We start from the raw sequence: 142,974 nt of genomic DNA on the forward strand, positions 1-142,974 counted from the left end.
ACATTAGACCGGTGGAAATCTGTCCTTTGGTCTGATGAGTCCAAATTTCAGATTTTTGGTTCCAACCACCGTGTCTTTGCGAGACACTGAGTAGGGGAACGGATGATCTCTGCATGTGTGGTTGCCACCGTGAGGCATTGAGGAGGAGGAGGTGTGATGGATTTATTTAGAATTCAAGAAACACTTAACCAGCATGACTACCACAGCATTCTGCAGTGATACGTCATCCCATTTGGTTTGCACTTAGTGGGACTATCATTTGTTTTTCAACAGGACAATGACCCAACACACCTCCAGGCTGTGTAAGGGCTATTTGACCAAGAAGGAGAGTGATGGAGTGCTGCATCAGATGACCTGGCCTCCACAATCACCCGACCTCAACCCATTTTAGATGGTGTGGGATGAGTTGGACCACAGAGTGAAGGAAAATCAGCCAACAAGTGCTCAGCATATGTGGGAAATCTTTCAAGATTGTTGGAAAAACATTCCAGGTAAAGCTGGTTTAGAGAATGCCAACAGTGTGCAAAGCTGTCATCAATGCAAAGGGTGGCTACTTTGAAGAATCTAAAATCTAAAATATATTTTGATTTGTTGAAAAAGAAATTGGTTAATATGTAATTCCATATGTGTTATTTCATAGTTTTGATCTCTTCACTATTATTGTACTATGTAGAAAGTAGTAAAAATAAAGAAAAACCCTTGAATGAGTAAGTGTGTCCAAACATTTGACTGGAGTCACTGACGTGGTCTTCCTGTCTGGGTTGGCGCCCCCCCTTGGGTTGTGCCATGGCGGAGATCTTTGTGGGCTATACTCGGCCTTGTCTCAGGATGGTAAGTTGGTGGTTGAAGATATCCCTCCAGTGGTGTGGGGGCTGTGCTTTGGCAAACTGGGTGGGGTTATATCCTTCCTGTTTGGCCCTGTCCGCTGGTTTCGTCGGATGGGGCCACAGTGTCTCCTGACCCCTCCTGTCTCAGCCTCCAGTATTTATGCTGCAGTAGTTTATGTGTCGGGGGGCTAGGGTCAGTCTGTTATATCTGGAGTATTTCTCCTGTCTTATCCGGTGTCCTGTGTGAATTTAAGTATGCTCTCTCTAATTCTCTCTTTCTCTCTTTCTTTCTTTCTCTCTCTTGGAGGACCTGAGCCCTAGGACCATGCCTCAGGACTACCTGACATGATGACTCCTTGCTGTCCCCAGTCCACCTGGCCGTGCTGCTGCTCCAGTTTCAACTGTTCTGCCTGCGGCTATGGAACCCTGACCTGTTCACCGGACGTGCTACCTGTCCCAGACCTGCTGTTTTCAACTCTCTAGAGACAGCAGGAGCGGTAGAGATACTCTCAATGATCGGCTATGAAAAGCCAACTGACATTTACTCTTGAGGTGCTGACTTGTTGCACCCTCGACAACTGTGATTATTATTATTTGACCATGCTGGTCATTTATGAACATTTGAACATCTTGGCCATGTTCTGTTATAATCTCCACCCGGCACAGCCAGAAGAGGACTGGCCACCCCTCATAGCCTGGTTCCTCTCTAGGTTTCTTCCTAGGTTTTGGCCTTTCTAGGGAGTTTTTCCTAGCCACCGTGCTTCTACACCTGCATTACTTGCTGTTTGGAGTTTTAGGCTGGTTTTCTGTACAGCACTTTGACATATCAGCTGATGTAAGAAGGGCAAAATAAATACATTTGATTTGATTTTGATTTGATTTGATTTGGTACTGTATCTCTGTACTTGTTTGTGATGAACACATAGCCTATCATTAATATGCATATAATTGTCAAAAGAGAATCAGATGAATCTGATGATGAATGTCAAAGGATAGTTCCAATGTCTTTCTTGTTCCATGTGTTATGTGTTACTCAAAGTGAAATTTGTTCACTGTTTTTTCCATTCATCCATTTACTCACTCATGGATTCATTTATATGCATGTAGGATGTTTTTATTATTATACCTGCAACCTGCAAATGTATTATTTTATTTGCATTTGCATTTATCCCACCTCAATCATAATGGCACTGCCTCTGTCCCTCAGTCAAGGTTAGGGATGGTGCAGGTTTAAAATCAGTTCAATAAAGTGAGGAGGTAGACAGTGCACTTCTAGCATACAGAGTGGAGCAGAGAGAGATGAGGTGATTTGCCACCGTGGCTCACAAGCAGCTCAGGTGTGTGAGGGACAGAGTGACGAGGGAAGGAAGAGAATAAGATATCCCCATAGCATCTTTCTATGAAATAAAGGACAGAATATGTAACGGTCGTCGTAATGGATGGACCAAGGCGCAGCGGGTTGAGTGCTCATATTTAACTTTTAATGTGAACACTTAATCAACAAAACAAGAAAACAAACGGACGACAACCAGTCTTGCAGGCAACACACAGCTATGCCAACAACAACCTCCCACAAATCCCATGACAAACTCATTCCTATTTATAGGACCTTCAATCAGAGGCAACGATAGACAGCTGCCTCCAATTGAAGGCCCCAACCCCAATTACCTAAACAAAGGAATAGAAATGACTAGACAGAACATAGAAATACACTAACATAGAACAATGACTAAAACCCCGGAATACATAAACCAAACACCCCTCTACATACACACTCACCCCGAACCATATAAAACAAACACCTCCTGCCATGTCCTGACCAAACTATAATAACAAATAACCCCTTTACTGGCCAGGACGTGACAGAATAAGAGTATGTTGGGGAAAGGATTTGGTTGAGACAGAAGTGGAGGCATTGTACTAAAAGAAAAGCCTAGAGAGTGGTTCAATATTCCCCTGTAAATACTGCATATTTCCCTGTGTCTCTAAGTCACATGTCTCTGTGCTTCATCTTTCCTCCCGAAGGCACTGGGTTCAGGGAGATTAAATATGGGCCCTGCTCTCACATTGGAATTCCCCAGCATGTTCGCACCACACTACTTTGGTGGTGACACATTGCTAAACTAAATAGATTGGATTGAAAAAGTGCTGTGACTGGGAAGGTCAAGTCTTCCAATACCACTGAAGCAAGCTCAACCTGATTCAGCTCGCCTGCTTTAACCTGGTGCTGGGCTGGCAGACCCCTCCCCACCCCCCTACTCTCTTCCTACTAATAACATATAGTTAAAGCTGGGTTCCAACACGAACATTTACTGTAGATGTGGAATAAGAAAGTAAAAACTGGTGGATGAAATTACAACAATACTATAACTGATTGGTTTCATAAACTGTGATCTGTTATAACAAGCGAATTAGGGTCATATATGACATACCCTTAGGAATAAAAAGGGAAAAAACTGAATGAAATACTTGTGCTGCGTTTAACTGTGTATTAATCAAAATAAAGCTGTACCTCTTGTCTCAGACCATTCTTTGTGACGTAATGCCGAGACAGAGGCAAAGATGGTCCTGCATACAGAGCCACAGCATACTGCAGCTAGAGAGAGAGAGAGACAGAGAGAGAGAGAGAGAGAGAGAGAGAGAGCGTGCCCATTCACATACATTCATATGCACAAATGTACACACACCCTCACCAATGTGCGCAAATCAACGTTGAGATGATCATGACGTATACAACATACTCCCCCTGAACATATTGTGCATGCAGGCTCTTTAAAGCGCACACACAAATTCACACACAAAGTCTCTGCTCACAAGCGACAGCAGTCGGGAAATGTCCAATGGGCCAGCGCTGAAACTGGGAAACTGTTTATAGCTATCGCCATTCATGGATTAAATAAGGTCAATATATGTATGTATTTTATTATCTCTTCACTGTGTCCCTGTTTTTCTTTTCCTGCAGAGTCTCTCAACTGCTATGTTGCTATCTAAAGCAATCTCTCAATCTCCCAAGCACACTTACACAGTCGCACGCATAGACCAACTCAAAAATACATAAACACAATTAAAAGAGCATGGAATGTACATGGACATTGACCCAGGAATTCACAGACATGTTTAATGACACATCTATAGGCAAGTGTGAACCAGGCTGTATGTAGCCTAGCGTGTGCAAGCTGAAGATGCGGTTGGGGTGGAGGGCAGGCTTGGTGCTGTTTCCATGGAAACAGAGCAGTCAGCACAGCTGTATTTCTGCCACTGTTACAGCTGGATCTGCCGGGTTCCCCCTGCTGCTTCTTTACCACTGCCCTCATTACGATCTCGGCTCACACAACAACACAGCACGCACAGCCTGCACTCTAGTACAAACAGGTCTCAGATCAGATTACAGTACTATCACAAGCAGCCATTGCAGAGCATCAATGATGTCATGAGCAGAGGCAGTTGGAACGTGATGTTGGAATATGAGGACTGCAGAAACTACACTCTGATCCATCTCCCAAACCCAGCATTTTGTACAAAAACCAAACTCTAAAATCCTCACTCTCACTCTCGTCCATCTCACTTTCAGTCCATCTCTGTGTCTGTGTGTCTGTCCCCGCTCTCTCTCTGTGTCTCTGTGACTGGGAGTAAGGGAGGCCAGAAGCTCTAATTAGAATGCGAGGGAGCGAGTCACTGCTGTAAATTGAAAACATATTGATTCCCTGTGCTCTGCTCTCCAGAGTGTGGAACCAGCAAAGGGAGAGAGAGAGAGAGAGAGGGAGAGAGAGAATGGTGGACTACAGGGAAAAGGGGGGATGAACCTCACAGATGAAGTATTTCCTTGAAATGAACATGGGAACATTAGCATATAGTGGTCTCATAAGTCTTCCAACTTATAGTGCATTCAGAAAGTATTCAGACCCCTTGACTTTTTCCAGAAATTTGTTACGTTACAGCCTTATTCTAAAATTGATCAAATAAAATGTCTTCCTCATCAATCAACACACAATACCCCATAATGGCAAAAGCGAAAACAGGTTTTTAGAATTTTTTGCAAATTTATAAAAAATAAAAAACAGATACCTTTTTTACATAAGTGTTCAGACCCTTTGCTATGAGACTCGATATTGAGCTCAGGTGCATCCTGTTTCCATTGATTATCCTTGAGATGTTTCTACAACTTGATTGGAGTCCACCTGGGGTAAATGCAATTGATTGGACATGATTTGGAAAGGCACACACCTTGGAAAGGCACACATATAAGGTCCCACAGTTGACAGTGCATGTCAGAGCAAAAACCAAACAATGAGGTTGAAGGAATTGTCCGTAGAGCTCTGAGACAGGATTGTGTTGAGACACAGATCTGGGGAAGGGTACCAAAACATTTCTGCAGTATTGAAGGTCCCCAAGAACACAGTGGCCTCCATCATCCTTTTTTTTATTATGTAACCTTCATTTAACTAGGGAAGTCAGTTAAGAACAAGTTCTTATTTACAATTGGCCTACACCGGCCAAACCCGGACAACGCTGGGCCAATTTTGCACCACCCTATGGGACTCACAATCACAAGCAATTGGGGGAGAAGGGCCTTGGTCAGGGAGGTGACCAGGAACCCGAAGGTCACTCTGACAGAGCTCCAGAGTGCCTCTGTTGAGATGGGAGAACCTTCCAGAAGGACAACCATCTCACTCCACCAATCAGGCATTTATGGTAAAGTGGCCAGACGGAAGCCACTCCTCAGTAAAAGGCCCATGACAGCCCGCTTGGAGTTTGCCAAAAGGCACCTAAAGGAATCTCAGGCCATGAGAAACAAGATTCTCTGGTCTGATGAAACCAAGATTTAACTTTTTGGTCTGAATGCCAAGCGTCACGTCTGGAGGAAACCTGGCACCATCCCTACGGTGAAGCATGGTGGTGGCAGCATCATGCTGTGGGGATGTTTTTCAGAGGGAGGGACTGGGATACTAATTGGGATCGAGGGAATGATGAACAGAGCAAAGTACAGAGAGATCCTTGATGAAAACCTGCTCCAGAGCGCTCAGGACCTCAGACTGGAGCAAAGGTTCACCTACCAACAGGACAACGACCCTAAGCACACAGCCAAGACAACACAGGAGTGGCTTCGGGACAAGTCTCTGAATGTCCTTGAATGGCCCAGCCAGAGCATGGACTTGAACCCGATCGAACATCTCTGGAGAGACCTGAAAATAGCTCTGCAGCGATGCTCCCCATCCAACCTGACAGAGCTGGAGAGGATCTGCAGAGAAGAATGTGAGAAACTCCCCAAATACAGGTGTGCCACGCTTGTATCATCATACCCAAGAAGACTCAAGGCTGTAATCGCTGCCAAAGGTGCTTCAACAAAGTACTGACTAAAGGGTCTGAATACTTAGGTAAATGTGATATTTCAGTTTACATTTTTTGAAAATTCTAAAAACCTGGTTTTGTTTGGTCATTATGAGGTATTGCGTCTAGATTGATGAGGAAAAACAACTATGTAATACATTTTAGAATAAGGCTGTAATGTAACAAAATGTGGAAAAAGTCAATGGGTCTGAATACTTTCCAAATGCACTGTATTTGCTTCAGGCCTATTCACACCATAGAAAAAGATTGATTAATGAAGAAAGGCCAGAGCGAGAGAATGATCATGCATTGAAGTGGCACACCAGGAAATAGGAGCGGAGAGAGAGAAAGAATGGTCATTCATTACCTCCAGCCACACCCCCATTAAATATGGACAAACCCCTCCCCTTTATCCATTACACACACCTGATTGATTATGGGAACAGAGTGAGAGTTGGAGGGAGGAAAACAGTGGATAGCGAGAGAGGTGTGTGTGTGTGTGTGTGTGTGTGTGTGTGTGTGTGTGTGTGTGTGTGTGTGTGTGTGTGTGTGTGTGTGTGTGTGTGTGTGTGTGTGTGTGTGTGTGTGTGTGTGTGTGTGTGTGTGTGTGTGTTGAGGGTACAATCAGGCCCTTGCTGAGCCTGTATGTCTGTTAGAAACGGAACACAAGCAGAAGTGAAATGGGAAAAGACAGATGGTAAGTTCGAAGTGAGTAGCTGTCAGTTTGAGTCGCACACATACCTGTGTGTCTGCCCCTGGGCACTACAATAGCATCCTCACTCAGTACAGCACTGTCTCTCCATAGCACAGCAGTAGCAATAAGTGCCTTCAACAGCACCAGGCACTGAACACAACCTGCTTCAATGCTGAGATATTGAGTGTCATGTAGACTGGTCACGCCACTCTGCCAGACAGAGTGCCTTGCAGAAAGCATGCACAGCCTTCATGTCTTTAGTTGCACAATGACATTGATGCACCATGTAGGCTATGTTTCTGATAGCACTGACATTGTGCATAGGGAAATCACATAAGGTTATGCCAGATAGAGAGCCATGAAAAAAGCATATCAAGCATTATACATCTGCATACATTCACCAACATGTGCACAAGATACAATGCTCCAGTGGGCATTCACAATTTTGTGCAAAATCCCCATACCTTTTATGGAACATTGGGTGACCAAGACAATGACCCAGAATTGAACACTGATTGGATCTGTGTGGAACACAGCCGCAGAACACCAGTCAGGTGAAGAAGCTGAGTCGCTGCAGCAGAGAGACACAGCCATGTCAGAACGCTCACTCAGCTCAGCTCAGAGCAGGCACCCGGGGATCAGAGAGGAACCGCTGCTGACAGGGCAGTGTCCTCAACATGCAACACAGCCGCAGAACACTGGAGAACACAGCTAAACAAAAACGCAAAAGACTGAGGATCACAGCAGAACAGTGGAGAAGAACACAGGCTAACACAGGCCAACACCACAGAACACAGTGGAACAGGACAGAGAGGAACCAAGGAATAGAGGAACAGAGGAACAGAGGACTACAGGAACAGAGGAACAGAGGAATAGAGGAAAAGAGGAATAAATGAACAGAGGAATAGAGGAACAGAGGAATATAGGAACAGAGGAATAGAAGAATAGAGGAACAGATGAACAGAGGAATACGGGAACAGAGGAATAGAGGAACAGAGGAATAGAAGAATAGAGGAACAGAGGAATACAGGAACAGAGGAATAGAGGAACAGAGGAATAGAAGAATAGAGGAACAGAGAATACAGGAACAGAGGAATAGAGGAACAGAGGAATAGAAGAATAGAGGAACAGAGGATTAGGATAATAGAGGCACAGAGGAACAGAGGAATAGATGAAAACAGGAACAGAGGAACAGAGGAATAGAAGAATACAGGAACAGAGGAATAGAGAAACAGAAGAATAGAGGAACAGAGGGATAAGGGAAGAGTAGATAGCAGGGTAGGGAGGAATTGTGGCACCTGTGATTCAATTCATTACACAGATAATCTAGTGGAGAGAGGGGAGGAAGGTGGGGATGTTGTCAGGGAAGATGTTTGGTACGTTGTCTTTTGACTGTCTGGATGTAGTTAAGATGGAACTGGAATGCAAACAATTTTGTGGCATAGGGACATGTTTCCACTGGCAGCCTGGTTCATAGGCTACTCTCAGTCTGAGAATGGGACTGCTGTGGACACTGTGGTCTATCAGTTGGTAATGATGAGAAACAATAAGTAGGTCCAAGACCCCCACATCTACCTGGTGAAGAGAAGACTAGCACCCCCTGGTGAAGAGAAGACTAGCACCCCCTGGTGAAGAGAAGACTAGCACCCCCTGGTGAAGAGAAGACTAGCACCCCCTGGTGAAGAGAAGACTAGCACCCCCTGGTGAAGAGAAGACTAGCACCCCCTGGTGAACGAGTCTAGTTATTCTGGCAGCCAGCTGCCAGTCATCAGCTTTATCTAAAATAACTGTCAATGGCCACAATGAAACATTATGCTATCCATTTAGAGGGGAAGAAATTGTTGTATTTTTACACTGTCCTGTGAAACAGACTGGAAAATTAAAGCAAGGGATGACATTTGAGTGGGGTCAGCAATGGGATGAGCTTGTTGGATTCATGCGGTTTGTCCAACACAACCATATCCATTGTGTACCCTGTTAATATAGACTACAGAAGCACATGATGCACTGTACTGTTAGCCCCTATGGCAGCAGTGCAGCCCTGTCTCTGGGATCCCTTCCTCCCTGCCTCAGAGCAGAGCTGTAGAGACTAGAGAGATCGGCCCCAGAGACCAAACGGCTCCAGAGTAGAACCTCACCCAGAGACTCCCACTTAACGGGATCACCTTCAATTAACAGGGATCGAGACGAGCGTTCAAAGGGCTGCTCCCTCCTTCAAAGTGGGCCAACACTTTTCTTCCCTCTCCTCCCTCTCCTCCATTTTTTTTACTCCAGAGCACAATTTACTTAAAGCATTCCTTAAGCCAATGCTCCAGGGGTGCTTTAGCAAGGCCCTGATTAGGCCGGATCTACAGATTGACATAAAGAGTCCATTTGGGAGTTGTGTGGGTGCGGAACTGGGCTCCCTCTGATTGGTGCAGGCTCGCCTGTCAGGGGTAATTGTTTAATAAACCCGAGGGTGTCCCAAATCCTGGCCGCGACGGCGAATCAGAGAGGTCTTTAGTCAGAGCACAAGGCCCCCCTCCCAGCTGGGTAGTGGTAGTGTGAGTGAGGGATCCAGAATGGATGAAGAGAGGGGAAGGGCAAGCAAACGAAGACACACAGAAAGACAGTCTGAAAGACAGATATAGATGAAAAATACACACAAATATGAGGGTGAAATGAAGGTGCTGTTTATTGTCATAGGAAAAATTGCATTTTCCACGGGACTAGGGATTACAGAGACTAAGCATTTTTCATCTTGACCCAGATGAGAGGAAGAGAGGAAGAAATAAGTAAAGGACAGAGAGGACACAGTGAGCTGAGAAAAAAGTATGTGAGGTTTCCATTCACAGCAAGACACCGATGAAACTGTTTCATCTCAGTCGCACATTAAAGACCTACAGCGTGAGGGAGTGTTTCTCTGTTCAGAACTGATAAATGCTGAAGTAAGAGAAACACACATCACCTTGTCCAAACGTGTCACGGAGACATTGGCCACAGCTCATAACCTAATGCTTGGGAAGAAAATGATGATGACTTTTCTTTTATGATGAAGCTCCCAGCCATTCAACCTGCACAGACCAGATGACAGAGCCAGTGGTATGTGTGTGCCAGGGCCAGGTTTCTGCTCACCTTATAGGCTCAAGTGTTTATTTGATATCCAATGGAAGGGCTGTGTCGATCAGAGGTGGGTCCCATGGGTCTAATACATCAGGATTATTAATGAGTGGGGCGCTAGGGACTGCCAATACAGTTAGTAACCAGGTTCAAAATGGCCTGCATTTTAAAAACACTCAAATTAGGATGGATGACTATGGCCAGCAGGTTTTCCTGATCATATGACTTGCCCAGGAAAATCTCCTGGCCTAGTTAGGTTGTACCTAAAACTAGGCCCAGAGTTTTTCCAGATCATGTCGATCTTGTGTTGACATCTCACTCCAACCCTATGCAACAGTCACTGTGGACCCAATACCCAGCTCTCAGTCCCAATCCAGTGTTCGTGCATCAGTTTATTTGCTGCATCGGTTTGTTGAGATCACAGAGTCCCTGGCCAAAACTAGCAGTGCTATTTGTTTACTAATTGCTCGGTAAAGCCACTGGGACACGGGCTAATGGGCCCCCAGATCTGTGCACATGGCTGGGTTGGGTAAACATTAGAGATGAGTGATGGAGAGAGAAGCCTGCCATAGTTGAAGAGTTGGACTGAAGAATCACCAGGAAGATCAAATTAATGGGCCATTTTGCGAGGAGCAAGAGTCGACAGGACTCCGCCCTAATGGAATGGCAGAAGAATATCCATACGCAAACTATAGCCATACATTGCATGAGTTAATTGCACAAATGTATGGTAGGACTATGGTTGGTTCTCTACAGAAGTCCAGAGTGCACATATTAATACAACAATTATTGCATTGTTATGTCGAGATCACAACTTATTTATCTTCTCATCACGACATAACAAAAGTTGTTTGACTGGATGTATTGATGATAGATTGACAGCAGTGTCATAGTGGACCAAAGACAGAAAGTCTCTACAAAGATCTAATATCTTTGATTAGAGCACAACAGTTGTCTTATCAAAACTCCAGCAATATAAGACAAACTGAGGAATTACAAACTGCACATGTTTAACCCAACCCCTCTGAATCAGAGAGATGCTGGGCGCTGCCTTGATCAATGTCATCTGCACAGTGGTTTTTGGGGGTGAACTGCTTTGCTCAAGCGCAAAACAGCAGTTTTTTTCCACCTTGCCAGCTTTGGGATTCAAACCAGTGACCTTTCAGTTACTGGCCCAACGCTCTTAACCGGTAGGCTACCTGCCGCCCGAAATGTGTCAGTGAGATGATTTTTATAACTGGATGAATGGCGGTGCTGTCCTTCAGTAACACAACATTTTGCCCACCATTTATGGCTGAAATGACAAACCTTCATAAAATGTATGAGTATTTAGAAACCTCAACATGTGATTCACTTCACCTGTTTTACTAGTTTTATTCTTTTTCTTTTTTTATTGTTGTTTGTGACTGTGTTTGGCTGCTATTGACAGACCAACCTCTCTGTTAAAACTATTCAAGAAATTAAAATAAACTTTCATCGGTAGTCTGCAACCACAAACCTCAATGTTAACTTTTCTTGCCATAAACATTCAACATTCAATTAAAATAGTAGTGCAACATCACTTTTACATGTCTTTACAATTGGATTGTACTGGAGCCAAAACTGGCAATATATAACTGCCAGACAAAATGCAATTTCTGCCTGGGTTAATCCCTTATCAAAATAAAAATGGATGCATTGATCCACCCTTGGCTCTGCCTTAGCCATATTGTCAAGCTATCATCAATACATCCACTCCTATGTATAGAGTTCATCTCGTGATCTCGACTTAACAACCTTTATGTAATGATCACTAGAAAATATCTCCACAATAGGAGGGAATCATTTTTTTATTTATAGGTCCTCTCTGGACTTCCGTAGTTCTTTCTATAGCTGTTGGAATGAAACGCTCAATTGCAGTTGCGGCGCATGAAAGCTAGGGGGAGACAAGCTCCTGAACACTGAACCACGCTTACGGCGCGCGGAGGGAGCTGTCCTTTCAGCACTTTGAGGAGGACCACACATTCAAGAGCAGTGGCGGACAACCCCCGCGCGTTTCTCTGGCTTCCTACAGCTTATTTCCCCATTCAAAGTTATTGCAGTGAAGGTACATGGAGTAATTACATGTATAGGACCGAGAAAATATTTTACTGGCAGTGGCAGGAGCTAATACATCTGATTACTTTGCAATTATAAATGACACCGAGATTGTTTGGATCAAAATGGCCAAATCTGAAAACAGCCCAAAAGCGAGTCCATCTCATAAGGCTGTCCAGCGTCAAAATATGGAACTGTTATTTGGTAATTAAACAAATGATGATAGAGGGAGAGAAACCACAGCTGCACTAAAGGTGTAGGCTGTAAAATCGGAGAAATTGGCACCCAAAGTCTAATCCAAGCGAGCACGAGAAATAGTAGAGTCACGCAATTCAGACTCAATCCAATAAATCATTTTGGGGGATTATTTTAGGAACATTATGAGCACCATGAATAGGCTATCATAAAACCCTGTGGTGGCAATAACCCAAAGCACGTCAGGGCTTATAATGCTAATGCATAAATATAAAATACAGTTCTCCATAATCCTTCAACCAGTTCTAACTAACCCCACCCCCCTCTTTTCACACACACACACACATATACCCATACACACAAAACCAGCCCGCAACCCCCGCACCCCCTACTCACCCCTCCCTCCACTCCAGAAATGGAATTAAAATCTTTAATAGGCTATCTTTCCAGCATAGGTGGACGAGCACTGTAGCCTACTAAAGCCAGAGTATAGCATCAGTCAGTGTGGGAAGAAAATATAGTCATAATCTTCAGCACTACAATCAGCATTCAAACACTGACATAAACCATCGTTTTAGAGGAGAAAACCTCAATTAAATGCATAGCGCTGTGACACTGACATCCAGAATATACGGAGTCCAATTTGCGCCCCTCTCAACGGCTCTGTGGATCTGTGCTGTTGGGTCGGCGTGGCGTGCTGTCGGTCTCTTCCTCCGGTTGTGTAATATCTTTCTAGCCCAGCTACACACTCCTACACCCTCAGAAGAAAAACTCAGCTGTCATCTGAACGAACAAGGGAAGGAACAAGGATTGGAACATATACTGTCGTTTTTTGCTTTGATTTGCAACTGAGTTTTCTATCAGATTATTTTCGATTTACATGGCGCAAGGGCTATGCAAGTGTGAAGGTTCTGGTTCCGGTTCTGGGTGTGATACAACCGTGAATTTGGATATCTAAGTAACAACAGTATTAACAGTGGTACTAAAACGGATCAGTTCCGGCGGCATCCCCAACTCCTCTTTCTCCTCTTCCCGGCTTTATGTCGAGTAATGGTCGGCTTGCCTTGTTGGATGCACCCCGCTCTCTCCGGATCGTCGACTGCACCCTTTCCAACCGCAAATCACCATTTTCGGAGGAAACCTTCAAAGAGCTAAGGGCTACATATGGAAACTGGGGATCAGAATTTTAGGAAAAAGGAAATCTAGCGCTTGTTTAATTTGTTTTCGACCTGATTAATCTGTTTCTTTACCAGTTAATGTATTTTTTCATTGGGCTTGATTTCTTCATTCCATTGTTGGTTGATTTATCAAATTGATGCAAGCCCTATAGTATTTTACTTTCATATATAATATAGACCCCAGGATTATTTTTATTTGTTTCCACTGGACTTGAATCGTCCATTTATTTACAATTGCTTTTCTTATTTTCCCTGTCCTTCATTTCCCGTCCATGTTTCTCTCCTTGCTTTTCCATCTAGACTATAATAACCCTGACATAGGGTTATTCAAACACAATTAAACATAAAATATATACAAATTCAGCATTATATGCCAACAATAATTGTAATTAATTTCGCATCTAAGAGACGTATTGACTTGCCAGGCAGAATTGTTGTAAGCCTACCATTACTCTAACACCACCCCTACCCTCTTCTCTTCATCCATTTGAGCTCATATTCATTCAGCGCTATCCATAGAATAGTACTTATCTGCAAACCTTGCACATCAAGAAACACATTGCCAGCGATCTACATGTGTTAAATGCTACATTGTAAAGCATGAGACAAAAGCTAGTCTCAAAGCAGAATAGCCTACTGAATTTTGATTGAGGCTATCCCCTTTTCCATTTATATTACAGTCTCTCTCTACCTATCACTTACTGTGATTGTATATTATACATCATATTATCTTTACATTAGTAGGTTCATGCTGCAACTGCAAGTGTAGGCTAGTTGTAGTCATAGGGATAACAGTTGACGCTATAGTCCATTTTAGAGGCCATTACCTTGTCCATAATTCTTATATTTGGGGTAACATTTAGTAAGAACCCATCTGGGGAGAGAGACACTGCGTCCTCCTCCCCAAACTACCCTAAAAGGAAACCCAATTTCTCTTAGTCAGTCCTCACCCAAACGCAACCATAAGGTTCCTACCGCATCCACCTCCTTCCCCCTCCTTTCGCTCAAATATATCCCATTTTTTTAGTTTGGTTTGGTCCCGTAAATTTTCAAATATTTATTTCCTATATATCAAGAGGAAAGGGGGTCCCCCTTTCATGGAATGCGGAAATATGGGTCTGTTTGACCGCGGAGTTCAGATGCTATTGACCACGGTCGGCGCATTTGCCGCCTTCAGTCTCATGACCATCGCGGTTGGTACGGACTACTGGCTGTACTCGCGCGGCACGTGCAAGTCAAAGTCGGTCAGCGATAACGAGACCAGCAAGAAGAACGAAGAGGTAATGACCCATTCGGGATTGTGGAGGACGTGTTGCTTAGAAGGTAATTGAGCCACATGCGTTTTGCAGTCACTTTATTTTCTCCATGTCAGTATACCATAGTGATTACATTTTAACCTTTAGCTACATGTAGTAAAACCTATCCCACTCGTTGACGTTATAACTTTTATCCCTTCCTTTGCTTTTCTACTGACATATGCCATGTGGATCAGGTTTATCTTAAGCCCCATACAGTGTATCAAACACAGAATTGGGCCAATGAACTACTGTAAGAACCCTCCATTTCACACCTCTTAGGCCTATACACAATCCCCAAGTGACACCTTCAAAACATGACTTTTCTACATTCTTTGCCACCAGTCGATTGTATTGTTCAAAACAGCACCAAGTGACCATGTCATTCTTCAAACATTTCTAATTGTGATAACAACAGAGAGTCAGCCATTCCTGTCAAAGGTCTATTTCCATCCAGACCCCACCTTTGACCTCGGGATGATGGGGTGCCTTAACAGTGCTTGTCATTTACCCTTTGACCTGGCAGTGCTTAGTATTTTCTGAGTTGTCAAACACAGTCACCTCTCAAGCGCAGGTTCAAGACCACCTCCCACGTCTTGACTTGACACACAGCGGGGTCTTGTTTCCTGTCATGCTCTGGTGGAGGCGTCAGATGCTGACTTTGAGCGTAACCTTGTGAGGTCACGCAGCGTTACATCTTCTTAGCAGAGAGATTCACACAGGCCTCCTGTCTCTCTGCACACTCCTCTGTCATTTGATAAGCAGTAAGCAGTCAGTCTCAGGTCAGATCTCTGCTCTAACAGCCTGAGGTGAAGTCAGCCCAAGGAAGTGGTTTATGAAAATAATGTCAGTGCCACTCAACTGTAAAGATCTGATGATTTGAACTCTTCAAAATGTGTATGTTTGCACATAAAGTTATGTGTTTTTTGGCATGTTAAATTCACATTGGCAAAAATGTACAAAAAAAATGGAAATTACAGGGATGTATTTTTATTTAGAGAGTTTCCTGGGCAATAAAAGTACTGTTGTATGTTAATTTATTAACCAACATTACTGGGTGATTTTGACCAAGGTAGGATGGCTGACGTTGGCCATATCTGTCAGGGCGGCTTAAGCATCTGCTTAAAGGTTTGTTCAAGGTCTGTCTGACACCCTGCAGCTACCCTTTCCAGGAGCTCTGCATCTGTTCTCCTGTGCTAGCCAGGACATACAGTGGGAGAGCCATTTTAGGTCTCAACGTGACCCATCACGGGTTAACTACAGCGGTGGAGAGGTTTTCAAAGACAAGAGATTTTTAACCTCTGTTGAAAATTCACACTTATCTGTGAAGGTGGAGAAAATCAGTGGTGTGATATGACTGGCCTTTGCCTTAGTCAGGCTGTTATGTAATTAACAGACAATTGTTCATAGTCCAGACCTGACCAAAATCTCCTATACATGGCACAAGGTGAATTACAACTACAAAGCCCATATGCCGCAGCTTCTCTTTTGTGGCAAGATAACAGCCACCCTCCTTTGAATTGGTGATCCAAATAGCAGGAAATAAACACTGATTTGTAATTTGCGATTCATGAATGGTCTCAGGCCTTGATGAGGGGAGGAAGCAGAGAACGGCACCATCGCATTTACACATCGAGGTCAGATTCATTTGAATACCAATCCAAACGACTTCCTGCTGTGGAAATTGGGCTTAAAAAAACGCAATCGGGTAAATTTATTCATGGGTAATTAGCACAATTTATACTGAAATCTGTGATATTGAAAAATAGGAAGTAAACTGCAGAGCCGGATCCAGCTGCAGTGGAGAATAAGCAGCAGCTCAGCCACAAGAAGCTCCTGCTACGGACCAGGTGTGCTGCTGCTATGTCTGCCATCTCAGGTGGATACTGTAACTACAGCATGAAGAGGTTCATGCCAATGCTGAAATCAAGTGGGTACTTTGTATGGAAAATCATCATCCTACACCTTGTGTCTCATATATCGGTAGCTACCTTGTTGCAATGGATGATGATGCATCCTGTCTGTATCACAACTGACAATGCAGACAGTGATTTGCTGTAGCCCAGCTCTGGCCCACTCATACAGCTCATGTTGTGTGCCCAAGTGGGTGAGGGGTTGTGTTTGTTTAATCCGCTCCTGGAGAGGAGAGCCCCTGATCACAGAGGGGAATGCCCACACAACCATCTACCATTCTACTGCTCACTCCAGTCACTGTAATACCATACCTAGCCTCACCCATGAGAAAGTAACCATACAGGCTGAGTGTGTGTGTGTGCGTGTGTGTGTGTGGGGAGGGGGGGGGGTTGTATGCATGTTTGTGTGACGGTAGAGGCACTTCTCACTGATCTCTCCTCCGGTGAACATTCAGGTCCTTTTCCCTCTCCAGCACTGGAAAGAGAGTGGAGCACTTCGATGGTTCCATATGGCTTATATAGATTTTGTAGATTTACACTTGTTTTCACTAGTCGCCTGTGCTATCAGTCATACTGAAAATGCAATAGCATATGCCATCGCCAAAGCATGCGATTAATTTGTGAAATCTCACATTGCCCTTGGAGCTGGTTCATATGAATGCTGAGTCCCTTGATCTGTTGCAGTATTTGATTCAATTGTCCTGACATCAGAGAAACCAAAAGATGTGTGCTATCAGCAAAGAGCCCTCCACAAGATTTGGCAACAATGTGCTCCTGGCTTACTATTTGGGCAAACAACATCTAACAGGATTTACACAGTCCATTACGAGGAAGGTCAAAGATTAGAGTTCAGCATACATCACAGTTCTATGCTTACTCCACTCATTCACATCAAATGAGACGCAGTCATTTTAATATGTTTTGTATTGTAATTTGCACTGTATTATACAGTATATTGTATTGTGTAAGTGGGTGGCCTTGTGAGAGCCAGAACGGCTCATAGGGCAGGAGTCATCTCCTGTTTCTGAAGCGTGAGGTAGAGGCAGGAGGTTATGTAGTATTATGTAGTGTTATTCACATTTACATGTTAGTCATTTAGCAGATGCTCTTATCCACAGTGACTTACAGTACATACATGTTCATACTTTTTCGTACTGGTCCCCTATGGAATCGAACCCACAAACCATGCTCTACCAACACGAGGATTATGCATATTATATTATGAATTTTAGGTATTTTATTTGTTATTTGTTTCCTGTTTGGACCCGAGGAAGAGTACTTAGGGATCCCAATACAATACTAAATTCCTGTAACGGCCGTCGTTGAAGAGAGTAGACCAAGGCGCAGCGTGGTTAGTGCTCATCATGAATTTATTAAAGATAGAACACTTTAAACCAAAAACAAGAAACCGACAGCCAAACAGTTCTGTCAGGTGCAAAACACTAAACAGAAATTAACCACCCACAAACCCCAAAGGCAGTTATACTGGTGGTAGTTATACTTGCAGTTATACTTACAGTTATACTAGCTGTTATACTGGCAGTTACACTGGCAGTTATACTAGCAGTTTTACTAGCAGTTATACTGGCCGTTATACTAGCAGTTATACTAGCAGTTATACTAGTAGTTATACTAGCAGTTATACTGGCAGTTATACTGGCAGTTATACTAGCTGTTATACTAGCAGTTATACTGGCAGTTGTACTAGCTGTTATACTGGGAGTTATACTAGCAGTCATCCTAGCTGTTATACTGGCAGTTATACTGGCTGTTATACTGGCAGTTATACTAGCAGTTATACTAGCAGTTATACTGGCAGTTATACTAGCAGATATACTAGCAGTTATACTAGCAGGTATACTGGCAGTTATACTAGCTGTTATAGTAGCAGTTATACTGGCAGTTATACTGGCTGGCAGGTATACTAGCAGTTATACTGGCAGTTGTACTAGCTGTTATACTGGGAGTTATACTAGCAGTCATCCTAGCTGTTATACTGGCAGTTATACTGGCTGTTATACTGGCAGTTATACTAGCAGTTATACTAGCAGTTATACTGGCAGTTATACTAGCAGATATACTAGCAGTTATACTAGCAGGTATACTGGCAGTTATACTAGCTGTTATAGTAGTAGTTATACTGCCAGTTATACTGGCTGGCAGGTATACTGCCAGTTATACTAGCAGTTATACTGGCAGTTATACTCGCAGTTATACAAGCAGTTATACTAGCAGTTATTCTGGCAGTTATATTAGCAGTTATACTGGCATATATACTAGCAGTTATACTAGCAGTTATACTGGCAGTTATACGAGCAGTTATACTAGCAGTTATACTGGCAGTTATACGAGCAGTTATACTAGCATTTATACTGGCAGTTATACGAGCAGATATACAAGCAGTTATACTAGCAGTTATACTAGTAGTTATACTAGCAGTTATACTGGCATATATACTAGTAGTTATACTAGCAGTTATACTGGCAGTTATACGAGCAGTTATACTGGCCTATGCTTTGGAAGCCTGTGCAAACTATTCTGTGTATTATTGTCTGAGGCAGAGCCATACAAAGGGATGAGGTAGGGGGATTTGTCTGGGGCTATGTTCTGTGTGTGTTAAGCATACGGTAAACATGTGTGGTGCTAATGGATTGAGCCCCAGAGGAAGGGGGGAACACTGCTCCATCCTGTCTGGGCTGGGCGACTGCCTACCGGAGCATCCACATCGGTCGGCACGGCCTCCTCTCCTCACAGCCAGGTATAGCACACCGCCACGCCATCGCTCCACGCTAATCTGCCCCATTCATCTTCATTACAGCGCCCCCCTCTGCCTCGGCTATAGGAGGAGAAACGGAGGAAGGGAGGAGGAGGGAGGGCGGGCAGGAGGTGCAATAGAAGATGGGAAAATCCTTTGACAAAAGAGGGCTACTTTGGTGGCTGTGTTTCCCCCCCTTTCCTCCTATCACCTGTTGTATGAGTGGTTTTCTTCAGTAAGACCAATAATTCACCCCCTGCCTCGGGGTTCACTGGCAGAGCCGATTCCCATGAAGGACTATCAGCAATAGAGGGAATACATGTGATTTGTTTGCTACTTCGATTTCGTTTGGAAGAGTAGTCCAATGCTTTGTGATGCCATATGAATGAAAATATATGGGGGCCAGCTTTACCCTCTGCATGAAAAAAACTTGAAATCCACCCACTTGGTACCCTTTCCTGGTTTCTCAGTTGTGGAAATGGACTGGTGCTGAAGAGAATGCATGTAGGATGGTTGAGGAAATGAATGACCAAACTCCAGGACTTGTTCGTGTGGTCTCCCTCGGTTCCTTCCTGTCAATCATCTTGAGACTATACCAGTGTGTGTGTACAGGCACTGTATCTTCTGGTTTTCTACATGAGTATGTGGGTGTAGCATTGTGAACAGGTGGGAGTAATCTACTAGTGTTTTCTCCATGTGTATGTTTTTGTTGGTGTATGTGTGTTTGAGCTTGAGCACTTGTTTGTGTGTGTGTACACGTTTGTGTGTGTGTCTGTGTGGGTGTGCGTGTGAATGTTTACATGCGCGTGTACGTACATGCATGTGTATATATCCGGCGTGTATGTGTGTGTGTATGTGTGTGTAAGAGAGAGACACAGAATGAGAGCTAGTACAGAGATTGTTGGGCTGGGCTGGGCAGTGCTCCAGAGCAGGATTAGTCTCATAGTCCAATCAGATAAGGATTACACCGGCTGGCACATGCCCACCCAGGCTAATGACCCGACCCTAAAGTGGCATTAGGCTGTATTATGACACGGCTCCACTGTACACCCAGCTGCATGAACAGGATAACATGGCCGCATATCCGCCATCAACGAACCCCAGCGTAGCCACGCACACCAGTGTACTGGATGGCCGTTTCAAGTTGAATACGGAGTACTGTATCCGTGGCAGTTCAGAGTGGTCTGGTATTCAACCACTTGTTGAGATAGGGGCAATAGGGGTTCATGGACAATCCCTCCCTTAGTGTTTCATTGGACTGGCTATCCAAACTCGGAGGGTTGTGGAATGACATCTGCCCCAGTCACATCCCTCCACTCAGCTGCTATCTAAGTGACTGGGCTCTATTGCACTGTCACCTCTCCCAGAGCACATAGATAGATGGGATTCATTTAGCTCTGACCTGTCTGCCGCTGTGGCTACAGTAGCTCTGCTCTGCTGGGACTGCAGACAGACACTACTGGTCTGTTCTATTGGCCACTAAGGCCTGATTATTACAGTACAGTCATTACTGGATGGGGCTGTGTGAGACTCAATCACCTTCATTACAGTAGTACAGTGTCTGTGGTGTCAGTCTGTCTGTCATTGTCCCACTGTGGAGATGGCCATGTACTGTAGTTCTACTCCTTTATAATGTACTGTCCATTGCCTTGGGGTTTCCTCTTATTGGAAAGAGAGTGAATAGTGGGAGTGATTATGGTTCAAGACAATCTAATATGCTGTTGTAGTGTTTTGGTCATGTGTAGGTCAATCACTAAGCCCCTCCTTTCTGACATTATAACATGCTTTAGTACAGTGAAGGTTATATCACTTTCCTATCTGGTTTTCTCATTCTCATTCTATGCTCCAGTATAGTGGAGGTGTGTAGTATGTAGGAGTCTCCATGCTATTCTGAATCTCCCCTCCCCCACACTTAGCTTACTGTACCTGCCAGAGAAGGCCTCTCCTGGCTTGGCAGTGGTGTGAAGCGGCATAATCCTCATCTCCATCTCCTCCATGTGCCCGTGTTGTGTGATGGGCTATGGAGGGGGAGATGCCATAGTAATTGGTTTAGGGTATGATTAATGGCACTGATGGCTTTGATCGATGGGAGACGTGCTGTAAACTTTGGTAGCCCTGTCCCATAAAAGCCGCCCTCCTGCACGCCCACCTGCCTGCCCGCCTGCCTGCCCGCCTGCCCACTCAGCGTGTAGGAGTCCCCCTGCTCCACTAAACGAGAGGGCCAGTCGTAAATTAGAAAAAAGGACACGTGTCAAAGAGGGGACGGCGTCCGGGTCACCACATGATAATTACATCAGTCCTCTCCAGTCCCTGAAACTCGTGTGTGTGTGTGTGTGTGTGTGTGTGGCTCTAGCCTTCATTTACACATGTTATTTTTTAGCTGCAGTCAGTTGTGTTGAGGGGGAGTCTATCTTTATCCTACATGGCTAGGGAACAAAGCAATAGTGCACATGGGCTGGGCAGCTGGGCCAGTCATACCCTTGGACAGTCATACCCTGGGCCATACTCTGGGCCAGTCATACCCTTGGACAGTCATACCCTGGGCCATACTCTGGGCCAGTCATACCCTTGGGGGTCATACTCTGGGCCATACTCTGGGCCAGTCATACCCTGGGTGGGTCATACTCTGGGCCAGTCATACCCTTGGGGGTCATACTCTGGGCCATACTCTGGGCCAGTCATACCCTGGGAGGGTCATACTCTGGGCCAGTCATACCCTGGGAGGGTCATACTCTGGGCCAGTCATACCCTTGGGGGTCATACTCTGGGCCATACTCTGGGCCAGTCATACCCTGGGAGGGTCATACTCTGGGCCAGTCATACCCTGGGAGAGTCATTATACCCTGGGTCAGTCATACCCTGGGATAGTCATACCCTGTGACTGTCACGCTCTGGGCTAGTCTCTGTAACACTATTGAATGGACAGGGGGCACTGGACTCTGGCTGCCAATAGATGTTATTGTACCGATTACAGTTGACTGTTATTGTTCATAAACTTGATGAAAATACATGTGATGCACTGACACCAGAAACAGTGAGATGAGACTGAAAGAAATGAATGTATCCTGGCTGGATATTTCATGGTTACAGGCACAAATAAATAGTTCACTGCTCCTAACAACACAGTAGTCTCTTACCTTGGTTCCACATCGGCGGCCATTTCCTTAAGCAGTGGAAATCTCCCAAAGAGACCCAATAGTAAATAATAATTAACCTCAGATACAATCCATTCATTTTAAGGAGGTGAGATCCACTCCGTTTTCCTGCGATAGTGAGGAGAAACTACAGCAATCTGCCTTTTGATTAATTGGTGGTGTCCACAGCCCAGTTCATTTGCCATCTATTACACCGTATTTGCTTTGTGTCAGTGCGGAGCCCAAACACACTGCATCATCCCGGAGAGTGGGAGTGGGTAGAGTTCTGTCTGCTCCCCAACACCCTGCCATACTGTATGGGGTGTGAGGTGAGCCTGCACCTGGATCCAGTAAGACCAAGGCCCCGGTCCTTCACGGGGTTACGACTCCAGCCCTAGACAACAGGCTCTCAGTGTTGCTGGGGAGAGGAGAATGAGATGTTCCCACCTCTGTAGAACCCTCTTAGCACCTAGTGGGAAAGGTGCTGACAGCTCCACTCCCTGCCTGGTCCAGGTATATTTACTGTAGAGAGTGTAACTCCACTTTCATATACTCTGCAATCAATGTGTTTTAGGTATAACAATACAATGGAGCTAGACAGAGTTGTAATATGAGATGTGCAGAGTTTTGAGGGTATTGGATTTCTGCACAGCTAAAGAGTTGAGTCCTGACTGCAGGGCAGACAGATAGAGTAATGATTTTGTTGTACTCACCTGAGCCCCTCGTTTCTTTTTTCATTGTTAATCGACCCGGGTCAGAGAGAGTAATGTCACATTTTGGCAACGTTATTGACTAGTAACATTTGAGGTTGCAAAGGCAAATGGAAATCTTTCTCACAGCACACTGACTGAAGGTCTTCTGTGCCTTACCTCCTTTAAGGGGATGTCGGTGGCCATGTTTGTATGGGGGCCTGCAGAGGCCATATTGTGCTCTGACTGTGTGTCATTCTCCAAAGACGGGACTGGCCACTGTGTGTGTAAGACTGTGTGTGTGTGTGTGTGTGTGTGTGTGTGTGTGTGTGTGTGTGTGTGTGTGTGTGTGTGTGTGTGTGTGTGGTGTGTGTGTGTGTGTGTGTGCGTGCATGCATGCATGCGTGTGTTTGTGTGTGTGTGTGTGGGGCTGTTCAGATGGTCCTGTTAACTGCACTCCAGAGTGAGTTTTTACTGCAGCCGACAGAGCTGGCAGACCCCACTGTCACAGCAAATGGTGCTGTTGGGAAAACAAACACTTGTAATGAGACTCTATCTGTCAAATTAGACCATCAGAAACTGCTCCAAGCTAAGAAAAAAAATGGAAGGTGGTGATGTCACCGGCTGACTTGAATGGGAGTAATGATGTTGACAAGGTAAAAAATGTATATAAATTTATAGTTATGCAATCTAAACATTATTAAAGCCATCCCATTTTAACCTACACAAACTTTGTGTAAGTTACACTCAATGTTATTTCAGAATGAGTCTGTCCCAACTTGTATCTTACCTGTGAACTGTAGCTTTAGCAGTGACGGAGTGAGTTGGGGGTTAATCTGAAGGCTGATGATGGAATATGTTCTCTACAGGAAATGATGTAAACCTGGTGTCCAGGTATGGCTGACACTCAATTATTCATGTCTATGGAGGGATAATGTATGTACTCTGACTCTGAAGCTCAGCCACAGCCTTGGCCAAAATGCTGACAACGCATCTGATTTTCCTGAAGATGAAAGACAATGCTATGGTAATCTCCAGATCAGGTTGAATCAGGGAGTTTGACAAAATGAAGGTGCTACATACTGATGTAGCTGGGGATAAGGCTCTGCTAAATCACAGAGGAAGATGATGCAACACTTCCTGTCCAGCCCATCACATTTAACCCCTTCTGTCCCACTCCTTTCTGTGTGTGTGTGTGTGTGTGTGTGTGTGTGTGTGTGTGTGTGTGTGTGTGTGTGTGTGTGTGTGTGTGTGTGTGTGTGTGTGTGTGTGTGTGTGTGTGTGTGTGTGTGTGTGTGTATGCTCATTGCCTGTGTGCAGTAAGGAACAGTATGAATTGGTAATGGCGAGCAGCGTGGCTTTCCTTTGCTCTCTCAGATCGTTTTCCAGGACAGGAGTCTCTCATGAGTTCACAACAGCATGCACATGGACTGCTCCTGTGCCATAACATACACACACATTCACAACCAGGGTCAGGAAGGAATTCTTCACTATCACAGCTAGTGTGCACCGCTACTCTTACTGACACGCATACCTGACAAACACATGCATACAGAGAGGGAGAAATACAGCAGCCTGTACTCGAACCAGCCTAAAGGTGCTGTAACCACCGTACCCCAGACCTGCTGGTCTCATGGTGCTGTAACCACCATACCCCAGACCTGCTGGTCTCATGGTGCTGTAACCACCGTACCCCAGACCTGCTCGTCTCATGGTGCTGTAACCACCGTACCCCAGACCTGCTGGTCTCATGGTGCTGTAACCACCATACCCCAGACCTGCTGGTCTCATGGTGCTGTAACCACCATACCCCAGACCTGCTGGTCTCATGTTGCTGTAACCACCGTACCCCAGACCTGCTGGTCTCATGGTGCTGTAACCACCATACCCCAGACCTGCTGGTCTCATGGTGCTGTAACCACCGTACCCCAGACCTGCTGGTCTCATGGTGCTGTAACCACCATACCCCAGACCTGCTGGTCTCATGGTGCTGTAACCACCGTACCCCAGACCTGCTGGTCTCATGTTGCTGTAACCACCATACCCCAGACCTGCTGGTCTCATGGTGCTGTAACCACCATACCCCAGACCTGCTGGTCTCATGGTGCTGTAACCACCATAACCCAGACCTGCTGGTCTCATGGTGCTGTAACCACCATACCCCAGACCTGCTGGTCTCATGTTGCTGTAACCACCATACCCCAGACCTGCTGGTCTCATGTTGCTGTAACCACCGTACCCCAGACCTGCTGGTCTCATGGTGCTGTAACCACCATACCCCAGACCTGCTGGTCTCATGTTGCTGTAACCACCATACCCCAGACCTGCTGGTCTCATGGTGCTGTAACCACCGTACCCCAGACCTGCTGGTCTCATGGTGCTGTAACCACCATACCCCAGACCTGCTGGTCGCATGGTGCTGTAACCACCGTACCCCAGACCTGCTCGTCTCATGGTGCTGTAACCACCGTACCCCAGACCTGCTGGTCTCATGGTGCTGTAACCACCATACTCCAGACCTGCTGGTCTCATGGTGCTGTAACCACCGTACCCCAGACCTGCTGGTCTCATGGTGCTGTAACCACCGTACCCCAGACCTGCTCGTCTCATGGTGCTGTAACCACCGTACCCCAGACCTGCTGGTCTCATGGTGCTGTAACCACCATACCCCAGACCTGCTGGTCTCATGGTGCTGTAACCACCATACTCCAGACCTGCTGGTCTCATGGTGCTGTAACCACCATACCCCAGACCTGCTGGTCTCATGTTGCTGTAACCACCATACCCCAGACCTGCTGGTCTCATGTTGCTGTAACCACCATACCCCAGACCTGCTGGTCTCATGTTGCTGTAACCACCATACCCCAGACCTGCTGGTCTCATGGTGCTGTAACCACCGTACCCCAGACCTGCTGGTCTCATGTTGCTGTAACCACCATACCCCAGACCTGCTCGTCTCATGGTGCTGTAACCACCGTACCCCAGACCTGCTGGTCTCATGTTGCTGTAACCACCATACCCCAGACCTGCTGGTCTCATGGTGCTGTAACCACCATACCCCAGACCTGCTGGTCTCATGTTGCTGTAACCACCGTACTCCAGACCTGCTGGTCTCATGGTGCTGTAACCACCATACCCCAGACCTGCTGGTCTCATGTTGCTGTAACCACCGTACCCCAGACCTGCTGGTCTCATGGTGCTGTAACCACCGTACCCCAGACCTGCTGGTCTCATGGTGCTGTAACCACCGTACCCCAGACCTGCTCGTCTCATGGTGCTGTAACCACCGTACCCCAGACCTGCTGGTCTCATGGTGCTGTAACCACCGTACCCCAGACCTGCTGGTCTCATGGTGCTGTAACCACCATACCCCAGACCTGCTGGTCTCATGGTGCTGTAACCACCATACCCCAGACCTGCTGGTCTCATGGTGCTGTAACCACCGTACCCCAGACCTGCTGGTCTCATGGTGCTGTAACCACCATACCCCAGACCTGCTGGTCTCATGTTGCTGTAACCACCATACCCCAGACCTGCTGGTCTCATGTTGCTGTAACCACCATACCCCAGACCTGCTGGTCTCATGTTGCTGTAACCACCATACCCCAGACCTGCTGGTCTCATGGTGCTGTAACCACCATACCCCAGACCTGCTGGTCTCATGTTGCTGTAACCACCATAACCCAGACCTGCTGGTCTCATGGTGCTGTAACCACCATACCCCAGACCTGCTGGTCTCATGGTGCTGTAACCACCATACCCCAGACCTGCTGGTCTCATGTTGCTGTAACCACCGTACCCCAGACCTGCTGGTCTCATGTTGCTGTAACCACCGTACCCCAGACCTGCTGGTCTCATGGTGCTGTAACCACCATACCCCAGACCTGCTGGTCTCATGTTGCTGTAACCACCATACCCCAGACCTGCTGGTCTCATGTTGCTGTAACCACCATAACCCAGACCTGCTGGTCTCATGTTGCTGTAACCACCATACCCCAGACCTGCTGGTCTCATGGGGTTGCACAAGTCAAAAATGAACATATTGTATCAAAATGAAGCTAAGTTGTGATGATGGGCTGTAAGGAGCCTGGCTTTTATATTTAGTTTCCCCTCAGTACGCCTCATACCACCTGTTGGAGAGCTCCGCGGCTGATGGCAGACAAAGGCTCAGAACACAACACTATTACTGTCGGCCTCAGTGTCTGCTACTGACAGTGTCAGTATCACTCATACAATTGACTGAATATCTCACTGGCTCACTATATCTGTGTAGGAGTGACATCCTACGGCAACCCTGTAACCAAGTTAGCCATTGTCATATGTGTCTACAGTGGAAAGGTGAGACTCTCACAAACACATACATGTTGGTTGTTTTGCTGTAGGACGCCCACAGGCCTCACAAGACTTGTCTGAAGGCCCCTGGTATCAGTTGGAAACATTAATGGAAGAACAGTTTACTGTATATGGAGACTGTTTGGTGCCAAAAATAAGGGGTTTAAATACATATAAAAAAAATGATGGTCATTATATTTCTTATATCTCTCAGATATAGGACATACACTTCAGAACAAACTTCATTTAGATTTGTTGGGGGGACTCTCTGTTGTTCCATGTAGTGAATATGTTATTCAATGCATTTTTATGGGCTAATATCAGTAAGGCCAAATTACATTTTTTATCAAATACATTTTTATATACTGTATATTGATTTTTTATACTTCAAGGGGTCTTAAAATCAAATAGCTAAATGATCCTTGGTATGACCTTCTTAAAACAATTCCATATACGGTGCATTCGGAAAGTATTCAGACCCCTTGGTTTTTTTCACATTTTGTTACGTTTTTCTAAAATATATATATTTTTAAAATTCCTCATCAATCTACACACAATACCCCATAATGACAAAGTGAGAACAGTTTTTTAAATTTATTTAAGCAAATTTATTAAAAAAATTAAAACAGAAATACCTGATTTATAAAAGTATTCAGACCCTTTTCTATGAGACTCGAAATTGAGCTCAGGTGCATCCTGTTTCCATTGATCATCCTTGAGATGTTCCTACAACTTGATTGGAGTCCACCTGTGGTAAATTCAAATGATTGGACATGATTTGGAAAGGCACACACCTGTCTATATAAGGTCCCACAGTTGACAGTGCATGTCAGAGCAAAAACATAGCCATGAGGTCGAAGGAATTGTCTGTAGAGCTCCGAGACAGGATTGTGTCGAGGCACAGATCTGGGGAAGGGTACCAAAACACTTCTGCAGCATTGAAGGTCCCCAAGAACACAGTGAAAATAGCTGTGCAGCAACACTCCCCATCCAATCTGAAGAGCTTGAGAGGATCTGCAGAGAAGAATGGGAGAAACTTCCCAAATACAGGTGTGCCAAGCTTGTAGCGTCATACCCAAGAAGACTCAAGGCTATAACTGCTACCAAAGGTGCTTAAACAAAGTACTGAGTAAAGGTCTGAATACTTATGTAAATATGATATTTCTGTTTTTTATATATTTTTTATTTGCAAACATTTCCAAAAACCTGTTTTTGCTTTGTCATTATGGTGTATTGTGTATAGATTGATGAGAGAAAAAACAATGAAATCAATTTTAGAACAAGGCTGTAACGTAACAAAATGTGGAAAAAGTCAAGGGGTCGGAATACTTTCAGAATGCACTATAGCTTAGTGGATCCCTTAGACAGGGCTTAGACTTTATAGGGTTAACCCTAATTGCTCCAGGGTTGCCGTTGATATGGCAGACCCTGGCTGTGAGCACACTCTCTGAGGGTGTCTCAGGTAGAGTTGGGATATGCAAAAAACACATTTCTAATTCACACATGTGACGTGTGTGAAATAGGAAAAATATAAGCACCCACCAAATTATTATTATTACTATTATAATAAAATGTGCTTATACTATGTGAAGGGCTTTCACACACAGGAAGTGTTACCCAGAGGCCTAATTAAAACGATTAATCAAGTGAATTAAGTAGAGCTCACACACAGCCTTACCGTTGCCCCCCGGGCCAAAGGCTGACCATCGCTAGACTACGTTTCTGCTCTAATGCTAATGCTAACTGCTAGCTCTAGCCTTTTGCTAGCCTCATTTCCATATGTCTGTCTGATTTTGGTCAATGTTGGTGCTAGTGCTGTTTGCCCTCTGTGTTTTGAAGATAAGAGGTGTGTAACAAACAGAGACTCTAGAGCTGGAGTCAGAAGCTTAGCCCATCATGTTGTGTGACTTGCTGCAGGGCGCCCATCTTTGTTCACAGTACAGAATAATTGCATTGGATCGCAATGCTGCAGTGCGATGCTATCCGGATAGCTAGAGGCTAAAGGCTCCCGCATACTAGATTTGGTTTGCTCCTAGCAGAACTCGGCTAGGCGAAGTGAACGTCTGTGCCTCGCATACTCCCTTAAAAGACCTTCGCTTAAAAAACTAGAAAAAAATGGCAATGTTACTGTTTGTCCCTTTTGAGACGCTGTAGCATCAACATAGCCAGTATACACTTCCTCAAAAAAGTCCGAATTAATCAAAGATAAACCAAGAAATCTGTCATTCATTTTGACCGTTTTGCTGAGGTCTAAAGCCTTCTTTTTCCTGCAGTCTGAACAGCCAAAAAGCTAATGGAATCGAATATTTCAAGCCACATTTCAAACCATCTTCGTTGGTGGTTTAAAGTCAGATACAAATCTGATCCCCGGCCATGCAACTTGTGTCTGAATGGTCGAATCTGACATATTTGCCCCCGCGTGGTTTTTAGACTGTTATTTGGCATATCTTGTTGCTTGCTAGCAACTCTGTTGACAGTTTTACAAGAACATGTGGTAGCTAACTAGCTTGTTAATTGTTTACTTGGCTCATCGCGCTCTAGCGACTCCTTGTGGCGGGCCAGGCGCCTGCAGGCTGACTGCGGTCGTCAGTTGAACAGTGTTTCCTCTGACACATTGGTGCGGCTGGCTTCCGGGTTAAGCGGGGGGTTGTTAAGAAGCGTGGTTTGCCGGGGGGGCTTTACTTGGCTCATCGTGCTTTAGCGACTTCTTGCAGCCTGGCACCTGCAGGCTGACCTAGGTCGTCATTTGAACGGTGTTTCCTCCGACACATTGGTGTGGCTAGCTTCCGGATTAGGCTGGTGGGTGTTATATTACAGCCAATTAAGATATTATATTCCCCTGTAAAAGATTCATACTGACTTTTGGGGGATTCGGTTGAAGGCAAAGCGGCAAAAGAAAAGAGAAAGGGGGAGAGAAAGAACAACAGTAAGAAAGACAGAGAGAGACAGGGAGTGATATATCAGAGAGCACTGATGTGTCTGAGAAGCTGCTTGTCTTGTATGTGTTTGGGGACTCAAGGAGGGAGAAAGCAAACACAAATCCAGCGACATTTACATAGATGTAATAAAACAGGGAAATAGATGAAAACCCTCCTCCACCCACCCTGCCATCTTGCCCGCCCTAACCCTCCCTCCCAACTCCCCATCCCTCGCTCTCCCTTCCGCTGCAGCAGGGCAGAAGATGACATGTGGACACTCAGTGAATTGCCAATTGCCAGAGAGAGGAGAAAGGAGAGAGAGAGAGAGAGAGAGGGAGGCAGAGAGGAGGTGGTTTGACGCATCCAGACTGCAACCATTGGCTTTTTTTCCTACATTAAAGATCAGAAAAAAAGAACTGCAGAGAAGCACTACACTGAATACTGGATGTATTCTTCTCTCTCTCTCTCTCTCTCTCTGTCTTTCTCTCTCTCTCTCTCTCTCTCTGTTCCCTCTCTCTCTCACCCCCATCACATACAGACACACCGATTCTCTCTCTCACACACTCTCTCTGTCCCTCGCTCTCTCTCACACACACAAACACACACTCTTTCTCTGTCTTACACACACACACATTTTCTCTCATTCTCTCTCACACGTGCTCTCACTCTCTCTCACTCTCTCCCACTCTCTCTCTCTCTCTCTCTCACATACTTTCAGCTCAGAAAGAGAAATCAATAGCCACAAATTAATCATTGTGCCTTAGGCAGTCCGTGAGATAGGGGGAGGAGATGAGCCAGGGAGAGAGAGTGTGTCGTTTAGAGAGATAGAGAATTGAGGGGTTTTTGGACCACACACACGTACACATGTGAACAAACACAGTGAATTTGACCATCAGGGTCCAGACTTGTCAAGGCTTAGTTAACAACAAGGTACAATAAGGTATTTCAATTAAACTGTCACACCCTGATCTGTTTCACCTGTCTTTGTGCTTGTCTTCACCCTGATCTGTTTCACCTGTCCTTGTGCTTGTCTCCACCCCCCTCCAGGTGTCACCCATCTTCCCCATTATCCCCAGTGTATTTATACGTGTTCTCTGTTTGTCTGTTGCCAGTTCGTCTTGTCAAGACTACCAGCGTGTTTTGCCGTGCTTCTGGTTTTCCTAGTCTCTGTTTTCTTGCCCTCCCGGTTCCGACTTGTTCTGCCTGCCCTGACACTGAGCCCACCTGCCTGACCATTCAGCCTGCCCTGACCTCGAGCCCACCTGCCTGACCATTCAGCCTGCCCTGACCTCGAGCCTGCCTGCATCCCCTGTACCTTTCGGACTCTGACCTGGTTAATGAACTTCTGCCTGTCCTCGACCTGCCTATTGCCTGCCCCTTGTATATGAATAAATATCAGAGACTCAAACCATCGGCCTCATGTGTCTGCATCTGGGTCTCGCCCTGTGCCGTTATAGAAACATTAGAGGTAGCACACATTTTTGCTATTTGAATTAGCTACTGTATTAAATATAATCTTGCTCATTGCTGAAAACTGGTTAACAATTCAATGTCTATGTAGCTGCCTGAAAGCATGTCTTTACCAAGACTCACCATTAGTTAAATATGTAGAGACGTACCTGAATTCACCTGATAGAGTAGCTATTTTTCATTTTAGCATGACTCTATAGTGCTCAATTTTTCCTCCTGCAAAGACTTTGTTATCTATGCTGAATAACCTTATCTTCCAAACTGCACAAGTGTTGCTGAGGAATGCAATTTTAAGGAGCAAGGGAATTTTGATGGAATTATTTAAATTCAATGAGACTTAGATTTAAATCTTTATTTTTTGACGCAAGGGTATTAAGTACTTAGACACACTCGAATGTACTGTGCATAGACAGATACACTTGCCTGCATACAGGTAAGCATATCTCACCGCGTGTGCATGCAACCACACACACACAAACACACACACACATGATCGTTTGACACTGATCTAAACAGCTGCTGGTGTGATACTGTACTTGGTCTTTTTCCTAAGTTCAAACAATAACGAAGCGTCACCCCGCCACTTGTCTTGGTAAACAACTGAAGAATGGGGCTTGAGAAATATAACCACTCTCAAGCTGATAGACAGAGCTATGGATGCCAGACGGACCATCCAGCCATAACATATGTACTGAAGCTATACAGTCATCAATGAGTCGGAAATTCACTATAAAGTGCTTTGTTCACAGAATATCCACACGTTGTTTTCATCAGAAAAGAAAAGGTCGGAAATGTGTTCACTGTTTCCGGCAATCAGTAAATACTACTGCACGAAAATGTGCATGTCTTTAACAGTAGTATGCCTGAAACAGGTTCACTATAGGGAAAGATCTAGGCAATGGGGGCTGCCTAATTTCTAGGATTTTTTACAACATTGCAGAGATGCAGAGAATGAAGATGAGTTACTTCTAAGTAACTTTGGGTTCTTCCTAAATCATCTGTCTCCAACATTGTGATCTTCCATTACAGAGCTTTGCTTTGGTGTGGACTGAGGCCTATACATTCATACCAGTTGTGTTCCTCCACTCTATTCACTATTTCTAATGGAGATTGTGTTTCTGCTGCTGAAGGAAAGTCTACAAGCCTATGTATTGAATGCATGGAACTGGATTGTGATGATACCAGTAGTGAATAAATCCTGCACACAATGTGCTTAGTTTCCATTTTCTTCTTGATCAGGAATCATATTTGATGTGTATGAAGCTGTTTGGTATAATATACAGTACATAAGAGTAGAGTAATTACTCATAATTCTGCACCTTTTGATAGTTGTATCATGATTTAGTGACTGCAAAGAAAATGTATTGATCTACTGGGATTTAAAAAGGAACTTTCTGTTTTTCTGTTTGGACTCAAAAGATAAGTATGGTTGGGTTAATGTTTAGTGCTTGGGTGAGAGGGAAGTAACCTAGAACCATTTGGATATCTCCCTCAGCTACGTCCAAATCCAGGCTTTTCCGACAGGATTTTGGTCCAACGTAATCTTTTGTTCATAACATTTACCCTGCACATAGCCTAGTGACTTGGGTTGGTGCTTGAAGCGGTGGTACTGACTCCACCACCACCGTGTGTAGATGTGACAGGGGGTCTCACGTACAGAGAACACCTCTCAAGACATAAGCCTTGAGAAATCTGCACGAAATTTCCCCAGCTAGACCTTAAGCCTGCATTCAAAACGGGAGCGTGTTCCCCATCTGCCAGTTCTCACTCCACTCAAAACGACAAGTACTTATTTTGCCTGGGGAAATGCTTCGCTTCTCTCTCTCACTGTGTTGGTGGGAGTGATCTTTTACCAGACACTTCTGAGAGGGGGAGAAAGCGGGGAAGGGGAGGGGAATGGGGAGGTAGAGAGGCAATTTGAGAGAGGGGGAAGGGGATTTAAGATTAAAAAGAGGGAAAGATTCATATCATATCTGTGCAGAAAGAGGAGAAAGCAGGAAAGAGAGACAGAAAGAGTGGGAGAGAGAAGGCGAGTGAGGAAGACCAACAGATTTATATGTTTATAATGCCTCATGCATGTAACGTGTATCTATTTGAGTCATATACATACAGTATGTGGATTGAGGTATATATATGAGATATGATTTATGAGAGACATATGAGTGATGTATAAAAGACAACAGGTCTAAACAGTGATTCATTTAGCTTTGTGCTATACTGAAAACAATGTAGCCTCCTCGCACCCGTAGCATACGTGCTTGCATATATGACTGTTTGTATGTGTTTGTGTGTAATGCATGCATGATGGATAGGGAGTAATTGCTCATGTTGAAGGTATGGCATACAGGCCTTTATTATACACAGTTAACAGTTTTCTTTCACCCTCTCAAGCTGTTGGCAGCCATCCATGTCTTTATGAGATCTCTTCAATATGACGTAATTGATGATGACTTATTAGTGAAGGACAGAATACCAAACACCACCTCTCACAGACATGAAGGATTCACTGCCTACCAGGTCTAGAATGTTACTTTTGTGATACATTTTCTCATTTCATATAAAACGTGCTGAAGCAAATATTGCCAGATGGTTCTGCTATACAGAAATGATGTGTTTTAGGAATAGATTCCTGATTCCTGCAAAATGCACCGTATTACAAATGTACTGTATTAAACTGTATTACTGTTGTCATCACTCCCAGCGAAATAACATGGCATACGCTATCCTTTCTAAAGCGAGTCACTCTAAGTGTGAGCTCAGCCCTGTTTTACAATACAGTATATTGGCCTACATAGGGAAAGGGAAAGGGGATACCTAGTCAGTTCAGCAACTGAATGCATTAAACCAGAATGTGTCTTCCGCATTGAACCCCTATGAATCAGCGCATGAAGTGAAGTGCTTTCCCAGCCGTGTGGGTATCCCAGTGTAACCCAATGATCTTTCTGGCAAGCAACCTAAAGAGGTCTACAGTAACAACATCAACAGCTACAACAAATCAACACTGTGTTCAGCACCAATAGCTCCGTCAGCTGAATGGCGTGGCTTAGCTTGGCTTGGCCGGGCTTGGCTCTGTGTGCAGTGTGGGGATAACCGGATATGTCACTGGTGCTGTTGCTGGCAGAAGCCTAACTGAGGAGACGAGGCAAGTGGGAGAACAGAGGCTTCCTAGAGTATACTGGCAGACAAGACAAGTAGGCTCTGGAGAGTTGAGTCTGGAGCAAGATCTCAGTTCTCAACCCTGTCTAGCAGCACCTTGCAGTTGGATGGGAGAGTATTTGTGTGTGAATGGTGGTAATAGTTTGTGTTATTTTATCATTTTGTAGGTGTATATGTTGAGTTAGGTACTGTGTATGTGTGTGTGTGTGTGTGTGTGTATGTGTATGTGTATGTGTGTGTGTGTGTGCGCGCGCGCATGTGTGTGTGTGTGTGTGTGTGTGTGTGTGTGTGTGTGTGTGTGTGTGTGTGTGTGTGTGTGTGTGTGTGTGTGTGTGTGTGTGTGTGTGTGTGTGTGTGTGTATTTGGGTAGCATCCATCCCTGACAGCAGTGCTGAAATGTGTGAAACAGGAGAGTGTACTGAACCCAGACGTCCCAGCGCAGTGACTCACTCTACTGCTGTGTTCCTCTCCTGCACTGAGTCAATGGAGATGCTCATGGACACACACACACACACACACACACACACACACACACACACACACACACACACACACACACACACACACACACACACACACAGATGGACACAGACACAAACATCACACACACATTACTGCACACACACACACACACACACACACACACACACACACACACACACACACACACACACACACACACACACACACACACACACACACACACACACCTTCATATGCAATTACACAGGAGCACACAGAGAAAAAATAAACATTCACATAGCCCAAGTCCACAATGAGGATGACTTAGTTGGCAAACCACACTCTGACATCAATCTCTATTTGTCCTACTCACATAGTGGTGGCAGGCAGTGTGATCGCAGTGATATCATCATCAGTTCAGTAATCAGGGGGATTCAGGGGGCAGGAAGTCTCCCATGACGACACACCAGTGGAGGCTGCTGAGGGGAGGATGGCTCATAATAATGTCTGGAATGGAGTCATTGGAAAGGTATCAACCACGTCAAACGTCAAAGGAATGTTTGATACCTTTCCATTGACTCCATTCCAGACATTATTATGAGCCGTCCTCCCCTCAGCAGCCTCCACTGAAATACACTGAACCCACACTTCCTGCCTGCTTGACTTCCTGCTTTCTGGCTGTCTCACTCTTTTTTACTCTCAATCTCTTTTGATTCTTCCCTTTCTCTCTCTCTCTTTCACCCCCCTCTCGCTCTATATCTGCGTTTCCCTCTCTCCCCTTGTTTCTCCCCATCTCTCCCTCCCTCCCTCCCTCTCTCTCTCTCTCTCTCTCTCTCTCTCTCTCTCTCTCTCTCTCTAACCCTCTCTCTCTTTCTTTAACCCGTCCCTTCCATACTTCTCCCATCTTCACATGCCCCCAGCTCTCTATCTTCTCCCTCCCTCCCTCTCCCTCTCTCTCTCTCTTTCGCTTTCTCTCTCTGTGGGTCAGCGCTCATACAGTCATCTTTATAATCTAGTGAAACAGCTGCATCGACCGCCTTTGATTTGTGATCTTTTATAGTCTCTAGTAAAAGTAACCCCCCCGCCCAGCAGATCTATCCTGAAGTGTTCACACTCTTATTAATGTTGGTTGGAAATCCAATTGATTTAGATAAGAGTACGACACGTCCTAAGATCAATGGCCAGCTGTTTTAAGGGTGAATTTATGATGCTCAGCCACTGCCTCACTGTGCTCACTGTGCAGATTTTACACTGATAGCATGAGCTCACTTCCACAGCGATAATGTAAATCATAGCAACGGGTGGCAGAGGGGTCAAATCGCTTAGGTTTTCATGACAGTATATGAGCCTCGGCCACAGCTTTATCACCTCTAACATGACTGGGCTGTGAACGCCTTTCTTGCAGAAAAAAGTCAAATACATTACAGGCTTTTTATCACTTTGTATGTGCTACATTTTCACAACTCTAAGCACACAAATCTAAACAGATCATCAACGTGGCCCCTGTTTCTGTCACGCTTATCGGCGGTGAAGGAGGACCAAAACGCAGCAGGCATGCGGTTGTTCATTTTGAACATTTATTAACTCCAAAAAGAACACAAAAAGAACAAAAGAGAACGAACGATAAACTGACAGTCCTGTAATGTTGACACACACGGAACACAGAACAATCTCCCACAAATGACAAACACAAACACACCCTAATATATGGGACTCTCAATCAAAGGCAAATAGACAACACCTGCCTTCAACTGAGAGTCCCAACCCCAATTAACAAAACATAGAAACAGACACACTAGACTCAACATAGAATACATGAAAACCAAACAGTGCCCAAAAACCCCGGAATACTTAAATCAAATGCCCCTTCAACAAACACACCACCCCGAACCACATAAAACGAATACCCTCTGCCACGTCCTGACCAAACTACAATACCAATTAACCTTATACTGGCCAGGACGTGACAGTTTCACAACTCTAAGCACACAAATCCAAACAGATCATCAACGTGGCTCCTGTTTCACAACTCTAAGCACACAAATCTAAACAGATCATCAACGTGGCTCCTGTTTCACAACTCTAAGCACACAAATCTAAACAGATCATCAACGTGGCCCCTGTTTCACAACTCTAAGCACACAAATCCAAACAGATCATCAACGTGGCTCCTGTTTCACAACTCTAAGCACACAAATCTAAACAGATCATCAACGTGGCCCCTGTTTCACAACTCTAAGCACACAAATCTAAACAGATCATTAACGTCGCCCCTGTTTCACAACTCTAAGCACACAAATCTAAACAGATCATTAACGTGGCTCCTGTTTCACAACTCTAAGCACACAAATCTAAACAGATCATCAACGTGGCTCCTGTTTCACAACTCTAAGCACACAAATCTAAACAGATCATCAACGTAGCTCCTGTTTCACAACTCTAAGCACACAAATCTAAACAGATCATCAACGTGGCTCCTGTTTCACAACTCTAAGCACACAAATCTAAACAGATCATTAACGTGGCTCCTGTTTCACAACTCTAAGCACACAAATCTAAACAGATCATTAACGTGGCCCCCGTTTCACAACTCTAAGCACACAAATCTAAACAGATCATTAACGTGGCTCCTGTTTCACAACTCTAAGCACATAAATCTAAACAGATCATCAACGTGGCTCCTGTTTCACAACTCTAATCACACAAATCTAAACAGATCATCAACGTGGCTCCTGTTTCACAACTCTAAGCACACAAATCTAAACAGATCATTAACGTGGCTCCTGTTTCACAACTCTAAGCACACAAATCTAAACAGATCATCAACGTGGCTCCTGTTTCACAACTCTAAGCACACAAATCTAAACAGATCATCAACGTGGCCCCTGTTTCACAACTCTAAGCACACAAATCTAAACAGATCATTAACGTCGCCCCTGTTTCACAACTCTAAGCACACAAATCTAAACAGATCATTAACGTGGCTCCTGTTTCACAACTCTAAGCACACAAATCTAAACAGATCATCAACGTGGCTCCTGTTTCACAACTCTAAGCACACAAATCTAAACAGATCATCAACGTAGCTCCTGTTTCACAACTCTAAGCACACAAATCTAAACAGATCATCAACGTGGCTCCTGTTTCACAACTCTAAGCACACAAATCTAAACAGATCATTAACGTGGCCCCCGTTTCACAACTCTAAGCACACAAATCTAAACAGATCATTAACGTGGCTCCTGTTTCACAACTCTAAGCACACAAATCTAAACAGATCATCAACGTGGCTCCTGTTTCACAACTCTAAGCACACAAATCTAAACAGATCATCAACGTAGCTCCTGTTTCACAACTCTAAGCACACAAATCTAAACAGATCATTAACGTGGCCCCCGTTTCACAACTCTAAGCACACAAATCTAAACAGATCATCAACGTGGCTCCTGTTTCACAACTCTAAGCACACAAATCTAAACAGATCATTAACGTGGCTCCTGTTTCACAACTCTAAGCACACAAATCTAAACAGATCATTAACGTGGCCCCCGTTTCACAACTCTAAGCACACAAATCTAAACAGATCATCAACGTGGCTCCTGTTTCACAACTCTAAGCACACAAATCTAAACAGATCATTAACGTGGCCCCCGTTTCACAACTCTAAGCACACAAATCTAAACAGATCATTAACGTGGCTCCTGTTTCACAACTCTAAGCACACAAATCTAAACAGATCATCAACGTGGCTCCTGTTTCACAACTCTAAGCACACAAATCTAAACAGATCATCAACGTGGCTTCTGTTTCACAACTCTAAGCACACAAATCTAAACAGATCATTAACGTGGCCCCCGTTTCACAACTCTAAGCACACAAATCTAAACAGATCATCAACGTGGCTCCTGTTTCACAACTCTAAGCACACAAATCTAAACAGATCATTAACGTGGCCCCCGTTTCACAACTCTAAGCACACAAATCTAAACAGATCATTAACGTGGCTCCTGTTTCACAACTCTAAGCACACAAATCTAAACAGATCATCAACGTGGCTCCTGTTTCACAACTCTAAGCACACAAATCTAAACAGATCATCAACGTGGCTTCTGTTTCACAACTCTAAGCACACAAATCTAAACAGATCATTAACGTGGCTCATGACTGAGTAAAACATACAAACTCACAAATCACTTAATCAATTTGGATACATATTCAATCTAAGTATCTGCTTTTCACTTTACTTTTGATGATTTTCTTGTCATTTCTTAACAATAAAATGAACTATCACATCACACTGTTCCAAACAGATAACTACTGAAGGAAAACGATGTGCTGCCTAGTTAGCTTATTTACACTACATGTCCAAAAGTATGTGGACACCTGCTCGTCAAACATCTCATTCAAAAGTCATGGACATTAATATGGAGTTGGTCCCCCCATTGCTGCTATAACGGCCTCCACTCTTCTGGGAAGGCTTTCCACTAGATGTTGGAACATTGCTGCAGGGACCATTCAGCCACGAGCATTAGTGAGGTCGGGCAATGATGTTGGGTGATTAGGCCTGGCTCCCAATCGGTGTTCCAATTCATCCCAAAGGTGTTTGATGGGGTTGAGGTCAGCGCTCTGTGCAGGACAGTCAAGTTCTTCCACACTGATCTCGGCAATCCATTTCTGTATGGACATCGCTTTGTGCACGGGATGCATTGTCATGCCGAAACATGAAAAATCCTTCCCCAAAATGTTGCCACAAAGTTGGAAGCACAGAATCGTCTAGAATGTCATTGTATGCTGTAGCATTAAGACTACCCTTCACTGGAACTAAGGGGCCTAGCCCGAACCATGAAAAATAGCCCCAGACCACTGCTTGGCCATGGAAACCCATTTCATGAAGCTCAAGCAGTTCTTGTGCCAACGTTGCTTCCAGAGGCAGTTTGGAACTCGGTAGTGAGTGTTGCAACCAAGGACAGACAATTTTTACGCGTTACGCACTTCAGCACTCGGCGGTCCAGTTCTGTGAGCTTGTGTGGCCTACCATTTCGCGGCTGAGCCGTTGTTACTCCGAGACATTTCCACTTCCCAATAACAGCACTTACAGTTGACCGGGGCAGCTCTAGCAGGGCAGGAATTAGACAAACTGACTTGTTGGAAAGGTGGCATCCTATGACGGTGCCACATTGAAAGTCACTGAGCTCTTCAGTAAGGTCATTCTACTGCCAATGTTTGTCTACGGAGATTACATGGCTGTGTGCTCGATTTTATACACCTGTCAGCAAAGGTGCTGAAATAGCAGAATCCAATCATTTGAAGGTGTGTCCACATACTTTTGTATATATAGTGTATATAGTTTGATACCTGCTGAACACTGTACATTTCTATATTTTTACCTAAAAAATGTGTCAATTTGAAATCAATTTATGTTGGAAGATAAAACCAAATCATATATGGATGTGGCTGTAAATACTACATCATCATTCTCCATCAGCCAGTGTGCTTGAATAGGTGGAATAGGTGGAATAAGTGGAAAGAGTCACTCTATGTGCTACATGTATTGGTGACTAAACTTAATGTTCTCATGGTATTTCACAGAAAACGTTGATTTTGCATGGATGACTCAGGGGTGAAAGATGTATGAAACCCCAATTAACACACAAGATTCTGAACATAAAATAGTGGCACTACAAGTGTTTAGTTTAGAGTTTTGTACTTAGAGTTTTGAAAATATACCAGTTACACCTGAAAAATGGGCCAAACTGATTGAAAAAAATGAAGAGTGTTGTGAGTAAATGTGTGTGTAGACGTGTGTGTGTGTTGTGTGTGCATGCATCCGTGTGTACATGCACATGTTACTTTAATGTGTGTGTACACTTAATTGTGTGTTTACACAATATGACATTCATGCTGGATAGAGGCATCACGCGGGATAAAGTGGTTGTCCAATGGGGAAGGCAGCACTGCTACTGTATGATGCTAATCAAATTAGCCCTAGTGCTGCTAGGGACTTGGCCAGGCCTTAGCCTGCTAATGAGAGCAGCACAGCCAATCACCTGTTGGCTTAACAAATAACTGGCTATAGCCATATGACATCACAGCCCCAGAGATGCCCTCTGTGTGTGTGTGTGTGTGTGTGTGTGTGTGTGTGTGTGTGTGTGTGTGTGTGTGTGTGTGTGTGTGTGTGTGTGTGTGTGTGTGTGTGTGTGTGTGTGTGTGTGTGTGTGTGTGTGTGTGTGTGTGTGTGTATGAGTGTGTGTATGAGTGACATGTATGAGTGTGTGTATGAGTGTGTGTTTGTGTGTGTGTTTGTGTGTGTGTGTGTGTCTGTGCTCTGACCACAATGATGACATCACTGCGATCACACTGCCTGCCACCACTATGTGAGTAGGACAAATACAGATTGATGTCAGAGTGTGGTTTGCCAACTAAGTCGTCCTCATTGTGGACTTGGGCTATGTGAATGTTTATTTCTTCTCTGTGTGCTCCTGTGTAATTGCATATGAAGAGTGTGTGTGTGTGTGTGTGTGTGTGTGTGTGTGTGTGTGTGTGTGTGTGTGTGTGTGTGTGTGTGTGTGTGTGTGTGTGTGTGTGTGTGCTCTGACCACGATGCTGTGTGTATCTGAGTTCACAGACTATGCTCAATAGGGGCCAAATGTACATTTTTATTACAACATATTACTTGGTTTATGCAACACATTTTCGCTTAGGGCCCACAAAAAGGCTCTGACTGCATATGTGGGTATGGATGTGGATACGCAGAACCGCCAGCCACTGCAGCCCCTCATGATGAGTTCAGATTTTTTGTGGCCCCCACCCCCATCAAAGTTGTCCATCCCTGATGTAGGCCCTGTGTGCATGTAGGTGTAATAATTTGCATTCTGTGTATCAGATTCGGGAGCTGAATGTATGACTGGTGTCCAAGTCACTTCCGGACCATTAACTCAGGGATTAGTCTGTGTGGGTATGGTTGAGCTTGGCTCTATGCTTCAGCCTACTCATGCAGAGGGGAGTGTTTGGGTCCTGTGGCGTAGCAGGGAGGAGGGCCTAATGGCAGAGCCCAGCCCAGACTCAGAGCTCCATCTCCTGCCTGTTGACACAGATACAGCAGGGACAGGGATAGGGACAGAGACAGACAGGGCCAAGGACAGAGAAAGAGACAGACAGGGACAGGGACAGATATAGAGAAAGACAGGGATAGGGACAGAGACAGAGACAAAGACAAAGACGAAGAGAAAGGGACTGAGACAGAGACAGGAACAGAGACAGACAGGGACAGAGAAAGAGACAGACAGGGACAGAGACAGAGAAAGACAGAGACAGAGACAAAGACAAGAGAAAGGGACCGAGACAGGGACAGAAACAGAGACAGAGAGACAGAGACCCCTCACTCTTCTCTCTCGCCTCTATCTCTCCTCTCCCTCACCAGCTGTTTTTAGAATGCCCTACAGTCCCTGTTGACTGTGTTCTCCTCTTCCTCTCCTCCCAGTCCTGGAATCCCCTTTCTTTCTCTCTCTCTCTTCCTTCCTCTCTTTCTCTCTATACAGTTCCCTTCCAACTCTGTACTCTTGTGTTGAAGGTGAGAAATGAATCGGGGGCGACCTAAAAAAGTTTCCATCCTAACTGGGATACAAGTAGTTGTTGGATTTAGAATGTGTCTGTCTACAGAAGACCATGACCGAGGAGTCTGCTTTAAAACAAGCTGGATAAAACCACATATAAAAAACGGGTTGATATGACATGCCCTATTTTGTCTGCACATTTGACTCAGAGGCTAATAGAACAGCAGAGCTCCATCCTATTTAGTCTAATATGCATGCTGGCTCAGATCGTACACTATATATACAAAAGTATGTGGACAGCCCTTCAAATTAGTGGATTTGGCTATTTGACAGCTGTATAAAATTGAGCACACAGCCATGCAATCTCCATAGTCAAACATTGGCAGTAGAATGGCCTTACTGAAGAGCTCAGTGACTTTCAACGTGGCAAGGTCATAGGATTCCACATTTCCAACAAGTTAGTTTGTAAAATGTCTTACCTGCTAGATCTGCCCTGGTCAACTGTAAGTGCTGTTATTGGGAAGTGGAAATGTCTAGGAGCAACAACGGCTCAGCCGCGAAGTGGTATGCCACACAAGCTCACAGAACGAGACCGCCAAGTGCTGAAGCGTGTAGTGTGTAAAAATTGCCTGTCCTCGGTTGCAGCACTCATTAGCGAGTTCAAAACTCCCTCTGGAAGCAACGTCTGCACAATAACTGTTCACCAGGAGCTTCATGAAATGGGTTTCCATGGCCAAGCAGCCGCACACAAGCCTAAGATCACCATGTGCAATGCCAAGCGTCAGCTGGAGTGGTGTAAAGCTCGCCACTATTGGACTCTGGAGCAGTGGAAACGCATTCTCTGGAGTGATGAACCACGCTTCACAATCTGGCAGTCAGACAGACGAATCTGGGTTTGGCAGATGCCAAAGGACTCTTCTTCTGAGAATGGGGCGTCTCTGGCTCTGACTTTGTCTGACCAGAAGGCAGTGACGCACCCCACTTAGACACCCGTTACTCACTGACTCACTGTTCCTGGATCTGTGAAATCTCATCTCTCACTCTCTCTCTCAGCTTCCATCATGCCCCTTCATGACCCCACTTCCCCCAAAAGTGTCAAGATTCTCAGCTGGGCTCAGTCATCATGGAGTCCTATGGACAGTCAGGAGGAATCCGTCAATCCACTCTCTCCCTTCTCTCCCCTCTCTCTTCTCTCCCCTCTTTCCCTTCTCTCCCCTCTCTCTCTTCTCTCCCCTCTTTCCCTTCTCTCCCCTCTCTCCCTCTCTCCCCTCTCTCTCTCTCCCTCCCTCCCCTCTCTCTCTTTCTCCCCTTTCTCCCCTCTCTCCCCTCTCTCTCCCTCTCTTTGCCTTCTCCCCTATCTCCCGTTCTCCCATCTCTCCCCTCTCTCCCCTCTCTCTCCCTCTCTCCCTATCTCCCCTCTCTCCCTCTCTCTTCCTCTCTCCCCTTTCTCTCCCTCTCTCATTCTCTCCCCTCTCTCCCTCTCTCCCTCCCTCTCCCTCTCTCCTCTCTGTCCCGTCTTTATCTCCATCTATTCCACCTCTTATTTACCTCTCATTACTTTGTGTCTGAGGTCACAGAGTGCCTCTAAAACCTTGTTTAGGGTTCTTGGTGCTTCTCTGTGTTTGGGACTTTGGTTTTACAGTATGTGGAAATGGCTTGTAGAAAATTGGCGGCAGACACAAAAGAGTCGAAAAGGAGGGGAGAGAAAAACTTGAGAGGTTGTATTTGTATTTATTATGGATCCCCATTAGCTGCTGCCAAAGCAGCAGCTACTCTTCCTGGGGTCCAGCAAAATTAAGGCAATTTATACAATTTTAAAAACATTACAATACATTCAGACTGTGAGCCCTCAGGCCCCTACTCCACCACTACCACATATATACAGTCAAAATCTATGTGTACGTGTGTGTATAGTGCATATGCTATAGTGTGTGTGTGTGTGTGTGTGTGTGTGTGTGTATGCTTCACAGTCCCCGCTGTTCCATGAGGTGCTTTTTAATCTGTTTTTTAAATCTAATTTTACTGTTTGCATGAGTTACTTGATGTGGAATATAGTTTTATGTAGTCATGGCTCTATTTAGTACTGTGCGCCTTCCAAAGTATGTTCTGGACTTGGGGACTGTGAAGAGACTTCTTGTGGCATGTCTTGTGGGGTATGCATGGGTGTCCGAGCTGTGTGCCAGTAGTTTAGACAGACAGCTCGGTGCATTCAACATGTCAATACCTCTCATAAATACAAGTATCCCCCCTATATCCCCCCATATACCCCTATATACAGTACACCTGTATCCCCCTATATACCCCTGTATCCCCTCTATATACCCCTATATTCCCCTGTATCCCCCTAAACACCCCTACATACCCCTGTATCCCCCCTATATACCCATATATCCCCCTGTATCCCCCCTGTATCCCCCTTGTATCCTCCTATATCCCCCCTATATACCCCTGTATCCCCCTTGTATCCCCCTTGTACCCCTCTACATCCCCCTACATTTCCCTATATCCCCCTTGTATCCCCCTATATCCCCCTTGTATCCCCCTATATCCCCCTTGTATCCCCCTTGTATCCTCCTATATCCCCCTTGTATCCCCCTATATCCCCCCTGTATCCCCATTGTATTCCCCCTGTATCCCCCCTATATCCCCCCCGTATCCCCCTATATCCCCCCTGTATCCCCCTTGTATCCCCCTTGTACCCCTCTACATCCCCCCTACATCCCCCCATATACCCTTGTATCCCCCTATATCCCCCCTGTATCCCCCCATATACCCTTGTATCCCCCTATATCCCCCCTGTATCCCCCATATACCCTTGTATCCCCCTATATCCCCCTTGTATCCCCCTATATCCCCCCTGTATCCCCCCATATACCCTTGTATCCGCCTATATCCCCCTTGTATCCCCCTATATCCCCCCTGTATCCCCCCTACACTACCTCCATCAACACATCACCACACAAGTAAACACTGAGACATAACCCCTCCTCAAGTCCCTACACGTTCCTCCATCTTCTACTGTACAGATAGTGTATAACTAGTGTGTCTGTACATCAGAAACACTTCCCATCCCACAGCTAAGGGCAGGAATCCCAGATTCTGAAAGACAGTCTGTTGGAAAAGATCTGCCTAAATGTATAGTCAGCGTTCTTCAAAGAGGATGATATGTAGATGTTTTGCAAAGAGAAGTCTGCCAGGATTGTCAAATCAGTTCATCAGTCCATCAAACATCAAGCAGTATTAGCACAGTAGAGAGAGCTATAGCTTATCCACAGCATACTGGCTTGTATTCCATTGCAGATTAGCAGCTACAATAGTCAATATGTATTTACAGTATGCTTTATCCAACACAATCATTATCATCCCCATGTCTCTCCCTTTCCTGTGTGTGTGTGTTTGTGTGTTTGTTTGTGTCTGCGCACGTGAGTGCCTGTGTGTGCATGAGTGTATGTGCGTGTATGTGTGCGTCTGTGTGACGCTGCACTAGGCTCCCACCTTAGCAGGGTCATTATGAAGATGAATAGTGTGATTATAAGGATGAATAGTGTGATTATAAGGACGAATAAGGTGATTAGGCCTGTTGTCCTAGCTGCTGGGTGCTGGGGCTGCCTACCCCTCATTAAGGAGGGGACGAAAGCGTGCCTACTACGTCATGCACACATTAACCACCTTACCCAGTCATCCATAGGGTACACATCCATAGGGTACACATCCATAGGGTACACATCCATAGGGTACACTTTAAGGACTTTTGAAAGACTAGCCCTTGGGCTAAAAGAGATCCTAATAAAATCGAAATCAAATGAAACTACGGTTTGGGGATGCCTCTGTAAGTGTGATACCAGGACAAGGGAGATGCATTGTGTTCACCTGAGTGCTGAGCTCTAGTCATGTCCTTAGTAGCCGTTTTGTATGTTTTCTGCTAAATAATACTACAGTGAGCTCCAAAAGTATTGGGACAGTGGCCATTTTTGTTGTTGTTTTGGCTCTGTACTTCAGCACTTCGGATTTGAAATGATACATTGACTATGAGGTTAAAGTGCAGACTGTCAGCTTTAATCTGAGGGTATTTGTATCCATATTGGGTGAATCGTTTAGAAATTACAGCACTTTTTGTACATAGTCCCACCATTTTAGGGGACCAAAAGTATTGGGACAAATTCACTTATATGTGTATTAAAGTTGTCATAAGTTTAGTATTTGGTCCAATATTCACAGCATGCAATGATTAAATCAAGCTTGTGACTCTACAAATTAGTTGGATGCATTTGCTGTTTGTTTTGGTTGTGTTCCAGATTATTTTGTGCCCAATATAAATGAATGGTTAATAATGTATTGTGTCATTTTGGAGTCACTTTTATTGTAAATAAGCGTAGAATATGTTTCTAAACACTTCTACATTAATGTGGATGCTACCATGGTTACGAATAATCCTGAATGAATCGTGAATAACGATGAGTGAGATAGTTACAGACGCACAAATATCCTACCCCCAAGACATGTTAACCTCTCACCATTACAGTAACAGTGGAGGTTAGTATTTTTGGAGGGGTAGGATATTTGTGAGTCTATAACTTTCTAGGTCATCATTATTCACGATTCATTCAGGATTATCCGTAATCATGGTAGCATCCACATTAATGTAGAAGTGCATCCAACAAATCTGTAGAGTCACAAGCGTGATGTAGTCCAAAGTGCTGGAGTACAAAGACAAAACTGTATGTTATTGTAAGTTGTAAACGATTGTTTACAACTTACAATAACATATATTACAATAACATATACAGTGAGCTCCAAAAGTATTGGGATAGTGACACATTTTTGGTTGTTTTGTCTTGGTACTCCAGCAGTCTACAGACATTATTCCATATGTGTTATTTCATAGTTTTGATGTCTTCACTTTTATTCTACAATGTAGAAAATAGTAAATATAAAGAAAACCCCTGGAATGAGAAGGTCTGTCCAAAGTTTGACTGGTACTGTATATTATGTTAAACAAATCAAAATATATTTTATACTTTAGATTCTTCAAAGTAGCCACCCTTTTCCTTGATGATATGCTTTTCCAGCAGTCTTGAAGGACTTCCTTCACTCTGTAGTCCAACTCATCCTAAATCATCTCAATTGGGTTGAGGTCGGGTGATTGTGGAGGCCAGGTCGTCTGATGCAGCACTCCATCACTCTCCTTCTTGGTCAAATAGCCCTTACACAGCCTGGAGGTGTGTTGGGTCATTATCCTGTTGAAAAACAAATGATAGTCCCACTAAGCGCAAACCAGATAGGATGGTGTATTGCTGCAGAATGCTGTGGTAGCCATGCTGGTTAAGTGTGCCTTGAATTCTAAATAAATCACTGACAGTGTCACCAGCAAAGCACCCCCACACCATCACACCTCCTCCTCCATGCTTCACGGTGGGAAATACACATGCGGAGATCATCCGTTCACCTACTCTACGTCTCACAAAGACACGGACCCAAAAATCTCAAATTTGGACTCATCAGACCAAAGGACAGATTTCCACCGGTCTAATGTCCATTGCTCGTGTTTCTTGACCAAAGCAAGTCTCTTCTTCTTATTGGTGTCCTTTAGTAATGGTTTCTTTGCAGCAATTCAACCATGAAGGCTTGATGTTGAGATGTGTCTGTTACTTGAACTCTGTGAAGCATTTATTTGGGCTGCAATTTCTGAGGCTGGTAGCTCTAATAAACGTATCCTCTGCAGCAGAGGTAACTCTGGGTCTTCCTTTACTGTGGCAGTCCTCATGAGAGCCAGTTTCATCATAGCGCTTGATGGTTTTTGCGACTCCACTTGAAGAAACGTTCAAAGTTCTTGAACTTTTCCGTATTGACTGACCTTCATGTCTTAAAGTAATGATCGACTGTCGTTTCTCTTCGCTTATTTGAGGTGTTCTTGCCATAATATGGACTTGGTCTTTTACCAAATAGGGTTATCTTCTGTATACCACCCCTACCTTGTCACAACAAAACTGATTGGCTCAAATGCATTAAGAAAGAAAGAAATTCCACAAATTAACTTTTAACAAGACACACCTGTTAATTGAAATGCATTCCAGGTGACTACCTCATGAAGCTGTGAGCTGTGGTTGAGAGAAAGCCAAGAGTGTGCAAAGCTGTCATCAAGGTAACGGGGTGGCTACTCTGAAGAATCTCAAATGTAAAATATATTTTGATTTGTTTAACACTTTTTTGGTTACTACATAATTCCATATGTGTTATTTCATAGTTTTGATGCTTTCACTATTATTCTACAATGTAGAAAATAGTACAAATAAAGACGACCCCTTGAATGAGTAGGTGTGTCCAAACATTTGACTGGTACTGTATAGAATGTTGCTAACATGTAGAGGTCGATGTGCAGGTGTAGCCGAATGCTATGTTATACTAATCTTGGTTAGCAACATAAAGGTGTAGGGCAGCTTAGTGAGTAGGAACACTGCATAAAGCCAAGTGAGCAGTGAGTCAGTCCAGGGGTTAAACACATCACTAGATTGGCCCAAACATCAGCTCCACCCATGTGATCATCTTCAAGTGGGCCCCAGATAACTGTCTCCATGGCAACCCCACACCAGGAATCTCTTTTTTTTTTCACAGCGACTGGTTCTGATGTCCACATGGCAACGGCTGCCGTGGGGACAGTGCAGGGAGGAGGGATAGAAGGGAGGGTGTGGGGATAGAGGGGAGGGGGATGTGTGGGGGTGGCTGCTGCTGACGCACTAGGTGGCTGCCTGCGAACTTTTCCAGAATTCCGCCCACCGGCACAGAAGTAAGCACTCGGCTGGAATCCGGTGCACCAAAGCTGCATTTCCTCTCTCTTTTTCTCTCTGTCTGTCTCTCACCCTCGAACAACGCCTCCTACTTGAACCAGGCCTGTTGACCCTCCCTTCTTCATCCATCCACAGAATCTCATAGCACCTCCTCCATGGTTATGTCCCAGAACAACAAACTACTGCCTGTGTTTCGGGAGCTGTGGTGGTGACACTACTGTTAGGAGGTCAGTGTGTGTGGGCGGGCCCTCCTGTGTGTCTGTCTGTGGCTAGGGGTCTGGGGATTGGCCGGTTCTCTATGTTCTGTTCTGTTGTGTCCTAGGGGAATCTCTGGAGTCTTAGACACCACTGATGGATGACATCAGCAGCAGCAGCAGGGGGGGTGGTTAAGGAAGAGGAGGAATGCTTAGCTCTCTCACCTGCGTCCATACACACACACACACACACACACACACACACACACACACACACACACACACACACACACACACACACACACACACACACACACACACACACACTCCCATATTGTCAAGGATGTGTTTTTGTCTTTCTTTTTTCTTTACCAGGACTGAGCTGACAGTGTCGAGATCATGTCTAGACATTGTGGTTTTTGTTTGGGCACAAGTGTCGCATCTAAAATGTATTACACATGTAGTAGGGAGAGTATTTTCAGATGTCATATTAGTTGGAGAAGTTGAGGGGGGAGGTGGGGGGAGGTGGGAGGTGGGTCAGTTGGTAATTGAACACTCCCAATTATCTTGAATAATCCCTCAGTAATCTTTTCCTGTGAATGGAAATTGTGTGGAAAGAAAATGTGTTGGGAGTCAAAGATTACAATTAAAATAAAAATCACAATTTCTTCTGCCGTAATTTGGCCCATTGTATCTGGCGGCTCCCCGGGTTTTATGGGCCAGTGCTTATTTCTATCAGCCGGATGTTGGGAGAGAGAGCGGAAAAGAGAGAGAGAGAGAGAGAGAGAGAGAGAGAGAGAGAGAGAGAGAGAGGGAAAGAGAGTACGAGAGAGGGGAGAGACACAGAGAGAGAGAAAAAAGAGTGAGCGAGTATGGTTTCCGTCCAAGTGGGGAAATCCACAGCCGACTTAAACCGTCAAAAAATCCCAAGCACCGGGGCCAAGAATCCTCTCCTCAGTGAAAGCCAGAGAGAAAAATGTAACTTTTCTCACTCTAGCTTGAGGAGATAACCAGAAGGCAGCCCAGCAGGGGTTGTGTTTGTGGCTTCAATAGCATTGGAAAAAGTACCTCTGTGGGATTCTTAAACAATTAACCCCGACCTTGGAATGTATTGATTTCAATATGAGGATGTTTATCCAGAATGTTGATCCCAACATGACGGTCATACCAATAGAGTAGGACTCCCCAGGGCACAGGCCAATTTACAAATCACAGCCTCATCACTGGAATCTCCCCATGAAGACACAACCTTGGAGACATACTATACAGCCATCTCTAGGGAACAGAAAATGGGAGCACATCGACCGGAATATCCAGGGGCTGAGCAGACCAGGAGCCTCTGTGGGATGGGTGATTGTAAATCTACACCCACCTACCAGCCCCACTCACTTGACCGTGTCCACCTCCCTCTTCCCTTCTTCCTCCTCTCCTCTCCTCTCCTGAATGGATCTCAGTCTCACCCTGGTCTGCTCTAGTATTGAAGTGCTTTATGGCAGTGGGACAGGGAGGACAGGAAAGGACCTAGGTTTTAGGCCACAGCTCATCCCTACAGTAGGGGTCATGGTGGCCAGTGGTCGTTAGGGTGATTGAGGAAGTCCAGCGCTGACCCCTAGTATGGAGCCAGCTGATGGGACCCAGTGGGTCGGTCAGTGCAGGAGAGTCCCATGGCCTGGCTCTGCTCTTAATGCTAACTGCTTTATAATGATTAGCACAAGACTTATACGCCCAGCCAGAAGGCCAGCTATACTTATAATGCCTCGATTGCTTTTTAACATCAAGCACTTTCCACGGGGCTGAGTATGTACTGACATGATGCTATTGTAGTACTACAGCTTGCTATAGTGAGCAACCCTTAGATAGAGGTAACATAGTGGATAATATGGCCTGTCTGTAAACGCTGAATGAAGATGTCGTGACCCACCAGACACCTGTTGTGGGTCCCCTGCCAGATGGGCCTTCACATCTCCCCCCTACTCTCCCACCTCTGCCCTCCTCCTCCCTTCCTCCCCCTCTCCCCCCCTCTCCCCCTCTCCCCCCTCCGCCCTCCTCCTCCCTTCCTCCCCCTCTCCCCCCTCCGCCCTCCTCCTCCCTTCCTCCCCCCCTCTCCCCCCTCCACCCTCCACCCTCCTCCTCCCTTCCTCCCCCTCTCCCCCTCCGCCCTCCTCCTCCCTTCCTCCTCCCTTCCTCCCCCTCTCCCCCCTCCACCCTTCTCCCCACCCTTCCCTCCCCTTCTCCCCCCTCTGCCCTCCTCCTCCCTTCTCTCCCCCTCTCCCCCCTCCACCCTTCACCCTTCCCACGGTCACACACTTTTGTATGGGAGGTTTCCGAAAAATACAAATGTCAGTATAAAACATTTACCAGCGTGCTGAGTTTACATGTCTGACAAGAAAAGGACAGTTTGGAGCGGTTAAGTGTCACATAAATCTTTCAGCGCACTAATCGAAGTGGTTCCCCCAATAGTCTACTCTCTGCAGCTGCTTGAACAAATGACACAACTGTGGACGGGACAGCCAGCTAACTATACCATACTCCCACTCTGTGATGTCAGCTGTTGATAAGACAAAGACACATGGTGCACTGTGGGTGGATGCTGTGTTCTCAATGTTACAAGTTTTGTTCCGACAACTCCGTGGCGACTGTGCTGTGTAACTACATAAACAGTCGTATCCTTATTGAAATGGATTTGAAATGAAAGAGTTCAGGATACACCTTGTTTTTCTCCTTCACTGCATTTGACCCACTTTTTGATAGATGTTGTTTATTGTGGAGGCTCAGTGGCTGTACTGTGGTGTCAGTGGTGGTAAGAGTCGCACACTGAGTTTGATGTGCTTTTTAGACCTATGAGTTTCGATCCAACAATGATGAAAGTGTGACAATGGAAGCAGATCTATCCCCCTCTCTTCTGGACTTCAACCTTCTCTCTGTTCATTGCCCTTCCTCTGTCTCTCCCTCTTTCCTATATATTCCTCCCTGTCTCTTGTTAATTGCCGCAGAGCTTGTTGATGGAAATCAATGAGTGCTTTTTGATTATGAGCCAGAGCTGGGGAAGGTGAGAGAGAAGTGGACACACACACACCGTCAGCACTTTGGACTCTGTCCACCGAGGAAGGATTAGTGTGTGTTTCACACGGAGGTTCCCACACTCCTCTGCTGCGGCCCAACTCCAGCCTAGCATGGCCTCTGCCAACTGCTTGGTCAAAACTCAATGACATTGGAACAATCACAACAAACTCTCCTCTGATGAGACCTTAACTACCCTCAGACAGTTAACAGACAGTTACGTCTGTGGTATCAAACACCGACTCCCCTCAGCCTTGTGAGCCCTACCACACACAGTGTGCACAGAAGGAAGAGCAGTGTTAAGTCTGTTTGATAGCTCTTCCTGCAGACGCCAGTCGCTCTCATATCCGAGCGGTTCTCGCCGGGGGTCAATTCTCCGTACGTGGGGTCCATTCACAAACCCAGCGCCCCACCCAGCCGCACCCGCGGCACCCATCCTGCCTTCCCGCCATCTTCTCCTCGGCAACACCTGGCACCCGGCTAACAAACACCTGTTCACCTAATTAGACAGACACTGGAGGGAGAAGGAGATGAATAAGTTAATGAGACAGTAATCTGGCCCAATCACATGCCCTGCAGGGGTGCAGTAATGACCTCTGTATTGGGTGATTCCTTCGCCGTGCGACCTTGAGTGACCCCATCACGGATGGACCTTCTGTGGTACCACAGCATGGAGGAATGGAGGGATGAAGGTATAGAGAAAAGTGGGAAGTGGGAAGAAAGAGAGGCCAGGCCAGGCAGGCTGCTTCCTGAAAGGGCAGAGCGAGTGACTTGGCAGCCTGGGCACTGAGGCATCAGCCAAATGAATGAGCATTAGGAGATGAAGTTCCCATTGCACAGCAGTTGGAGCCGCTCCAGGTCTCACCAGCTGTGCCACTCTTGTTTACAAGCCACCACCTGCTGCCGGAGAGGTCTCCATTCTGACTAGCAACCTCAGGCTCGCATGACCACCAGAGCCAGACCAGGGCATGTGCTGCCTAAGCTAGGGAAACCCAGTCCCTGGTGCTTATGAGAAGGGCAGAGCGCCCACTCCTCTGTAGAGTTTCATCATCATGTTTCCTAACATCGCTGTGTGTTACATTTACATACATACATACATACAAGCAGGGGCGCAACTTTGGTTTTAGAAGTGAGGGGGACATATTATTATCCAGTCAGATAAAAACCACGACCGGGAGACCCATGGGGCGGCGCACAATTGGCCCAGCATCATCGAAGTTAGGGGAGGGTTTGGCCGGCAGGGATGTCCTTGTCCCATCGCGCTCTAGCGACTCCTGTGGCGGGCATGCGCTGACACGGTTGCCAGGTGTACGGTGTTTCCTCCAACACATTGGTGTGGCTGGCTTCCGGCTTAAGCGGGCATTGTGTCAAGAAGCAGTTTTGCTTGGTTGGATCGTGTTTCGGAGGACGCATGGCTCTCGACCTTCTCATCTCCCGAGTCCGTACGGGAGTTGCAGAGATGAGACAGGACTGTAACTACCAATTGGATACCACGAAATTGGGGAGAAAAAGGGGTAAATGTAATACAAAAGAAAATCACAAAATAGCTAAGTTGGGTCAGAGCTTGCAAAACGGCAGCCATCTAGAATGGATGTAATGACTAAATGTCCAGGATCCTATCACTCATTATATATTCATCTCTCTGCAGCCCACACAAACAAATCACTGGCCCATATGTTTCACACACCGGAACTGGATCCACATCCTCCTCCATTCCTCCATCTACAAAACATGCATCCGTCCATCCCTTCCTCCATGACTTGAACTCCTCACGTGTCTCACCATCCCTTCCTTCCTGCAGGCATACAATACCTTCACTTAAGTGCTGTGTTGCTCCAGAAGAATTAATCTGTTCTATTCAACGCATCCTGTGGATCTCACAAGCTCTTTCTTTATGTTGTTATGTTATGTTGGTGTTTCCTTTATTTTGGCAGTTACCTGTACACTCATAACTACATGGGTTTGAACTGACTCATGTCACTCTTTGTGTTACCATGGCGTTTCTCTTGATTCTATTATTATTTTTCCTCTGTGACTGCTTTTCTGACCCTGTGTGTTTTCTCTCTTGTTTCTCCTCCAGGGAACTTTAAAGGGATGTGTAAACAGATAGATCACTTTCCTGAGGACACGGACTATGAAGCGGACCCCTCTGAGTACTTCTTACGTGAGTCTCCTCTCTTTGGCTTCCACTTTTACAGTACAGAGGAAGCAGTGAACCTCAAGGGATAGTGTGGTCTGGGCATCCCATCTGCACATTTGATACTGTATTGTAGTGAATAGTGTAAATACTACACAAATACTACACAAATGTACAACTCTGTACTTTCTAATCTTGTTAAGAGAGGGTAGTATTTAATATGAGGTAACCTTCAATCAGGTGACAAGGGGGGACAGAAATCAGCCAACAATGCATCCTCTTACTTCAACTGACAACTTGTTCATAATTAATACCTGAGCCCACTTTCCCCACCCAGCCCCTGACAGTCAATACAGACAGTAGTTCTGATGGGCCTGTGTGTTATTTTAGATATCTCTAAACTGTATCCTGCTTTTAGTGAGTGCCTGTCTGTCTGGTCTGAACTCTACCAGGCACCACTCCTCCTCTCCTGGCTGTTTTTACTGCATGCCATGTGTAACGTAACGTGCAGTATTACAGTCCACTGTGTACCCTGTAAACTCCCCACATTGATTTGTGCTCTGTTTTCCTCACTGCTAGCAAGACATGGAAATGAGTGTCAAACAAGCTGCGGTAATAATCCTAAAATTACATGATTTCAATGCCAACAGAAATTGTGTTTGAATTCCATAATTTAGAATTTGTATTAGGATTTTGAATTTGAATGTAATATTTTTGAATTTGTAATGCACAAACTTGTATTTCATGATTTGAAACTGAATTGAGTGAATATTGCATTCAGTTTTAAAATTCAATTTACATTTAATTGAGTATTCAAATTCAATATTTATATATTCAGTTTCAATATGATAGATATTGCATTCATTATCTGTGTATCAAGTTTACAAACTATCATTTCAAGTTTATAAAAGTATATACTTTATATATATATATATATATATATACTTTATATATTATATATTGAACTTCTCAGATGCATTTAGATTAAGTTTTTAAGTTGAGTTCTCTAAATTCAGATTCAAAACCAGAGACAACATCCTGGCACTTTGCCAACCAGGAAAAGTAGAGGAGAACAGATAGATTGAAACGCTCACTGTGATAAACAGAAGCTTCTGAAGTCAATGTGGCATGTTGAATAAAATGTTTTCCTATGAATTTGGCTCTAGCATTTGAACAGTTTTTATGACTCCATTCCTGAAAGCTAAGACTCCCTGGAACATGGTCATGCCTTCTGTTTCCCTCTATGATGATTGCAGGCCTTGTTAGAAGGGAGTGTCACAAAAACTGCAATTTGGCCCCAATAACAACATACTGTAGGTGAATAGCCCTGTCACAGCCCTTCTAAGGATAGCCTTTCCACTCCCTATTTAATGTTTCTCTTGGGACTAACTGGGATCAAAACATGTCTCCCGCATCTCACAAGATTCCTGTGACTGTGAGACTTTGAAGTGTACGATGCTCAAACCCAAATGATGGGTTTTGTTTATTTTCATAGAACAATACACAGTTTCAACACAGTATTGAGAGTTTCAAACAAATAAGTTAAACTAACACTACCTCTGCATATTGACCTAGTACATTCAAAAAGTGCTGCAAGGTCACCTCATTTTTCCCCTGAACAGTTCTCACTCAAAATATAGGAAAAGGAAAATGTAATTTTACCACAAACAACCCATTGGGTGGATCAGTGCTTTGATCCAATTGATTAGCACACATTTCCATGTTACGAGCAGTGCCTCGGCCCCACGTGTCACGTCCTGACCAGGTAAAAGGGTCATTTGCCATAGTAGAATGGACAGGGCGTGGCAGGGGGGTTGTTGTGTGTGTTTTGGGGTTTGTTGGTTTCCAGGGGATATGTTCTAGTTTTCATTTTCTATGTTTCGTTTTCCAGGTTTGGCCGAGTATGGTTTCCAATCAGAGGCAGGTGTCTTTCGTTGTCTCTGATTGGAAGCCATACTTAGGCAGCCTGTTTTCCTTTGGGTTTTGTGGGTGGTTGTTTCCGTATTGTCGTTGTACCTTACGGAACTGTTGTTTGTCGTTTGGTTATTTTGTTCAAGCGTTCTCACAAAATAAAAGAAGATGAGCACTATACACGCTGCGCCTTGGTCTGTTCAAAACGACGCCGGTGACAGAACCACCCACCAAAAGAAGACCAAGCAGCGTGGGAGGAGGTACATCGAGTCGTGGACCTGGGAGGAAATCCTGGATGGGGCAGGACCGTGGACAAAGAAGATGAGCACTATACACGCTGCGCTTTGGTCTGTTCAAAACGACACCGGTGACACACCGCCTGTTTAACAATGCTCCAGACATTTGACCCCTCCCTTCTCCCACCCAGTGATGCTCAACTGAACTGGATTCAGGTTGTGTTCATCTCCTGGTCTCCATCAGAACAGACAGTAATTGAAGCCCACTCTGAGAGAAGAGGAGAGCGGAGCAGTGCGTGTTACTGCCAGTCCTGGAGATGAAGCCTAGCCAATTAGGCTGTGTTTGACTTAACGCTCTGAGCGACAGTGCTCGTCCATATGTGCCAGAGAGGACGGTTATGATAACAGCTCTGGTAATGATTCTAACGATGCTGAAGCCTTAACGAAGCCGGATCAGCCCTAGCAAAGCTGGGCCATAACTAGGTGCCCGAAGTCACTGGCCTTGACAGGAGCGCAGGGGCGCAGGGGCGAGGTGACACTGCGGACCTCAGACCATGCACCCATACGTGTGTGTGTGTGTGTGTGTGTGTGTGTGTGTGTGTGTGTGTGTGTGTGTGTGTGTGTGTGTGTGTGTGTGTGTGTGTGTGTGTGTGTGTGTGTGTGTACATGTATTTTAACCGCTTCCTGCTCTGTGATTGGACGAGAGGGCCGCAGTGCTCCCAGTTGCTTGCCAATTAGGATACTCACATCCATAAATATTTCAGCCTCCTTCCTATATAGGTCAGGCCTCTATCACTCTCTCCCTCTCTTTTTCTCCCTCTCTCTTTCTCCCTCTCTCTCCCCGCGCACCCGTCTGTGACTGGCATGTCTTTTCAGTCTGGAGTTGTACCTCTGTACCACTGTAGTGACAAAGTGAGCCCCTATTCAGGCCACTCAGTGTGTCTGTGTGTCTGCGTTTGTATGTTTGTGTTACATTTGTGTGTTCTCTTCTGTGAAGGTCGGGCAGGGTGAGGTCATGAGGGTACAGTGGGCCACATTGGGACAGGTTCAGAGAGAGGTGGATGTCATACTGTAGCTTTAATATCTCCGCTGCCTGTTTCATCATAGCCAGGCTGGTGTGGTCTGTGAAGGGAATTCGTTTATATACTTACCCCATTTGACTTTAGTGGAGGACACACAGCTGGTATTTCCATAATGAGGTGTTGCTCAGAGCATCTGGAGGGAGACCAAAGAGAGAGAGAGAGTATGCCAGCCATTTACAAGGTAGAATGAGAGGGGAAGGGTTATGCAATAGAGATTATGTCACCTCAGGTAAAAACCTACAGGAAGTGATGTCAGAGGGAGTTCACACTCAGACTGAGGGGACTCGTCTATGATGTATGTAATCCTGTGATTCAGCACCTGCTAGCTCACAGTACACCAGCCTACACCAGTATTGGAAGTGAGCAAATCTGACATATACAGAGGAAAGGCACAGAATGTTCTTGAATACGTACGTGCACCACCCCTCCCCCATACTTGAACACACATAGACAGACACAGACATAGACACGCAGACACAAACACACACAGACACACACATAGTACACACAGACATCCCCAAACACAAACACACACACAGTAGCAAGCTGCTTTGCAGTAGTGACTGTAGTGACTGTGAATCCTCGGCTCTCCCCATAGCCAGGCGGTTCACACATCCACACACGGTTATATAACCCAGCTGAGGCATACTAAAGCCCCAGTGGGTTTTTAGATCATGCCGTGTCCGAGCTCCCATCATCCACTGCTCTACTGGGCGCTAAGCAGCAGAGAGAGAAAGAGAGAGAGAGAGAAGAGAGGAGTAAAGGAAAACACCCAGTTATGCAAGAAACGGTTGATGCAGGAGGAACTAGAACACCTAAATACATTACTGTGATAACCACACTTACACACAGAGAGATACAGAAAGAGAGAGAGAGATACAGAAATAGAGAGATACAGAGAGAGATACAGAGAGATAGATACAGAAAGAGAGAGAGATACAGAGAGAGATACAGAGAGAGATACAGAAAGAGAGAGAGAGTTATAGAGAGAGATACAGAAAGAGAGAGATATAGAGAGAGATACAGAGAGAGAGAGAGAGAGAGATACAGATGGAGCGATACAGACAAAGCGATACAGAGAGAGAGAGAGAGAGAGATACAGATGGAGCGATACAGACAAAGCGATACAGAGAGAGAGAGAGAGAGAGATACAGATGGAGCGATACAGACAAAGCGATACAGAGAGAGAGAGAGAGAGAGATACAGAGAGAGAGAGAGATACTGAGAGAGAGCGAGAGAGACAGAGACAGAGTCAGATTGAGTAGAAAATGCGTTGTCAGTCTTGTTGTAGCTATAGTGGATGTTCTGTCAGTAGTGACAATGATGGCAGTCTGTGGTAAAGATGTCTCATGTTTGTGGATCCTAGCCAGGGTTCACTAGGGGTCAGAGCATGGTGTGATGAGCTACATAGTTAATACAGAGAGGGGGGCTGGAATCTGGCCTAATCTGGCCCAATAAAATCAATGGGTCTGGGGTAGGACACACACAGGGGACTTGCATGTAGGGCAGCAGGGGTGGGACAGTGGGGGCTCTGGGGCGATGGGGGGTGTAGGCGACATTGGGGAGATCATTGGTTGTGGCCCAGCATGGGAGTTCCAGCAGCAGCTCCAGAGGGGGGATGGGCAGCCGGTCGCTCGGCCCTGAGCCCTGGTGGGTCACGCCGGTTCCACCTGAGACCAGGACCGTGGACCACGGTCACAGCCATTGGACCAGAGAGAGGGTCACATCACATGACCTCCACTGCCTCGGTAGAGGATAGTCATCAGGATAATGTGTTAATCATGAGTGACAGCCTTAAAGTGATTCTATTAGAGACTATTATTACTATGACTGTCCACTTGGATTTACTGTGTGGTGTTAGGTAGCTAGAGAGAGATGTCACAGTGTAGCTGTGTAACAGTGGTGGCCTAGGCGACAAATATGGAGTCCATCGACAGATACATTAAACACATACAGGCCCATAAATGAAAAGGCAATCATTTTAGTGGCCTGGTGGAGCGAGCAAGTACCAGCGCTCTAACTACACATCTCATTAAGGCTGGAAATATGGAAGCCTCCTCTTATAAACTCAGAGGTGAGAGAATGTACAGTATCTAGAAAACAAAGGGACAGTAACAATAACACAGAGATTACACAACCATTATTTGTGACTGCATATGGACACTTGTTAGCCTTCCTTCACACACGCATTGACATATCCACATTGAATGCAGGGTTTCTCTGTATTGACCCATGTTAGTCCGTGCTGTGGTACTATGCTAACAGTGGCATATCGTGACATAAACCACAGTATTACCAGTCTTATCCATTTGTATTGGAGCATCTCTCTGTGCTATCATGCCATTCACTGTTGTACCAGGCTAATTTTAAATTGAGCTTCCTCTGCCCTGTGCTCTGGGCTACTAATCATGCTTTTCTGGCTGCTAAGCTAGCTAACAGACTAAGCAGGGTTACTGTTCAGTTTGTTCAAACTAATAGGGCCTCCTCTACCCTGTGTTAGTCTATGGGCTACTATGCTGTTTGTGTAAACGCTAAGGCTAAGATAAGCTAACACAGACAGCAGTGATTATGTAGGCTACTGTGTCAATGCTACGCTAACAGAGCGAGTAGTGATTCTGTGCTGTTGGTGCTAAGCTAACCCAGAGCAGCTAGCTATGGCACAGTGCTGTCAGGCAGGCAGGCAGACGGGCAGGCCTGATCTATGGGGACATCAGCAGTGGAGTGGAGGGTAATTACAGTAATTGAAATGTGGTCTTTAATTGTCTGAGCAGTCCTGTCATGTGAAGGAACTTCAATGTGTCGGGCGGCCCAGATTCTTTTCCACCGTGCTCCAGTGACCAGTCTGTGTGTGGATGAGTGTGTGAGGGGTGTGTGTAGATAGGGATTTTGCTGTGTGATATGTTATGTTAGTATGACAGAGCGATATTCAGTGGGGGACTGCAGTGTCAGAGAGCATGCAGTCCAGTGTAGTCCTATGTCGTACAGTACTTTTCCGTGTAAGAAAAAAATTGAGAAAGATAAACTTGGCTGTGTGCATATAGAGAGTGTACGTGAATAGGGGTAGTGTGAGAGTGTGCATACACATGCTTGTGTGCAACTCTGAGGGCATATGATAACTTTGTGTGCATATGTGTGTCACAGGCGGCTGGTGGCACGGTAATTTGGGAGGACAGGAGGATAGTAATGGCTGGAACGGCGTAAATGGAATGGTATTAAACACAGCAAACACACTGTTTCCATGTGTTTGATACCATTCCATTTCAGGCATTATTATGAGCCATCCTCCCCTCACCAGCCTCCTGCAGGAGGCTTCTTGGTTGAGGCTGAGTATTGAGGAGGAGGAGGGCGGGCTGGATTAATAAGTGTTTGTAGTTTTAAATCAATGTGCCTGGGAGCTGAGGCACCTGATTAGCATGACCCTGTCCTGCACATCAGCACATTCAGTGCTGGGGGAGGCTGATTAAGAGCCAATGCTAATTTCCTCTCACAACGCTGTCAATGAGAGAGGGAGAGAGAAGAGAGAAGAGAGAGAAGGTTCAAAGAGATGCCTTTGTCAAGAGAACTCTTTGCATATTTATTGGTGTATGTACGTGTGTGTGCGTTCATGCATGCATGCGTTTTTTTGTGTGTATACAACATATTATTTGGTTTATATGCTGAAGCCGTAAACTGGCAATGTACTGGTAAATGGACATGATGTTAAGTGTGAATATGTGTTATGTGGCGTTAATGCAATAGAGTGATCCCTGGCTGTGAGTCACTGTGAGTCACTCTGGAGCTGTGTTGGGTAGTGTTGGTAGGGGAGAGTGGGGTAAGTTGAGCCACCATTGTTTCTAAGACACCGTACACAAAATGTCTCATTTCACCAAATATTTAGGAAGAGGTCATCATTTCATTGAGTATGTGAAGGAAAAAAACACATGGAAAAAGTGGTAAGCAAGTTCAGTCCAAAGAACAGATTTTCACCAAGTCAAATTAATTTATTGTGTTAGAGGTTTGTAGCTGTGTGGGCTAATATAGTCATGTTTGCCTTGGGGTAAGTTGAGCCAATGGTAAGTTGAGCAAATTGCAAAAGTTAAGCAAATTGCAAAAGTGTTTTCTTTACAGGCATAATGCAAGGAATTATCGCTTGGATATGAAGTAACAACAGGGCTTATGTTAAAAGTGTTTGTTAGGTGTTAGGTGTTCAGCCTGTGTTAAAAGATGCTTTAAATGATTAAAAGACAAAAAAGTGATTGTGATTGTGTTGAATTGTGTTTGGGAAATAAAGATAGACATGATTTTAAAAAGGTAGTGGTAATATTTCATTCAGTACAGACATTTGTAGGCGGCTTAGCTTGTCCTGTTCCACAGCTAAATTTACCCCGTACCTGGTGTAAATTGTGCCAAGAGACCAGTTTTTTTGGACAAGCTTTGTTTTCAAAACTGTAAAGGTTACATGAATTCTAATTATTTCTAGGGATACGCAACATCCTGAAATATATGTAGATATCTTTATTAGAATTAATACTATATTTCCCTTGATGGAGAGATGCTGAATGTAAAAAAAGGCTCACCTTACCCCACTCTCCCCTACTACTTCCTTATGAGGTGATCAGCATGTGTGGAGAGGTGGTTAGATACTGTAAAGACACTGATGTGTTACATATGTGTACAATAGTCTGCGTGAAGTAGTGTGTAAGAACGTGGTCAGTCAGTGCCAATCAATACAGCGCACACCAGCTCTGTATCTCTGTGGGCAGCCTGGCACGCACACTGGCACTCACAGACAGGCGGCAAAGCGGGGCAGGGCAGCTCTAACAAGCCACTATCAGTCATCACTACGCCTTTCCCAATGACAGGCAGGGACACATCCATCCCAGGCAGGACTGCTTTCTATCTGTCTAATGAGGCCGGATGGAGGGTATGTGGTAGTGGAGCTGATAAAGGACAGGATAGCATAGGGCTGCTGTGTGTCACTACTTTAATAACCAGCCTGACTGGTAACGCTTTGGGCTTAGCGAGAACACAGGGAGGGGACGAGGTGAGGAGGCAGAGATACCTCTCCCCAAATAGGTCCCAGGCGACCTACACAGACAGAAGTGGTCCCAGGCGACCCACACAGACAGAAGTGGGCCAGGTGACCCACACAGACAGAAGTGGGCCCAGGCGACCCACACAGAGAGAAGTGGGCCCTGGCGACCCACACAGACAGAAGTGGGCCCAGGCGACCCACACAGACAGAAGTGGTTCCAGGTGACCCACACAGACAGAAGTGGTTCCAGGCGACCCACACAGACAGAAGTGGGCCAGGTGACCCACACAGACAGAAGTGGTCCCAGGCGACCCACACAGACAGAAGTGGGCCCTGGCGACCCACACAGACAGAAGTGGTCCCTGGTGACCCACACAGACAGAAGTGGTCCCAGGCGACCCACACAGACAGAAGTGGTCCCAGGCGACCCACACAGACAGAAGTGGGCCCTGGCGACCCACACAGACAGAAGTGGTCCCTGGCGAGGCTCTTTGTGATAGTGACCTCGACCCAAATCAAAACGGTGACCTGGCTGATAATCACAGGGCTCCAGAGCGCATTCTCGATTAGCGCTCCTCCTTTCATGTGCCGTGTCGCCGAGAGGGACTTCGGAAACACAAGACGCGACCGAGGTCGCCGCTGTCTCTGGCTATCAGCAGAGAGGTCAACGCTTTCATTTAGACAGGGTCATTGTTTTCCAGCTTGATAGACTTCTGAGACACAAGAGAGTCCCCACAGCCACCTCCCAGGACAGGGTCCATAGTCCACCTCCCTGCAGCCCAAAGTCAGAATAATGTCCTACTCAGATAATGGGATATTACTGTACCTGCCACGGTAGGATAACTAATCACAGAACACTTAGTCGGCATACGGTGTGTTGTTGGTTCATAGATTATGTTGGGCTGTTACAGTGAGTGTACTGTATGTTTTTCATTACACCTGGAAAGTTTAGGGAAAGCTTATCAGAAGTTATGCTCTGAATTGAGCTGTTCAATCACAACTACAGTTTCTCAATCCGAAATCCATCCACTCTCACTCACACAAATCTTACTACCGTCCACTAAAGCCCACTGTTAGCCACACATCACACTGGCATGACTGTGGAGAGGAACCTTCACTTACTGTGATAATCAATCCTATACTCAGCTGGAGAACACTGCCTGTCTGTCCAGCGTCCCGCAGGTTATCTGCCATGTTAAAACACACCCCTCCAGGCAGGAGCCAAACCCCTGACAGACGCATAAAAGAACCAAAGAAGATGTGAAACTTCCGATATTTGGCAACACTGAGGTATTTTTCACTGGGTGGAGGTAGCAGCACTCACTGCCTTGGGGCAAAGTTATCTCTCCGTCTCCCTCCGAGAACTTCCATCTCCAGCCCTCACTCATGCCCTCACTGGAACGAAGGAACAGGAGCCCTCATAAAAACACCTGTCTGAATTTCATACATCCACTAAGCGAACACTTCACTGACATATTCAACATTATAGTAAAATAGAGTGAGTTCTGGCGTAAGAAATCTGCAGGGACCCCAGCCTTTCTTCGTTTCGGAGGTAGAGCGTGCATAGCCAAACCCAGGGGCACTTGGCGCAGCAAACGGCAGCCTGAACCGAGGGAAGGCACAGCATGCTGGGAGGTTACTGTGAAGGTCAGTGCACTTTGGAGTGTGCTGCTAAGCATGGTGGGTAATATAAAGAGAATACATAGGCACTGGGCTGACTGATACCATTCTCTTGCCCTTGAAAAGCTCCCTATCGAAAGTCTATACTATAGTTGCTTTCAAGATTTCCCCCTGCGGTCATAACCTAGGGAGTTCTGCCTGGGAGTCCAGCTGCTTCTCAGTCCAGTAAGTGATTCTTAAATCTTTGACTCAAAGCACATTAAATGTAGCAATGCATTTAATAAAGAATGACATTCGGTTTTTAACAAGGCCCAAATGATAGCTGAACATACCAAAGAGCTAAATTATTCAACTCAGCCTAATGTGCAGTTTTTTTTACGCAACGTGGCAAACTTACCCAGCAACCACTGAGCTGGCTCCTCTCTCTCTCTCTCTCTCTCTCTCTCTCTCTCTCTCTCTCTCTCTCTCTCTCTCTCTCTCTCTCTCTCTCTCTCTCTCTCTCTCTCTCTCTCTCTCTCTCTCTCTCTCTCTCTCTCTCTCTCTCTCTCTCTCTGAGGTTTCCTTCACATTGGCGTCACCTTGAGAGCTGCAGTATTAAAAACTCTCTCTGTCAACAATCAATACAATTTGTCTGGCCCTTTATCCCTCTTTTGTCGGTGCAAATGAAGCTGATGGATGAGAAAGAGCCCCCCTGCCCTCTCCCAGGTAATGTAGAGTAACTGGCCATTTTAATATCTCCAGGGTTAACGTGAGCCGGATTGGAGGGATGGAGGGAGGAGGGGGAGGTGTGAGAAGGGGGACAAAAGAGCAGGGTCAACTCCCAGGACAACTTCATATTTAATCACCACGCCACCTGTAACTACACCACACTACTCCCTCTGCTCCAAGGACAGGGAGAGGAGGAGGATGAAGGGATGGAGAGAGAGAGAAAGAAGGGGAAAGGGAGAGAGAGAGCGGGAGAGCGGGAGAGGGTAAGAGAGGGAGAGAGAGAGAGAGACAGACAGACAGAGACAGAGAGAGACAGAGACAGAGAGACAGAGAGAGAGAGATGAAGAAAGAGATACAGCATTTCAAATAATAATGGCATAAAACACAAATTACATTTCCGACTAGTAATACATAACTCCACAACCACATACAGTATCAATACAGTCTTGATGAACATCCATCCTCAGTACCCTACAGGGCCTCCTCAGTCTCTCCTGTCTCCAGTCTTACTGTAGTTACTGTTGTGGGCCCAGTGGAGGGTGAGTGAGTGATGGTGACCCAGCCAGCCGTGGCCACCACTTGGCCCAGTCCTCCTCAGCTGTCGGCCTGCTGCTGCTACTGCCATCTCCCAGGGTGCCTGTGGGCTCACCGTGGCTCTCCTCTCCCCTACCGTGCATGGAGGGGATTGGAGGCTGTGTGATGTGTGATGTGGCGCGTTAGGACATGGGGGAAGGATGAGAGGGGAAGGGAGGGAGGCGGGCAGCAGGTAGGCAGGGAAGGCAGTTGGGCCGCCAGGAGCCCCGGGTCCCCGCGGGGGTGCAGGCGGCAAAGTTCAGCACGCAGCCACCCAGCCCTGGCGACGGCGTCAGCATTTTGGGGAGAAGCTGGGGAAAGTGCTGAGGTGGCAGCCGCGCAGAGAGGCAAGGTGAAGTAGTGAAAAAGGGGTGGAAAAAATGTAACCAGCCTGATGAAAGTTTAAGTGTGCATGTTAAACAGGAGAGAGAGAATATGAGGAGAGGGAGGATGGGGGAGTGAGAGAGGAGGGAGGCATAAGGAAGAAGGAAGGAAGGATGAGCAAGGGTGACCTGAGGAGGTTGAAGTATTTCCTCTATGCTCTATAGACCTCAGCACGACATTCAGTCTCACCTGTGGGTTCCATCCTCAACACCTTAATGCTCCTCAGTACCTCAACCCTTCAATTCTAGCTCTGTCATCAGTACCTCAACCCTTCAGTTCTAGCTCTGTCATCAGTACCTCAACCTTTCAGTTCTAGCTCTGTCATCAGTACCTCAACCCTTCAGTTCTAGCTCTGTCATCAGTACCTCAACCCTTCAGTTCTAGCTCTGTCATCAGTACCTCAACCCTTCAGTTCTAGCTCTGTCATCAGAACCTCAACCCTTCAGTTCTAGCTCTGTCATCAGTACCTCAACCCTTCAGTTCTAGCTCTGTCATCAGTACCTCAACCCTTCAGTTCTAGCTCTGTCATCAGAACCTCAACCCTTCAGTTCTAGCTCTGTCATCAGTACCTCAACCCTTCAGTTCTAGCTCTGTCATCAGTACCTCAACCCTTCAGTTCTAGCTCTGTCATCAGTACCTCAACCCTTCAGTTCTAGCTCTGTCATCAGTACCTCAACCCTTCAGTTCTAGTTCTGTCATCAGTACCTCAACCCTTCAGTTCTAGCTCTGTCATCAGTACCTCAACCCTTCAGTTCTAGCTCTGTCATCAGAACCTCAACCCTTCAGTTCTAGCTCTGTCATCAGTACCTCAACCCTTCAGTTCTACCTCTGTCATCAGTACCTCAACCCTTCAGTTCTAGCTCTGTCATCAGTACCTCAACCCTTCAGTTCTAGCTCTGTCATCAGTACCTCAACCCTTCAGTTCTAGTTCTGTCATCAGTACCTCAACCCTTCAGTTCTAGCTCTGTCATCAGTATCTCAACCCTTCAGTTCTAGCTCTGTCATCAGAACCTCAACCCTTCAGTTCTAGCTCTGTCATCAGTACCTCAACCCTTCAGTTCTACCTCTGTCATCAGTACCTCAACCCTTCAGTTCTACCTCTGTCATCAGTACCTCAACCCTTCAGTTCTAGCTCTGTCATCAGTACCTCAACCCTTCAGTTCTAGCTCTGTCATCAGAACCTCAACCCTTCAGTTCTAGCTCTGTCATCAGAACCTCAACCCTTCAGTTCTAGCTCTGTCATCAGTACCTCAACCCTTCAGTTCTAGCTCTGTCATCAGTACCTCAACCCTTCAGTTCTAGCTCTGTCATCAGAACCTCAACCCTTCAGTTCTAGCTCTGTCATCAGAAACTCAACCCTTCAGTTCTAGCTCTGTCATCAGTACCTCAACCCTTCAGTTATTGCCCTGTCATCAGTACCTAAACCCTTTAGTTATTGCTCTGTCATCCGTACCAGTATCAGCCAAGGACGTGAGCTTGGTTTGAAGAGCATCGCCCCCCATTACCCCACAGGCTAGGCCCCTGGAGCTCTGGTGGAGTTAATGTCATTTGCACTACATGACATGGCGTAATGCAACGCTCCAATCTGGGGAGCTGTGTGTGCTAACTGAGTGTTGTGTTGTGCTGTGTGTAGTCAGGTGGCGTGATTACATAACGTTGGGTAACAGAGGCTCACTGAGGAGATACACTCACTGGCTGGTGTTGATCAAGACTTTCACAGCGCTGATGCAGTGTTGATTATGATGTGGCTCAGATAGGGAGCCACATCTCTCTTCTCTCTCCCTCATTTTTCACTGTTCTCCGCTCTTATTCTTCCTCTCCTATCTCTCTCTCTATATTTACCATTTTATTTATCCTATCTCTCTCTTCTTCTCTATCCCTATATAACCCCCCTGTCCGCCCTCTCTTTTATTCTCCTCCTCTCCTGTCCTCTATCTGTTCTCAGGTGCGGTACGAGCTTCCAGCATCTTCCCCATCCTCAGTGTCATCCTGCTCTTCATGGGAGGCCTGTGTATAGCTGCCAGCGAGTTCTACAAGTCACGCCACAACATCATCCTCAGCGCAGGGATCTTCTTTGTGTCTGCAGGTGAGTCTAGAGAGGAAGAGAGAGAGGAAGAGATAGAGGAAGAGAGAGAGGAAGAACGAGGGAAAGAAAGAGAGGAAGAGAGAGAGGAAGAGAGAGATGGGAAGAGAGAGAGGAAGAGAGAGAGGAAGAGAAAGAGGATGAGAGAGAGGAAGAAAGAGTAGAAGAGAGAGAGGAAGACAGAGAGGAAGAGAGAGAGGAAGACAGTAAGGAAGAGAGAGAGGAAGAGAAAGAGGATGAGAGAGAGGAAGAAAGAGTGGAAGAGAGAGGAAGAGAGAGTGGAAGACAGTAAGGAAGAGAGAGAGGAAGAGAAAGAGGATGAGAGAGAGGAAGAAAGAGTGGAAGAGAGAGAGGAAGAGAGAGAGGAAGAGAGAGTGGAAGAAAGAAACAAAGAGAGAGAGAGGAAAAGAGAGAGGAAGAGAGAGAGGAAGAGAGAGAGGAAGAGAGAGTGGAAGAGAGAGAGAGGACAAGAGAGAGGAAGAGAGAGGAAGAGAGAGGAGAAGAGAGGGGAAGAGAGAGAGGAAGAGAGAGAGGAAGAGAGAGTGGAAGAAAGAAAGGAAGAGAGAGGACAAGAGAGAGGACAAGAGAGAGGACAAGAGAGAGGAAGAGAGAGGAGAAGAGAGAGGAAGAGAGAGGAGAAGAGAGGGGAAGAGAGAGAGGAAGGGGTGTGTGTCTAGGGCAGGTAGAGGAAGAGAGGAAGGAAGACTGGGAAAAAGAAAGAGAGAAACAGTTACTATGGTGGAGAGGGACAGTAGGGGTTAAATTAGGGAGACTAGCTTTAAATGAGTTGGTTTCATTGATACAAAGTGTACACAAATGCAAATGTTTTCAGTCACTACTTTTTAGTCACTAACATGAAATGTTATTATGGTTCACTTACACAGAACAGTTGTACAGATGGATGTAAATCCAGCAAAGAAGAGACTGTTGACTAATCCAGCTAAAGTGCAGTGCACAAGCAGTCTATCTCTCTCTGCTGGTCATCCCCAGTACTGCAACTCCTCAGTCAGCTCTCAGCCTCCACTCAGCAGCAGCCACAAGTCACACACTCCATTCTTCCCTCTTTATCCACTTATTTTCTCCTGATCTGGGTGCTGGGCTAGAAGCTACCCATTGGGATTCAACTCTAAAAATATGGTGTCCCTGACATACTTTCCCAATGATCCATCATCCCAGCTCTACTGTGTCACACACTTCTCTCTCCCCGTGACAAACGCTACAGTCAAAGTAGATATATATACACTGAGTGTACAAAACTTTAGACCTCAACATCAGAACAGCCTCAATTTGACGGGGCATGGACTCTACAAGATGTCGAAAGTGTTCTACAGGAATTCTGGCCCATGTTCCTACAGTTCTGTCAAGTTGGCTGGTCCCTTGGGTGATGGACCATTCATGATACACACAGAAAACTGTTGAGTGTGAAAAATCCAACAGCGTTGTAGCTCTTGAAACACTCAAACCGGTGCACCTGGCACCTACAACTGTACCCCATTCATAGGCACTTCAATATTTTGTCTTGGCCATTCACCCTCTGAATGGCACACATACACAATCCATGTCTCAACTGTCTCATGGCTTAAAAATACTTATTTAACCTGTCTCCTCCCCTTCATCTACACTGATTGAAGTGGATTTAACCAGAGACATCAATAAGGGATCATAGCTTTCACCTGGATTCACCTGGTCAGTCTATGTCATGGAAAGAGCAGGTGTTCCTAATGCTTTGTACACTCAGTGTATATGAGTATATGATTATTATCCCTATCATAGGTTGTGATCGCTATGTGAATCACATGTGTGATCATGTTATGTGCTGTCCCAACTGATCTGACTCTGGATCTCAGTCTTTGTTCTTAAACACTATAAGGGCAGAGGCTCTGGCTTGGGTCATATTTCTGGGTCGTATTCAGTCCTATTTTTAAAACAGTGAGAAGTTCAGTATTTATGTACATTATCCTTTGGTGAATCCGTGGCACTTGTCTCAAAAGGTTTGTCTTGGTAATGGCGTATTCACTGTGGTGGATAGATGCAATCAGTTGTAGAACAGGTTCACGGAGGACTACTGCATATGTGGTTTGCCTAGAAAAGGTAAATGTCCTGTCTTAACCGATTACATTATTCCTCTGTTCTCTCATCCCGCCCCTCCAACTCCCCAACCCTCCACCCCCCACTCCCTCAGGCCTGAGTAACATCATCGGGATCATTGTGTACATATCAGCCAACGCAGGGGACCCCTCTAAGAGCGACTCAAAGAAGAACAGCTACTCCTACGGCTGGTCCTTCTACTTCGGAGCCCTGTCCTTCATAATGGCCGAGATGGTGGGCGTCCTGGCAGCTCACATGTTCATCGACCGCCATCGGCAGCTCCGGGCAGGGGCCAGGGCTGCCGACTACCTCCAGGCCTCGGCCATCACACGCATCCCATCCTACCGTTACCGCTACCGGCACCGCTCGCGCTCCTCCTCCCGGTCCACAGACCCCTCGCACTCCCGCGACACCTCGCCTGTGGGCCTCAAGGGCTTCAGCGCGCTACCCTCTACAGAGATCTCCATGTACACGCTGCCCCGGGACACCCTGAAGGCCGGGGGCACGCCGACCGCCACCTACAACTCGGAGAGGGACCATACCTTCCTGCAGGTCCACAACTGTATTCAGAAGGAAAAAGACTCGGCCAACACCAACACAGCCAACCGCCGCACCACGCCCGTATGAGGGAGCCCTGAGAGCAGAGCCCGGGGGAGCGGAGTCAGGGAGGCCCCCACCCAGGTCTCTAATATACCATAGGCCAGGATGAGTTTCCATGTTTATAGAGATTGATGATTTTATTTCATTCAACTGCATGATTTTCCCATCTACCATTGTTGAGAGAGTCTAAAGGGGTTTGTTGAGTTCCTTTGGAGTAAATGGTAGTACTGGGAGAATGGGGCAGATTGTCCTTAGAGACTGAGTAATTTTTATGGGTGGGGATGCGTGATGAGGGTGGGGCACTGAAAGGGAGGGTTATGATTTAAATTCTATTCATGATTTCATAACCTTTTGGTTTTGACAGTTTGGCTCCACAGTTTTGGTGGTGCAACAAGCTGCTGTACTTTCCCATCATACCACCTGCCATATGCCTCTGATTTGTTGTCATATTTATTCATTTATTTATTTTCTGCATTAAAACTGTGAATTTTTGCAGCTTGGGATTCAGTAAGAATTAGCCCAGTCTGTAAACTCTAACAAAGGTACTATATGTGTATTACTTTTATAAATAAATTATTAAGTTAATAATCAAGAGATACAGACTTTACTGAAGCAAAAAAACAAACAAGTAAATTAAACTAAGTGCTGTTGGTAACACGAGAAAAGACTCTTTTAGGATCTGCTGGAAGGATGACAGAGCCAGAGAGAAAGTACTGTAGGTACACTACACTACGGAGCTGCTGAAACATGACGAGAGACAGACGCAGACAGTCAACAGTAGAAAAATAGAGATTATTTTAATAGAACCTTCTCGCCTTTTTCTGAGTCCCTGTTCGCTTTCTTTTTTTTGGGGGGGGGGGGGGGGGGGGGGGGGTCGTCATGGGAGTGTTGAACCCCTCAAGAGAAACCACCAACAACAACAATGGGGTCAAAGTTCACACCAAGAAAAAAAGACTCCAAACACGACTTCTTGAAGAAAAAAGAAGGAGGAGAGGGGGAGGAAAAGAAGAGGATGCCAAATACAAATATAAATACTTGCGTAGAAGGCAAGCAACAAGATAAATATGAAATAGTACAAGAGAAGCTAAGTGAATTAAATTTTCTGAAATTAAATGCATGCTATAAAATTACAGCAAATCTGCTCTTGAGAAACTTAAGTTTTAAAGGATAATGATAATTAGAAGGGGAAAAAAGTGATGACGCCAACGTTTAAACTAGTAATGTTTCATGAGTATTTTTTCTCTTATGTTTTTTTATTTACTTCATTTTATCTTATGCTTTTGTGAAAGAAACCAAACAATCTACATTGAACAAAAACAGATTTTTTTAAATGGTTTGGTTTAATTCTTTATATAAATATATATATATGTATGTATTTTATTTTTCAAATTCACACAGCCTTAGTCATTTCTTTGTTTCTTTTGATTTTCAATGTGTTGTTGAAATTGAAAATGAAATCTTTAAAGGTGCCAAAACCGAATTATCCTTTACTTGGATGCATCAAGTCCTGATGAATAAAATACCAATCCTAGGAGAACAAATCAGCCTGTTTCACTGTGTCTCTAACCTACTGTATCCTTACACTTAACACCCTTGTTCTATGTTTCTGATACACTCTCACACTGTCTCTCTGTGTGTCTCTACTCTCTACCATGTACTAACACTTGTGTTAACAAGCATGTTTCTGTCTTTAGGCTACAGTATGGGAGAAACCATGATTGTAAAGATAAAACAGCACATAAGACACATCACCGCGTGGTGTCTTTCTAGGACATGACATTCCTGAAAAAGGAACACAGGTTTGCAATAAAACCAGGACTCTGTAGCTGGAGCTATCCATGTAGAAATGATATACGACACCTTTCTACACGACCGCCCTAAAAGCATCCCTTTCAGGACCTGATGCACCCGTTTTTCTCTGCAATGAGGTGTGCGTGTGTGTGTGTGTGTGTGTGTGTGTGTGTGTGTGTGTGTGGCAAGCATGAACGTGTGTGTGTTTATGTGAGCACACGTGAGTGTGTGAGGCAGACACGTAATAGCAGCCCTCTGAGTGGAACCAAAGGGTCTGAGGCTGTGGCAACACTGGCTGTGTTTGTGTATTTTTTATTAAGAGGGAGTAATATAGTGGTCTCTCTATCCAGCATGGCTCATGAAGAGGGAGCCATATAGTGGTCTCTCTATCCAGCATGGCTCATGAAGAGGGAGTAATATAGTGGTCTCTCTGTCCAGCATGGCTCATGAAGAGGGAGTAATATAGTGGTCTCTCTGTCCAGCATGGCTCATGAAGAGGGAGCAATAGAGTGGTCTCTCTATCCAGCATGGCTCATGAAGAGGGAGTAATATAGTGGTCTCTCTATCCAGCATGGCTCATGAAGAGGGAGTAATATAGTGGTCTCTCTGTCCAGCATGGCTCATGAAGAGGGAGCAATAGAGTGGTCTCTCTATCCAGCATGGCTCATGAAGAGGGAGCAATAGAGTGGTCTCTCTATCCAGCATGGCTCATGAAGAGGGAGTAATATAGTGGTCTCTCTATCCAGCATGGCTCATGAGGAGGGAGTAATATAGTGGTCTCTCTATCCAGCATGGCTCATGAAGAGGGAGTAATATAGTGGTCTCTCTATCCAGCATGGCTCATGAAGAGGGAGTAATATAGTGGTCTCTCTGTCCAGCATGGCTCATGAAGAGGGAGTAATATAGTGGTCTCTCTATCCAGCATGGCTCATGAAGAGGGAGCAATAGAGTGGTCTCTCAATCCAGCATGGCTCATGAAGAGGGAGTAATATAGTGGTCTCTCTATCCAGCATGGCTCATGAAGAGGGAGTAATATAGTGGTCTCTCTGTCCAGCATGGCTCATGAAGAGGGAGTAATATAGTGGTCTCTCTGTCCAGCATGGCTCATGAAGAGGGAGTAATATAGTGGTCTCTCTATCCAGCATGGCTCATGAAGAGGGAGTAATATAGTGGTCTCTCTGTCCAGCATGGCTCATGAAGAGGGAGTAATATAGTGGTCTCTCTATCCAGCATGGCTCATGAAGAGGGAGTAATATAGTGGTCTCTCTATCCAGCATGGCTCATGAAGAGGGAGTAATATAGTGGTCTCTCTATCCAGCATGGCTCATGAAGAGGGAGTAATATAGTGTCTCTCTGTCCAGCATGGCTCATGAAATGGATCTCCAGGAGAGCCAATGAAGAGTATGGGATCAGCTCCCGCACAGGCCAGTCAAAGCCCTTCTCTGTCCCATTACTCCCTGATGCTAGGACAGCAGAGTCCCTGCCCAATTTTTTTTTTATTATTGTATTTTACTACTAGCACTAACTTTGCTGATAACTTCAAGGGATCCTATTATGGTCTCTGTGCAGTGTGGGAGCAATGAGCCATCTGCAATCTATTTGGGCTCAAACTCCATTCAAATTAAAGGACCAGCAGGTTCATGGGGAAAAGAAAAAGACCCCAAACTCTTTCTATTAGACAAAGTGCTGAGATCTTGATTCACTGTATTATCTGAGTTCACTGACAAAAGCTTCTCTCCATAAATGTGTCTATGAATGTGTCCACGAAGCACTCTGAATGAATAGGGCTTTTTATGTACAGTATAGGCATTTTTATTCAGAATTCATAAGGAGCAGCCATTTTACAAGGCTGGGTTACATTAAATCCTAAGTGGAGGAGAGGAGATACTGACATTACCATGAAGCCACATCGAGTCATACTAGCCGTACACACACACACAAGTTTTTTATGTTTTGGGAATGGACGTTCTCCCTCTCTCTTTCATCTCTGTCTCTGTCCCTCCCTCTCTCACTTCCTCCATCTTGTCTGGCTGACATGCTTGTCCTTAATTTGCCTCTCCTGCACAATTTCTCATTCTCTATCCCTCTGTGACTTACACACTCACATACTATCTCCTCCCTTCTCCCACCCGTCTTCCCCCATTGACTCTTGCTATCACCATGCCTCTTCCCACTTATATGCCCCCTCTCCTCTACGTTCTCATCTCTTTCCTCTTCCTCTCGCTCTCTCTCTGTCTGTCTCTCTATGTTCTCTCCCTCTTCTGTTGTTTTTGCTTGCTCTCTTGAATGCAGAACATCTCTCTCCCTCTATCTCTCCTTCCCTCTTCACCCATCCCTCTCTCTTTATCTCTCTCTCTCTCTCTCTCTGTCTTAGAATGCAGGATATGTGATGAAAGGAGGGAAGTGCTGTTGACATCACTGAAATGTAATTGACAGCGTGGCGGTGGTGTCCGTCCATACGAGAGTCCCAGCTCACTGCGGGGGAAGATGCATTTGTGGGCCACACTCCTAATGAGCTCCTTACCACTGGATTCTCTGTGGCTTCAACAGCCATCCTCTCTTCATCCCTCTATCCCCGTCTCCCATCCTGACAGTGGAGAGTTAGAGTCTGGAGTGGCTAGACGTGCCCTTGAAGAGTCAAGTCCTTTCTTGGCAGCCTGACAGAGTTGGACATTCCGTGGTGACGTCATGGAGGGTTAACTCTCCTCGCCCACCGCAGTGAGAGGAGAGCAAGGATCCAGCTACACGGCTCACATCATAGGCTGGGTTTCCCATGCTCTGTCGCTGAAGGTTACAAAGTGTCATATCTGAAATGGAGCCAGAGGAGGGAAAGATTTCTCACACTCTAATTGTGTGTGTGGTTCTCTCTCTCTATCCTCCCTTTTGCTGTTTCTCCCCTCTCCTACTGTGTGTCAATATCTGCATTTTAGCATGCAAGAAATTAGCCTCTCATTCTGAGTGTCTCCCTCTCTCTGTGTACCTCTCCCTCTATCCCTCCATTTCCTTTTCTCTCTCTCCCGGTGTTGTGATCAAAGTGCCTGGTGTGTCTCTCTGCAGTGCTGTGTGATCAGAGAAGTGTGTGGGGGGAGATGAGGCCGGAGGAACATACTGTCCCCTTCTGGCTGGGAATACTAAGAGACCATCCTCTTCTCTGGGCTGTCTTTGGTCTAAGTACAGCAGTCTCCAAGGTTACATAACCTCGCATCAAATCAACAATGACCTTTATCTGACTTTAGCAGCCAGTGTTCTGGGACAGAGCACCCCATGGGACCGTCAGGCACGTCACCTGAAGACTCGCCTCTTATCCCCAATGAAAAGGCCACCGCAAGAGAAGGGCTCGGTTGGGCACGGCTGGAAACTGTTCAGCTGAAGAGTGACCCCATAAGGTTAGCTGTACAAGACTGTGTGTGAGAGAGAGAGAGAGAGAGAGAGAGAGAGAGAGAGAGAGAGAGAGAGAGAGAGAGAGAGAGAGAGAGAGAGGAGAGAGAGAGAGAGAGAGAGAGAGGGAGAGAGAGAGAGAGAGAGGAGAGAGAGAGAGAGAGAGGAGAGAGAGAGAGAGAGAGAGAGAGAGAGAGGAGAGATAGCCTCTTGTTTATGCTGACCAGAGAGTTGCTGACTGCGCTCACCTAGGTTATTTTTGGGTCAGGGAGAGGTGAGAGGCTACAGATAGCTAGGCATGGCTCCTCTATAGGACATGTCACGAGAACAAACGAACACTGAGTTCAAAATGACAAATTCAAAAATCACTACATCGTCACAACAACCGCTATACTCAAAACAGAGGGAGGAAACAATAGTTAAGTGCGCAATCTGTACTTTCACAAAAGCGTTTGAAACAGTAGTAGAAAAGAAACAGGTTCCTCATGAAGAACCAGTAGAACCACTAGACAGCATGACAGGGATTTTAAAAAGGCAATGGGGGAAATGGGCCATGATATCCTACCCATCCTGCACTCTGGCGGTGAGAGGCAGTACTTCATGCAGGGAGAAGGGCACTCCTGCTACTATAAGCTTGGGGAAGAAAGGAAAGCTGTGTCCATGGGAACGGGCTTGGAATACTGATGCCACAGTGCAGGGGTGCATTGGAGCTGCAGTCTATTCTGGCAAGCTCAGGCTAAGGCCTTAGGTATTCTCATTACAGCTGTCCTCTAAATGTCTGAAGGCTATCATCAAATCTTCCCCTTTTGTCAAAACCGGGCTTACAAAGTACCCCCTGTCACTATTATTCGATTGTGAATATCTTAAAGATAATAATACAACATTGATCAAATAGCAGCAGTGAAATAGTTTCTCATCATGTTCACATTGCGTTTGTCACTAAGCTTGTCAAAGTCCCCAGTCAGTCCTTCTGGTCCCCATAAAGGATTGTATGATTTGTGACCCACTGTCTCTAAATGTTGAAAGTAAAGCGACATTAGACTAAAATGCACCATGAACTCCTTCTTTTCCTCCACTGGTAACGGCCGTGGCCAAACTTGGAGGTGGTGTCGATGAACTTGAGGTTGATCTTCTCCGTTGCAAGATGGTTCAACTGCACCAACAGAGACTGAAAACAGAAGTTAATCAATATGACATTTTGCAACCACACATGCCTTTCACATATATAGGTGTATGATTTGTGATCCGCCATCTACTAATGAGCTTCCTTGTTTTTATTCTTTAACTGTCTCCAACAGTTCATGTTTCAGCATGTTGAAATATAATACTGTATCGTCCCTCTATTACCTGCTGGATGAGGGACGGGGGAGTCAGGGCCTCCTTCAGACAGACAGACTCCTGACCCCATCCTCTCCATGGGACCTGATCCTGAGTGTGAGGTCCTCCCTGATGGTCTGTCTCCCTGGCTGTCAGACTCCCTGCCATATTGCCACAGTCAGTTCCCTCACCCTGCAGGACAACACTGACTCTCTGCCAGCCTATGTGCCAGGCCAGGCCAGGACACCCCTCACACACCTACACACAGGCACACGAGCGTGCACAAACACACACACTCACACAATGCTTGGCCCTCCTCTCTCCTGTCCCAGCATGCTCCCTGGCTAGATGGCTTCAGTCCCACTACTAACAGCTGCTGCCTCAGGCCTGGGGCCCACACCCACTGCACTAGACTGGAGGTTCCACTGCTCCAGGCCCAAAGCACCAGCCCCAAAGCCCCAGCCCCAAAGCCCCAGCCCAGTCCAACCCAGGACAACAACAAACAACCTTACTGCTCTGACTGGCACTACAATTACATACCAGGTTATCTGAGACAAACCTACATAACACACCAGTTTAAAAAATAATAAAACATCATTACAGTAGAAGAGCAGAGGCAGGGCCTCCCGAGTGGCACGGTGGTCTAAGGCACTGCATCACAGTGTTGCTGTGCCACTAGAGATTCTGAGTTTGAGTCCAGGTTCTGTCACAGCCGGCCGCGACTGGGAGACCCATGGGGCGGCACACAATTGGCCCAGCGTCGTCCGGGTTAGGGGAGGGTTTGGCTGGCAGGGATGTCCTTGTCCCTTCACACACTAGTGACTCCTGTGGTGGGCTGGGTGCAGTGCATGCTGACACGGTCACCAGGTGTGCTGTGTTTCTTCTGAAACATTGGTGTGGCTGGCTTCCGGGTTAAGTGGGCATTGTGTCAAGAAGCAGTGTGGTTTGGTTGGTTTGTGTTTCAGAGGACACACAGCTCTCAACCTTTGCCTCTCCCGAGTCCGTACGGGAGTTGCAGCGACGAGACAAGACTGTAACTACAGTGCCTTGCAAAAGTATTCATCCCCCTTGGTGTTTTTTGTATTTTGTTGCATTACAACCTGGATTTTTATTTGGATTTCATGTAATGGACATACACAAAATAGTCCAAATTAGTGAAGTGAAATGAAAAAAATGACTTGTTTGAAAAAAATCTAAAAATGTTTAAACGGAAACGTGGTGCGTGCATATGTATTCACCCCCTTTGCTATGAAGCCTCTAAATAAGATCTGGTGCAACCAATTACATTCAGAAGTCACATAATTAGTTAAATAAAGTCCACCTGTGTACAATCTAAGTGTCACATTATCTCAGTATATATACAACTGTTCTGAAAGGCCCCAGAGTCTGCAACACCACTAAGAGCGGGGCACCACCAAGGAAGCAGCACCATGAAGACCAAGGAGCTCTCAAAACAGGTCAGGGACAAAGTTCTGGAGAAGTACAGATCAGGGTTGGGTTATAAAAAAATATCTGAAACTTTGAACATCCCACGGAGCACCATTAAATCCATTATTAAAAAATGGAAATAATATGGCACCACAACAAACCTGCCAAGAGAGGGCCGCCCACCAAAACTCACAGACCAGGCAAGGAGGGCATTAATCAGAGAGGCAACAAAGAGACCAAAGATAACCCTGAACGAGCTGCAAAGCTCCACAGCGGAGATTGGCGTATCTGTTCATAGGACCACTTTAAGTCGTACACTCCACAGAGTTGGGCTTTACGGAAGAGTGGCCAGAAAAAATCCCTTGCTTAAAGAAAAAAATAAGCAAACACGTTTGGTGTTCGCCAAAAGACATGTGGAGACTCCACAAACATATGGAAGAAGGTACTCTGGTCAGATGAAACTAAAATTGAGCTTTTTGGCCATCAAGGAAAATGCTATGTCTGGCGCAAACCCAACACCTCTCATTACCCCAAGAATACCATCCCCACAGTTAAGCCTGATGGTGGCAGCATCATGCTGTAGGGATGTTTTTCATTGGCAGGGACTGGGAAACTGGTCAGAATTGAAGGAATGATGGATGGCGCTAAATACAAGGACATTCTTGGCATTCTGGTTTCAGTCTTCCAGAGAATTGAGATTGGGACAGAGGTTCACCTTTCAGCAGCACAATGACCCTAAGCATACTGCTAATGCAACACTTGAGTGGTTTAAGGGGAAACATGTAAATGTCTTGGAATGGCCTAGTCAAAGCCCAGACCTCAATCCAATTGAGAATCTGTGGTAAGACTTAAAGATTGCAGTACACCAGCGGAACCCATCCAACTTGAAGGAGCTGGAGCAGTTTTGCCTTGAAGAACGGGCAAAAATCCCAGTGGCTAGATGTGCCAAGCTGATAGAGACATACCTCAAGAGACTTGCAGCTGTAATTGCTGCAAAAGGTGGCTCTACAAAGTATTAACTTTGGGGGGGGGGGGTGAATAGTTATGCACGCTCAAGTTTTCTATTTTTTTTTGTCTTATTTCTTGTTTGTTTCACAATAAAAAATATTTTGCATCTTCAAAGTGGTAGGCATGTTGTGCATATCAAATGATATAAACCCACAAAAAAAAACAATTTTAATTAAATGTTGCAAGGCAACAAAATAGGAAAAATGCTAAGGGGGTGAATACTTTCGCAAGCCACTGTACCAATTGGATACAACGAAATTGGGTAGAAAAAGGGGTAAAAAAAAAAAGAATAGCAGAGGCAGAAATGTGCTGTTTCATATTTGATAAAGCCCTGAAAAGGTACTACGGAGCAGATGGAGAGATTCTTCCAGAAAGAGGCCATTACCTGAACAGTTGACCTCACCTCCATTAGAAAGGCAGGGAGTAATTAGTTCTGTATTTTACAGTGTTACTGGCTGATTTGGAGAAAATGTGATATTATGTATAAGAGCGCTGTAGGTGTTGGGACTGGACATATCTGTGCTTGCGCTGCAGTGAGGGTCAGTGCCTCTGGAGGTTATTATTACATAACACAGGCCATCTCCATGACTCTCCCTCGAGATACAATGACATACTGCTCTGCCTCTCTGTCTTTCTCACTAACAGTCATACCAGACACTGTATCACTTGTTTCAGTGGATGCATCATGTTCATATCACATTCTTTGGGATTTGTTTCCCCTCCTTGGACGTCAACGACGAGAAATGCTTCCATTGGGGAAATTTTTGAAAAACTGAAATGTGCTATTATGTGAACAATGCTCCAAAGACTTAAAGTAGCACTCCAGTCTCATTCTCACCTCATTGAACACCTGATTTACTTAACAAAAGGCACATCTCAATAGGTGGTCCAGGTAAGTCTGACATGGCACAAGTGGGGGTGTTCTCTATTGCTCTTCTATTGTTCCTCGAGCAAGGGGAAGGCCAATGGACTTCCCATCAAACCAACTCCTTGAATGCCCTCCTTGTAGTTTGCAGTTGTGTCTAAAAAACACTATTTTAATAAAAACATATTTGTTTACCCTTTAGTGTGTGTACTTTACTGTCTTTATACTTGGGAAAAGTTAAAAAATCACTAGAGGACATCTTTACGTTAATAGGAAATAAGGACCTTGAAAATCCTTCTGAAAATCCAATTTTTTGCAAAGGGTGCAGAATATTATGCAGAGATGTGTCTAGCGGGAGATGTGAGGGACGTCTAAATGGAGTGCGAGGCCCTCAGGGTCCTCCTCATTACCTGCTGAAGTGGAGGTGAAAGCACTTTTGAGATGAGTCAGAGTGGAAGGCTTAATTGCTGTACAGAGGTAGGTGAGCCCTGACTGAAGCCAAATATGGGTAGAACACATGGACATACACAGAGTGTACAAAACATTAGGTACACCTGCTCTTACCATGACAGACTAACCAGGTGAAAGCTATGCTCCCTTATTGATGTAACTTGTGAAATCCACTTCAATCAGTGTAGATGAAGGGGAGGAGACGGGTTAAAGAATGATTTTTAAGCCTTGAGACATGGATTGTGTATGTGTGCCATTCAGATGGTGAACGGGCACGACAAAATATTTAAGTACCTTTGAAACGGGTCATCTCTTTATACCTGTCGCAAGACCCATTGGTTGATGCTTATTTATAAAACCATCTTAGGCCTCACTCCCCCCTATCCGAGGTATCTACTGCAGCCCTCATCCTCCACATACAACACCCGTTTCGCCAGTGACATTGTGCTAAAGTTGCCACAAGCAGAAACATTCCTGGGTCGCTAGTCTTTTCAGTTCGCTGCAGCTAGCGAGTGGAACGAGCAGCAAGACTCAATCATGGACACTCTTACTGACAGCAGCGGCTGCTTCCCGTGATGTATTGTTGTCTCTACCTTCTTGCCCTTTGTGCTGTTGTCTGTGCCCAATAATATTTGTACCATGTTGTCCTGCTGCCATGCTGTGTTGTCATGTGTTGCTGCCATGTTATGTTGTCTTGGGTCTTTGTTGTAGTGTCTCTTGTCGTGATGTGTTTTGTCCTATATTTTTTATTTTATATTTTAATCCCAGCCCGTCCCTACAGGAGGCCTTTTGGTATGCTGTCATTTTAAATAAGAACTTTTTTCTTAACGGACTTGCCTAGTAAAAAAAAATAAAAACGTGACACGTGGGAAGCACAGGAGTCAACATGGGCCATGACCGAACAAATTGAGGCTGTTGAGGGCAAAAGGGAGCGCAACTCAATATTAGAACGGTGTTCTTAATGTTTTGTACACTGTATAGCCACTGTTGGCTGAATGGAAAATTACTTGCATTTAAAAAGACATGTGGCTGTATACTTTCACATTCATGTAAATCAATAATGGTCTAAAACTGACAAGGACTTTATCGTCTACAGACATAACATCACCCTGATTAGTGCACTCGGGACCGCAGTGTTCTTTCCCGTGAAAATCTGGACAGCCTGCAGCTGTGGGCCATATCACAATAGTCCAGTCACTTTCTCAAGAGGAACATGTGTTGATGGAACAAGTGCCAGGATCTGTTACCCTGACCAAATTCCCACTACGCACCCAAAGCACAAAAATGATTTTAGCGGAGAGCATTTATACAACACGTACCCTTGCCGTGTAACTATGCAGGTTGTCATGAGATTCACAACCCATCTATTAGCCTTGGAACTGTACTAATTAACCACATCTGCTGTTTTCATTATTCACTGAGCTGTCATCTGCAGCAGTCCAATATGCTGACAGGCAGCGGTACAAGGCCACCAGTACTGCCCAAACGCATCAACACCCTTCAGCTCCAAGGTAGGCAACCGCTACACTGAACAAGCAGTCCTTTTGAAGTCAGCTTATTTCATGAGCCATGTTGACCTTGACAAGTTTACTGCCAACATGTGCAACCGCATAGAGCCCATGACTAGATTGTGCATTAAAGCAGATTACCCCTTCAGTGACAAATACTGAAAAGGTTTACAAAATTGGTGGCAAGATGTGGAACCATTGTTGCCCATGGGGGCAGATCGTCAACAGGCAGTATGCACAGCCAAAATTGGCTGTGTAATACTCATGAACAGCACCTTAAATTGAAACTGCATTATTTAACTTACCCGACCAAATTCATAGAAATGTAGTTAGAGGCACTCATCGAAGCAAGTCTAAGGGGTAGATCTGTTCTACGCATCTATTCAGTTTGAGTCTTTGTACACCAGTGTCAGACAATATCACAGCGGGTTAAGTGGTACAAACAGTATCTACACCACTGTCACAAAACAATAAGCTAGCTGAATTTCTCCCTGAAAACCGCTGGGCCGTCAACAGTCCTACTTATCAGGACTCAACTTAATTTGATCAAGCCACATGTAGCAAATAACCATCCATTTTTTGTTTAACAAAAACTCAACTTGCTGGGCCCAGTTAGGTCTCAGATTAAAGTTTAAGAAACGAGAAAGGAGTTTTCACTTGTTTTATTATTAAACAACTCCGCAGTGCAGTATGAGGACTCATACCACCAGACAGAGCTAGAGGACACGGCATTTAGGCCGTCTCTTCCTTGGCAATGCGGTCCTTCTTGAGTGGTCCCTGTAGACAGAAAGGACAAGTGGTCAGTGACGATGCATATACAGAGTTTAATAAGCAACCTCTAGGCCATCTGTGGCTCCAGGGGTGATGTTCCCAGAGAGTGAACAGGGAACAGCAAAAAAATGACGCCGCTCCCCTGCCTCACTGAAGTTTGATCTAGCACCTGAATGGAACCCAAATTCATACCAAGAGTGAACCAGGTTACGATAAGTGCACTACGGGCATAGGGGACTGAGCTGCAATGCCGGTTGTATGTGAATTAGGGTGGGTCCACTACATAGATGCAGGGGACTTGTGAAACAGAGGGAAGACAAGGGAAGAGACAAGTGAATGTCATGGAAACTGAACGCACCATGAACGCCTTCTTTTCCTCCACTGTCTGGAAGCGGCCGTGGCCAAACTTGGAGGTGGTGTCGATGAACTTCAGGTCGATCTTCTCCGTGGCGCGACGGCTCGACTGCACCAACAGAGACTGAAAACAGAAGTTTTTTATTATTATTTAAGATTAATTCCTTTAACAGGACATACAAGGCAACAATATTAAGTGCGTTGTCCATCTGGTATGAAACAAATGCCGTAGAGTCAGTATACATCAGAACTATACATGCAACAAGGACAGCACACAGCCATTCCTTCAGTCGGCCCAGGGAGGGAACTACCCATATTAAATATCTACCTATTCAGTTTATCCAACTTATAAGTACCTAAATCCCAACTGACAATGCATTGGAATAAACGTGTATAAGACGGAATTGCCTTGTTCCTCACCTTGCGCAGGGTTAGCACCCTCTTCTTGACTCCAATCGTGCAGCCCTTCAGCATGACAAAGTCATTGGTCACCTCTCCGTAGTGGACGAAGCCTCCCAAAGGGGTGATGCTCTTGTTGGACAGATCGTACTCAGTGGCAGCGTTGTTCTTCACCAGCTTGCCGTCCTTGGTGTGGTAGCCCTGGCCTATCTTGTAGATCTTCTTGTTGATCTCTGTGCGGTGGTGGTAGCCCTTCTGACCAGCGCGGGCCACAGAGAAGGCCACACGGGAGGGATGCCAGGCACCGATACAGGCCACCTTACGCAGACCACGATGGGTCTTACGGGGGAGCTTCTTTGTGTGCCAACGGCTGGTGACACCTAACGGGGAAATTTCAATGTTTAGTACCTGAGGACTTGGCATGAATAACTGAAGCTTGGTTAACCTGTTTAGGATAGGGGGCAGTATTGACACGGCTGGATAAAAAAACATACCCGATTTAATCTGGTTACCACTCCTACCCAGTAACTAGAATATGCATATACTTATTACATATGGATAGAAAACACCCAAAATTTTCTAAAACTGTTTGAATGGTGTCTGTGAGTATAACAGAACTCAAATGGCAGGTCAAAACCTGAGAGATTCCTTTACAGGAAGTGGCCTGTCTGACCATTTCTTGAACTTCTTTTCCATCTCTATCATTTACTAAGGATCTCTGCTCTAACGTGACACTTCCCACGTCGTCCATAGGCGCTCAGAGCCCGGGAAAAAACAGAATGTCGTCATTCCAGCCCCAGGCTGAAACACATTATCGCCTTTCTCAAGTGGCCGATCAAGGGACACTGGGCTTATGCTCGTGACCCCGACCGCCCCCGCCTTTGGGATTTTTTCCTCTGTTTGCCGAAAAGGAGATTCCCTGTCGGAATATTATCGCTTTTCTACGAGAAAAATGTCGTAAAAATTGATTTTAAACAGCGGTTGACATGCTTCGAAGTACAGTAATGGAATACTTAGAATTTTATTGTCACGAATTGCGCCATGCGCGCGACACTTCTTTACTATTTCTGATAGTGTCTGGAACGCACGAACAAAACGCCGCTATTCGGATATAACGATGGATTATTTTGGACCAAACCAACATTTGTTATTTAAGTAGCAGTCCTGGGTGTGCATTCTGACGAAGACAACAAAAGGTAATCAAACTTTTATAATAGTATATATGATTATGGTGAGTGCTAAACTTGCCGGGTGTCTAAATAGCGAGCCCGTGATGCCTGGGCTATGTACTTAGAATATTGCAAAATGTGCTTTCACCAAAAAGCTATTTTAAAATCGGACATATCGAGTGCATAGAGGAGGTCTGTATCTATAATTCTTAAAATAATTGTTATGCTTTTTGTGAACGTTTATCGTGAGTAATTTAGTAAAATGTTAGCGAATTCCCCGGAAGTTTGCGGGGGGGTATGCTAGTTCTGAACGTCACATGCTAATGTAAAAAGCTGGTTTTTGATATAAATATGAACTTGATTGAACAAAACATGCATGTATTGTATAACATAATGTCCTAGGGTTGTCATCTGATGAAGATCATCAAAGGTGAGTGCTGCATTTAGCTGTCTTCTGGGTTTTGGTGACATATGCTGGCTTGAAAAATGGGTGTCTGATTATTTCTGGCTTGGTACTCTGCTGACATAATCTAATGTTTTGCTTTCGTTGTAAAGCCTTTTTGAAATCGGACAGTGTGGTTAGATTAACGAGAGTCTTGTCTTTAAATGGCTGTAAAATAGTCATATGTTTGAGAAATTGAAGTAATAGGATTTTTAAGGTTTTGAAAATCGCGCCACAGGCTGGCAGTGGCTGTTACGTAGGTGGGACGAATTCGTCCCGCCTAGCCTAGAGAGGTTAACTACATGGTCATTAGTGGGTTGTGGTCTCAGAAGGAAGGCAGCATGGAATGTATCCTCATGCGTGTCGGACGCCATGCCTGACGCAGTGTTCCGTGGTCTCATCACAGACACAAACCTTTGTATCCGTGACCCTTTGTGACACCGATGACGTCGATCATCTCATCCTGGGTGAAGACGTTGGTGATGGGGATAGACTGCTCCAGCCTCTCACGGGCCCAGTCCACCTTGTCAGAGATGGAGCCTCCATTGAGCTGCACCTCCATCAGGTGGGACTTCTTCTGCCTCAGGGGCAGCAGCCTCATCTGGAGGGGGAGGAGAGAGGCAGGTGAGCCTGCTAGTCCTGGGACAAGGACCAGTATAGCTGGTACAAACACTATGTATTCAACCCAAAACTGGGTTAAAATGTGATTCTAGGGACATTGTCTCAGAAGGAAGGCAGCATGGAATGTATCCTCATGTGTGTCGGACGTCATGCCTGACGCAGTGTTCCGTGGTCTCATCACAGACAGTCAGAGGGAGATCTGATTCATTAAAACTACGGGGCATTGCAGGGAGCGTATTCTATCCTGCTCAGACTCACCTGCGTGTGGGCGATGATGCGGACGACCTGGCAGTACTTCTTCATGGAGGCGAAGTCCTTCTCCAGCTGCTTCTTGCCCTCGTCATCCTGCCACTTCTTACAGTACTTTGTGAAGGCCTTCTTCTTGGACTTGTACCTGAGAGCATGCAGCGTGACCGAGGGTAGGGGAGAAGAGGCACACGGGTTGGCACAGGTCCTTCATAACCCCAGGGGGCCAGCGGAAGAACACTGCACTCAGCTGCTCGCCCAGCCTTCACAGGGGCGAAGGGGGCAGTTACAGCTTCAGAAGGGGTTTCGGCTCATGGCGCGGTTTCTAAGAAGCACTTTCCACCGGCCAGAGGAGCCCGGAGCTCATCAGGCCACGAGGGACCCGAGCGGAGCTGCCACCAGTGGGGGCACCGGATGTTAAGACTCGCTCAGTAAAACACTACATGTTTTATACGTCGAGCAACATCATGCTTCAAAGCGTCTATCTAAACGTAATTACACACTACATTCAACCAATAGTTAAAATGTTTTTGTAAATGTCTATTATTTTTCATGTGTGTAATGACTCACCAGTTCCTGTAGAAACGACGCTTGCACTCGTCACTGATGTGCTCAGCGAAGATGGTCTTGAAGGAGCGCAGGCCACGGGGGGTCTCGACATAGCCCACAACACCCACCACAACCATGGGAGGAGTCTCCACAATGGTCACAGCCTCAACCACTTCCTTCTTGTTCACCTCTGTAGGAAAATAGTAGTCAGGTATAAACGTTTGTAATACAGGAGTTCCACAGTAGACTTAAATTGCAAAATGTCAATGCTCATTGACTGCGCTCAGTGCTCGACATTCATCAAGGGTTAGACCCAATATGTCCGCCCGTCGAGGGGATCATCATAGGCAGAAAAAAATAAGACAAACTACAGTACTGCAAGAGCGAACCTAATATGTCTCGGTTATGTATTCATAAATCTCACAACAATAGTCACCCAGTCAATTAAACTAACAAAACTGCATGAAGCCAAATACTCACTTGAGCCAGGTCTGTCGACTTCACGCACGATGTGAGTCATGCCAGCCTTGTAGCCAAGGAAGGCAGTCAAGTGGACTGGCTTGCTGGGGTCATCCTTGGGGAAGCTCTTCACCTTACCACGGTGACGTCTGCTCCTCTTACGGGGCAGAAAGCCCAAGGATCCGTGGCGGGGAGCAGAAAATTTACGGTGGGACTGTAAGACAAAGCAATTCAGCACATTGTCCATGAGGCATACAAAACGATATGAACGCACGCCAGTCAGTATGTCACAACTCGACATTGAACAGGAACAGCACGAGGCCAACCATTCTGTCCGCCCGTCGAGGGAATCGTCTCCCATATTCAATGATTTGTACCTATTGGATGTTTAATCAATAACCGGAGTAGCAACCTCATTAAATAAATCCCAACTGACGATGTAAACAGAGTCTTGGAATAAACATGTAACGTTAGAGGTTCGGAGGACCTCGACTAGCTACTGTTGTCGGGCTAATGGGTGTCAGGCCTCATAAGGTAAAGTCCGTTAACCGTAGAAACTTAACTAGCACGTTCTCAGTTTTAAACAAGTTTGATTGTGAACTAACGTTACAAAATGTTTATTTAAAATGGATTTTAGTAACGAAGCATGCTAGGCCTCAGTGTTTCAGCCATTTTAAACTACCAGTATGCCAACGATTACAGCATACATTCATTCTGTAATAATCTAAGACCATGTTATTATGGTAAGGTCTAACATCATACAACTGTACTAATTACAGATAGACATATCTTACCTATTGACTTAGAGGGGGAACAGATAAGGATTGCGAAGATGTAAAACGGATTGAAAACGCAAGTCTCAAATAAGAACCACGAACTCACCATTTTGCCTCAGCGCCGATTGAAAGAGGCCTACGGAAGAGGGAGGTTTGGTATTTATACAAGGACGTGACCCGTCACGTGATTAACATCGCCAACCAGCATTATGGTTCCGCCTTCCTGCTGTATAAAGGCTTACACTAGAATTGTAGATTTTGAGCAACAAGGCAAAAACTCTTGTGATTGGTGCAACACCTTTTTTATTTTACAACTGTCCATCTCAACTTGTTCTCAACTAGCCTACCTGGTTAAATAAAGGTGAAAAAAAAAACATTTCAAATGTCTTTGAATCCAATTAGGCATTCTGTTAGATGATCTGTATCCCTCTGACTGAAACAAAATAAATTAAAAAAAACGCGTAAAACCAGTCACAGCATATAAAACATTCTATACATCCATGTAAGGTACACAAGAAATAATAAACACACAAATTGAAGATCAAGGTCGTTGAAGAGAAGGTCTTGATTGAATGGATTACTTTGCATGCAGTTTTTTAGGGTTGTTGTTAGAAGTGTTCTCTCAGGTATGAACAGCAGGGGGCTGTACTAGCAAAGATGAACACCTTTTAGCGTGCAAGGAAAGCATGCTAAAGTCTGAATAAGCCTTAGGTCACAGGGCCGTTCCCCCACAGTTCTGAATTTAACTAATGGACACATTCATGGATACACGTATGACAGTGTTCACAGTTGTAGGAGTAGCCTCCCTGTGGGCCAATAGAAAGGGCTAGAAAACAGACAAAAAAAGCCCATTCCTCATGTCTTTGCCTTTGTCTGAATTGAGAGACAGACTCCTCCAGTGTGATTTGAAGCTCAGGTTTCTAGGTGCAAAGTCTTAACCAGGAGCAGTCTTGCACAGTGTGCATGTGAGCGTGCATTGGCAGCTGCTAATAGTCTCTTCCCATTCTGCCCCAGAAGAAGGCAGCCAACCCTGCTTCTCCACACATACAGCCCCTCAGCAGGCCTGTTGCTCCCGGTCAAGGTTCATCTTCTGGAAGAAGATCTTCCCAAACTCATAGGTGCTGATCATGACAGCACAGGCTGGGGCCACTTTGATCACCCTGGGTAGGAAACCTGAGGGGGATAAAGAGACACAATTTACCTGATTTAGTCCTCCATTCAGACTGCGTACTATACCAGCGCTTCAGGCATTGCAAATATATACTTTTTATATATCCTTTTGGACTTACCCGCAAAGAGCCCCCTGTATCCCGATTCAGCCCAAATTCCCCTCATGATATGCCATGTGGATGTGGGATTCTTCACAGGGACTGGGAGGAAGGGGAGAAAGACAGCAATTTAGTGGGCAATCCTACGTTCTATCAGAGAGGATAAAATACGATATCAGACGTGAATGTCCATATGGGTACATAAGACCCAGTAATTACACACCTCCCAGTGTCTCCATCTCTCCCAGTTGGACCTGTCTCCGCGTCTTCACCACGTCAAAAGGCAGGGTCATGATGGCAGCCACCTGGGACAGAAGACAATAGACACACTCTCTATAAGCAATACCCAGCGAAATCAACAGCAAAACCCAGCGAAATCAACAGCAATACCCAGCGAAATCAACAGCAATACCCAGTGAAATCAACATAACTTACCCCCTGATCTATTGATCAGCAGTACGTTATGTAACTAGACAGGCTTTAACCAGGGATCCACCTGTTATCAATTATCAACAGTCTAATGGTTGTCACAATAACACAGCAATTCTCTATTTCTTTCTGGTGTCAACACAACCCTTATAATAACTCATGAGGACTGTAGAACTGCCATGATTTGACAGGGAACTTCCTGTTTTACTACAGATCTAGGCTAAGTAAGTGTGTCCACTTCTCTCACATATGAGAGAATCTCTCTAAACAAACATAGGCCTGTTTTCAGCAGGGAGAGGCATTTGGTTTTATTTATCATGGCCTCTTTCTGTCATAAATACAAATAACATCTGGGTTACAACTGGCTTTCCTTTCCTGGTGAGAGAGAGCACACTGAAATCTTATCCATATTTGTCAATGATCTACCTACAATAAAACACACCTCTGCCTCACTTACAATAAACTGAAAAGAATAGGAGCGGGAAAAAAATTGTTTGACTATTTAACTGTATACACCTTGCAATGTACAAACCATCCATCATCTTCATGAAATCTAATAGAACACATCTGCTTTACATTGTAAATTCCCAGTAGATGTATTAATGAGATACTCACAGCTCCAGAGATGGCCCCTGCTGTGAAGCTGATGGAGAAGGTGGCCTGAGACACATCGTACTGATCACAAAGCTGGGCCTTCACCAGCTCATAGTTGAACCAGTACAGGGCTGCACACACAGACACAGAAAAACAGTCAGGTTGAAAAGTCACTGAGAAACATTATCACACCGAAGATAGTATTTATTATTCACCCACACAGGCGATCTTCATTATGTAACCCCCAACTTCTATCAACCAGTCCAACTAAGCCCTAGCAGTGACAGATAGATGGTTAGTGACATAACGTCCATGGAGGTGAAGTCTCACCTGAGAAGGGGACGTCTCGTAGGACGGTGGGTCCCCAGCCCCTCCACAGGGACAGCCAGCCATCCTGGGCAACACTAGAGCGGATACACACCCTCAGCTCGCTGTAGGTCAGCTTCTGGGACTGCATCTTGGTACGCACCAGCTCTAATGGGCTGATCACACTCACTGCTCCCACTGGAGAACACAGAGACGGGGGAGTCAACGGAAGAGGGGCAGCAACAAACACAATATGTTACAGAAGGGAAAAATGTAATAATGGCATTATTATACATCTACATTCTTAGTGTGGTGTGTGACAACTGAACTGTATCATAATCAAGACTTAATCAATTTACAGACATTGTGACCCCCCTCCCATGTAGTCCACTTACGTCTAGCGAGACCCCCTGCCACCAGGGGGATGTAGTTGCCTTGGAACCCCATGCCGTAGCGCAGTAAGTCTCTGAGCTGGTCATAGCAGGTGAAGTAGATGACCGTGGCAGGCACCGCCATCACCCTGTACACAAACAGGAAGAGACTGTCAATCTCAAAGCTCTGCAAGCTGTTACATGATTAGGTGCAAAACAACACACTGATATTGAAACCATAAAGTCATAGTTCTGAGTTTCTCTTTTATACAATCAAGGACTGATCGCTCTTGTTACCGTTCTTCATTACAAATACATGTACTTGAAATACCCGAGTGACTCACAGCGTGGGAGGCAGCCCGCGCCACAGAGACCTGACCCCCTCGTTGCGCGTGATCTTCACAAAAGCATCCTGAGAAAAAAAAAAACCACACCGTGTTTGTCCTGGGGAACTGTGGAGTTCCAAAAAAATACAAACATTTGGGACTTCAAAAGACAGGTCGTTCCCCATCCAGTGCTTTAATGATGTCAAACCAGGTGATGTGGTGCTGTGTTGGTGGGAGCGAATAAGAGGGTTCTGAGTCTCTTACCAGGGTGCCACTGAAGTGGGTTGGTGTTTTGTACCAGCTGGTGCAGCTGGCCCCATACTGACACACATAGATGTGATCCATCAGGCCATTACAATACAGGAGGCACTTCCCTGAGAGACAAAACACAAGAACAGGGTCACCAAAACATAACCATACTGGTTAATACGTTACTATATGAGACATGAAGCTCTACTTCTATCTAGACTATAGATCGGTAAATGTGAACCTACTGGGAGTAATGCCAAACGTTGGCGTCTCTGTAGGGCACGCATTCATGTGTAATTACAGTATGTCCGTTTGATACATCTATAGCTTCTAGTTCTATGTCAAATTAATGGATATTCAATAGTTCTATAAAATAATGACATTGTTAAAGTATTTATTTTTTTCCAGTTTGTTTTTCAGTCAATAGTTTAACTTATATTGATGTGAGGGTGTCCATGACAGAGGTTAGATAAGCTATTAATAACAGAGGTAATGGCAATGACCGGTCAGACAGACACTGGGGACGATAACACCAAGGCTGCTCTAGCCAAGGCCTGCTCTGGACTACTAGTGTTTGCCTTATTTTAGGTATTGTCAAATGGTCAATCCAAGGCAAAGGATTTGAGGAGAAAATCTATAAACAAACAAACGAGCTCCTCTAGTAATAGAAAATGACATAGTAAAATGGGTGTTATACAGTATAACCTATGAACTACTTGTTTGTTTCTTTGAGATTCGTAAACACAAATACCACAAAGCACAATTTGATACCCGGTAGCTATGAATCACGTTGAATTCTTTCAAGTACCAGAAAACACTCATTGTTACCACATCCTTTCGTTGTGAAGTTCAATATGCTCATACTAACTAGCTGGTTGCACTATCTGGGCTAATTTTCCTTAGTTTTCTTTATAAAATGTTCAGAAAGAGTCATGGTGTAGCTGAGAGAGAGAGCCAAGGCTGTAGCCCATATAATCATTCAGCTGAGAGTATGAGGGTGCACTGAGGAAGAGTATGAGGGCGCACTGAGGAAGAGTATGAAGTTACATTTTTTGACAGAGGGTACACATATAATTGCCAAAGACTTCAAAATCAATTTGCTCAGACTATGGTTAAAGTGCATTTGTTTTCCCAGGAAACCCAGTTTGTTAGTAGGTCATATTGGCAGAGCAGTGCCAGATAGGCACATGTAGTCAGTCAGACTGGGCAAAGTCTGGGCATGCAGCGAGCGGCGCCGGAGGGTTATACTCACATTTGGAGGGGCGGATTACACCACTCCATGAAGCAGAGTCAGCAGCTAAAGCTATGAAACAAAGCAAAGAGAGAGAGATAGAAACACAGAGGTGGAGAGACAATGAAAGAGCACAAGACACACAAAATAAGCATTTGAGCAGAGAAAAGCTAAAGCATGCCTCACATTCCACTAAATGTAGCCTGACATGGCTGCCGAAGGTCAACATTGCCGACATAAGGACTTCTAAACCCCCTTTACCTCAACCCCTCTTCTATTATTTAGGCTTAGGGAGCAGATGGGCAAGAGGCTGAATGTAGTCTCTCACAGGGAAACTGATGACAGTGCAGTTGAGTTTTCTTTTAATTTAATTTATAAATGTTTTATTTAAAAAGGCAAGTCAGTTAAGAACAAATTCTTATTTACAATGACGGCCTAGGAACAGTGGCTTGTTCAGGAGCAGAACAACAGATTTGTACCACGTCAGCTCGGGGATTCGATCTAGCAACCTTTCGGTTACTGGCCCAATGCGCTAACCACTAGGCTACCTGGGTGGGGAGTGGGGACATAAACATCTAATTCTCAGGCTATCCCCGCAATGGTAAGAAGCAATATGCAGACTCATCGTATAAGCAGTGAATGTTATCTGTTAGTGTTCTACCTTGATAGAATGGTGTTTTTTGGGCCTGCAGCCTTATCTTCACCACGTCCAGTGGTGTGACTGTGAAAGAGAGACAGAGTCAATTATACTGATCTATTTACACCCATCATGGGCCTCGTCAATGAGGAACATGTGCATACACGAGTGTGAGCGTGTGTGGTGCAGTGTGTGTGTGGATCTTGGAAAATGGAATAGTGTTCTACAAGAACGGTGTCTTCTCTGAAAAAAAATCTGTGGGGGCAGGGGTGTTCCTACACATAAGGCTTGGACACTTGTTCCACAGGCTTTGGAGTCTGGTCAGACTAGCCAGACCTCAACCTGTACAACCAGACTGGAGTGGAGCTCAGATGGACACAGGCTGACACACAAACTGAACCAGTGACGCTGATGCAGTTGTGGCAGACTCTTGTGTTGTCGTGGAGGCTTTGGTCACCCATGATGGAATATTTCATCCTAGTTCTACAGTTGCCATGGCACCTAGTGGCAGGCTAGGCAGAGAGCTCATGTAAATTCTGTACATTTTAATAACATTTAATCGTTTTTATACAAATACTTTTTACAAACATTTTATTTTTCAACAGCTAAAAGAGTGCCAATCAAGTCTTGATATCATGAATCGTAATCCTTCCCGTAACCTGATGAAAAACAGCGTGGTCAACAAGCTAGCTAATTCTGAGACAGTATCTATTATAGCTTTGTTACAATTGACAGTTACAGCTGATTTCAGTACTGTATATCAATTCACTCTCCTTTAATAGGTTTACCTCCAATGTACTCACATCCGACCTTACCCTTGTCTGTACACTATGCCTTGAATCTATGCTATCGTGCCCAGAAACCTGCTCCTTTTACTCTCTGTTCCAAACGTGCTAGACGGCCAGATCGAATAGCCTTTAGCCGTACCCTTATCCTACTTCTCCTTTGCTCCTCTGGTGATGTGGAGGTTAATCCAGGTCCTGCAGTGCCTAGCTCCACTCCCACTCCCCAGGTGCTCTCATTTGTTGACTTCTGTAACAGTAAAAGGCTTGGTTTCATGCATGTTAACATTAGAAGCCTACTCCCTAAGTTTGTTTTACTCACTGCTTTAGCACACTCTGCTAACCCGGATGTCTTAGCCATGTCAGAATCCTGGCTTAGGAAAACCACCAAAAACCCTGAAATCTCCATTGCTAACTATAACATTTTCCGCCAAGATAGAACTGCCAAAGGGGTCGGTGTTGCAATCTATTGCAAAGATAGCCTGCATAGTTCTGTATTACTATCCAAGTCTGTACCCAAACAATTCGAGCTTCTACTTCTAAAAATTCACCTTTCCAGAAACAAGTCTCTCACTGTTGCCGCTTGCTATAGACCTCCCTCTGCCCCCAGCTGTGCGCTCGATACCATATGTGAATTGATTGCCCCCCATCTATCTTCTGAGCTCGTGCTACTAGGTGACCTAAACTGGGACATGCTTAACACCCCGGCCATCCTACAATCTAAGCTTGATGCCCTCAATCTCACACAAATTATCAAATGAACCTACCAGGTACAACCCCAAATCCGTAAACACGGGCACCCTCATAGATGTCATCCTAACTAACTCGCCCTCCAAATACACTTCTGCTGTTTTCAATCAAGATCTCAGCGATCACTGCCTCATTGCCTGCATCCGTAATGGGTCTGCGACCAAACGACCGCCCCTCATCACTGTCAAACGCTCCCTAAAACAATTCTGCGAGCAGGCCTTTCTAATCAACCTGGCCGGGTATCCTAGGAAACACTGTTACCACCGATAAATCCACTATAATTGAGAATTTCATAAGCATTACTCTACGGCTGGCCATGCTTTCCACCTGGCTACCCCTACCCCGGTCAACTGCCCGGCACCCTCCACAGCAACCCGCCGAAGCCCCCACCATTTCTCCTTCACCGAAATCCAGATAGCTGATGTTCTGAAAGAGCTGCAAAATCTGGACCCATACAAATCAGCCGGGCAAGACAATCTGGACCCTCTCTTTCTAAAATTATCTGCCGAAATTGTTGCAACCCCTATTACTAGCCTGTTCAACCTCTTTCGTATCGTCTGAGATTCCCAAAAATTGGAAAGCTGTCACGGTCATCCCCCTCTTCAAAGGGGGTGACACTCTAGACCCAAACTGCTACAGACCTATATCTATCCTACCCTGTCTTTCTAAGGTCTTCGAAAGCCAAGTTAACAAACAGATTACCGACCATTTCGAATCCCACCGTACCTTCTCCACTATGCAATCTGGTTTCAGAGCTGGTCATGGGTGCACCTCAGCCACGCTCAAGGTCCTAAACAACATTATAACCGCCATCGATAAGAGACATTACTGTGCAGCCGTATTCATCGACCTGGCCAAGGCTTTCGGCTCTGTCAATCACCACATTCTTATTCACAGACTCGACAGCCTTGGTTTCTCAAATGATTGCCTCGCCTGGTTTACCAACTACTTCTCTGATAGAGTTCAGTGTGTCAAATCGGAGGGCCTGTTGTCCGGACCTCTGGCAGTCTCTATGGGTGTGCCACAGGGTTCAATTCTCGGGCCAACTCTTCTCTGTGTACATCAATGATGTTGCTCTTGCTGCTGGTGATTCTCTGATCCACCTCTACGCAGACGACACCATTCTGTATACTTCTGGCCCCTCTTTGGACACTGTGTTAACTAACTTCCAGACGAGCTTCAATGCCATACAACTCTCCTTCCGTGGCCTCCAACTGCTCTTAAACGCAGGTAAAACTAAATGCATACTATTCAATCGATCACTGCCCGCACCTGCTCGCCCGTACAGCATCACTATTCTGGACGGCTCTGACTTAGAATACGTGGACAACTACAAATAGACTGTAAACTCTCCTTCCAGACTCACATTAAGCATCTCCAATCCAAAATTAAATCTAGAATCGGCTTCCTATATCGCAACAAAGCATCCTTCACTCATGCTGCCAAACACACCCTCGTAAAACTGACCATCCTACCGATCCTCGACTTCAGTGATGTCATCTATAAAATAGCCTCCAACACTCTACTCAACAAACTGGATGTAGTCTATCACAGTGCCATCTGTTTTGTCACCAAAGCCCCATACACTACCCACCATTGCAACCTGTACGCTCTCGTTGGTTGGCCCTCGCTTCATACTCGTCGCCAAACCCACTGGCTACAAGTTATCTACAAGTCTCTGCTAGGTAAAGCCCCACCTTATCTCAGCTCACTGGTCACCATAGCTGCACCCACTCGTAGCATGCGCTTCAGCAGGTATATCTCACTGCTCACCCCCAAAGCCAATTCCTCCTTTGGCCGCCTTTCCTTCCAGTTCTCTGCTGCCAATGACTGGAACAAACTGCAAAAATCTCTGAAGCTGGAGACTAATATCTCCCTCACTAGCTTTAAGCACCAGCTGTCAGAGCAGCTCACAGATCACTGCACCTGTACATAGCCCATCTGTAAACAGCCCATCTATCTACCTACCTCATCCCCATACTGTATTTATTTATTTATCTTGCTCCTTTGCACCCCAGTATCTCTACTTGCACATTAATCTTCTGCACATCTACCATTCCAGTGTTTAATTGCTATATTGTAATTACTTCGCCACCATGGCCATTTTATTGCCTTAACTTACCTAATTTGCACTCACTGTATATAGACTTTTTGTTTTCTTTTGTTCTACTGTATAATTGACTATGTTTTGTTTGTTCCATGTGTAACTCTGTTGTTGTACGTGTCGAATTGCTACGCTTTATCTTGGCCAGGTCGCAGTTGCAAATGAGAACTTGTTCTCAACTAGCCTACCTGATTAAATAAAGGTGAAATAAAAAATATATTTGTCATCTGATTTATTTGTTTTAGTGTCTGAATTGTTTAATCTCACTTTTCGCCACCAGCTCCTGATATCAGGGCATAAAATCTATAATCTTTCTCCTGAATTTGCCTGGTGCACATGCGCACTAGGTCCGAGCTCATTTTCCCTGGCTAAACTAGCTGGCTACTGAACTATGCTAGTTTTTGTCCTCATTGCCAAACTTCAGAAATACTACACCCTCAACTTCAAAACTCCTTTGCTACAATAGTTATAATTTGCTGGAAAGAAACTTACATTAAAAAAATAAAAAATTGAACAGTCATGACTGGTTTGTGAAATCTGTCGTAAGACGGTGGAGAAGGATATCATTGCTACTTAAAACGGACCCAACATCAGTTTTCAGATTCATGGGCGTCATTGGCGTAGGGTTAGCTGGACGTTTCTAACTGGTCTTGGAACTGTGACAGCCAGATATGTACACAGTCTTGTACCTTTACCCTTTATTTACACTGACTTTCATTGATTAAATCGGACTTCTCTGATATTATTTAGTGTTTTTTACACTGTTCAAAATTGTCAGAAAAATTATTTATAATAATAACTCTCCTATTTCTGGAACTCCTTATTGTTATCATTACTATTATTATAATCATCATAATAATAATAATAATAATAATAAGTAATGACATAATTAGTAGGCTTAGAATAGCAGCCTTGTATAACCACCATCGAGCTGTAGGCCTAAGACCACATCCTGTGTACTGTAACTTTCTTAGGCCTATATTTCAATAGTTATATAGGCTACTGCATCAATCAAGTCATTAATTTGTTCGTTCCATTATACAGCATACGAGACATTCATGAAGGCCAGCATCCTGGAGTCGCCTCATCACTGTTGACATTGAGACTGGTGTTTTACAGGCACTATTTAATGACGCTGCCAGCTGAGGACTAGTTGTGCACCAGGGCCTCCTACTCCTCTTTCTATTCTGGTTAGAGACAGTTTGTTCTGTGAATGGAGTAGAACACAGCATTGTATGAGATCTTCAGTTTCTTGGCAATTTCTCGCAGGGAATAGTCTTCATTTCTCAGAACAAGAATAGACTGATGGGTTTCAGAAGAAAGGTCTTTGTTTCTGGACATTTTGAGCCTGTAATCGAACCCACAAATGCTGATGCTCCAGATACTAAACTAGTCTAAAGGCCAGTTTTATTGCTTCTTTAAATCAGACCAACAGTTTCATAATTGCAAAAAAGGGTTTTCTAATGATCAATTAGCCTTTTAAAATGATAAACTTGGATTGGCTAACACAATGTGCCATTGGAACACAGGAGTGATGGTTGCTGATAATGGGCCTCTGTACGCCTACATAGATTTTCCTTTTTTTTTTTTATCTGCTGTTTCCAGCTACAATAGCCATTCACAACATTAATGTCTACACTGTATTTCTGATCAATTTGATGTTATTTTAAATGGACCAAAACAAATAGGGCTTTTCTTTCAAAAAGTGACCCAAAACTTTTAAACGGTAGTGTGTGTGTGTGTGTATATAAACTCTCAAACGTCCTCTCACTGTCAACTGCGTTTATTTTCAGCAAACCTAAACATGTGTAAATATTTGTTTATGAACATAAGATTCAACAACTGAGACACAAACTGAACAAGTTCCACAGACATGTGACTAACAGAAATGAAATGTGTCCCTGGACAAAGGGGGGGGGGGGGTCAAAATCAAAAATAAGTCAGTATCTGGTGTGGCCACCAGCTGCATTAAGAACTGCAGTGCATCTCCTCCTCATGGACTGTACCAGATTTGCCAAATCTTGCTGTGAGATGCTACCCCACTCTTCCTCCAAGGCACCTGCAAGTTCCCGGACATTTCTGGGGGGGGGGGGGAATGGCCCTAGCCCTCACCCTCCGATCCAACAGGTCCCAGACGTGCTCAATGGGATTGAGATCTGGGCTCTTCGCTGGCCATAGCAGAACACTGACATTCCTGTCTTGCAGGAAATCACACACAGAACAAGCAGTATGGCTGGTGGCATTGTCATGCTGGAGGGTCATGTCAGAATGAGCCTGCAGGAAGTGTACCACATGAGGGAGGAGGATGTCTTCCCTGTAACGCACAGCGTTGAGATTGCCTGCAATGACAACAAGCTCAGTCCGATGATGCTGTGACACACCGCCCCAGACCATGACGGACCCTGCAACTCGATCCCGCTCCAGAGTACAGGCCTCGGTGTAACACTCATTCCTTCGACAATAAACGTGAATCTGACCATCACCCCTGGTGAGACAAAACCGCGACTCGTCAGCGAAGAGCACTTTTTGCCAGTCCTGTCCAGCGATGGTGGGTTTGTGCCCATAGGCAACGTTGTTGCCGGTGAGGTCTGATGAGGACCTGCCTTACAACAGGCCTACAAGCCCTCAGTCCAGCCTCTCTCAGTCTATTGCGACAGTCTGAGCACTGATGGAGGGATTGTGCGTTCCTGGTGTAACTCGGGCAGTTGATGCCATCTTGTACCTGTCCCACAGGTGTGATGTTCGGATGTACCGATCCTGTGCAGGTGCTGTTACACGTGGTCTGCCACTGCGAGGACAATCAGCTGTCCGTCCTGTCTCCCTGTAGCACTGTCTTAGGCGTCTCACAGTACAGACATTGCAATTTATTCCCCTGGCCACATCTGCAGTCCTCATGCCTCCTTGCAGCATGCCTAAGGCACGTTCACGCAGATGAGCAGGGACCCTGGGCAGCTTTCTTTTGGTGTTTTTCAGAGTCAGTAGAAAGGCCTCTTTAGTGTCTTAAGTTTGCATAACTGTGACCTTAATTGCCTACCGCCTGTAAGCTGTTAGTGTCTTAACGACCGTTCCACAGGTGCATGTTCATTAATTGTTTATGGTTCATTAAAAAAGCATGGGAAACAGTGTTTAAACCTTTTAGAATGAAGATCTGTGAAGTTACTTGGATCTTTACGAATTATCTTTGAAAGACAGGGTCCTGAAAAAGGGACGTTTCTTTTTTTTGCTGAGATACATATTTAAACTCAGTTTCACAATTCCTGACATTTAATCCTAGTAAAGATTCCCTGTCTTAGGTCAGTTAGGATCACCACTTAATTTTAACTATGTGAAATGTCAGAATAATAGTAGAGAGAATGATTTATTTCCGCTTTTATTTCTTTCATCACATTCCCAGTGGGTCAGAAGTTTACATACACTCAATTATTATTTGTTAGCATTGACTTTAAACTGTTTAACTTGGGTCAAACGTTTCAGGTAGCCTTCCACAAGCTTCCCACAATACATTGGGTGAATTTTGGCCCATTCCTCCTGACTGAGTCAGGTTTCTAGGCATCCTTGCTCACACGCTTTTTCAGTTCTGCGCACAAATGTTCTATGGGATTGAGGTCAGGGCTTTGTGATGGCCACTAAAATACCTTGACTTTGTTGTCCTGTTCTATTTTTGTTTTATCAGACCAGAGGACATTTCTCCAAAAAGTACGATCTTTGTCCCCATGTGCAGTTGCAAACCGTAGTCTGGCTTTTTATGGCGGTTTTGGAGCAGTGGCTTCTTCCTTGCTGAGCAGCCTTTCAGGTTATATCAATATAGGAGTCGTTTTACTGTGGATATAGATACTTTTGTACCTGTTTCCTCCAGCATCTTCACAAGGTCCTTTGCTGTTGTTCTGGGATTGATTTGCACTTTTCGCACCAAAGTACGTTCATCTCTAGGAGACAGAATGCATCTCCTTCCTGAGCGATATGATGGCTGCGTGGTCCCATGGTGTTTATACTTGCGTACTGTTGTTTGTACAGATGAACGTGGTACCTTCAGGCGTTTGGAAATTGCTCCCAAGGATGAACCAGACTTGTGGAGGTCTACAATTTTTTTCTGAGGTCTTGGCTGATTTCTTTTGATTTTCCCATAATGTCAAGCAAAGAGGCACTGAGTTTGAAGGTAGGCCTTGAAATACATCCACAGGTACACCTCCAATTGACTCAAATTATGTCAATTAGCCTATCAGAAGCTTCTAAAGCAATGACATAATTTCTGGGAATTTTCCAAGCTGTTTAAAGGCACAGTCAACTTAGTGTATGTAAACTTCTGACCCACTGGAAATGTGATATAGTGAATTATAAGTGAAATAATCTGTCTGTAAACAATTGTTGGAAAAATTACTTGTTTCATGCACAAAGTAGATGTCCTAACCGACTTGCCAAAACTATAGTCTGTTAACAAGATATTTGTGCAGTGGTTGAAAAACGAGTTTTAATGACTCCAACCTAAGTGTACGTAAACTTCCGACTTCAACTGTAGCAAAATCGTATCTATTTTTGCTAACTTTCTATACAAATTTATTGGAGTGAGAATTTCTTTCTTTCTGGATTTGTATACCGAGTATGTCCACATCCCCAACAGACCATTTTCTTGGTAAACTACACTGTAATGTAAAAGTATAATTTTTTTGTGACCCAATAAGTAATATAGTACACTTATCAGAATTTGGTATTAATCCAGAGAAGTTAGCAAAAGTATCTAGATCCTCTCGGAGGCTGTGGAGGGATTCTAATTGTGGTTTTAAAAGAAAACATGAATCGTCAGCGTAAAATGACACCTTTGTTTTTAAGCCAGGGATTTCTAATCCCTAAATATTATTGTTGGATCTAATTTTAACAGCTTACATTTCGATGGCAATAATAAATAGATATACTGAGTGGACAACCTTGTTTTACTCCTCTTGACATGGCTACAACTTTCTGAGATGTAGCCATTATTTACTATTTTACACCTAGGGTTAGTATACATAACATAAATCCATTTTATAAGAGACTCTCCAAAATTGAAATATTCTAGGCATTTATATATAAACTCCAGTCGTACTTTATCAAAAGCCTTTTAAAAATCAGCTATGGAAACCAGGCATGGTTTCCCCGATATTTCATAGTATTCTATTGTTTCCAGTACTTGTCTTATATTATCTCCAATGTATCGTCCATGTAAAAAAACCTGTCTGATTAAGATGAATAATATCTGACAATTCCTTTTTAATTCTATGCGCCAAGCATTTAGCTAAGAAAGTAATCAAGACGACTAGCTTGATTAAGCCTCCGCCATGTATTTCTCACTAGGTCAGGGTATATAAGCCTCCATATATCCATGACATTCATGATTTCCTTAAGTGCCTGAGGGTGATAGTTTGTAGTGTGATTTCCTTTACGTTCCATAGAGGTATTTAAAATCGTATTAAAATCCCCCACCATAATAATAGAGTCTAGTGTTGCTTGTAGAGTTGATACATTCTTATATCTGTTTATTGTCCAATAACATATTTAAAATAATCCATCTACCTTGATAATCTGTTTGGACGATGTGCACATTTGGATCAAAATGACTGTTAATTAATATCATCACCCCTTTTGAATTTCTTTGCCCATGGAAGAAATACAGTGGAAGTCAGAAGTTTACATACACTTAGGTTGGAGTCATTAAAACTTGTTTTTCAACCACCACAAATTTCTTGTTAAACTATATCGTTTTGGCAAGTCGGTTAGGACATCTACTTTGTACATGACAAGTCATTTTTCCAACAATTGTTTACAGACAGATTATTTCACTGTATCACAATTCCAGTGGGTCAGAAGTTTACATACACTGAGTTGACTGTGCCTTTAAACAGATCGGAAAATTCCCGGAAATGATGTCATGGCTTTAGAAGCTTCCGACAGGCTAATTGACATCATTTGAGTCACTTGGAGGTGTACCTGTGGATGTATTTCAAGGCCTACCTTCAAACTCAGTGCCTCTTTGCTTGACATTATGGGAAAATCAAAATAAATCAGCCAAGACCTCACTGGTCTTGGTTGCACATGGGGACAAAGATCGTACTTTTTGGAGAAATGTCCTCTGGTCTGATGAAACAAAAATAGAACTGTTTGACCATAATGACCATTGTTATGTTTGGAGGAAAAAGGGGGAGGCTTGCAAGCCGAAGAACACCATCCCAACTGTGAAGCACGGGGGTGGCAGCATCATGTTGTGGGGGTGCTTTGCTGCAGGAGGGACTTGTGCACTTCACAAAATAGATGGCATCATGAGGATGGAAAATGATGTGGCTATATTGAAGCAACATCTCAAGACATCAGTCAGGAAGTTAAAGCTTGGTCGCAAATGAGTCTTCCAAATGGACAATGACCCTAAGTATACTTCCAAAGTTGTGGCAAAATGGCCTAAGGACAACAAAGTCAAGGTATTGGAGTGGCCATCACAAAGCCCTGACCTCAATCCTATAGAACATTTGTGGGCAGAACTGAAAAAGCGTGTGCGAGCAAGGAGGCCTACAAACCTGACTCAGTTACACCAGCTCTGTCAAGAGGAATGGGCCAGAATTCACCCAACTTATTGTGGGAAGCTTGTGGTAGGCTACCCGAAACATTTGACCCAAGTTAAACAATTTAAAGGCAATGCTACCTAATACTAATTGAGTGTATGTAAACTTCTGACACACTGGGAATGTGATGAAAGAAATAAAAGCTGAAATAAATCACTCTCTCTACTATTATTCTGACATTTCACATTCTTAAAATAAAGTGGTGATCCTAACTGACCTAAGACAGGGAATTCTTACTAGGATTAAATGTCAGGAATTGTGAAAAACTGAGTTTAAATGTACTTGGCTAAGGTGTATGTAAACTTCCGACTTCAACTGTATATATAAGTTTGATAATTATATAGACCTGATCATCTGTTGAAGAAATTGACCAACACTGACTAGTTCAAGTATATCCAGTTTGTCATTTATTGATTTTAACAGATCGGTTTTGTCCTTTACCATTCCCGGTGGTGAAAATATTAAATCGTCTGTGTCTGTAGGAGAGTCACGTTTTCGTTTTGAAATAGGTTCCCCTGTCTTACTCTCTGCCATGTTTGGGTGTTGGTTGTTTTCATCATATTTGTTGATACATTTCTCTAGTCTTATGATATGATTTGTTTTGTTATCCAGATTGAAGGTTATTACCCACCAGATTGTGTAGTGCTAATATTTAGTCTAACTTACCGATTTTTAATATTACGTTTTTATCTTGAGGTGGTCTACGTAGCTGTGTTCAGTCCACCATCTTGGTGTTTGCAATCTGTGCTTTTACTGGTTCCCTTAAATTTCCCTAGGTAGGTTTATTTATTTATTTATTGGCAGAGAGAGGACATGTTTGTTGTTGTGCCCCTTTATTGGACATTGATCTTACCGAACACTGATGTGAGCAGCGCCCCAGTGCCAGAGGCCAGCATCTGCTGCACTGGAGTGATCCCAGCCGAGGGGGTAACAACAGGCCGCTCCCCCATCCTGACCACCTGAGACAGGCAGGGAGACAGAAAACACCAACTTTAACCACAATACTCAAATGTCATTGTGCTACTTTAATTTTCTCTTCTAATGAGAGGCTAGTTAGAGCTTGACAGATTCCATTATATGTGAACTAAACAAGGCTGTTGGGGAGTGCCTCTGCTTTGAGCTAGGCTATACTATGTCAAACTGTGCCTGATTACTGAGACAGAATACAGAATGTCCTCAGGGCAAGACGGCAAGAGTGGTCACTGCCTGGACAACAGCATGGCTATTGTAAAGCTTGAGCTTAGCCTAACCCCAGGCTCCTGCATATTATCCAAACGTGTGTCTTAGGGGTCCTTGAATCGCCAACAGCCATTACTAGTCCAAATGACAAACAGCTTGTTATTCAGGAGTCTATTTCTAAGGGATAGTGACTAGACGTACAGTAGCCTCGTTCATGTGGGATAGGAGGGGTTATAATAGAGAGCTTGACACACTAAGATAAGGTATCTGTTGTGGGCACGTCTCCTCTCTCCTAGCTACTGCACCCAGTTCTCAAACCCCACACACTCCCACAACACCTCACTGATACAATAGCACGTCTGGTGACATAAACTACTATCCACAGAAGATTGACTAAGCCCACATTCAATACAGACAGCGAGGGGGATTAGAACCTGGCAAATTGAAAATGGGTGACAACAAATGTGTTTACTAAGATAAATTAATAATTGGCAGATTATGAATGCAAGAGTCTAGAAAGCAACAAGAGAGAACATCTACCTCTCTCTTTCCAGTACCACTAACATAGCTCTGTAAAGGGCTAATCGTTTCTCGCGTAGATGTATAAACATTTCTAGCCCAGTTCTTGATCAGAGGGAGCCATCTCAAGCATATGATTGAATGTGTTGCTGAATGTGTTTGTGCACTGCAGAGGAACTGAGCACTTATCAAGCCATGCCGAATGTCTCGTACTGCTGGCTTGCAGGCAGACGATCACGTTCCAATTTCCCTGGCTATCACCTCCCCCTACAGCAGCTGACTGTGGCAGTATTACCCTAAAACAAATCCCACCATATCCCGACCCTCAGCAAAAATATGAACACAGGCCAGGAACTGATTCCTACATTTACAACATTATCTAGGCTAATTTCACAGAATTAAGACAGCATTGGTTATAGCAAGTTGTTAAGAGTAAAAATTATAACAAATACTTCCTCTATGGCTCATGCATCTGATTATTATGCATAATATTTCTAATCCATGTGCTTCATCAATCTTGCCCTGTGTTGTGTGATAAATGGCAGGGTCATTCCTACAATGGTGCCTTTTCTGTCCCCAGGAAATATAACTTCTTATTTTCTGTAAAAGGTGGATTCCAAAAGGCTTTAAATATAAGGTCAGCTGTCCTTTACCTTAAACTCAAAAATATTTTCTGTGGATGTAGGCATTTTTACCATGTCCCCAGGTGTTACTCATCAACTTCCACGAGAAATATGCCATAAAATAAATAAATAAAATCTTTCTTCATTATTTTATAATCCTAGTTAAATTCTCTCAACAATAATGTTTTCTTCATGATTATTGTATTTATTATTTTATTTAAGATTATGTGTGTCCCTGATATCACTTTCCACCCTGTTAGTTGCTCCCAAGTAGCACAGCAGTTCTAAGGCACTGCATCTGGGGCAGCAGGTAGCCTAGTTGTTAGAGTGTTGGGCCAGTAACCGAAAGGTTGCTAGATCGAATCCCCGAGCTGACAAGGTAAAAATCTGTTGTTCAGCCACTGACCAAGGTAGTAAACCCACTGTTCCTAGGCCATCATTGTAAATAATAATTTGTTCTTAACTGACTTGCCTAGTTAAATAAAATAAAACTCTCAGTGCTAGAAGCATCACTACTGACCCTGGTTCAATTCCAGGCTGTATCACAACCGGCCGTGTTTTGGAGTCCCATAGGGTAGCGCACAATTGGCCCAGCGTCGTTAGGGTTTGGCTATCATTGTAAATACGAATTTCTTCTTAACTGACTTGTTTAGTTAAATAAACATAAAATAAATAGCTTGTTGTAATTCTCCATTTAAGAAAACAACCCCTTCCTACAATACATTCAGGAAGTGTAATTTCTTTGGTGGGAAAACAAATGCCTGACAGCTTGAAAGACATTTTGGACACTACAGTGAAACTGGTTAACTTTGTTAAAGCAAGGCCCCTGAACTCTCATGTATTTTTTGCAATATGCAATGACATGGGCAGAGACCACGTAATGCTTTTATAACATACAGAAGTGTGCTGGTTATCAAGGGGCAAAGTATTGAAAAAAATAAATAATTGAGAGATAAACTTAAAGTTCTTTACTGAGCATAATTTTCACTTATCTGACCGCTTGCATGGTGAGTTTCTCACACGGCTGACCTATCTGGGTGATGTTTTTTCTCACCTGAATGATCTGAATCTAGGATTACAGGGACTCTCTGCAACTATATTCAATGTGCGGGACAAAATTGAAGCTATGATTAAGAAGTTGGAGCTCTTCTCTGTCTGCATTAACAAGGACAACACAGGTCTTTACATCATTGTATGATTTTTTTGTGTACAAATGAACTCAAGCTTACGGACAATGTCAAATGTGAAATAGCGAAGCACCTGAGTGAGTTGGGTGCGCAATTATGCAGGTACTTTCCCAAAACAGATGACACAAAAAAATTGATTCGTTATCCATTTCATGCCCTGCCTCCAGTCCACTTACCGATATCTGAACAAGAGAGCCTCATCGAAATTGAAGATTTCTGGATAGGGCTGTGCTCAGAGTATCCTGCCTTGGCAAATCGTGCTGTTAAGACACTGATGCCCTTTGCAACCACATACCTATGTGAGAGTGGATTCTCGGCCCTCACCAGCATGAAAACTAAATACAGGCACAGACTGTATGTGGAAAATGATGTAAGACTGAGACTCTCTCCAATACAACATTGCAGAGTTATGTGCATCCTTTCAAGCACAACCTTCTCATTAACCTGTGGTGAGTTATTTACAATTTTCAATTAACAAATAAGGTTTTATATGTAAGATGGTTAAATAAAGAGATCAATTATATTATTATTTGTGCCCTGGTCCTATAAGAGCTCTTTGTCACTTCCCACAAGCCGGGTTGTGACAAAAACTCACACTCATTCTTATGTTTAATAAATGTATTGTATAGTGTTTGTGTGGCAGGCTTACAATGATGGCAAAAAACAACATTGTAGAGTGCGCTGACCCTGGTGCTAGAGGGGGTACGCAGCTGGAGGTTGAATGTTTGAAGGGGTACGGGACTATAATAAGTTTGGGAACCACTGTGTTAGTTCACTCACTCACAGACCTATGACTAATTTAGTCTTTACATTTCAACCCTGTTAGGATTATGCACATACCAGATTGGAAAATGCACCTCAAAAAATATAAGTGCCTGAGTTTGATCAATAGTGTAACGACCCTGGGTTTATAAGCGCGGACATCGACTCTGCCGGACGAGCATGCTTTTGCGGCACAGTCGATAGCGCGCCGGACTTCGTGCTTGAAGGTCGAGGGTTCGAGACCTGCTCCCTGCTTGCTGTTTCATTACATTGGTGTCAGAAGTGATCGGACCTTGCATCCACGACAGTGCGTGTGCTTGGCCGGTGAGCGGGTTCCTGTAAGACCCCAGGGTCGTCACAATATGTTTTTCTTAAAGTCAAACACGTCCTTTTTCTGATAGAAAAAAATAGATACTTTATTTCCCCAAAAGTTATTTGGTCCAAAAGGCACCGCTCAGTAGGAATGACCCTGCTAAAGTTATATTCTGGTGCAGGACAACGAACTATAGCTAGCTAAGTAACTAATATTGCACTGTACTGCATCTCATGTTTGCACTACATGCACATCTACAAAGACACTTTGTGACATCTCCACCCAGTCAGCGAATCTGACCTTGTAGCCTTGTTGGCGTGGTGATGTAATGATGATGAACGACTAACACGGACATGTTGTGCTCAAATGTTGTTGTTTTTTAAATACAAAAATTAAAACATGTTGTCGTGCTCCTTTCTCAATTATATAACACTCACAAAACATTTGTTGTGGAGCCTACCTAGGTAACGTTAGCTAGACATGAGCGATCGTGCATGTACAATAGAGTAGCTAATCTAATGGCAAAACAGGAACACATGCCAGCTCTCCCCAATTCAAGATGCTTGATAGCTAAGGCTAGCTAGCTGACTAAATATCGCAAAACAGAAGATAAACATGTCAAAGCTTGATACTCACCTCTAGTTTATAGCTTAGCTATAAGGGTATCTATCTGCGTTGTGAATTTGATGGGATTTCATGGCATGTTGCCTGTTTCCCTAAGTGTTGAATGGACATGCTGTCCATAGCCGTGAGCTGCTGTTAGCTAACTTGACAAAGCTATGGAGCTGGTAAGAACAAGCAAAACAACCCGATTCATCTGTCGTGACAAGACACGCCTTCAATTCATCTGACCACGGTTCTTGCTTGGTGCCTGGTAATTCTTCTTCTTCCCATGCAAAAAGAAATTGAACTATATTATAAGACAATTAAATACTCTGCCAACAAAAAAGCTGTTAGAATTATAAATGTGCGTCTTCCCCTCCCGACTTGCCTCTGTACTTGAAATAAATCTCTGCACCATCACTGTCCACATAAGGTTTGTTGCCTCTGCCTTGCTCATAGTAAACTACAACATCAACATTCCCACTACTAAGTGCTTGTTTAGCCAGTCCATCAACTGCCTCGTTCTCCTCCACCCCCACATGGGCTGGGACCCAAGTAAATCTTATCTGTATACCCATCTGTCTAATCCTGCCATGGGTTTGTAGAACCTCATTAAGCAGGTATTTTCTGCTACGTGACCTAAAAGACTGGAGACTCATCAACACTGCACATGAATCAGAGCAAATAACTACTCTGTCTGGTTTGACTTCCTCCACCCACACTGCAAGGCCAACAGTATGGCCATTAACTCTGCCTTATATACAGCCAGATACTCTGTAATGTTTCCTGACTGCCACCCCACATTCCTGCCCTACAAATGCTGACCCAGTACGTCCTGTCCTCTGTCCTCAGACTGAACTCTCTTCATTACAGTCCCATCTCCTTCTCCTGGGTATTACCCACCCACCCTCCTAAAGCTTGTGTTCTGTCTTCGCTCATGTTCCCAGCATGCCTGTAAAATCCCTTTTGCAGGATGAGACACCCCATGTTCCTGTAGGTTGACCCAATAATTCATTGCCAACTGCTGTCTCCTAATCTACAATGGTATATCCCCCATCTACACCTGTAGCGCAGCCACCGGCGAGGTCCGAAACGCCCCACTACATTATCTGAGTCCTTCCCCTTGCTTGTTTCTCCTCCATCCTATCTGTTATTGTTGGTTTGTACCAATGACAGTAATTATATTTGTCCTTTGAACTACTGCACCTCCTAGCGGAGAAGCTTTTCTAGTACCTGTCAGTGGTGCGTGTGTGGTAGATTGACACCTTTGTAAACCATTCAGAATGTCGAATAGCTAGGAAGGGGCGTGAACATATTTCCTGTACTTGATATTTTGTTGTTGAGAAACTTCAGCGCGTTCAGGAGTCGGCTACATTGTCAAGGAGCGCGGACACCTGTAAAGTCACTGAGATAGAGGTAAGGTCAACTTTTTTTATTTAGATAGTAGCAAGATCTCAATGACAAATATTCAATTATAAATGCACCAAATGTTCTACTTCAAATGAAATTGCATATGTTGTTTATGCTATCCTTGTCATTGCTTTTAAATTGTTGTCATTGTTCATTGTCTTTCGTGATAACAATTACAAATCATTTAATATGGACCTAGGTGGGTGGGTCCATCTTTTAAAATTCTAAATGCACATTATGACCAACGTGATTGAGTGTGTGCCAATATAAAAAGAAGCATGGTGATATATCAGGGTCCACAGTTCTTCTGAAACTGTTAAAGTCCATTTTCTTCTCCTTTTGAAACCACCTTGTGACAAAATACAGTTAGTGAACAGTACTGATTGTCAGGTGAATATTGTCTGTGGTTAATACACCTGTGTTCCCTATTGCTCTTGATACCACAATGAAGGAAAGTATCTCTTATGGGAGGTACTTGGCTCAGATTAAGGGGAATTTTCCTTTCATAAAAACAGGTAAACCGAAAGTAGAAGTGCTGTATGCTGCATCATTTTTGTGTCTAGTAGCCTAAACAACATTGAAGCAATGGTAGACTGCTTTAATGATCTCCCCTATGAAGCTCAACACTTAGTAACAGTATAATCACATCCCCATCCCTGCATCATAGATTCATTCCTTAAATGTGGTTGCATATGAGGAGGGCTTTGTCTTGGTAAGAATGTGGAACTATTAACTGTCTGAAGCTCACCCCATGGAACATAAAAGAGGAAGTGAATCTATGAAAATAGCTTGGGGAATTTTGATATACTTTAGTAGGCTACAGCAGTACCTCAGGAGATTGTCTGAAAGTTACTCTAGTTAAGAGGAAAGTGAGAGTTCTGTCTAGATTTAGTTCTGATGACTCCATTGTTGCGATTTTATGCATTTCTGTACAAAAGAGCTTTATAACATTTGTCAGTTATTGATTGTACAATAAATGTATATCATATACAGTTTGTGTTACAAGTTATTTATGTCTCTCTCTCTCCAGATGCAGAGGTATCTGGTGCTCTGTATGGCCCTGCTGGCCCAGGTCTCTGCTGATGACTGCCCAGGAGGAGAGGCGTGTGAGGAGGGCAACACCTGCTGCAAGGTCCCCTCCGATGGCTATGAATGTTGCCCAATGTATCAGGTATATGGGATGGTGCCTGCAGAGCTTAGCCCTTAGCTTTATTTGCAGCCTGAACCCGAGTTCCCTAACCCTTGTACACTGAATTATATCTATTAGAAGTGTACAAACCAAATAGGTAGACTATGGTGTCATTGTCTCTTACCCTGAAATAGATACCTCTTTAATTGCACGCTTGTGCTAGCATTCTCTCATAGTATCTGTTTGGTCTGTAAGATGTGAGATTCTAACACACTTTGTTAATCAAACTACTCTCTTACCATTTATCTCAGGCTGAGTGCTGTGAGGATCATATCCACTGCTGCCCTGAGGGAACACTCTGCGTTGTGAATGAGTCCATGTGTGTGAATGGAACTGTCTCCCTACCATGGGTGGAGAGAGTCTCTGCTAAACAGTCCATATATCCTAAAGTAAGAATGTCATTGAATCCAGGAAGAAAGTGTAGCTGACTATTGACAACGTTGAAATGCACTGTAACAATGACACCAGTTGACTTTCATGGCAATATGTGTCCCTGTTTTCAATCATTCACATTGTTGAGGAAAACATGTTGTAGGAATCAGGCAGAACTCATTTATCAGCAATAAGACTTTATTCAAGCAACTGCAGGGATGATCACTTTCTGGATGAAACTGGAGAGGAACTTAAAAATGTCCAGAATCACCCAGTCATTTATATTCTTCATCTACACAAAGAACTGCTTACTCCTCTCTTAAAGCTTTATACAAACAAGAATCGGTTCTAACCAGTTCTCACAGCCTAAGCTAGGGGAGTGATAAGATCTTTAGAGCCTAAATAGACAGAACTAGAATTCAGCCTGGTTACGCCTTTAGTGTTCTAGAGATAAGGAGCCAAAAACAAATCAATCCTTTGTGCGGTGTGTGAAGAGGGTACTGAAAATTAACAGTGAAAAGTACATACAGTACTATTCAACTCAAGCATACCATTAGACTGTAACAAATCCATTTTGCCCCAACAACGTAATTAACATAGATGAACGTAAGGTAATCAAAAATACTATGATCAGTCATGTTTTTTGTCATTGAAAAAGTAAAATGTATTTTTTTCTACCCCTCTAGTCTTTCAGAATGATCAGTGCAAATGCCGGGGATGAGGATGATAACATCTGCCCTGACAAGTCCCACTGCCCCGAAGAGTTCTCCTGTCTGAAGGCCACTACAGGCTATGGTTGCTGTCCTGTTGCTCATGTAATAACCTAACCACTGTTGCAATCTAGCCCTTTCCGCCAGATTCATACTGTTATACCGTTCACATAAACATGCATTGGTGTCAATGGAAAAACTGGAGTTATGTGCACAGATATCAAGTTAGGATGCAGGCCTGAGTGAATAGTACATTTATCTAATGTACACACAGGCTGTGCCTTGCTCTGATGGGAAACATTGCTGTCCTGAAGGCCACCAGTGCAACACAGACTGCAGCTCCTGCATCAAACAGACAGGTTAGACTCTTGTGGAGTCATGTGTTGCCATCTTATGCTTCTGTTGCAACATCATCACTAACCCCTCTGCCTTCTTCCACCCCGGCAGAGCCTGTTGTTGCAGTGATGTGCAGTGACAGAGAGTCTGAGTGTCCAGAGGGAACCACATGCTGTGAGACTCCAGATGGGAGTTGGGGGTGCTGCCCCATGCCCAAGGTGGGGGGGCTATATGGAGGGGGCTAGGGGGTTACCATCATGGATTTGCGAGTCAGGAATAATATTGGTCCTTTGAATGTGTGACATGTACACTCTCCAGTGTCTGTAATCACTCCATGGAGAGATGTCTAAGCAAGGATTTGCATGGCCTATGTGCTAACCCTTTGTTTATATATGGTCATCTCATGAGGTGATTCTCTGTGTGTCTGTGTGCACTGACCAGGCTGTGTGCTGTGAGGATAAGATTCACTGTTGTCCTGAGGGCAGCACCTGTGACATCAAGCAATCCAAGTGTATATCCACTACCAACAAGGAAATGCCCATGTGGGCTAAGTTCCCTGCCCGCAAGAGGGCAGAGTGGGAAACCCAGAATGGTAGGTTTCACCCCCCTGCCCCCCCTCCAAAAGGCATATTTTCCTGGTCTATTTTTGTCTGGATGTTAATGTGTATATGATTATTTTGCTGTACGTGCTTCCAGAAGTTGCCCAAGTGACAACACCTATTCCAGACACTACCACCTCAGCCAATAGGAGTCCTGCTTCTCTTTGGGAGGGTACTTCTCCACCCTTCATTAGGACAGGAGGTATGACATTACACTTCTTCTTAGAACAATACAATAGTGTTGTGGAATATTTTATTAGCTCGTCCAGTTGTGTTGATCGCTAACACCCTGCTGTCTCTCCAGACGTTCCCTGTGATGAGTCAACGGCCTGTTTGGATGGAACCACATGTTGTAAAACACAGGAAGGAGGATGGGCATGCTGTCCTCTGCCACAGGTATACTATGTCTCATACTGTAGGGGCCCATTCACTCTCTTAGCTAATCAATTTCTTCAAGAGAGATCAACCTGATTGCATGTCTTTTGCTTGTCCCGTGACAGCTTCCCCTTTTTGTTTGGGTTCTTCTCTCTTCCAGGCAGTTTGCTGCAGTGACTTTGTCCACTGCTGCCCACATGGTAAGAAGTGCAACCTGGCTGCCCAGACGTGTGACGACCCCTCAGGCTCCCCCTCTGAGCCCTGGCTGAAGAAGGTTCCTGCCGTGCCTCGGGAGGGTAAATTGCCAGGAGATGTTACCTGTGACCCCACCCACATGTGTCCCGACAACACCACCTGCTGCAAGACAGCGTCAGGAGACTGGGCCTGCTGCCCCTTGCCTGAGGTAGGGACAAATAAATATGGCTACTACTGCTGTGGATAGGCACATTAATTGAATGGCCTCTTAACTTGACTGCTCTGCGATGCGGTGAGAGATTCTGTATGGCTAACAAAGAGGCACTTAGTTTTGGTCTTTACGACATCCCAGTATCACATCCTCATTCTTTACTCCTGTCAGCTTGCTGCTGCTTGTGATCTTAACATTTCTTCTGCCTTGTAAAGGGGTTTTGGAGCTTGAACCACATGTTGTTTTATAGCAAGGGGGGCTATGTTTCATTGAAAAGTAGAACTGGGAAACTGGGTAATATAGGGAGTCACAACTTTTCTCTAACTTGCATAATCTCTTCTGCAACCAGCAATACTTCGACATAATTTCTATAAAGGCTTGTGACAGTCTTAAATGACAGAAAATGTTTTGAGTGTCCTTTCCCTTCCTCCATCCAGGCTGTTTGCTGTGAGGACCACGAGTACTGCTGCCCCCATGGCACCACCTGTGACCTGGCTGGCCTCACCTGTGATGGTCCCTCAGGGTCGGAGCCTATGGTGGGGAAGGTGCAAGCTCTCACAACCCTGGCACCTGATCATGAAGAGGCAGCCACAGACCAGCAAGGGGTGCAGGTGGATGACATGGAGCTGCCTACAAAGGATGACAAAGGTGATGAAGACGAGGAGGGGCCCAGGACACAGTATGACGCCCACACCACCTGCTGCTTTATTAAATATTTTGTTAGCTCATCCAGTTGTGTTGATCGCTAACACCCTGCTGTCTCTCCAGACGTTCCCTGTGATGAGTCAACGGCCTGTTTGGATGGAACCACATGTTGTAAAACACAGGAAGGAGGATGGGCATGCTGTCCTCTGCCACAGGTATACTATGTCTCATACTGTAGGGGCCCATTCACTCTCTTAGCTAATCAATTTCTTCAAGAGAGATCAACCTGATTGCATGTCTTTTGCTTGTCCCGTGACAGCTTCCCCTTTTTGTTTGGGTTCTTCTCTCTTCCAGGCAGTTTGCTGCAGTGACTTTGTCCACTGCTGCCCACATGGTAAGAAGTGCAACCTGGCTGCCCAGACGTGTGACGACCCCTCAGGCTCCCCATCTGAGCCCTGGCTGAAGAAGGTTCCTGCCGTGCCTCGGGAGGGTAAATTGCCAGGAGATGTTACCTGTGACCCCACCCACATGTGTCCCGACAACACCACCTGCTGCAAGACAGCGTCAGGAGACTGGGACTGCTGCCCCTTGCCTGAGGTAGGGACAAATAGATATGGCTACTACTGCTGTGGATAGGCACATTAATTGAATGGCCTCTTAACTTGACTGCTCTGCGATGCGGTGAGAGATTCTGTATGGCTAACAAAGAGGCACTTAGTTTTGGTCTTTACGACATCCCAGTATCACATCCTCATTCTTTACTCCTGTCAGCTTGCTGCTGCTTGTGATCTTAACATTTCTTCTGCCTTGTAAAGGGGTTTTGGAGCTTGAACCACATGTTGTTTTATAGCAAGGGGGGCTATGTTTCATTGAAAAGTAGAACTGGGAAACTGGGTAATATAGGGAGTCACAACTTTTCTCTAACTTGCATAATCTCTTCTGCAACCAGCAATACTTCTACATAATTTCTATAAAGGCTTGTGACAGTCTTAAATGACAGAAAATGCTTGTTGTGTGTCCTTTCCCTTCCTTAAGGCTGTTTGCTGTGAGGACCACGAGCACTGTTGCCCCCATGGCACCACCTGTGACCTGGCTACCCTCACCTGTGATGGCCCCTCAGGGCCAGAGCCGATGGTGGGGAAGGTGCCCGCCCTCACAACCCTGGCACCTGATCATGAGGAGGCACCTGCAGACCACCAGGGGGTGCAGATGGACGACATGGAGCTGCCTACAGAGGATGATGAAAGTGACGAAGACGAGGAGTTGCACAGGACACAGTGTGACGCCCACACCAGCTGCCCAAAGGACGCCACCTGCTGCTTTATGAAATCCACCCAGAAATGGGGCTGCTGCCCACTGCCACAGGTGAGTGTTACAGTAATAGTTATTGCTGAGCAATTGGTGCTTTTGAGGTCTGTTCAGTTTCGGTTCGATTATAAATAAATAATAACGGATTTCGGTTTCGATTATTTGGGTTGAATGCTGTAACAGCACAGAATATAACAATACAAGTCCCATGGTGGAAGTGACTGCCCATTACTGCTTATCACTTATCACATTGCTTTACTTTAATAAAATATTACTTTTTGTGTATATTACATTTGTTTTAATTTAAGAACTTTATTTCATTCCAATTCATCATTTCATCTCTATAGAGCTGCTGCCTATGCTGTCTGACAAAATCAAAAACATTTTAGTTCTTCAACATAAATAAGGCATACTTTTATGACTGCTGAATACCAACTATCAATTACTTTGATCATGTATTTTCAGGTAGAGATACCTCGCGAAGCAACAGCTGCTCCAAAGACAGTACAGTATGAAGATAGGCAGAAACTGCTTCTCCAATAGAAATATCCAATCATGCTTGTAGGCGATGTCATGGCGACATTGGCTAGCTAAGCTCGTTCAGAAACGTCATTGGGTCTAACGGGCATCACGTGCCGAACTGCGCATGTTCATGCCATCAAATCAAAGGCACTTCTTCAATATAGTAATTTTTGATTAAAATGAAAACGTGTAAGATTGTCACTTTGGAGTAATAACTTGTTCAACTATAAAAAGGCATTGGCTCGAATCTAGGTTGTACCTTTTAGATTTGGATGAAAAATGTAAGGACACTTTTTTTTTTTTACTTGTCCCATTGACTTCTCAAACCCCAGCCTGGTCTGCTTCTCAAGCGCTCTCTATATCCCTTCCGTAGCAGGCATAAAAGAAACACAGACCGGACAAGTCGATGCGCAATGGATTATAGTCATTGTAGTTAATTACAATGTTTTATGCGCTAAACTATGTAGAATATTGGCCTGTTGGAAACAACTCCCTACAACATCTCACAGTTCAGGCTGGATCTGATTTATCTCTAAAGGAACTGCAACGTGCGCATTGAGCTCATAAAAAAATCTGAACAAAATGGAATTAAAATAATTGAACTGACATCGGTCAATTAGTTGTTTGATAACCAACATGTCAATCACTCAGCACTATTAATGGTGTTCCCAACTAGTGAGGAAGGATGTTAGGGAATGAAAGCCCTTTCCCTCACTACTCGCTGTTCCCTCTTCCCCAGGCAGTGTGCTGTGCTGATGGAGAGCACTGCTGTCCCAAAGACTACATATGTGATATGAGCAAGACTTCCTGCTCTAAGGGTGGGGTGGTGATCCCATGGTACAACAAGCTGGCAGCTGAGCCACATGACATTGCCCTTACTACCCCCCTCTCTGTGAAGTGTGACACCCAGAACAGATGCCCTGAAGGCTCCAGCTGCTGCCAACTTTCCACAGGACAGTGGGGCTGCTGCCCCCTGCGCAAGGTGTGTGTTTGTGTGAGCGAGGGTGTGTGTTGGTATGCACATGCGTATAGAGAACCCTAGAAACAGTTTTGCTCTGCTATCTCACATGGGGAACCTTTCATGTCTGTACCACATCTGGCCGTGATTGGGAGTCCCATAGGGCAGCGCACAATTGGCCCAGCGATTGTCCGGGTTTGGCCGGGGTAGGCTGTCATTGTAAATAAGAATTTGTTCTTAACTGACTTGCCTAGTTAAATAAAACTAATTTGTCTCACTGTATAGGCTGTGTGCTGTGCAGATGAGGAGCACTGCTGTCCACAGGGCTACAGCTGTAACATGGGCTCAGGGACTTGCCAGAAGCTAATGTTTCTTCAGTTCCAGACGGTACCCCTAACCCGGGTATCTGCGCCTGAGCCCCCGACCCCACAGGAGAAGGAAATCCACTGTGGGGGGCCGTTTGTCTGCAATAATGAGGAGACATGCTGCAAGGCCTCCGCCACTACATGGGCTTGCTGTCCCGTTCCAAATGTATGATATACACCTCCGCCCTCTCACCACAGACACCACAAACGCTTCTAGAAATGAAAATGTCATACTAATGTTAGTGGAGTTCAAGACTAAGGCATCTACTCTCCTTCTATTGAATAGTCAAATTCCTATATGATTTCTCTCATTGCTTCATCGATGTCTTTTTTTTTACTCTCCCTTCCACCTTATCCCTGTCTTCCTCCACCTGTCCTCCTAGGCGGTGTGCTGCAGTGACATGAAGCACTGCTGCACTACAGGCTACACCTGTGGTGAGGGAGGGTCCTGCACCCAGTCCACTGGCTTCAAATGGGACCACTGGCAGGTGTTCTTCTCCAACAAGAAGAGAGCCCTGCATGTGTGACAACATTGGGCCAACCGTTGGAGTGATAGGCCCAAACTCCACCACCAGACGCATTGCACTAATGAAGGGACGCAGGAACTTAATATCACTGTTACAGTATATCAAATTGTGTTTTTTACAGAGGAAAAATATTGTGTGCATATTTAGGAAAGGGAAGTGAAAATATGTAACATTTTGCACCATTGGTAGGTGCTTGGAATGTTACTACAGTTACTTCAAGAGATACCCATGCTTGCTCATGAACAGAAACTATCAAGATTGTCACAGAGGAGCATATAAATGACAAGAACTTAGTACTGTTTTACAATGTTTGATGTTACCTTTTAAACAGGAAGTGTGTTGTTTTTTAGTTGATCGTGTGAAGTGCATTGTGCCTCATAGTTTCAGGTATACCTTTGAAATGCTTTTTACATGACATTTACATGACATTTTTACCTTCATTTAACTAGGAAAGTCAGTTAAGAACAAATTCTTGTTCAGGGGCAGAACGACAGATTTTCACCTTGTCAACTCGGGGATTCGATTTTGCAACCTTTCGGTCACTAGTCCAACACTCTAACCACTAGGCTACCTGCCGCCCCATATGCCCTCTGTCTTGTTGCTACCACGTTTTAAGTAAGACATGGATTATCCCACTTCCTTGTGTTTTACAAATTATGCAATTTTAAATAGTCCGTAATGATTCTTGCTGTTGCTACCAAAGGGAATTAATTAGCTGTAAAATGTGAATAAAAAAGTCATTGCCAAATCAGTTGTACAATATGCACGTGTTGGTTTGTAATCAGTGTTCACGCAAATCTGTGCCCAGGATGTAACTATAGTAGGCCTTGCAAGTAAAAAGGAAAAAACTCAAGAGGTGATAAAGGTGAGTACTGAGTGGACTACAGTTGGAGAAAAACCACATTCAACGTCTGATACTAATTACCAATCACTGGGAAGTTTTCTGTGGGTTTTATGGTGGACTTCACCCAAAAAGATGTATTGGCGCCACCAACTGGACGGTTTGAAACCAATAAAGTAAATATTACATTTACATTTTAGTCATTTAGCAGACGCTCTTATCCAGAGTGACTTACAGTAGTGAATGCATACATTTCATACATTCTTTTTCTGTGCTGGCCCCCCGTGGGAATCAAACCCACAACCCTGGCGTTGCAAACACCATGCTCTACCAACTGAGCTACAGGGAAGGTATATGTATAAATCCATACGTAATAATGATACTAACTTAATCCACCAAAATAAAAAATAGTATATAGACAAAACAAACTCCCACTTCTTATTTTAGATCCCCATATCTCCCTTCTCAGGCTCTAGGACCTGACAGGGTGGTACGGCTTGGGTCAATATTCCTTAACTCCTGTGCTGTGAAATCTTTCTGCCCCAGGAACCGCTCCGCCGCAATCACTATGATTTCTATCTTCCTGAACATTCTCCCCACCTTGGCAGTGCCAATAATTACCATAGCTATAAATGCCACAAAGCCCACCTTCTTAACCTTTAAAATGTCAGGATCCTGCTGGTGAAAGGCAACCCCTGCAGCCTAGACCTATCCACTACCTTGGACTCTTCTGGAGCACCATTCAAACCTTTTCATAGCTGCTGCATATGAAATACTCTTGTGCAACCCTGACTAAACCACTTCCTTCTCTTTCACCCTTGTGGGGCATTCGGAGGACGTGGCTTCATTGTTCCCACCGCAATTGCAATATGTCACATATTCATCACTTTTATAAACATATGGTCCCTTCCACTTGGACATCTCGGCTTCTCCCTTCTGCAAACACTTGCTACATGACCAAAAGCTTCACAATGATCACACTGCATTGGTCTTGGGATAAATGCTCTGACTCTGTAGTTAATATACCCTAACTGCACTTGAGTAGGGAGACTCCACATAAACAATAAAAAAAAATAACAGCTAGACTTCACCTTTTCACCATTCATCACACGATTCATCCAACGTGCTTCAATTACTCCTGGAATATGTTTAATCTCTTCAAAATCAACTTCCCAGGAGACGCCTGCGGCGGCCTGATATAACCCCCTTGAGGGGTGCCCTGTTCCGAAGAGACACACACGACACTACAAACTTTTTTATTTTATTTCACCTTTATTTAACCAGGTAGGCTAGTTGAGAACAAGTTCTCATTTACAACTACGACCTGGCCAAGAATAAAGCACAGCAGTTCGACACATATAACAACACAGTTGCACATGGGATAAACAAACATACAGTCAATAATATAGTAGAACAAGTCTATATACAGTGTGTGCAATTGATGTAAGATAAGGGAGGCAATAAATAGTCTATATACAGTGTGTGCAATTGATGTAAGATAAGGGAGGCAATAAATAGGCCATGGTGGCGAAGTAATTACAATATACCAATTAAACACTGGAGTGATTGATGTTCAGAAGATGAATGTGCAAGTAGAGATACTGGGGTGCAAAGGTGCGAGATAAATAAATAAATACATTATGGGGATGAGGTAGTTGAATGGGCTAGCAATTTAGCAAATCGACTACGGCACGTTCCTTCTGATCCGCAGAATCAAAACAAGCCCGCCTCTGGTGATCCTCACAACCTTCACTTTACCCAGTACTCTCTCCACCAGTTTGGATAACTCAAACGGTTTCTTCACGATTGGTACTCTTCTCAACCACCGGATTAAACAATAACAAACCATACTCTACTATTCTCGTCGCTGTGCCCCACTGGGAAGTTATGCTACGGATAGGTTAAAATGGCATATTGCTGTTTCTTGCAGGCAGTTCACATGCACACCAGATCAGTGCTTTTACGATGACGTGGCAATGTTTATGACGTTTGGAAGCCCGCCTCTCCCTTTGACGTATTCATCTTTCAAGATGGCGATGCACCTGCTTCATCGGTGGTAATTATTTTCATTTCTAAAACGGTGTACATAAACGATAAAACAAAGTTGACAGTTGACAATAACTTTAATATCGGAGGACAACGTTGTCTTTTACCTTTCAAATATGTCGACAGAGGAACTGTCAACCTCGGACAGCGAAGCTGCATTTGCTGGGGCTGGCGAGCGATGGGCGCCCGTCGGCGCTGTAGCCAGTCCGGAGGATGAGAGCGGGAAGGGAAACGCAGTCGAGCCGAGGAGGAAAGGCTCAGCTGCGTCTGTTGAGACGGAGATGGCCGCAAGATTGAGGAAACTGGAGGACGAACAGGGACTGCTGAATTCCTCGCTCCTCGCTTTGACATCTCATTTTGCACAAGTGCAGTTCCGCTTGAAGCAGATAGTTCACGCTCAGACTGATGAGAAGGAGAGGATGCTGGTAGAACTCGAGGAGTTTGCCTTCAAAGGCTGCCCTCACGTTGTGGGATGCAGGCCACAGGATACTCAACAGCTTGAAAACGCGGTAAGTAGTCCATCACGCCCACGGCTGGTCAGACTTGGTAGATCTAAGAATGTGAACAATGGTTCCTCTTCAGTAAGTAGAAAAATTATGTCAACACAAACACTCAATTTCTTGAGGTTGTGTGATTATGCAAGCTATAAGCTATCCATTGTGTGTAGAAAAATAGGTTATGTTCGTCCCCCACAAAACAGACCACAGACAGACACCAATTTAGGCCTACACCAACGTCAGTACAGTGTTCCACCAGTAATACCTGGTGAGGGGATGGGGGTGAGTGTGGTGGTCACATTAGTTGCTGCCCTTACATAGGCTGGTCGTCATTCAGTGTCAATCGGACAGCTGTGAGGATGACTCCCTGAGATCTGTTATCTCCAAAGGAAGATAGAAATGGTGGTATCTCATCAACACAATAAGTGACTCACAGGCTCAGTTAACATGCTTCAGGAAAATCCTTCTCTGTAATAATAGCTTCTGTATGCACAACTAAACCAAACCCCATTGTTTACTCCATGCAACTCTCCATTTACCTTCGAAATAATGCCTGCTTATGTAATACTGTCTTTGATTAAAGCTTTTCTTTTTCTGATTTCCTCTGTGTCTACATGCTTTACTTGTAGGAGGACCTGGTGAGTATGGCTACAGCTCTGTTCCTCTCCAGCATTTGTTCAGTCTGTCTGTCTAGTAAACATGCATGATCAATAAGGGCTGTGTATAGACCCTCCCCATTGTACACCCCAGTCCTCCACTGACAGTGTATTCTGTGTTCTCTCTTCTCCACACAGAGTGAGAGGGAGAAGAGGGAGCGTCTGGAGGTCCAGAGGGAGAAGCAGAAGGAGCTCATCGTCCAGCTGAAGACCCAGCTGGATGACCTGGAGCGCTATGCCTACCAGGAGGGCAGCTACGACTCCCTGCCCCAGTCGGTGGTCATGGAGAGACAGAAGGTAGGGCTCTGTTCATGTACCAGAAGTCTCCCAAAAGTCCATTCAATACAATGTTGTTTCCTCCCCATGTGTACTGTCCTGGTAATACTCATGACGGTTCCACTCTTCCACTGCCAGGTAATCATTGACGAGTTGATCAAGAAGCTGGATGTGAACTTCAACGAGGACATAGGGAACCTGACGCCTGAGGAGCTAAGACAGAGAGTGGATGCTGCCATCGCTCAAATAGTCAACCCAGCCAGGGTCAAGGAGCAGCTGGTGGACCAGCTCAAGACCCAGATCAGGGACCTAGAGATGTTCATCAACTTCATCCAGGGTAGGTGGCAGTGGGCCTGGGATGCCATGTTGGCTGTGGTTAGGTGTCTTGGAAGCTCACTAATACACACTTTGTTACTGAAATATTCCACCAATATTCTGATTTACTACTGTATTTTGCCTTTACCCAACAGATGAGGTAGGGAACCCTCTTCTGTCTGACGGTGAACCCAGCCAGCAGCCGAGGACAGCAGGGCCCAACACCAGAGCCCCTGGAGGGAGGAAGAAAAGTCAGTTATCACCCAGCATTATTATCATAGGCTCTACAACATCACTCACAATACATCTGTTCTAACGATTCTCTTCTCCTGCCCATAGTGGACCCAGAGCAGGCCCAGAAGATGAGGCAGACAGGCTTGCAGCTGATCCAGCGGGCCCTGGCTGTGCTGCAGATCTTTGCAGTGAGCCAGTTTGGCTGTGCAGCTGGCCACGTTCCCCAGAGCATGTGGTCGCAGGGGGAAGGGGGCCAGGACTACGGCCCTCTGCTGCAGCGTCTGGAGGGGGCTGTAGACCGGGTTCGAGTGCAGGCCTCGTGCAGACAGCCCTCGATAGATCACGTGGTCAGCTACAACAGCAGCTTGGCCCTGGGGTCCCGTGATGAGCTCACTGCCTCAGTGAGGAAGGAGCTGGCCATGGCTCTGAGAGACCTGCTAGCCCATGGTCTCTACTCCCCGTCCCAGGGCATGAGCCTGGTGCTGGCCCCCATCTCCTGCCTGCTGCCCTACAGACCTGGCCCAACGACCATCCACCCCTGGGAGCTCTTTGTCAAGTACTACCACTCTAAAAACGGCAAGGCCTTCGTGGAGTCGCCAGCCCGCCAGCTCTCTCAGTCCTTCAGCCTACCTGTTGCAGGCAATCCGGTCACTGTCACACCCAAGCAGTCTCTGCTCTGGGCCATTCACTCAGTCTTGCTGGAGCACAATCGCTACAAGCGAGGAGCAGACTCAGAGTTCAAGGCTCTGGTATGCATGGCTCTGAACGAGCAGAGGCTGGTGTCATGGCTTAACCTGCTGTGCAAGTCAGGGGCCTTGGTACACCCACACTACCAGCACTGGAGCTACATGGCCCAGACAGGCTTCGAGGGAGCCCTGCGCATCCTGGGACGTATCAGCCACCTCAAGTTTAACCTGCCGGTGGACCTGGCTGTGAGGCAGCTCAAGAACATCAAGGATGCCTTCTGAGAAGGGACCGTCGAGAGACACCCAAAACCATGCTTTCAGCTCACATGGTTACCAGGCCTGATTTTAAGGCAAAACAATATATACAATCAACTGGCCCTTGAGGACCGGAAGGCATGGTTTGGGTCTCCATCAAGTTCTGAAATTATAATTGGCATAAAAGATTTGTGCTAATGTTGCTTTATCCGTTTTACTCTAAAGTTATCTTGGGTCAAAACATTTTTGTTAGCATCCCGTCTAAAAACATGGCATGAATTCCGTGCAAAGTTGTTCAACAAAAATCAAGTGTGCAATGTTGAGATGCATTATATAGCAAATCTGATTTTTATTTAGCAAATCTGTAACTAACATTTAATTTATCCATGCCCCCCCATAACCACACAAAGGGAGCATATCAAGATCATAATGACTTGTTACATTGCATTATATGGAGCTTGTTGCCTCCCCTTAGGAAACACTTCCTTTATGTGATGTTGTTTGACTTGTCCCTATGGAGATGAGATACAGTAGCTCAGACCTATGCAGATAATGTTGTGAGGTTGGCCTTTTACAGTAACTCACTACTGTATAATGATTACCTATAGAATGGGTGATCATCAATGTGACCAAATGTATAGTCATTCCCTCCCCATACTCTGTAGTATGGGCAAAAACAGACCAGTATCCTGCACAGTCACTAAACTGTACATTTTGTGTTCTCTATGGAAGAGAATAATATGGGTTATTACAGTTCACATTCACAGAGCATTGCTCTCTGTCTGTGGTTACTAAAAGCTCCACTGTTGTGTTCACAGAAGACGTGCACTATTCAATGCACTCAGGTCAAATGAACATGGCAAGAGTGTATGCTCTCACCAATGAATGTAGAAGAGAGGTCAAAATTCTAAAGATGTCACAAGTGTTCTGATAATCTAAATGATCACTCATGCAGCATGTAGTGTCTCTCCGTTGAGGAATAACCAGAATCTGCCTAACGTGTTTTAAAGAAGGTAGATAATGTAGAGGCCCTGTATTAACTGCTGCTTCTTTACTGTTCCAAATGGAAGTGATTTAAAAATGTAAAAAAAAACATATGATTTAACTATTTAGCTTATATGTAATTATATATTTAATCGTCCAATATTTAAGATGATTGTGGGATGTGATCGTTTTCTCTGTTTCTATTCGTTTTTTGAATGGTGAATGAAAACCACGAAGTGAAATCTTCCTATTACATGTGAATCACATGGGGTGTATCCTGAAAAGCTGAATGTACAAACCATAGATACTGTTCATTTCCACATGAGTGAAAACTTATCATCCCTAGTATGGTTTTTCCAACCCTCCTCATATTAAGGTGTAACCTACATTTCTCTTATGGTCTATGGTATTGTATTGAGGTCTATTTCTATTTTGTTGTATAGTAAATTGCAAATGCCTCAGCCGGACCACTACCAGGCTATGCTTGGATCTGGTCTGTGCTTTACTGGGGTGCATCTCCATGTAGTGAATGGGAGGACAGGTTGTCCTACATCGAAAGGGATACTTTGGTTTGCATAGTTCTGATGTGTTAGTGTGAATATCAATACCCCCTTCATTTAGCCTGCATTGTTACTTTTCAAATGCACTGTGCTCATGTCAAAACTACTGCTAACACAAACATAGATGCACACATCACGATACTACTACCGTACTAAGGAATGTACATTTCTGTATGAAAAATGAGACTTAGTTACTGTCTCTGATTTGTTTTTGTTTTTCTGTGCATACCCTACTGGTCAGATTGAGAAAAAGTTATACAGCTGTTTATTGTTTTTGTTCAATAACTGTATGAATGTGAGCAAATAAATTATGTCAAAAACCTATTTCAGCCCATGCACAATTTGTATCCATTCAGGGCTCTCAACACACTTGTTGTCAATGGACATTAATAAGTCATAAAATACAGGTGTAATAATGATGCCTGACACTTGTCTTTAGTTTAGTCAAGTTGCAGGCCTTCGCATAGCAGCATCAGAGAACACTGTCAACTGTGCCAACAACTGAATAGGACACCTTGATTGTCACAGAGAAACTCAATATAGGGCTGACTCTAGGTTCCCTTTTATAAGCTTGACATAAATGGCTCCCGAGTGGCGCAGCGGTCTAAGGCACTGCATCTCAGTGCTAGAGGTATCACTGCAGCCCCTGGTTTGATCCTGGGCTGTATCACAACTGGCCACGATCGGGAGTCCCACAATTGGCCCAGGGTCGTTAGGGTAGGCCGTCATTGTAAATAAGAATTTGTTCTTAACTGACTTGCCTAGTTAAATAAAAATGATGTTCCAAAATAAAGGAACTGTTCCAAGACCAGTTTTGAGCATAGAGGTGTTCCGCTCGGCGGAAATGACGCATCGTTGATTTGATGTGAAAGGTCACGAAAATCTCCTCAACTTCCTTTCCTGCTAGCGGTGGCAACAGAATAGCACCAGTGAGTGAATTTCTAAACACAGTAATCTTCAACCATCTTGATAAATCTTGACGTTTACATACTTCTTAGTTGTTTTTTACCCTAAAGTATACGTTTAAGATCCGGGATTGGGGATAATTTCCCTTATTTTGTCATTTATATTAGAAAAATTTACTTTTATATAGTGTCCGCTACCCATCTCGCTAGCGTTTCAACATGGCAGCTTGCTTGATGAGGTTCATGTCGATTCAAAACCAACCACTTCGGTTTTGTAACTTATATAATCGGATAACCATAATGTACTCGGTTAATGGCGTTCGGTTGCCCATTTAAATGTAATTGCATGAATATATACAAAATCTCGTCTGAATGGTAACGTAAAGCTAGCTAGGTAAATAAACAGTGATGGCTGGACAGTAGAACGAGTAAACATTTACACAAGGCTGAAAAACGGCAAAAGAACGTTGGTTAACACCTACTTCAGTCACAACATAGCATGTCATTTAACTTTTCATAAAATACTGTATTTCGTTGTATGACATGGCTAATTTACGTCATGTTGCTCCTGCAATCGCGTGCAGTCACTGGCCATCTGACGTCCAAGCCGACGTAGCTAGTTTAGCTAATACCATACCGGTAGCCTGTAGTTAACATTCTACTTATATCTAGAAACAGTAAATATTGTCCCACATTGACCATTCCATGGCGTCTTGTCTTAGTAATAATGCTTTTATTTTGTAACTCACTTCTCTTGTCACCCAGAGATGGGCAAGTTCATGAAACCTGGGAAGGTGGTGATGGTCCTTGCTGGGCGCTACGCTGGGCGTAAAGCTGTTATCGTCAAGGTAAGTTTGATCCTGAGCTATTGTTAAATGTGCATATTTCACTCCGTTTGATTAGTTACTGTTTGCTTGGATAATCCTCTTGCAATGTGGTCCATAAACACTGGTAACTGAACAGCTAACTATATATTGATTCTCTCCCTACAGAACATTGATGATGGCACCTCAGACCGCCCTTATAGCCACGCACTGGTCTCAGGCATTGACCGCTACCCCCGCAAAGTGACCACAACCATGGGCAAGAAGAAGGTTGCCAAGAGGTCCAAGATCAAGGCATTTGTGAAGGTGTACAACTACAATCACCTCATGCCCACCAGGTCAGTGCCAAGTGGACATGGGAGTAATGGTTGTTTAGGTGGTTACCTGCTGACATGTGAGAGTAAACTGTAGGTGACTAACAGTATTGCATCCATGCAATAATACTACATTTTAATGAAATTCTGGCAGTGGCCAAACTGGATGGAATGTCTAGATGGTGTACAGAGTGGACCCTATTCTGTTGGATGTGGTGAACTACCCTTTCACACTCCTAACCAGGCCAACTCAGTACAACATGGCTTATGTATCCATATCCACCATAGTTGCAGTAACTGTGCTGGAAAGGGCAATCTGAGCCAGCAAAGTATGGTTTGGGTCAGCACGCTAGTGAAGTCTGGCTGTTCAACACATTTAATCTCTGCATGCATCAATCAGATGTTGTCCCTACTTAGTAAACTTGATAGATGGCTTGGTTTGATTGTCCTTCTTGATTCTTGGAATGTTCCGAGTAGATGAAGTTGTATCCACTCGTGTTTGTGTCCTTTTTATAGGAAATTGGTGTAGGTGTCTTACTAAGTCTCTTGCTGTATTTTTACTTGTGCTTAGATACTCCGTGGACATTCCTCTGGACAAAACCGTCGTCAACAAGGATGTCTTCAGAGACCCTGCCCTGAAACGCAAAGCCAGACGGGAGGCCAAGATTAAGTTTGAGGAGAGGTGAGTCTTTAACCACACCAGGAACCAGGACTTGTGAGAAATGCACAGGTTCCTTGTCCTGATAATATCTGACACATGATACAAGTAGCTTATGTACTATAGGATAATAAAATATCATGTTTTCTTTTTCATCTCCATTAAACCTTTTCTAAAATGTTTTTTCTATCCACAGGTACAAGACAGGCAAGAACAAATGGTTCTTCCAGAAGCTTAGATTCTAGTTGTTCATTTGTTTCACTAACTGTATAAAAAAATAATCTTGACTAGTGTCTTCATTTGTGGTTTTATTGACAAGTGTAAGATGTGTTGGAGATTAAGCAATACAGCTGATTATTGCCTCAAAAGCAGTAGAAAGGCGTTTACAAAAGCTGCTTGTTAATACGATAATGTCATGAATTAACTTATTGGCCCAATCAGACTTGACAAGTAAAAACATACGTGGTAAAGTACAAGCTTGTCCTTTGACATTTTGCGCATATCCATTTCCACACTATCATATTAGTCTAATGGTATCAGTACAGCATAGTGGTCACCAAGCTACTGAATGTTTTCCAGCCACTAGCACACCTGAGAAATCTATTCAAGGTCATTTTTTATATACACTGCTCAAAAAAATAAAGGGAACCCTTCAACACATCCTAGATCTGAATGAAAGAAATAATCTTATTAAATACTTTTTTCTTTACATACTTGAATGTGCTGACAACAAAATCACACAAAAATAATCAATGGAAATCCAATTTATCAACCCATGGAGGTCTGGATTTGGAGTCACACTCAAAATTAAAGTGGAAAACCACACTACAGGCTGATCCAACTTTGATGTAATGTCCTTAAAACAAGTCAAAATGAGGCTCGGTAGTGTGTGTGGCCTCCATGTGCCTGTATGACCTCCCTACAATGCCTGGGCATGCTCCTGGTGAGGTGGCGGATGGTCTCCTGAGGGATCTCCCAGACCTGGACTAAAGCATCCGCCAACTCCTGGACAGTCTGTGGTGCAAGGTGGCGTTGGCGGATGGAGCGAGACATGTCCCAGATGTGCTCAATTGGATTCAGGTCTGGGGAACGGGCGGGCCAGTCCATAGCATCAATGCCTTCCTCTTGCAGGAACTGCTGACACACTCCAGCCACATGAGGTCTAGCATTGTCTTGCATTAGGAGGAACCCAGGGCCAACCGCACCAGCATATGGTCTCACAAGGGGTCTGAGGATCTCATCTCGGTACTTAATGGCAGGCTACCTCTGGCGAGCACATGGAGGGCTGTGTGGCCCCCCAAAGAAATGCCACCCCACACCATGACTGACCCACTGCCAAACCGGTCATGCTGGAGGATGTTGCAGGCAGCAGAACGTTCTCCACGGCGTCTCCAGACTCTGTCACGTGCTCAGTGTGAACCTGCTTTCATCTGTGGCGAATTTGCCAATCTTGGTGTTCTCTGGCAAATGCCAAACATCCTGCACGGTGTTGGTATGTAAGCACAACCCCCACCTGTGGACGTTGGGCCCTCATACCACTCTCATGGAGTCTGTTTCTGACCGTTTGAGCAGACACATGCACATTTGTGGCCTGCTGGAGGTCATTTTGCAGGGCTCTGGCAGTGCTCCTCCTTGCACAAAGGCGGAGGTAGCGGTCCTGCTGCTGGGTTGTTGCCCTCCTACGGCCTCCTCCACGTCTCCTGATGTACTGGCCTGTCTCCTGGTAGCGCCTCCATGCTCTGAACACTACGCTGACAGACACAGCAAACCTTCTTGCCACAGCTCGCATTGATGTGCCATCCTGGATGAGCTGCACTACCTGAGCCACTTGTGTGGGTTGTAGACTCCGTCTCATGCTACCACTAGAGTGAAAGCACCGCCAGCATTCAAAAGTGACCAAAACATCTGCCAGGAAGCATAGGAACTGAGAAGTGGTCTGTGGTCTCCACCTGCAGAACCACTCCTTTATTGGGGGTGTCTTGCTTATTGCCTATAATTTCCACCTGTTGTCTATTCCATTTGCACAACAGCATGTGAAATTTATTGTCAATCAGTGTTGCTTCCTAAGTGGACAGTTTGATTTCACAGAAGTGTGTTTGACTTGGATTTACATTGTGTTGTTTAAGTGTTCCCTTTATTTTTTTGAGCAGTATATATATATATATATATATATATACTCAGCAACAACAACAAAAAATCCCTTTTTTCAGTACCCTGTCTTTCAAAGAATTTGTAAAAATCCAAATAACTTCAGAGATCATTGTAAAGGGTTTAAACACTTTCCCATGCTTGTTCAATGAACCATAAACAATTAATGAACATGCACCTGTGGAAAGGTCATTAAGACACTAACAGCTTACAGGCAGTAGGCAATTAAGGTCACAGTTATGAAAACTTAAGACACTAAAGAGGCCTTTCTACTGACTGGAAAACCCTGCTCATCTGCGTGAACGTGCCTTAGGCATTCTGCAAGGAGGCATGAGGACTGCAGATGTGGCCAGGGGAATAAATTGCAATGTCTGTACTGTGAGACACCTAAGACAGCGCTACAAGGAGACAGGACGGACAGCTGATCGTCCTCGCAGTAGCAGACCGTGTAACAACACCTCCACAGGATCGGTACATCCGAACATCACACCTGTGGGACAGGTACAGGATGGCATCAACTGCCCGAGTTACACCAGGAACGCACAATACCTCCATCAGTGCTCAGACTGTCCGCAATAGGCTGAGAGATGCTGGACTGAGGGCTTGTAGGCCTGTTGTAAGACAGGTCCTCACCAGACATCACCGGCAACAACGTCGCCTAAACCCACCATCGCTGGAGCAGACAGGACTGGCAAAAAGTGCTCTACACTGACGAGTCACGGTTTTGTCTCAACAGGGGTGATGGTCGGATTCGCGTTTATCGTCGAAGGAATGAGCGTTACACCGAGGCTTGTACTCTGGAGCGGGATCGATTTGGAGTTGGAAGGTCCGTCATGGTCTGGGACGGTGTGTCACAGCATCATTGGATTGAGTTTGTCATTGCAGGCAATCTCAACGCTGTGTGTTACAGGGAAGACATCCTCCTCCCTCATGTGGTACGCTTCCTGCAGGCTCATTCTGACATGACCCTCCAGCATGCCAATGCCACCAGCCATACTGCTCATTCTGTGCGTGATTTCCTGCAAGACAGGAATGTCAGTGTTCTGCCATGGCCAGCAAAGAGCCCAGATCTCAATCCCAGTGAGCACGTCTGGGACCTGTTGGATCGGAGGGTGAGGGCTTGGGCCATTCCCCCCAGAAATGTCCTGGAACTTGCAGGTGCCTTGGTGGAAGAGTGGGGTAACATCTCACAGCAAGAACTGGCAAATCTGGTGCAGTCATGAGGAGATGCACTGCAGTACTTAATGCAGCTTGTGGCCACATCAGATACTGACTGTTACTTTTGATTTGAACCCCCCTTTGTTCATGGACACATTATTAAATTTCTGTTAGTCACATGTGTGGAACTTGTTCAGTTTGTCTTAGTTGTTGAATCTTGTTATGTTCATAAACATATTTACACATGTTAGGTTTTCTGAAAATAAACGCAGTTGACTGTGAGAGGAAGTTACTTTTTTTGCTGAGTTTATATATATTCAGTAAAATCTGGTGTATTGAGTGCTGTGCTGGAGCAGAATCAAGGATTTAATGAGTGCGCGTCAGGGCTACCCAAGCACCTACCTCTTGTCGAAATCTGCCGTGTCGGATTGAAGAAACTGAAACTGAAAGATGTACCATTACATAACAGCTAACTACGGTAAGTGGTTGACTCCGCTTTGTCTTCTATAAAATCGTAACTAAATGATTTTAAACTAATTTGAAATTAAAATGGATTGGATGTGTGTTAAGAGTCATAATTTTTTTTATTAAAGATTTAAAATGAACGGTCAATGGTACTTGGACGCGTTGATAGTTGGGCCGAATCAAAAAGGAATGTGTAGCCTATATGAATACCGAAAGCTTTAAACTAGATCGTTTCAAACGACTTATTATTTTATAAAGTGTAGCCTACACTAGACAGTGGAGACGTTGGGTGCGTTTAGACAGGCAGCCCAATTCTGATATTTATTTACACTAATTGGTCTTTTGATCTATCACAGCTCTTTTTCATTTTAAACACCTTTTTCCACGACATTTTATACTCGACAGATTAGCGTCAATTTCTCCCACAGTCATGTGTGATGAGGTAAGGGGGAACCCCATCTTCAGTGAGTCCTATCATTTTTATAAAGAGGCGACTGACCTAATGGAATGTCATTTTTTCAGGATTTCTCCTTAATGTCACACACCCAGGAATCACAAAACACCTTGGATGGAATCCTAAATGCTATCAGCAAATGCAAGGTATATTTGACCAAAGAAAGGATATTAATTGGGAAAGCCCAAAAAATTGTCTGACTCCAGTCACCCAAGTCATAGACTGTTCTTTCTGCTACGGTACCCGAGCGCCAAGTCTAGGACCAAAAGGCTCCTTAACTGCTTCTACCCCCAAGCCATAAGACAATGAAATGGCCACCAGGACTATTTACATTTGTTTTTACACTGCTGCTACTCGCTGTTTATCTATGTATAGTCACTTTACCCCTACCTACATGTACACATTTCCTCGACTAACCTGTACATCTGCATATTGACTCGGTAACCCCTGTATATAGTCTCCTTATTGTTATTTTATTGTTACTTTTAATAATTGGAAAATATTTTCTTAACTCTTTCTCATTGTTGGTTAAGTAAGCATTTCACGGTAAGGTCTACACCTGTTGTATTCGGCGCATGTGACAAAGTTTGATTTGAATAATAAATAAAACAAATTAAAATAAATAAATTTTATATATATATATATATATATATATATATATACTGTATATATATTATATATATATATACAGTGCCTTGCAAAAGTATTCATCCCCCTTGGCATTTTTCCTATTTTGTTGCAATACAACCTGTAATTTAAATGTTTTTTTTATTTGGATTTCATGTAGTGGACATACACAAAACAGTCCAAATTGGTGAAGTGAAATGAAAGAAATAACTTGTTAAAAAAAAAAAATACAAACGGGAAAGTGGTGCGTGCATATGTATTCCCCCCTTTGCTAAGAAGCCCCTAAATAAGATCTGGTGTAACCAATTACCTTCAGAACACTAGCGGTTCTGGGGGGGGGGGGGGGGGGGGGGGGGGGGGGGGGGGCAGTGCCCCTGTGACAATTTTCGACCCCCATTAGGCCCCCCTAAATGTGGAGTATGAAATAATTTTTACATAACTAATTTTTGCTATCTTTCTTTTTTTACATCTGTTATTAGACAGTGGCAACGCGAACACTAATTTAACCCACACATTTTCTAGAGGGACGACTTTAGGCAGAACACAACAGTATTGTACCAAATGCAAAACGATATGACAACAATAACGTCTAATGTAACTGGCCCCTCTAACAGTACAACTGGCCCCAGCTTGCCCCCCCCCCCCCCCCCCCCCCCTCTCAGTATATATACCACTGTTCTGAAAGGCCCCAGAGTCTGCAACACTGCTAAGCAAGGGGCACCACCAAGCAAGTGGCACCATGAAGACCAAGGAGCTCTCCAAACATAAAGTTGTGGAGAAGCACAGATCAGGGTTGGGTTCTAAAAAAATATCAGACATTTTGAACATCCCACGGAGCACCATTAAATCCATTATTACATTTTTTTTAAAGAATATGGCACCACAACAAACCTGCCAAGAGAGGGCCGCCCACCAAAACTCACAGACCTGGCAAGGAGGGAATTAATCAGAGAGGCAACAAAGAGACCAAAGATAACCCTGAAGGAGCTGCAAAGCTCCACAGCGGAGATTGGAGTATCTGTCCATAGGACCACTTTAAGCCGTACACTCAACAGAGCTGGGCTTTACGGAAGAGTGTCAAGAAAAAAGCCATTGCTTAAAGAAAAAAATAAGCAAACACGTTTGGTGTTCGCCGAATGGCATGTGGGAGACTCCCCAAAAATATGGAAGAAGGTACTCTGGTCAGATGAGACTAAAATGTAGCTTTTTGGCCATCAAGGAAAACGCTATGTCTGGCGCAAACCCAACACCTCTCATCACCCCAAGAACCTCATCACCACAGTGAAGCATGGTGGTGGCAGCATCATGCTGTGGGGATGTTTTTCATTGGCAGGGGCTGGGAAACTGGTCAGAATTGAAGGAATGATGGATGGCGCTAAATACAGGGAGATTCTTGAGGGAAACCTGTTTCAGTCTTCCAGAGATGGAGGTTCACCTTCCAGCAAGACAATGACCCTAAGCATACTGCTAAAGCAACACTTGAGTGGTTTAAGTGGAAACATTTAAATGTCTTGGAATGGCCTAGTCAAAGCCCAGACCTTAATCCAACTGAGAATCTGTGGTATGATTTAAAGATTGCTGTACACCAGCGGAACCCATCCAACTTGAAGGAGCTGGAGCAGTTTTGCCTTGAAGAATGGGAAAAAATCCCAGTGGCTAAATGTGCCAAGCTTATAGAGACATACCCCAAAAGACTTGCAGCTGTAATTGCTGCAAAAGGTGGCTCTATAGTACTGACTTCGGGGAGGTGAATGCACGCTCAAGTTATGCATGCTCAAGTTTTCAATTTTCTTAGTCTTATTTCTTGTTCGTTCAAAGTGGTAGGCGTGTTGTGTAAATCAAATGATACAACCCCCCAAAACATATATTTTAATTCCAGGTTGTAAGGCAACAAAATAGGAAAAATGCCAAGGGGGTGAATACTTTCACACGCCACTGTGTGTGTATATATATAGATAGATAGATAGATAGATGGATAGATAGATAGAGAGGCTTTGTCTACTGTATAATAATTAATGCATATTTAATCTCCTTGGTTTGTGAGTGTAGCCCATGGCTCAAGGGCCTCATAGAATCTGTGTTCTCAGGTTCAACACAATCAGTTGCTGAAGGAGCAGCAGGACCTGTCCAGAGCCAGGGATGACCAGGAGGACCTTGCTAAACAGTTCAGACAGCGCATAGTCAAACTGAGGATATCTCTGGAAGAGGATGACAACAACCAAGCCAGGGATGTAGACTCTGAAAGGGTATGACAAATTCTCTCAAACCACTAAACCAAAGACCAACACTAGAATTAACATTTTTCTTAGGATATCGCTATATTTCGCTTTTCCTATACTTAGTGGCTTTTTGCGGGGTTGAGAGAGGTCTTGATAGAGGTTTTGGATTCTCCCTGAATGACTGATAGGAGTAATGTTTCTCTGCAGAAGAAGATCGCCGCCCTGCATGATGAGGAGAGCAGACTGAAGAGGGAGATCCAGAGAGCAGAGGAAGAACTGCAGCTTGAGGAGGAGAGCACCCACCACCTCAAGCAGCAGACTAATGTAGGGCCACACCCCAAAACTAAGGAGCTGTATTATTAGTCTTGGTGTGGCTGTGTACTGTAGTAGGTGTGATGAGATTTAGCCTTCCCTGTAGCTCAGTTGGTAGAGCATGGTGTTTGCAACACCAGGGTTATGGGTTCGATTCCCACGGGGGGCCAGCACAGAAAAAAAATATAAAAAATGTTTAATGAAATGTGTGCATTCACTACTGTAAGTCGCTCTGGATAAGAGCGTCTGCTAAATGACGTAAATGTAATTTAGTTGACTATTGAAGATTGTCTCTCTTGGTTTTAGGTGTCTACTGCTGCAGTGCCTGAAAAGAAGGTTGTGTTCACTGGAGTGACGGGTGATGGTGCAAACACACTAAATTTTGATGTGAAGCCACATATAGTGTTTCCAATGGAGGAGGGCACTGCACTGATCACTTTTGAGGATGAGGAAGGTAAGACCGAAACCTTCACTCTGTCTAGCACCTATTTTATTTCGGTGGTTATTATACCACCTTACCTCCACAGTGGCCCAGAAGATCCTGAGCCTGAGGGAGCATAAGGTGGATCTGGGCGAGGATTGTGCCATCACTCTGGAGGCCAAGCTCGTACAGCTGCTGGTGCCCTGTCAAGTAGAGGTACAACAACAGAGACCCATCTCCATTCACTAGTGTTTAGGTGTCAGGAAGATGATGTAATGAGCGCAATACAAGGGCCTGAACAACTGTGGCTCTGTTATGAAGAGTGTCATGTGCAGAATAACTTGGATTACATCCAGTTAGTTTATTTCATTTGTATGCATGTCATTGCATTCCTTTGTGTGAACCAGTGTCTGTGTGCGCACCGGTCTCTCTACCTCAGATGGACACCGAGGTATGTTCCCGCCGTATCCTGGTTTCCAACCTGCCCAAGAAGGTCAGGGAGGACCTCTTGCTCGACAAACTGGAGATCCACTTTGCCAAGAGCAAGAATGGAGGGGGGGAGGTGGAAGATTCTGACATGCTGCATGATTCTGGCAACGTGGTCATCACTTTTACAGAAAACAATAGTACGCAAGTCAAGTTCCTGTCAGAAAATGTAGTTTTCTTCATAAAGGGAAAAAGCTCAGACTAATGAATTTTCATCATACTGTTATTTCAGTCCATCTTTCTGACTTTATATAATGAGAAATGTACAACTTTTGATTAACTGAGCATACTGTGCATTGTTTACCACAGTTGCCAAAGGCCTGACTGACAAGCAGTACCACAATGTGGAGTTTGAGAAAGGGAGGAAGCACAGTGTGAAGGTGACTCCATTTCTGAATGGAGATATCACAAGTTTCCAGGTAAGCAGATTTCATGTTCATGGCCGTGAGTTTATCCCTTTAACTCCAGGATAACCAGACTATAAAATAAGCAATTTATCATAGGCCAACTACACTATCAGCAGAAATACATTTATGCCTAGTGAAATCATCAATTCGGAGTGCAATGTTATAAACCGTACACAGCATCAGTCTGTGGTTGTGCGCCCATTCAAATTTGGTTACAAGTTACAACTACAATGGGATTGTTATACAATTAGGAAACTCAAGGCCCTGTACACTAGATAATAGGTGCTCAACTCATTGTTTGGGACTTACAGACAAGCTAGTCCAACCAGTAGTGTCTAGAAGCTGTCTGCAGTAAGGCGATATCCTCCAATCTGACCCCTCGCCACTCTCCCAGACACGGCTGTCAGCGTGTGGGCGTACTGTGCTGCTGACTGGCATCCCTGCCGTCAAGGAGCAGGAGAACCTGCAGGACCTGCTGGAGATCCACTTCCAGAAGACCAGTAACGGTGGGGGAGAGGTGGACACCTTCCTCTACAACCCCCTGGGGCAGCACACCCTGGCCCTGTTCGAGGAGGACTGTCCCACTGAAGACCAGAGCCAGTGAGAGGGCCAGGCACTGATAGCACTCCCCCTAGTGAACTCAACAGACACCTTTCTATTGCCACTCATCTATCCCATCTCAGTACAGGATCAGTTAAATCCAGCCTGGGGATCTAATCCTGGCCTGCTATCAGCATGTTCTGATAGAGGTATGATCTCAATTGCAATCTTTCAACCAAATGCTAATCTTAGGGGTTGGCACTGTGCCAAAGCTTTTGACTGAGTTTACATCATGTCTGAGGTGGTCTTTTCTGGGATTCCTGTTTCAAAACATAATTTGGTAGAACATCTATTATACCATTTCTGATTATGTATGCAGATCATTTTGGGTGAAACGTTTTTAGTGAAGAAAAAATATTCAGAACAAAATTAAGTTGCCAAAGAAATGTCAATTATGCTTGACAAGACTAATTTAGATATCTTTAAGTTAACGTTTAGAAGGAATATGTATTCTACAGCTCTCTAAAGGTGTCACTATTTAGTGTTCTATAATCATGCTATTCTATTGTTTTCTGTCATTCTTAATATTGAAAGAGCAATCCTGTACGGTAGAATCAGTGATTGTAATAAAGTCTGTCCAATGACCCAAGTCAGACATTACGATGGTGTGTGGTTCGTTCATTATTACTGAGAAGGCACTACACTGACAATGGGAGATTTAAGTTTTAATCGAGTAAAGTGCATGAGCATCAAGCAGTACAAATAGTTCAGCAAAACCACACCCAGTCAGACAATGGAACACAGAGTTTATTGTAAAAATGTCCCACAACAAAAACACAGATACAGCAGGATAGCCTACTGCAACCACTAAAAACAAGTTTGATCCACAGGACAACAACAGTCCACACACCCAGTCAGGCACTTAGGGAGGAATGGAGAGAACTAAGCGATATGAAATAGTGAAATACATGAATAGAAAGGAAAGCAACAGGGTGAGGACATAAACCTGGATATACAGTTAATGAATTAGGAAGAAGGTTGTTCCAATTGACAAGAAAAACCCTCAGACAAAAAATAACTACTCATTGTTACCTTAAGTCTATATAATGATTACACACAACCTAGTGCAGAAGTCAGACAGTCTATAGCGTCTATTGAATATGGTCTCTCTCGCACTCTGAAGTCTCCATTATAAACTGGTTGGCTGACAGCTGTGGTAACAGACGTATGACTCGTTTTACTGCTGTTATTACGTTGGTAAACCAGTTTATAATAGCAATTATAAACTGGGTGGTTTGAGCCCTGAATGCTGATTGGCTGACAGCCGTGGTATACCACGGGTATGATAAAACATGTATTTTTACTGCTCTAATTAAGTTGGTAACCAGTTTATAATAGCAATAAGGCACCTCGGGTTTGTGGTATATGACCCATATACCACGACTTAGGGTTGTGTCCAGGCACTCCGCGATGCGTCGTGCGTAAGAACAGCCCTTAGCCGTGGTATATTGGCTATATACCACACTCCCTCGTGCCTTATTGCTTAATAAAGACACCATGGGGGTTTGTGGTATACGGCCAATATATCACGACTAAGGGCTGAATCCAGCATATGAACAGCCCTTGGCCAATATACCATGGCTATATACCTCGCCCACTCGGGCCTTATTGCTTAAGTATATCATGTAGCTATAGCTAACCTCTTTGTGCATGCTTGAGTTCACTTTGACCTCTCCATTTTAATCTCAATCTTTTCAACATCACTTCCTTAGTGGTATCTTTCCAATCCAGAAAGACACACACGATCACTTGACTGACTTTCTTCTGCTCTGTCACACACTTATATCAAACTAAGGTCAGTGTAAACTCATTTCTAGGAGATTGTTGAAAAGCACCTCTGGTGTCAATATGGTAAGTATAACCATTTGTATTACTGGCCTGATATACATGGGTTCTACAACAACAAAAAGTATTTTAAATCACATTGTACTTCCTCAGGTTATATAGTGACATTTAGAAAGTAACAAATCCTGTGATGTGGTTTTGATCTGATGTGTTCCTACAGTCACTTAACAATAACAGTACAGTCAACACATTCCTTATGATGTCAGCCAGTGAAAATGTCTAACAGACTCAATTGTTCCTATTAAGTACCTGTAAAAAGTTAATCGCATATTGCAAATGACCAATATAACTTACCAGTAATCCCCTACAATAGTTGTGCGTATTGCATATTTAAACTATTACAACAATACATCAGTTGTGCCTAATAGCACGGACAACCCTATAGACGATCTCATTTAGTGTTTATTAAAAAGCTTGGAGGACGATTTCTTCTGTAACCTGTGCTACAGTATGATAAAGGACTGAATAGGAAAAAGACTGACTTTGTTCCTAATACAGAAATACAGACTAGAGTAGGTTGGTTGAACCGAAGCTGCGGCTGTTTCACAGCATTACTTATACAGTATTGTGGAACTGTCGGTATTCCATGCAAGTTGCAACATTTGAATGACAGACTAACCCTATCCCTTTACAAGTCCCCGCAGAATCACCAAGAGTAACAGACGTGACCTGTTCATCTCTGCCGGTCAGCCAGCCTATCAGAAGGAGTGCATTATGGGTTGTGCTGAAGCTGCTGGTCTTGAAGATGGAGCGGGGGACTGGTCGCGATATGATTGGCATGTGCAAACTGCCAATTAAACGACCAGTGGTGCCCATTCACTCTGTTTCCGGCCATACTGAGGAGTGGATGGCGCCAGGCGAGAAGAGTGGAAACAAAAAAAAGAGCATCATCTTTATTTTGTTGCTTAGAGCAGACAAAATGTATTTAGTTGAAATTAATATCGGAGGGAAGTACTCTGTTTAAAGGGTCAAAGCAAGCATTAGGGCAGACCTGCTTACCTGCATGTCTGTCAGCTCTTTGTGGAACCTCTTGGCCAGGTCTGGACCATTCTGCATTGTAGGAATTTGGTAGGTCTGAGGGAGGGGAGAGAGAATATAATCTGGAGCATTTTGTTTGAGGGCAAAACAAAAGGGTTTCAGAAAAATGTAAATACACCAAGACTTGTGGTTACCTTCCCTTTGTAGAGCAGGCTGCCGACGGGACAGACGACACAGGCCGTCCCAGCACCAAACACCTCCGTAATCTTGCCTGAGTCCAGAGCACCGAGCAGCTCCTTCATGCCCATTGTGCGCTCTGTCACTTTGAACTCTCCCTGAAGGAAACAAAACAAGTCCGTATGACTGTGCATCACTATAATTCCAATAAAATAATTCTGCTAACCATCTCCTGTCTTCCATGTCAATGGATTACACTGGTCTTAAATTCTCTCTATCCGTTCTCAAATAACTTGAATCTTTTCCCATTATAGCCTCCCTCTTCCTCCCCTACTTACCCATTCTCTGGCCAGGTCCAGCAGAGACTGTCTGGTGACTCCTGGGAGAATGATGCCATCTAGAGGAGGAGTCAGCAACTCTCTCTCTGCATACAAACAGGTACTCTTACTCACATACATCATCTATACACCGTTGTTTGGAGTTGAACAGAATTCACCATTTCAAGTTGAACAGAAACATTAACAACCAACAGGGGAAGCACTGACAGCCTATTTTGACAGTCCAGTCAGACACTAAGCAAACAAGCACAGACATACAGACTAGAGACAGACTAGAGACAGTCAAACAGACATATGGTACCTTCAGAAATTATTCACACCCATTGACCTAGTCTGCATTTTTGTGTGTTACAGCCTGAATTCAAAATTGATTAAATATTTGAAAAATCTCTCAATCTACACACAATACCCCACAATGACAAAGTGAAAACCACATTTTTACAAATGAAATACAGAAATCTCATTTACGTGTACATACCCGAGTCAATACTTTGTCGAAGCACCTTTGGCAGTTATTACAGCTATGAATGAGTCTTTCTGGGTCAGTCTCTATGAGCTTTCCCCACCTGGATTGTGCAATATTTGCCCATTATTCTTTTAAAAATTCTTCAAGCTCTGTCAAATTGGTTATTGATCATTGCTAGACAACCACTTTCAGGTCTTGCC

At 44.6% G+C, this 142,974-nt stretch overlaps 8 protein-coding genes and 3 non-coding genes across 24 annotated transcripts in view; 5 read left to right on the forward strand and 6 right to left on the reverse strand.

The window, feature by feature from the left end:
- The first annotated feature begins 12,680 nt into the window (after positions 1-12,680).
- Positions 12,681-72,387, forward strand: LOC106601533 (voltage-dependent calcium channel gamma-2 subunit). Its single transcript, XM_045715265.2, has 4 exons — positions 12,681-14,720; positions 55,194-55,277; positions 68,724-68,864; positions 71,044-72,387. Exons 1-4 carry the CDS (start codon positions 14,495-14,497, stop codon positions 71,574-71,576), a joined length of 984 nt encoding a protein of 327 aa, XP_045571221.1. The 5' UTR covers positions 12,681-14,494; the 3' UTR covers positions 71,577-72,387.
- An 11,554-nt stretch (positions 72,388-83,941) lies between these two features.
- rpl3 (ribosomal protein L3) lies at positions 83,942-89,306 on the reverse strand. Its single transcript, XM_014193861.2, has 8 exons — positions 89,187-89,306; positions 88,326-88,518; positions 87,867-88,035; positions 87,309-87,444; positions 86,844-87,030; positions 84,840-85,198; positions 84,424-84,543; positions 83,942-84,071 (listed from the first exon to the last, which is right to left on the reverse strand). Exons 1-8 carry the CDS (start codon positions 89,187-89,189, stop codon positions 84,027-84,029), a joined length of 1,212 nt encoding a protein of 403 aa, XP_014049336.1. The 5' UTR covers positions 89,190-89,306; the 3' UTR covers positions 83,942-84,026.
- On the reverse strand, positions 84,157-84,287 carry LOC123741961 (small nucleolar RNA SNORA54). The gene has a single exon (XR_006769484.1). It is a non-coding gene; the product is annotated as a small nucleolar RNA SNORA54 (small nucleolar RNA).
- On the reverse strand, positions 86,748-86,840 carry LOC123741970 (small nucleolar RNA U83B). The gene has a single exon (XR_006769492.1). It is a non-coding gene; the product is annotated as a small nucleolar RNA U83B (small nucleolar RNA).
- Positions 87,146-87,239, reverse strand: LOC123741971 (small nucleolar RNA U83B). Its single transcript, XR_006769493.1, has one exon. It is a non-coding gene; the product is annotated as a small nucleolar RNA U83B (small nucleolar RNA).
- A 60-nt stretch (positions 89,307-89,366) lies between the features above and the next one.
- slc25a39 (solute carrier family 25 member 39) lies at positions 89,367-110,183 on the reverse strand. 9 transcript variants are annotated; one of them, XM_082971542.1, is made up of 13 exons: positions 109,934-110,183; positions 105,568-105,673; positions 95,419-95,523; positions 94,516-94,575; positions 93,876-93,926; positions 92,639-92,748; positions 92,393-92,460; positions 92,073-92,197; positions 91,702-91,875; positions 91,393-91,502; positions 90,572-90,653; positions 90,370-90,450; positions 89,367-90,253 (listed from the first exon to the last, which is right to left on the reverse strand). In XM_082971542.1, exons 6-13 carry the CDS (start codon positions 92,717-92,719, stop codon positions 90,135-90,137), a joined length of 840 nt encoding a protein of 279 aa, XP_082827668.1. In that variant the 5' UTR covers positions 92,720-92,748; positions 93,876-93,926; positions 94,516-94,575; positions 95,419-95,523; positions 105,568-105,673; positions 109,934-110,183; the 3' UTR covers positions 89,367-90,134. The 9 variants fall into 9 exon arrangements, with proteins under 9 accessions (XP_082827668.1, XP_014049337.1, XP_082827676.1 ...); XM_014193862.3 differs by lacking the exon at positions 95,419-95,523 and having other exon boundaries at positions 109,934-110,146; XM_082971550.1 differs by lacking the exon at positions 105,568-105,673 and having other exon boundaries at positions 109,934-110,072.
- Positions 110,184-111,179: 996 nt separating this feature from the next.
- grna (granulin a) lies at positions 111,180-120,373 on the forward strand. Of its 2 annotated transcripts, none has more exons than XM_014193858.3 (17): positions 111,180-111,316; positions 112,341-112,481; positions 112,751-112,888; positions 113,558-113,686; positions 113,856-113,940; positions 114,029-114,135; positions 114,359-114,509; positions 114,614-114,718; positions 114,821-114,912; positions 115,052-115,294; positions 115,735-115,945; positions 116,066-116,157; positions 116,297-116,539; positions 116,978-117,307; positions 118,512-118,754; positions 119,016-119,261; positions 119,479-120,373. In XM_014193858.3, the coding sequence occupies exons 2-17, from the start codon at positions 112,341-112,343 to the stop codon at positions 119,620-119,622; spliced, it is 2,700 nt and encodes an 899-aa protein (XP_014049333.1). In that variant the 5' UTR covers positions 111,180-111,316; the 3' UTR covers positions 119,623-120,373. The 2 variants fall into 2 exon arrangements, with proteins under 2 accessions (XP_014049333.1, XP_014049335.1); XM_014193860.3 differs by having other exon boundaries at positions 114,617-114,718.
- A 2,115-nt stretch (positions 120,374-122,488) lies between these two features.
- rundc1 (RUN domain containing 1) lies at positions 122,489-125,866 on the forward strand. The gene is made up of 5 exons (XM_014193856.3): positions 122,489-123,018; positions 123,801-123,959; positions 124,077-124,275; positions 124,409-124,504; positions 124,593-125,866. Exons 1-5 carry the CDS (start codon positions 122,626-122,628, stop codon positions 125,453-125,455), a joined length of 1,710 nt encoding a protein of 569 aa, XP_014049331.1. The 5' UTR covers positions 122,489-122,625; the 3' UTR covers positions 125,456-125,866.
- A 1,953-nt stretch (positions 125,867-127,819) lies between these two features.
- On the forward strand, positions 127,820-129,960 carry rpl27 (ribosomal protein L27). The gene is made up of 5 exons (XM_014193857.3): positions 127,820-127,901; positions 128,643-128,725; positions 128,870-129,039; positions 129,587-129,697; positions 129,870-129,960. The coding sequence occupies exons 2-5, from the start codon at positions 128,645-128,647 to the stop codon at positions 129,916-129,918; spliced, it is 411 nt and encodes a 136-aa protein (XP_014049332.1). The 5' UTR covers positions 127,820-127,901; positions 128,643-128,644; the 3' UTR covers positions 129,919-129,960.
- A 3,449-nt stretch (positions 129,961-133,409) lies between these two features.
- Positions 133,410-139,570, forward strand: in35 (Interferon-induced 35 kDa protein homolog). 5 transcript variants are annotated; one of them, XM_014193781.2, is made up of 10 exons: positions 133,410-133,457; positions 133,850-133,886; positions 133,967-134,044; positions 136,613-136,771; positions 136,952-137,068; positions 137,363-137,510; positions 137,584-137,693; positions 137,917-138,103; positions 138,273-138,382; positions 138,765-139,570. In XM_014193781.2, the coding sequence occupies exons 2-10, from the start codon at positions 133,875-133,877 to the stop codon at positions 138,972-138,974; spliced, it is 1,131 nt and encodes a 376-aa protein (XP_014049256.1). In that variant the 5' UTR covers positions 133,410-133,457; positions 133,850-133,874; the 3' UTR covers positions 138,975-139,570.
- A 1,629-nt stretch (positions 139,571-141,199) lies between these two features.
- LOC106601552 (branched-chain-amino-acid aminotransferase, cytosolic) overlaps positions 141,200-142,974 on the reverse strand; it is an 8,257-nt gene continuing 6,482 nt past the window's right edge. Inside the window, exons 8-11 of the mRNA XM_014193853.3 lie at positions 142,309-142,394; positions 141,988-142,128; positions 141,815-141,889; positions 141,200-141,651 (exon numbers count right to left, since the gene is read on the reverse strand). Of these exons, the coding sequence (XP_014049328.1) occupies positions 141,610-141,651; positions 141,815-141,889; positions 141,988-142,128; positions 142,309-142,394 (344 nt within the window). The 3' untranslated portion in view covers positions 141,200-141,609. The remainder of the gene's footprint in view (positions 141,652-141,814; positions 141,890-141,987; positions 142,129-142,308; positions 142,395-142,974) is intronic.

The sequence above is a fragment of the Salmo salar genome, chromosome 03, assembly GCF_965601325.2.
Source record: "Salmo salar chromosome 03, fSalSal1, whole genome shotgun sequence".
NCBI lineage: Eukaryota > Metazoa > Chordata > Actinopteri > Salmoniformes > Salmonidae > Salmo > Salmo salar.

Bases quoted from the DNA above. Each gene is read 5' to 3' on its own strand.
- LOC106601533 (XM_045715265.2), top strand. From the start codon at position 14,495: ATGGAATGCGGAAATATGGGTCTGTTTGACCGCGGAGTTCAGATGCTA. The intron at 55,278-68,723 runs GTGAGTCTCCTC...ATCTGTTCTCAG, and splicing joins CCCCTCTGAGTACTTCTTAC to GTGCGGTACGAGCTTCCAGC. The intron at 68,865-71,043 runs GTGAGTCTAGAG...CCACTCCCTCAG, and splicing joins GATCTTCTTTGTGTCTGCAG to GCCTGAGTAACATCATCGGG.
- rpl3 (XM_014193861.2), bottom strand. The intron at 87,445-87,866 runs GTGAGTCATTAC...GCATGCTCTCAG, and splicing joins CGTCGTTTCTACAGGAACTG to GTACAAGTCCAAGAAGAAGG. The intron at 85,199-86,843 runs GTTTGTGTCTGT...TTTCCCCGTTAG, and splicing joins AAAGGGTCACGGATACAAAG to GTGTCACCAGCCGTTGGCAC.
- slc25a39 (XM_014193862.3), bottom strand. From the start codon at position 105,664: ATGGGGGAGCGGCCTGTTGTTACCCCCTCGGCTGGGATCACTCCAGTG. The intron at 93,927-94,515 runs GTAGAACACTAA...TTTGTTTCATAG, and splicing joins AAAAACACCATTCTATCAAG to CTTTAGCTGCTGACTCTGCT. The intron at 92,749-93,875 runs GTGAGTATAACC...TTTGTCTCTCAG, and splicing joins TGTAATCCGCCCCTCCAAAT to GGAAGTGCCTCCTGTATTGT.
- grna (XM_014193858.3), top strand. From the start codon at position 112,341: ATGCAGAGGTATCTGGTGCTCTGTATGGCCCTGCTGGCCCAGGTCTCT. The intron at 113,941-114,028 runs GTTAGACTCTTG...CCACCCCGGCAG, and splicing joins CTCCTGCATCAAACAGACAG to AGCCTGTTGTTGCAGTGATG. The intron at 115,295-115,734 runs GTAGGGACAAAT...TCCTCCATCCAG, and splicing joins CCTGCTGCCCCTTGCCTGAG to GCTGTTTGCTGTGAGGACCA.
- rundc1 (XM_014193856.3), top strand. From the start codon at position 122,626: ATGTCGACAGAGGAACTGTCAACCTCGGACAGCGAAGCTGCATTTGCT. The intron at 123,019-123,800 runs GTAAGTAGTCCA...TTCTCCACACAG, and splicing joins CTCAACAGCTTGAAAACGCG to AGTGAGAGGGAGAAGAGGGA. The intron at 123,960-124,076 runs GTAGGGCTCTGT...TTCCACTGCCAG, and splicing joins TGGTCATGGAGAGACAGAAG to GTAATCATTGACGAGTTGAT.
- rpl27 (XM_014193857.3), top strand. From the start codon at position 128,645: ATGGGCAAGTTCATGAAACCTGGGAAGGTGGTGATGGTCCTTGCTGGG. The intron at 128,726-128,869 runs GTAAGTTTGATC...CTCTCCCTACAG, and splicing joins GTAAAGCTGTTATCGTCAAG to AACATTGATGATGGCACCTC. The intron at 129,040-129,586 runs GTCAGTGCCAAG...ACTTGTGCTTAG, and splicing joins AATCACCTCATGCCCACCAG to ATACTCCGTGGACATTCCTC.
- in35 (XM_045714287.2), top strand. From the start codon at position 133,952: ATGTCATTTTTTCAGGATTTCTCCTTAATGTCACACACCCAGGAATCA. The intron at 137,511-137,583 runs GTAAGACCGAAA...TTACCTCCACAG, and splicing joins CACTTTTGAGGATGAGGAAG to TGGCCCAGAAGATCCTGAGC. The intron at 138,383-138,764 runs GTAAGCAGATTT...CCACTCTCCCAG, and splicing joins GAGATATCACAAGTTTCCAG to ACACGGCTGTCAGCGTGTGG.